Source organism: Sphaeramia orbicularis, chromosome 3 (assembly GCF_902148855.1).
Source record: "Sphaeramia orbicularis chromosome 3, fSphaOr1.1, whole genome shotgun sequence".
NCBI lineage: Eukaryota > Metazoa > Chordata > Actinopteri > Kurtiformes > Apogonidae > Sphaeramia > Sphaeramia orbicularis.
The window spans coordinates 59,700,749-59,844,927 of record NC_043959.1 but is presented as its reverse complement, the minus strand read 5'-3'; the positions used below and the strand labels follow the sequence as shown (position 1 = coordinate 59,844,927).

The 144,179-nt window shown below is 38.7% G+C and overlaps 1 protein-coding gene across 11 annotated transcripts; it reads right to left on the bottom strand.

The window, feature by feature from the left end:
- Positions 1 to 25,919: 25,919 nt before the first annotated feature.
- vps13c (vacuolar protein sorting 13 homolog C) lies at positions 25,920 to 106,043 on the bottom strand. Of its 11 annotated transcripts, XM_030130839.1 has the most exons (89): positions 105,852 to 106,043; positions 102,325 to 102,368; positions 101,640 to 101,682; positions 99,839 to 99,934; positions 95,903 to 96,004; positions 92,706 to 92,768; positions 92,243 to 92,317; positions 90,759 to 90,868; positions 90,601 to 90,660; positions 90,321 to 90,380; positions 90,088 to 90,168; positions 89,928 to 89,985; positions 88,151 to 88,278; positions 87,275 to 87,381; positions 87,011 to 87,185; positions 86,161 to 86,223; positions 85,927 to 86,065; positions 83,480 to 83,580; positions 83,168 to 83,310; positions 82,882 to 83,074; positions 82,238 to 82,352; positions 81,904 to 82,040; positions 81,686 to 81,818; positions 81,443 to 81,560; positions 81,234 to 81,366; positions 81,006 to 81,078; positions 80,785 to 80,885; positions 80,550 to 80,703; positions 79,389 to 79,465; positions 78,710 to 78,769; positions 78,360 to 78,510; positions 78,176 to 78,292; positions 77,512 to 77,615; positions 77,150 to 77,317; positions 75,629 to 75,664; positions 74,129 to 74,433; positions 73,454 to 73,598; positions 72,936 to 73,029; positions 72,727 to 72,860; positions 72,319 to 72,475; positions 72,148 to 72,227; positions 71,541 to 71,600; positions 70,245 to 70,398; positions 69,941 to 70,060; positions 69,558 to 69,661; positions 68,306 to 68,473; positions 67,827 to 68,131; positions 67,223 to 67,370; positions 67,013 to 67,033; positions 66,646 to 66,784; positions 66,417 to 66,538; positions 66,067 to 66,233; positions 64,879 to 65,135; positions 64,350 to 64,576; positions 63,545 to 63,637; positions 63,131 to 63,364; positions 62,917 to 63,048; positions 62,726 to 62,815; positions 62,227 to 62,382; positions 61,534 to 61,798; positions 60,078 to 60,238; positions 59,790 to 59,911; positions 58,548 to 58,845; positions 58,047 to 58,436; positions 57,349 to 57,453; positions 57,041 to 57,196; positions 56,819 to 56,944; positions 56,582 to 56,715; positions 55,720 to 55,846; positions 54,111 to 54,346; positions 53,878 to 54,022; positions 53,612 to 53,752; positions 51,991 to 52,072; positions 51,839 to 51,908; positions 51,614 to 51,725; positions 51,029 to 51,142; positions 48,211 to 48,341; positions 48,042 to 48,123; positions 47,832 to 47,945; positions 45,981 to 46,056; positions 45,216 to 45,379; positions 45,082 to 45,127; positions 42,881 to 43,004; positions 40,547 to 40,558; positions 40,112 to 40,226; positions 36,456 to 36,547; positions 32,304 to 32,427; positions 31,200 to 31,283; positions 25,920 to 27,625 (listed from the first exon to the last, which is right to left on the bottom strand). In XM_030130839.1, exons 1-89 carry the CDS (start codon positions 105,949 to 105,951, stop codon positions 27,524 to 27,526), a joined length of 11,280 nt encoding a protein of 3,759 aa, XP_029986699.1. In that variant the 5' UTR covers positions 105,952 to 106,043; the 3' UTR covers positions 25,920 to 27,523. The 11 variants fall into 11 exon arrangements, with proteins under 11 accessions (XP_029986699.1, XP_029986693.1, XP_029986694.1 ...); XM_030130833.1 differs by having other exon boundaries at positions 72,727 to 73,029; XM_030130834.1 differs by having other exon boundaries at positions 66,417 to 66,535; positions 72,727 to 73,029.
- Between the last annotated feature and the right edge of the window lie 38,136 nt (positions 106,044 to 144,179).

Below are 144,179 nucleotides of genomic sequence, written 5' to 3'. Positions count from 1 at the left end.
CCTCACATACAGCCCGGCTGTGTTTTTACCACATTATAAATCCATTCAGGACTCACAGCAGCGCAGCCAGAGCCAACTATGGCGGCTTTTAACAATCATGTTTACTGGTTTGTAGGAATAACTGAAACCCACCCAGCCTCAACTTCTGTGAGAACGCTGGGGGAACACTGGGAGAACCTCAGGAAAAAGCTGTCAGAACACTTACACCATCTGAGACTTCTGTGACAACGCACCATACCACTTTTCAACCAACAAAGGACGGGAGCCTTTCCAGTTCACATATTTAATTTTTGACTATTCCAAGTATTTTGACCAAAAATATATTAATTTTGAGCTGAAGTGTTTGTTCCAAGTTGGAACCAAGAAAATGTTTTTTTTTCCTTGACCTGAAATGTTTGTCATATTATACAGGTAGAAAAGAAAAGATGGAAACAATGACAGGCAGTCAGAGAGTTGGCCAAGAGTGGATTCTCTCAAATATGAGATTAATAATAAACAACTTAGAGAAAAAATAGTTGGTTTTCGAGCCATTTTTGTCAAAGAAAATGGTTCTGATTTATATTTGGCGACATGGGTCTGTTCTGGGAACTCTCTGCGCTTCATGTGCTAAAGGCAGGGACCAGAGCATCAGGACCCCCAGGAACCAGAACAGAACATGCATTAGTGACAGTACTGAGGTGAACCCCTGCCCCCTCTGGCTGTACCTCATAGGACCTTACTCTGGGAAATCAATCAAAGTTTATTTCTATGGCACTTTACAACAACATAGCAAAGCCCAAAGTGCTTTACATCTAAAAGCAGGATTAAATTATAAGATAAAAAAACAGGTTAATCAGGTACCATAAACATGCATAAAACAATAGGACACAACAGACACTGATAAAACAGACCACTGATTAAACCTAATAGTGTCTTGCAGCTAAGGGTTCAAAGCCAGTCTGAACAGGTGAGTCTTTAACCTGGATTTGAACAGGGTCGGGTCAGTGAGGACTCACAAGTCAGGAGGCGGCAGTTTAGGAGCGGCAACAGCAAATGAACCATCACCCCACTGTTCGTATCAGGACCTGTGGACATCCAAAACCATCTGGGAGGACGATCAGAGGGCTCTGGGGGAAAAAAATTATACAACAGTAAATGGGGAGAGACAAGTAATTTTTAATGGTGTTCAACGAATGCCATCATTAAGGTGTTTGTGATATTTAAAAGATAATGTTAGTCAAGAAAACTGCAGTTTGTTGTAAAACCACTGAAGTATCAGACTGTGTCATGGTGCAGTCCTGTGTTGTCACACACCCCGCCCTCAAACTAATTAATGCCAATCACCTGCCATCACCACACCTGGAGCAGATCTCAATCAGAGCCTAACATAGATGCGTTTCCGTTTCTTGAATTACCGTGGCGAGCGGCCATCTTGTGTGGCGAGCGGTCATGTTTACTTCAGCTTTTAGGTGGCTCTGGTCCCATTTTCTGAGATGGAGCCCAGTCTGGGTTTGTGTAGTCATAAAGATCTGCCTTCTTTCCTGTAATATGAATTCAAACACATAATTTATAATCTTGAAATATTTCATACATGTATGTGCTAAATGTATTCCTGGTATATATATTTTTTGGAGCATACACTGTATGAATTTGACATATTTTTAATCCAAATGTACAAAACTTTTTCTATGGCACATCTATAATTGACATAAAATACACATATGTAACAAATAAAATATAGAACGTATATAGTCCTTTTTAACCCTTTCATGCATGAATTATGAGAACCTTAATCAAGATTTTTTTTCCTGAGTGTTTTTATTTGTCTTTAGGCATGAAAAAAAAAAACAATGTGATTGAATTTTTTTTTTTTTTTTTTTTTTTTTTTTTAAATCAACCTGTTTTTCATGGAGTTACAAAAATGTCCACTCAGCTATGCCATGAATTTTTATTCTTGAAGCAAAGAAACATGTATTTAAAACCCAATATCATACAGTGATATGAAAACAGTGAAATGAAACCATGTTTAATGCAGCTAATCTGATGTTTTCTCACATTTTAACATATTCTAATATTAGTTATTACTCACTTCATGGAGATAATATGCAAAAAAGTAAATATTAGTTGATTTCCACTCAAGAACCAATCAGGAACAGCAAAGTTACAGTAATGGTATGAATTGCAGTTTATGAGATGGTGCATAAGTGTCCACTGTGTTGGTTGATATGGAACTAAAACAACAAAACCCATGAATATACAAGAGTAAAGCTGTAGAGTAACTGTCCACTGTTGTGACCACTGTGCATGAAAGGGTTAATTAACAGCATTTACGTATGGCTCACATGCACATATAATATGTATAATTGTACTATGGGTGCACTGTAGTCACTAGTGTGTTTTTGCACTGACAAGGAGCCATGGAATGGATGGGTAGGCTAACACAGGCTAATCATCGCAATGTGCACGTGCATGATAATCATAAAAATAAAACACATTGAATTAAAAGAAATATGCTGTTTATCAATGTCCCTTTGATCAAATGTTGGCAGCAGACTTTCTAGTGTCTTTTGTTTGTGTCAGGATCAAAGCCTTCTCTGTTTATTCTCCAGCCATAGATTGCATCGCTTGGACGAAAGCCTTTCTGTCTCGGTTCCTTGGCAATAAATGACTTTTGGTATGTCGAAATATTGTCTCTCCGTCATGTTGGGATCAGCACGATTTGTCCAGCCCCACACGACACAGGCATGGACCACTGTTTCAGGATGACTAACGCTTGTGCTTAGGTTTGGAGGACGTTGTCGTCGATCTAAAGACAAGAGACTCCAAATTGGGTCAGTGAATGAACAGGAAGTAAACATGACTGCCGGACACAAGATGGCGGCTCGCTGCGGTAATTCAAGAAACGGAAACGCCTCTATAAGGGGCTCCTCTGCTCCAGGGCGGTGCTGGAACATTCTGCTGCATCTGTTCATCACAGACTATCACAGCCATAACCTGGAGCTTCAGCACCCTGATCTCATCACCATGTGGACTCTGTTTTCCCCCCTCAGGTTTTCTGTTTATTTCCACACATTTATTTTCTGTTTTATTAACCCTTTCATGCATGAATTATGAAAACCTTAGTTAAGATTTTTTTCCTGAGTGCTTTTATTCCTCTTTAGGCATTAAAAAAACAATGTAATGGAAATTTTTTTAATGAACCTATTTTTTATGGAGTTACAAAAATGTCCACTCAGCTGGACACCATACATTTAATTTTTGAAGCAAAGAAACATGTATTTAAAATGCAATAACAGAAAGTGATAAGCTGTGTGAAAAGCAAAAAAAAAAAAAAAACCTTTTTCAGAAAACATTTGAAGTCTAACAACTAGCAATTGATTTACACTCAACATGCTACTGCAGATCAGATTTATATCACAACTGTAAGTGTTCTATCTGCACTCTTCTCTTTTATTTTAATTGATTATTATTTATGTTTATTGATTATGTTTTAATTGTAATTGTGTGTTTTTTAACCTGTCTCTTTTCCATTTTTGTAAAGCATGTACATGAATTGTACTATACGAATAAATTTGCCTTATCAAGAGCAGCAAAGTTACTGTAATTGTATGAATGTTAGTGTATGAGATGGCACATAAGTGTCCACTGTGTTGGCTGATACAGAACTAAAACAACAAAACCCATGAATAAACAAGAGAACAGATGTAGAATAACTGTCCACTGGAGTGACCACTATGCATGAAAGGGTTAAACACCTTTACTCCCTTCAGTGCTGTGCATTTGAGTCCAGTCATTTACTCCATCGTGACAGACTGAAAATCCATAAATCCAAAGGCTACACACCTGACAGATGTGGAGCAGACCTCACTGTAATAATCTGTGTGTGTTCAGTGTCACTAAAGCTATCCCTGCAGCATCAGTATGATCAGACTGTAGTGATTTTCACCTCTGACATGTTTTCACTTCACTCGTGAGGAATGAGGGGAAATATGTTGAAGCAACAGTTGTTTTTTGTGTGTGATGTGTATCATGTGAAACAATAGTTGCTTTTCTGTTGGACATCTGCGCAAAACTTTATTGATATTTACTAAATGTCGAAAAAACAGAAGTGCATAGTGTCGGTTTTTCCATTAAATCACAAATGCGATGATTTGTTTATTATCGCGAGATGACACGAGAAGTCATTCCATAAACATGGTGACCAATGTAAATATGGCATTAATTTACAGATATATTCATTATCATTAACAGACCTGATCAAAATCTTAAGACCAGTTGAAAAATGGCCAGAATTGACCTTTTGCACATTTGGATCTTCATGAGGTTTTAAGTAGAGCTACAATATACAAAAGCAAGAAGGGGGAGTGAGACAAAAAGCACTTTGAAAAAGTCATTTATTGAAAACAACAAGTAAACTGAAATAGGTTAGTTTTAATAGTTTTAAGACACTACATATTTTTTCTGGCATGAATTGGTCACATTATGTAGATCTCTCCTGAGCATAAAGCCCCAGAATCACAAGCCCTCCCCATAGTTTTCACACAGTTTATCAGTAAATACATATGTCTGTGTGTCAAAAATTAAACATGTGGTGTCCAGCTGAGTGGACATTTTTGCAACTTCATGAAAAATAGGTTCATAAGATTTTTTTTTTTCCATTATTATCTTTTTATGAATTTTTAAAATGTTTTAAATTATTAGTTTTTTTGTTATTTTTTTTTTAAAAATTATTATTATTTATTTTTCAGAAGAAACTTTTTAATCACATTTTTTTTCATGCCTAAAGAGGAATAAAAACACTCAGGAAAAAATTTTGATTAAGGTTCTCATAATTCGTGCATGAAAGGGTTAAATTGTACAAAAACACATAAACACAAATAAGATTGAATTAGGTCTTTAATTATGTTAGATTCTATGTTGTGAAATTTTGTTTGTAATTCTGTTTTTCCTTTACTTACCATAGTGCTTCCTGCTTCTGGGCAGTGGGAAAGGATCTGAAGGGAGCGTCAGGCTGCTTTTTATAGTGTCTGAGTTAAACGAGGAAATTAGGCTCAGCCTGTCGGACTGCACCAGACCAGGTAATCTGAGTATTAAAGAGGGGGTGTAAATTCTAGGAGTAATTAGATGACTCCGTTGATGTGAGTTTAAAACACATACAGTGTTTTGTGATATAAATGTGGAAAATAACCTATGTAGTGAGATGAAATGTTTAATTAGTTCCAATTATAAATGGTATGGTCCAGTGGGAGGGGCCTAGCCTTTAAATGGGGGGGGGGGGGTCTGACATTGCTTATGGCAGTTAGAGAAGGGCTGTGGTGACCTGTGTTACTTTTTGTTGTTATTGTCATTATTTGCTTATTTCCTTGGATGCACTTAAGGGCAATAAAGCTCTTCACCTTTTTTTTTAATCAAATAGACTTTGTCTTGTTGTTTTTGCTATAGTTTTAAGATCAAATTAGACTTTTTTCCAGGCAGCCTTTCGCCAACCTACCCTCACTTCAGGTTGAAATGTGACAATATTACCCCTCCATCTCATACTAAATTACAAAGTTTTCTGATATGTCCACCCATAATGCGACATGTTTCTTCTTCCTCTTCGCTTGTTGTAATGTACGTCAACATCCAATTTTTTAATTCACCTGATTCTAATTGCGAAAAAAGGTCTTTCCATTCCAGTTTTCCATGATATACTATTTGCACTATGCCCAAAAAAACACTTCTTGCCAGTGCAAAAACTTTTAATCTAAAAATTAGACTTTTGGCGAAATTGTCGTTTTTCCACAAGGAAAATTTTTTTTTAAAGTTATATTTGTGCAATTTGAGGGTCAATGGAAAAGTGACTTATGATGCAGCCCACTGATATATTTCACACTAAACTAAATGTTACTTTACTGTCTTTAACTTGACTGCAGCTTTATGGACTTGTTAAAATGTAAAAATATATGTTTATTTATACATTTTTCAAACATCATATGTGTTACTGATCGCATGAAAATCCCAAAATGATTTGTTTTTTGTTCTTGACCACCACCCAATAGAGGACACAAGAAGGAGTGGGACTTCATGACATTAAATCAGATATATTGTGTAAAGGAGGAGCAGGGATAGAGGCAGAAAGTTCAAAGGTTAACCAGGCAGAACAGCAGAAATACGATGCCCTGAGTGAGTTGTGCCAATTAGTCACACAGAATAGAATCAGCTGAGCGTTCAGCTGATGTGGGCTGGCACTGAGGTCAGCTTCTACCAGTGATCTACGAGGAAATATGAGCCGAGCTGGACTTGGGAGCCTGCTTGAAAAAAGAAAAAAAAATGTTACAGTCAATGTCAAAAAAAAAAGAGCTGCACTGGTGAAAACACAACAGTTTTATGATCCTTCGCCTTGTGCGCCCCATTGATGAAGCCTTGGTTTCAACAGTTCTGATCAAAACCTGAGTGGAAATGCAGGGATATCAGCAGGGTTCTGAGAGTCCTGAATGACCCAGTTCCAGACCCAGAAGTCATTTGGTGGTTCTCCTGGTCCAGTGCTGACTGCATGCTGTGAGGACTCTGGTTATTATCTGTTTTGCGGTCTCCTAACACCAGCTCTGGCCAGTGCTCTTCTCTTCTAGAAGTCACCAATGGTTTCCACGGGGGCTGGATGTGTCGTGTTAAGGCGGTATCGTGGCCGCCGGAGCCGATTGTGGTCATTCTACACAATGCTCATGTTTCCACCACACACACCACAGCACATGTCAGAACCGTCCCACAGCCGACTCGGTGCCACACACAGCGCTTCACTTTGAGGGTGGAATAAAGCAGCGCAGACGATGGAAGAAAACCTGGATGGTGTGTAACGCAGCACAGCCTCTCCCAGTGGAAGCCAGGGGTTAGCGCACAGCTCACACAGCAAAAACTGGAGAGTCGAATCAACTCCACAGAGTTGATTTTAACTCTTTTTCAGAATTTATATAGGTCCACACTTTACAGCACAGGTGTCAAACATGCGGCCCGGGGGCCAAATCCGGCCTGCCAAAGGGTCCAATCTGGCCCGCGAGATGAATTTACAAAGTGCAAAATGCAAAAATTACCCTGAAGATGTTAACAGTCAAGGGCATCAAACTCAAAAATAACAGCATAATAACCTAGAAATAATGAGTCCAAATGTTCTTCTTGGTTTAATGTGAGGAAAATCATATGATATTTTGCCAATAAATAATGGCAACGCCAATTTTTTCTCTTTGATTTATTGTAAAGAACATTAAATTCTGATATCCTTTAATAATAAAATGTCAATAACCTGAACAAATATGAACAGCCTGAAATGTCTAAAGAAAAATATGTGCAATTTTAGCAATATTCTGCCTGTTTTGTGTCTTTGTAGATCTTATCCATAATGCACATGTAGAAATCATGAGTTGAGGCAGAATATTGATCAAATTGTGCTTTTTTTTTTTCAGAAATTTCAGTTTTTTTCAGTTATTCACATCTTTTTTGTTTTGGATAGAAATACTTTCATCATTTAATGTTATTTTTTGCACTTAAAAATTTGAAGTTGTCATTATTTATAGGCTATTATGCTACTATTTTATTGGTCCGGCCCGCTGGAGATCAAATTTGGGTTAAATGAACCCATATGGATTTATTATTTATTATTTACACTGTCAGAGTTTCTCCTTTAACTCGAACAGAGTTAAATTAACACCATGAAAGGAACAAAAATAACACTCATTTGACTTAATTTTCACTCTAGAAGTAGTGTTAATTTTAATCATAAAAAAGTGAATCCATTCAAAGTGACTTAAAATTCAATGTGAACAGGATGATTCAAAGAAAGCGGATGCATTTTTTTTTAACATTTCTTTTTGCTCTCTTTTCTCTGACAGTGACAGTCTGACAGAAACTGCACAGGTTCACCTGGTTTGAAATGCAGGGGCCAGGCTAATCAACACTGGAGAGACGCTAAACAGTACTTGTCCTGAGTTAATTTCCACAGGCTTGACGAACTCTTTTCATTAACCCCAACTCTGAGTGACATTTAACTCACAGTGAGTTCAAACTACACTTTGAGAGTGAAAATTGACTCTCAAATGTTTAACCCTGAAATTTCAACTCTCCAGTTTTTGCTGTGCACTCGGTCATGCTGCTTTCTAACTTTTTGGGAAACTCAGGACCAAATTGCAACCAAACACTGGGATTACTGCACACTCTTTTCTTCTGCCAGTTCTGCAGACTTCCTCCATTGTTGTCTTTTCTCTCTCACGCCTACTACTGTCATTATGGTTTGCACTTCAGGTCAAGAGAAAACTACCATTCCTGTTTCCAATTTGTTTGACCAGTTCATGCCTCATCCACTAATATGGACATTTTGCAAAACAAACATTTAACTCTATTTTTCTCCAGTTTGCGTATATCCGTGTAGACAGGGAAAATTATGAGATTAGAAAACATTGGCATCAACCCTCAATTAATGTGCCATGAACACACACTTGAAATAACACATGTAGGTGTATAAGTGTTTTACCTGCAGTACATCTTGGTCAGTATGGAGACCTTAAGGAGACAGACAAATGCAGCAGAGCTCTGGTGAATATGAATGTGACATTTTGACAACCCAAACCAGCAACTAAGGCAACGTAACTTCATAGTGTAACATGTCACTGCTGCTTATTTTCATAATAATAATAATAGCTTTATTTATATAACAACTTTAAAAACGAAGTTTACAAAGTGCTTTGACAGACAAAGCAGAAGGGCACAACAGCAGGACACAAGATGCAAGGAAAGACACTAAAACAGAAGCAACACAATAAAACAGATATGGACAGCAAATGCAAAACATGACACTTCGAATAAATTAAGTGAATCAGAGTAAAGAGGGCAGGGAGAGCGTGACATGATGCTGTCAAAGCAATGCAAAAATGAAGGAGTGAGATAAAACAACATCATGTATGAGAATATAAATTAATAACCAAACAGGATAAAATTCAAATTTAAACAATTAAAATTAGAATTAAAAAGGGACAGACATCACATAAAGGCCAGTCTATAAAAATGTGTTTTAAGAAGTGATTTAAAAGATGTCACTGATTCCACAAGCCCTCTCCTTCTTGACAGGCTAACACCTCTGCGTCTGCTGCGTCCAGTATTATCTGAAAGTGTGTGGTGTCAGTTTAAAGTCTGCTACAGACAATGGTGTGTCCGACGGTTTTCTGCAGGATGTGGCCTTTTTTAGCTCAAAGGTCAATAGGTCATGAGCTGTTGTGAAGGCGCAGTGTCCGGCCTCATCTTTATCGTCACTGTCTTCGTCGTCATCATCTTTGTTATCTTCGCCTTCGTTAGCAATTTTTTAAAAACATCATCTCTAACAAAACTACAGGTCAGATTTATTTCAAATTTTATATGTTGCTTCCTTGAGGAATGTCTACAAAGTTTGTTCACATTTTTGAGAAATTTTGATTTTTTTTATTTTTTACAAATTTTTGAAATATTAAAGATCTGCCTTTACTTATATTGGTCCATATTTTAATGGCTTATAACATGGAAATGGTTATAGATATCAGTATAGCTACTATTGAGCACTGATAGGAAGTCATATATGGACTGTCATTTAATTAGCTGAGTTCTCCTCCAGTGAAAGTACCACCCACTTCTATTAGAAAACTGATCTCCTGCATCAAGACCACAGGACTCTAACATAGAGACAGAACCTGCCACTATGAACCTCGTAAATTCAAGTTGGTATTGATTCTTGATAGAACATGCTGGTGAGTTACAGGGCCACTGGTCCTATTTTTGGGCTACATGTACAAGGATACCTTGTGAAACAAAGGTTACGTGGACAAAACTTATTAAGAAACAGAGGGAAAACGACCCATTTAGAAAAGTATGTGTTTTAACATGGACGATGCATTAGTTATCATCAAAATACTCTGAAGAGTTCAGAGTTGCCTGAACAAACTAAAGAAGAGAATAATGTACAAGAGGGATGGTGTTAATGATGTGACGTTCATGAACGAATCGAATCTTTTGAACGGTTCTTTGAAATGAGCGATGGGAACCGAGTCTTTGTAAAGAGCCGTTCTTTTTTTTTTTTTTTTAAGGAGGGAGTGTCCGATTGCCTGTCAATTTAGCATCATTTGCAAAACTGGAGGAGGCGGAGCTGGAAGACTGGTCGAAACCAGAGAAAAGTTTGAGAGTGAGTGAGTGAGCAGCTGTGAGTAATGAGCCAAAGAAAAAGGAGGAGGATTTGGATGCACTTTTCAGAAAGACAAGATGGACATGACACTTGCAATATTTGCAAAAAAAAAAATCTTTCAAGTCTGGGTCAACAAATAATTTGCACCGCCATTTGAAAACGCCGCAGCGACTGTCCTGGTGGAACAGACTGTTCTAGTTCTGAGAATGTGACTCCAGTTCAGGTATTTCAGAAACTGCACTGATTCATCACTGTTGTGTTTTGTGCAGTTTTTTCCGTATGTTTCCACACATTTATTACCTCCGCCAAGGAGGTTATGTTTTTGCCAGGGTTTGTTTGTTTGTTTGTTTGTTTGTCTGTCTGTTTGTTTGTCTGTCCGTTAGTGTGCAACATAACTCAAAAAGTTATGGACAGATTTGGATGAAATTTTCAGGGTTTGTTGGAAATGGGATAAGGAAGAAATGATTAAATTTTGGTGGTATTCGGGGGCGGGGGGGGCCCACGGGGGGGCCCACTGATCAGCCTTGGCGGAGGTCTGCGCTCTCCGAGTGCTTCTAGTTGTTCTTGTTTTGAGGAGAATAAAATGTTCTTTCATCAGAAAATGTTTTATTTTCTTCTTCATTTTTATTCTACAGACTAGTCCACATAATGTACTGGGATGTTTTTGGTCCAGTTCCATCATTTGTCTAATGTCACCTCTCATGTCATGGATTTAACCCACACATTTGAACTAACCATTCTTTTTTACGGTATGATAATATTTACTGCTGCGCCAATTAAACACCTTTAAAATGGAATGTCAGTCATCACATGTAGCCTATTTAGTCATTCAAACACTGGTTTTTCAAAAGAATGCAAAAACAGAACAGAGCCAGTCTGTTGAACGTCTCTTTTCAGTGAACGACTCCTGATTGAACGACTCCCTTCAAAGAACCAAAACTCCTATCACTAGATGGTGTGACGTTGTTTGGAGAACACAGGTAGAACATAAGGAGAACGCTGTGAGAATCATACAGCCTTGATGTCATGGAAAAGAAAAATCCTCTGTTACTTTTGACCTGTGATCGCTCAAATCAGACTTCTGCGAACTTGCTGACAGACCACATTAGGTTTTTATCCATTTAAGGAACTCCTTTACATTGACATTAATCTCGTGGAGACTTGCCCTAACCTTAACCATAACCACCACATACCTAAACCTAACCATAACTTCAACATAAGACAGACAATCTAAATCACTAAAATTGAGGGTTAAGACGTGTCTTATTCCTCAGATTTAAGGATTTACATTGTGGAGTCCCCACATAGTGAGAGTGTAAACCTGAACACGGGCAGACATTCATTCATTATTTATTGGGCCTCCCACTGACTGCTATGCTTTGTTGGTTAATGGCTGTTTTCACACACACTCGACAGGAAACACAGGCTGAATGTGTGTGTATAAGGGTATGATGTGCTATAATGAAAGCCTGGTGTCCAATCAGAGAGCTGTGATGACACATGTTCAGACGTGATGCAGTAAAATACAAGTGATACACAGATGTGCTTCAGCTGAAAAGGATTCATTAGAATAAAATATATATATAGGATACATTTGAGCTGTCACATCCTGCCAAACACGCTGTTATTGATTCGTACAGAAAGATGATGTAAATTTTAAGCAGGCTGACTGATCCAGTGAATGGGATATCAGAGGAGGAGGGGTCATCATCGACCTTTGACTTCCACAGAAAAACACAGACGTCAGCAGTTTGTGAAATCAGTAAAAATGATTTTTTCTTTCTGCGAGGATCTGGTTCTTCACCTCCCACAGATCTGTTTTTATGAGCCAAACCTCCAGCAGAGACCACAGGCCGCCTCTGAGCCAAAACCTCTGACTCACTGCTGCTTTCCAAACAGCCTCCAATCAAACCACTCTGAAACTCCAGTTTATACAGTCATAAAACCAGTAACAGGCCACTCAGACATCAGCGCACGCCTGGCAGAAGCAACATGAAAGGAGGCAGCAGCGAGAGGATCAGCAGGGATAAAATACCTCTGATACGGCTGTTTTTAAGAGCGCTTTAATGAGCAGTCGACCTCTGAGCGGAGAGAACTGACTGTAAACAGCAGCAAAAGAACAACACAAACACTCCATGGCACACATTTTACATTTCTGCTCTTTTTTATCAGCATCAAACGGAAACTGTGGCTTCCTGCAATAAAATCACCGGGAGCTGAAATCTTAATTTTCTAGAGGAATCCTCCTTCATACCTGGTTGTGTTTCATTACCTGTGTGATGCTGGGTTCTCAGCGTGGGCGCACCTGACTGTCTGAATAAACGAAACATCTGTAAAACTAAGATGTCATTAAAGCCTCCATGTCAGTACCAATCAGTCTGGTCACATTATTGGATCAGTTTGGCGGCTGCAGTGGTTATTTTTTCTCCTGAAACAGTAGGATTTGGTTCTGCTGTGAGGGGAAAATGTTAAGAATAGGTAAGAAAGCAGTAAAACAAGTCAACGCAATAACCTAAGAATGACAACGTTATGAATTATGGGTCATTTCAGACCAGGTTTTTAAAACTAGTATTACAGCCTTGTGGTTTCTGTGTCATAATATGTAAATGCAGCGGAGGAATTCAGCTTTATATTCAGGACTTCACTGAAAATGTCACAGTCAGGAACAGCGTGGGTGACACAGCTGCATGTCTTTCACTGCCATATCTGTCAGTTTGTCATCATCATAAAACTCAGCTGGTTTGGGTCTGTCCCAAAAGGAACCTCATTATATTACGCAATCCATCTCAAAAAGGAACCATTTTGTAAGTTAAATGTCATCGAGTGCTGGTTTAACGTTAACAGCGGACTAGTTCACAGTTTAGACTCAAGTTCTGTGAATTAAAACATACTGGACAGTGAAAGTCCAGATTAACATCAGACCGTGGTTTCAAGATACAAGATGGGTCTTTTGCCATCACAGCCACTCCTCCAGGTGACCCATCAGGTGTGGACAGTCCACAGGTTTGTCCTCAACCAAAGCCACCATGTGGCTTCCTCTGTGGCATCCATCACTGAAACTATTATGAGCCTCTAGGGTGGTCCAAAAATTTTTTTTCAGGTTGTCTGGATTCGAACCCTGCATTTGGTTCCATATCTGGCCAAATTACTTTGGTCCAAATTTTATGCAAATTAATTAATATTTAGAGGTTGCACAGACATGTGCAGATTGCTCTATATGCTCTAACAGAACTAGCCAAATGAATAAAACAGATTAGAATAATTTGTAAGTTTATTCTCAAAATCAAACTGCATGTCAAAATGAGCATCCAACAAAGCCAAGAACAAGACTATCGTAATTATGAAAAAGATGAGGGTAACATCAACACTGTCCTCAGTCCCATAAGATCACAAATAAAAGCTCATTATGAACTTACAGTCACATGGTAAAAATGACCCCGTTAAGACCAGTATGTAGTGTGTGAAATCCTGAACTATGGCCAAAACACATGAGGTCTCCGTTACTTTAACCTTTGACCTCCAAATTCTAATGGATTAATCCCTGAGTCCAAGTAAGGATTGGTGCCAAATATAACGAAATTCCCTCCAGCTGTCCTGAACATATTACACAAGAATGGGACAGATCAGAGTGCACGGACCCAAATATATTGCTTCTTCTCAGCCAAAACATTAGGCACACTGGTTTATTCTAACACTTTGTCCCTTGAGAATCAGCTGGTTCTATGTCCACTTTTTGCAGAAATGCAGTTAAACATATCAGGACATTCTAAAACCATTCAAGTTTCTGTCCCAAAGTTCTTAGCTCCAAGCTAAACATCTACACGCACTCACATCTAGAAACATTTAGTTCTATGTCCTGAGTGGAGCTGGTTTCAGATCAGGTCGTTCTATGTCCAAGAGGAGCCAATCAGGGGCCAGACCTGGATCATGTGACATTTGCTCAAAAGTAGTTCAGAGTTCAAATGTGTCATTTTTAGACAGACAAGGCTGTCCTGGAGTCAGGTCTGAGAAGGAGGCTCACAGATAAACTTGTGTATTTGAGTCAGTTTAGATTTGAGTGGATGAGGCATTTGGACGCAAAATGTGTCATTTGTGGATCAGTTTTATTTTTCATCCTTTCATTCTTTCAGACTAGATTTTGCTCAAGTGTCCAGTATTGTCCTCCTCAGGTTCAAATGAGAATGTGTCTCATTTACAGACTTGTCATTGATTTGATAGAATCGTTTTATCTGTGAATGTAGATTTAATTTGGATGCAATTTTTGCATTTTATTCACTTTTTTTCTCATTTTTATTTTTTCTGTTCTAGATTCTGGTCCAGTGGTCAGTGTGGTCCGGTGTCAGGTTCAAATGAGAATGTGTCTCATTCATGGACTTTTATCTGAGTGGACTCAGAATGTTCAGTCCTCATCACTCCTCAGTCTTGAAGGTGGTTCATGGTGTTCCACATCATCTGCCTCCATTCCACAACTAATTCTCCTCCTTTGAGGATTGAAGTATGGATGAAAATGGTTGTTTTCCATGAAAACTGAGTGAACACAGTTTCCTCAGGTCCTCCAGGTGTCCCAACACCTTTATTCACCATTCTACCTTTAATGAAAAAGGACAGATGTGCTCATTTTAGTTGTCCACCTTAAATACATGCGGAGTGGAAAACACTATAAAGGATGGTTTTTACTGTTGCATTTTGTGACATCAGTACAAAATCCATGTAATCACTGACTAAAACATTCTTAGTTTGTTCATAACTTTTTTAACCCTTTCATGCACAGTGGTCACTCCAGTGGTCAGTTCTTCTCCAGCTGTTCTCTTGTATATTCATGGGTTTTGTTGTTTTAGTTCCATATCAACCAACACAGAGGACACTTATGCATCATCTCATACACTGACATTCAGACCATTACTATAACTTTGCTGTTCTAAATAAACCTGATCTGCACTAACATGTTTGAGTTTAAATCGATTGCTAGTTGTTAATAGACTGTAATGAACAAGTTGGGTGTTTTTTTTTTGTTTTTTTTTTTAGCAAAAAGGCTTTTTATTTTTGGACGTTTTCTCCATGAAGTGAATAATAATTAGTATTGGGGTATGTTAAAATGTGAGAAAACATCTGATTAGCAGAGTTAAAAAATTTTTACCGCATAGTTTTCCATATCCCTTTCTGATATTGAGTTTTAAATACATGTTTCTTTGCTTCAAAAATTAAATGCATGGTGTTCAGCTGAGTGGACATATTTGTAACTCCTTAAAAAAACAAAAACAAACAAACAAAAAAAAAAACCTCAATCACATTTTTTTTTTTTTCATGCCTAAAGAGGAATAAAAACACTCAGGAAAAATATCTTGACTAAGGTTCTCATAATTCATGCATGAAAGGGTTAAACAGAACTGTGGTGGACATAGAACTTCTGATTTGGATCATCAGTGACACCTGTAAAGGACCTGTTGGACATAGAACATGTGGACCAGGGACAACTTCCACACCTTAGACTCCCAAAGTTCTATGTCCATTTTTGACTTCTTCTATCTCTAAGCCAGTGGAGATTTAGAACATGTGAACAATATGTTTAGGGTTCCTTCAGTCAACACTATTCCACACAAAAGATGATTGATAACTCTGCAAATATCACAGATCAGACAGGTGACATTTTCAAACTCCGTTTTCTCAAAATGAGGACAAGTGGACGTAGAAGCAGCTGATCCTAAAGGGATGACTTGTACATACTAAAAGTAAAATATCTGTCCTGCTGTCCCTGAATGCAGCACGAGAACATGTGGGACCACGTTACATTTGCTGCCAACTGAATAATCTGAAATCTGAAGCGGCTGAAGCCTAGACTACTGAAGCAGAGAGGAGGCTGTGAGAGCCTAAAAAGTAGATGAAGAAAAACCAAAGCTCACACCATGACGACCTCGAAGTGCTGCAGATGTTTGAGTTCACTGAAGCGTAACGTAAACAGGAAGCTCTCTATCATTGTCTTTAAACAGGTTGGAATGACGTGATGGTGAATGTTTGCTTACAGTGAACGCAGCTCTACTGTAAACACACTGAAGCGTTGGAGTGTCAGTGAACGTCTCTTTGTCTGCCTGTTGCTTTAAACAGCAGTCATCTTCTTCACCATCATCATCCTCATGTGCCCCGTTTAGACACTATGTAAATGACTAAGGCACAAAATATTTCCAACTCTCATCATCTATAGATTAGACTCAGATCAGATTTGTTTAAACCTCCAAATGACTGTTTTTAGCCTGGAAAGACATGTTAAAGTTTAGTGTATACAATGTGCAAATGCTCGTGTGCATCCTAAATGTGAAGTTTGAGCTTATGTCATGTGAACAGAACTCTGCTTGGAATTACACCATTCTATCAAATGGAGTATTTTGTGATTCACATATGTGGGATATACTAATATTATTCCAGTATTCTGTGTGTTGTGACAGGTTGTGACACACATGTTAATACTAATCCTGTTAATGCTTTGCTGGGGTACACACAAAGATCCTCTCTGGTAGAGATGGACGGTTGAAAGAAGATCCACATTTCTGGTCAGACTGAAAAACAGAATGAAGAAGCATACTGACTGATTGATTGATTGATTGATTGATTGATTGATGGATTGATTGACAGAAATCTTTATTTTGAACATGTAGACATTGAAATCAAAGCAAAAATCAACCAACAAAATATCAGTAATGGTACATAAAAGGTTGGTAAGTAAACAATAGAAAAAAAAATGAAATGAAATGAAATGAAATTATACATACTTGAAAAGGAGTAGGAAGAAGTAAAAACTTGTGTACTCCTACCCCCAATCTCTATTCCTTATGATCTCTATATAGCAATTATTATTTTATATGGATATCAATATAATACTAATGATACTACTACTACTACTACTACTACTACTACTAATAATAATAATAATAATAATAACTAGAAAAGCACTTGGAGAGCGCAGACCTCCGCCAAAAGGCAGATCAGTGGGCCCCTGTGCCCCTGTGCCCCCCCACCCCCAATCACCACCAAAATTTAATCATTTGTTCCTTGTGCCAGTATCAACATTTCCTGAAATTTTCATCCAAATCCGTCCATAACTTTTTGAGTTATCTTGCACACAGACAAACAGACAGACAAACCAATGCCGGCAAAAACAGAACCTCCTTGGCGCAGGTAATAAAATAAAATAACAATATCGCACATCCTGTTTCCTATATGCACTAATATAATGATACACATTTACAAATTATCCTACCAGATATTAATAAAAACTAAAAAACAAACAAAACACATATACATATATAATACTAGAAGCACTTGGAGAGTGCAGACCTCCACCAAGGCTGATCAGTGGCCCCCCCCGTGGGCCCCCCCACCCCCGATCACCACCAAAATTTAATCATTTCTTCCTTATCCCATTTCCAACAAACCCTGAAAATTTCATCCAAATCTGTCCATAACTTTTAGAGTTATGTTGCACACTAACGGACAGACAAACAAACAAACAAACAAACAAACAAACAAACAAACAAACAAACAAACAAACAAACAAACCCTGGCAAAAACATAACCTCCTTGGCGGAGGTAATAAATACATATATTGCTCTATATTGTCCTATATAGTAATATAGTGATAATATATTCATACATCCATATTTAAACTAGATATTATCATCACATATGTGGCAAATCAACTGGTTTTGGGTATGTGAAAACATAAAAAAATCCAATCTTTTTAATCAGGTATTCGATGCCACAAAAGAGGGTGTGTTCTTACAGTGGAACGTCTGTGAGTGGAAAACTTCTACAGCTTTTCCACTGTTGAAAAGGGACATTTGTAAAAATCCCTATTTTAAAAATGGGCTCTGGATGACTTCATGTAAACAGTAATGGTGCAATATTCATTTTTTTTATTCATTATATAAACAGTGTATTAGGAATTTTGTCTCTTTCAAAATGAAGCCATAAAAAGCTAACTCCCCTTCTAATGAGGAACTGTGCCTCCATCAGTGATCACAGTCTGTGCACTGACTTCTAAGAAGAGGACTCATGTCAGTTTCCACTGATATCCTGCTGAGTTCGTCCATACCGTCTGCTGCTCCTGTGCAGGGGCAGATGTCTGCAACACTAACACTGATGTTGTCACTGACCTGTATTACAAAAACAACGTGCTCTATGACTGAGGGAATATGCTGCTGCTTCAGGTCACTGATTTTTCTGACAGGTTTCTGTGGGATGTAGAATATGATGTGACCGTTGTTTCTAGAAAGGACCAAATGTGAGAGTAAATTTCTTTTATTAAATAAATGTACTGCAGCACAAGGGCAGCCCATGTTAGCTAGTGAGCTAACCCTGCTGTGAGTCCTGTTAGAATCTGAGGGGATACTATAAAAAAGTTGGAGATAAAAAAAAAAATTCCTTGCTCCAACCAAATCTCTATTGTTAATTAATGAAGAAGCTGTAGCTAATCTTCTGTTTCATTAGCACTATACATTAGACACTCCCAACACATACAGTACATACAATGTATTTATTTACTAAGAAGTCTTTTCAATATTCTGCTCCATTCTAATAATGTAACATAATCAAACCAAGGAGTATATTTTTATTTATATATGGTTTACTATTTTATAGAAATACTGGTGACAGGATGTAGTTACATGTTTGCAGACAGATACAACCTGTACAGATGTGATCAAATAACAGATGCTGATGGTAGTTAGTGTTGCACATCTTTGTGCTTTACAAACAAACCTATGTACAGACCATTACTGTGGATGTGGACGACCATTTATCAGACATTTATCAGTTTAGAACTGGAGCCTGCGGATGTCAGCGAGTGTCCACCTCCCAGCACAGGCTCCAATACAAAGTTAATGTAAGCACACAAGTTTGGGCAAATCTTACAAACTGAACATTTTAAAAATATGCACAAATTATTCTCAGATACAAAACTAAACACAGAGTCGTCAGGTTGTCCAACAGCGGCCCTGAAAACTCCTTCTGTCTTTTCTAAGTGCTTGTGCAGGAGTCTGCAGCTGCTGCAGCTGTTGCAGCTCGAGCCTAGAAGAAGTTATTTGAGGTCAGTGAGGTCGCCTGAGGATGCAGAGGAACCACACACACAATTTACACTGTGTGTGTGGTTTGTGGGGAAAAAGTCTTCTGAACCACAAACTGTTTTTACATCTGCCCGCTTCAGTGGGTCAGGAGGTGAAACCTTCCAGGAAAGAAAGGTCCTAAACTACGTCCCAGAACTGTCCCAGAGCTGACTCAGGTTTTGGATGTCACAGAGGTCCTGGACAAAGTGTGAAACTGCAGACTGTTTGTTTCCTCTACGTCAGACATTCAGTGTATGTGTTTGGGACACGTCCAGTGTTGTTTCAAAAGCTCTGGAGTTTACTTCAGACACAAAAAATTGGAGATCTCATACTGTGTCAAAAATCGACCAGAGGTGACAGAGATCAGAACCTGAGTCTGTTTGACTCAGATGAACTCGACGTGCTCTGCCGGCTCAGAGTCCAGTTTTCCTCCTGCAGTAGTTTGACAGAAGCTATAAAAGTTTGGTCTGCTGCTCTTCTGCCTCTAAAAATAGAAGCTCAGACTTTTCCATTCCTGGAGCTCAGGGCTGTTCTTCATCTGTTAAAGCTGTTTCCACTGCACAGCGTCACTGAGCGGAAACCCAGCTGCTGACTGACAGCACCGCCTGCTGGCCTCCGCTGGCCTTCAGCAGGCTCCAGGTGGGCTGGAGGACCCTGCACAGGTCCACCACCAGGCTGAGGGTATCTGCAGAAGGCTGGACTCCATCCACCTTCAGCCACTTTTAGACACAGACGTCCACCATTCCTGCATCATATCTGAAAAACCTGCCTGAGTATCTCAAAATTGCTCCCATCCCTAGTGAAGAACATTCAGAACAAATCTGTGCTGACCTCTGGATAAACTCCAGTCATGTGGCCGCCTCCTCTGGATATTCAGCGTTGAACACGTAGTATGACCCAAAGAGGGCAGCTAAAAAAAAAAAATCCTGCTCAAAATTATTGTATTTTGATTTACAGTAAAATATACTTTACTGTAGAATTCACCCACCAGTTAATTTTGCCCATGATGCTTTGCAGATCTACAGCAACATACTGTAAACAGGTTCTACAGTAAGCATTTGCTCATTCTACAATAATAATGCTGTGAAAACTACAGAAACTTCTTACAGTGTAACAACGTCCACTTGTTGAATTCAGCCTATGGAGCTGACAAACATGATGACCCATGACTTTTATAGTTCACCTTTTATATGTGATACTCGTCAGCACATGAACTAACAGATCAGAAGCAAGGTTCTAATAGTTTTGGATTTTTCATTCTAGTTTAGTTTTATTTAGTTTTGACTTTTTTTTTCTCTAATTCAGTTCGTTTTAATTCAAATTTAGAGCAGGTTTGATAGTTTTTATTAGTTTTCGTTATTTTCTAAATGCTTAGTTTTTTCAAATCTTTTATCTTCTTTGCCATTGAATTCAAATCAATCCCAGACAGGACTCTGCCGCTTTAGTCTCCATGTTTCCAGGTAGAGTGGGGACCAGAAAACAACTGGAAACCACAAGTGAACACCAGTGACGGACCCTTAAATATCATACGGTGCCAGCAGAGAAAATTGCTTGAGGGAAATAAATCAATTTCATGTCAATCTGACATTTACAAAGATGAAAACTGAGGGAATTTTATCCATAATTTTTAGACGTTTTAGTTAGTTTTGTAAACACACAATACAGTTTCAGTTAGTTATGGTTTTTTTCTTTTAATTATAGTTTTTATTTATTTCAGTTAACAAAAACGTTTTTACAATTCTGGTTTTTGTCATTTCGTTAGTTTTCGTTAACGATAATAACCTAGATCAGAAGTTCTTTCGACTCCCTACACATCAGAAACTGACTGTTTATGATCATCTGCATTTATACAGCGTCAGCTCTGACAGTCAGTTCACAGCTGTGGGTCCATTTACCCACTCAGTATTCAGACACAGACAGATTAAAGACGTGAAATGACATGTGAGCTGAGTCCTCACCCATCCTGTCTCATATCTCCCCGTTCATTTCCCATCATACATTTCCCACACAGGAAGCAGGGCTGGGTTTCAGGATTCTGTGAAACATTTCTAAACCAATCTGCACATCTGCTCCACTCTCCAGAAACAAAACAAGAGAACAGATAACAGTCAATCGTAACGACGAGCCTTCACTTCCCTTCTCAGACTGACAGGAACAGGAACTCATCAAACTGTTGTCATGGAAACAATAAATCTGGGTGCATGTTTCCGTGGAGACAGGATGAGGCCCTGATCTGAACTTTATTAATAACAGTTTAATCTTAAAGGGGAATTCATCATGTGTAAAACAATCTGAAGGTGGAAACATCACTCAGAGCCTGGGGTCAAAGGTCAGCAGGAGGAGGAAACCGTGGAAACCACCCTTACAGGAACACCTGACCTTAACCGAGCGATTAGGTTCTTACTGTACAGTTGGTGAAGGCTTTACTGTCACTCAGTCCTAAAAGTACATCATGGGAACTCGATCAAACAACCAACACAAAACAATTTCAGTTTTATTTTATTTATGATGTTTGTGGGATCCTGCAGAAGCATTATAGAAACAAAAAAATATAACAACAATATACAACAAGTGGTGCCAGGAACAACAAACCTTGCTCCTTGCACATATTTTGCCCATTACACTGGTCTACAATTTTTTAGAAATGATTTGCTTCAGAGATTAAATGTGCTAAATGTTATGTATTTTAATAAGATTAATTGGAAAATAAATGACAAAAGTGCCGGTTTGCTGATGTTTTCAAGGTATACGATTAAGTGTTATTCCACATATATATTGGTTTATGTACATTTATATAATAGTTTTATAAATCTTCCACTAAATAGAACCTGTAAAGTGAATGTATTCTAATGTGCAGACAGTGTTTTGAAGTAGATCTTGTAGCTCTGAGACAAATATTCCTTTTGAGTCAAACCCATTCTCTCGTTAATTCTTGAATTTCACATTTTGACCCAAGGCTGGATCTTGGAAAGTTCAGCCAACCAGCATTTTTGACTTGATTTTTCTTTATCAGTGACTCTCATGTGGTAAAATGTCATTACTTTTATTCTGGAAGCATTTTCCTTGTAGACCAGTGTTATAAGTAAATGGGAAGATTTTTAAAATTCATACAAAAATGTGAATTTTGACCTACTGTTCTTAAAATGTAATGAGATCCATTTGGGGTCACTGGAAATGTAAGAAGTCAATTTGGTATGAATTCAACCAATAGTTTCATTGCTACAGACATGTGAAATGTCGCCTATTATAAGTAAACAGGAAAAAAAGATTTAAAAAATTCATTTAAAAAAATCTAACTTTGACCTACTTTTCCCAAAATGAAATGACATATCCTGGGTCACTGGTAATCTATAAACCAAATATGGTATGAATTCAACCAAAAGTTTTACTGCTCGAGTGTTAAGAAAGAAACAAAGAAACAAAACCAAAAACAATACCCCTTGCCTCCCTTTCTGGGGGCAGGGTAATTTAAAAAAAAAAAAAAAAAAAAAAGGAAAGCAAAAACATGAAAAACTAACTGCAGCCCATCTGAAATATCTGATTTGCTTCAATACCTTCAGAAAACATTAGTCTTAGTAAAAACCATAAAAAAAAAAACTTCAGCCTTAAATGTTCATTAGATTTTTAAGACACTTGGACTTAGAAAATAGTGTGCACTGCAAAAAATCTAAATCTTACCAAGTGTATTTTTCTCATTTCTAGTCAAAATATCTCATCACTCTTAAAATAAGGCATTATCACCTGAGGAGCAACATTCAGTGAAATATAAGAAATTATTTTTAGACAATAGATCTTGAAAATCTTATTTCAAGAAATCTTACAAAGAAAATTTTCACTTGTTCCATTGGCAGATTTTTTGGCTTGAATGAAGCAAAAAAAAAAAAAAATCTTGACCTGAGCACATCTTATTTTAAGTGTGATGAGATAGTTTGACTCGAAACTTGGTAAGATTTAGATTTTTGCAGTGTGACTGTAAATAAAACGATGTAAAGTTCAGGAAGTCATTACTTTGAATTATTCATGGAAGATGCATGACATTTCCAGGAGTTAATCTAAACTACAGGACATCTTTACCTTCAGTAAAAGAAGATCCATCATTGTATATTTGCTAAATTATATCTCACTGAAACCTGTAAGAAAATCATTTGAGATCCAGAGTAATTTTGCCGGGTGTATCCCTTCATCTGTAACTTACATATTTCTACTGTTGTTGTACACTATAGTAAATATTATATAAATTAAGTATTCTGATTAATGAAGTATGGAGGTGTATTACTGCCATGTCAGAAAAAAAGAATGAAAAATGACATTAAAACTGAATAATTTTCTACAGTTTGTACAATGTGAACATTTTTAAATCCAGGTGAAAAACCTTCCTCTTTTCATGTGCTTATGAGTAAACTCTTTTCAATCTTGTCTTTTAAATTCACTGTTTTTATTTTAATGTCTTACTTTCTTTTAATGTTAATTTTAATTTTAATGTATGATTTTAATATAATTGTCTTTCTTTTATTCTGTGAATGCATTTTAAAATCACGTTTTATCTCTGATGATTTCAATGTTTCTTTTCCCTTTTTTGACTTTAATGTAATTTCAGTGTGTTGCTTTTTATTCTGTGATTTTTTTTATGCCTTTGTAAAGCACTTGAGTTACCCTGTGTATGAATAGTGCTATACAAGTACACTTGCCTTGCCTTACACCAGTGGTTTCCAACTTTTTTTGTCTCATGACCCCATTTTAACATCACAAATTTCTGGTGACCCCAGACATCCAAAACAGAGATTTTTTTTTTTTTTTTTTTGCTAAAATTTATTTGTTTTTGATCATGTAATAGTTTGCTATACTATGTTGCAAATAAATGTTAATTTTAGAGGACATTTAGTCTGTATAATGTCTATTATTGTGGACACAGGCAGTAAATCCAGGTGTAGATTACTGCACAAAGAGAGAATGTGATTTTCCTTGGTCAGGATCTGTCCAGTCAGTCCAACTGTGATTTACAAGGAGGACAATTAATACTGAACAAACAAGAACTGAAACTATGAATTATGAAAGAGCTGCAGCATCTGAAACTGACCACAGTGAACATTTGACAGAAACAGAACCACAGTGCTGCAGTTTCACAACCACAGTTTGTCATGTCTGTTATGGACTGGGATTGTCTCTCAACTCACTATATATTTATTATTACTAAATTTTTGTTTTTATCAATTACTAGAAATTCCAGGCGACCCCACGTGTGGTCCCAACCCCAAGGTTGAAAAATCGGACCAATGCTCCTGTATCTTACCGGCCAAATGAAAAGCTTTAGGAAATGTATCCAGATGCCATTTATTCTCCCCCAGTTCTGTGTATTTATTCTATTACAGAAATAGTCCATGTTTTGGTCATATTCCAATCAGATCTGTAAAAAATTAAAATTCCATCTTGATATCATTGATACTGATTTATTGGATCAATCCACTTCCTATCTGCTATAATGGGGAAATTTGTCAAAGTGGCACCAAATCCAGAATCAGATCCGGATGGAAATAATTTCAATCCCTTGTGTTGACATCATCATACAGAAGCTGTATACCAAGTTTGAAGTCAATCAGAACTGGAGTTTCAGAGAAAAAGACGATTGAAATGCTTTCCCCATAAGAGCCCATGTTAAATTTTGCGTCAGTTCCAGATCCAGAAGAAGATCCTGATCAGCATGTGGACATTATGTTTGGGTCATCTCCCCATCAGGGCTGGACTGGAGACATTTACACTGGATATCATTTATATTTACTGAGTTATTGCATCCATCCACTTCCTATCTCTGATAATGTGCTTAATTTTTTTTTTTTTATCTCCTTGTTTATTCTTTTTTATCCTTTTTTATTTTATTTATTCTGTATGTTGTGTGCGTATGGTTTATGGACCTGTGTCTGCAATAAAGTTTATTATCATTATTATTATCTCTTATAATGGGGAAATTTTTCAAAGTCGCATCAAATCCAGAATCAGATCCAGATCCAAATCATTTCACTAACTTTTGTTGACATCATCATAAAGAAGCTGTATACCAAGTTTGAAGTCAATCGGAATCGTAGTTTCGGAGAAGACGATTGAAAGTTTTGTAACGGACGACAGACGCCTCATAACGACAGCAGCTTACGGTCTGTCGGCTGTAAGCTAAAAACACTGCCTTACTGTAAATAAATGTGCCTTGTTTGTTTGAGTTCCCTTTATTGAGTTTCAGGACATGAACTGAATCTGATCATTTTTATTTATTCAGGAAAAAAAATTGTAAAGGGTTCAGACTCATGCACCACTGACTAATGTTAAAACAGATCAGTTTGTCATTTTCCTATAAACTGAAAAGGCCTAATGCTTTCTGAGAATAAAGGCTGTGAATGTGTTGTAGATACAGATGTGACGTCAGTAGACTTTATTATACAAATATATATTTTTTTTTAATAAAGAATCGTAAGGTTACATGTTTTCCAGCAAAAATGTTCTTCAAGTGGACAGATGATAATCCAAACAGATTTTCAGCTTCATACAATCTGACACAGATAAGGAACATAAAGTGCTCACATAAAGGGTGAATAACTGCACAGACACATTTCATACATTTGTGCTTCTTCAAAGTAAACACTTCTTCAGTTTCTAACAGATGAAGATCAGCTGCTTTGACATAATTATTTATTAATGAAAGAAATATCCATGTTTAAACATTTGAATTGTTTTTTTTTTTTTTTCATGTGAACAGAAAATTTCAATTCTGAGATCAGTTTTACGCTCAGACATTTGATTGTATCAGTCTGTTATTTGCTTCTGTGTTAAAGTACATGAACTCATAGTATCAGATCTTCATTGTTAAGTAAAAGTCAGCATACAGCATACTGTTCGTTTCACATACCATCACCATTCACCATCATTCCTACATTCATTCTATGGCTTCATCTCCACATGATAGTGCAGCCTGCAGGCAAACAGCAGGGACAAAATTACCCAAAAAACCCTCAAACTAGACAGTACTATAAAAAAAAAAAAAAAAAAAAAAAAAATCACATTCTTCCAAGTATCTCCACTTTTAGATTTATTTACAGAAAGCACTATCTATGTGCATCCCCATGATCTAAATTAACTAAATCTGTGCAGGTTCGTTGGCAGACTACAGGATTAATGATTATTTTGAATCAGCTCACCTCGTTTCTAATTGGCTCCTCTACCTGCCAATCAGATTCCACATCTGATTTTTGATTTTAATTAAACAGCAAGTTGATTTTTTTCTGTAAGATAAACAATTAAAGCAACAAAACCCACCTCAATGGAAGTGTGTTCAGATTTCGGTCACATGATCTTTGTCCGGTTTGTACGCTTTCAAAATAAGAGCCTGTTGTGTCGTTTAACCCTCAAACACCTGAACAGCCACCACAACCAAAAGCATGTACGGGTATAAAATGTTTAATAACTTCTAAACCACTTATCCTATCGATATGTTGAAATAATTCAGGTAAAATACAGTTTAACAGCTTTTCAGTGGAATCAGATGTGTCTTATTTGGACATTCAGAGGCTCGGTATTACACATGGAATAAACAGTCATCATCTGCAACATTAATTCAACAATAAAACCCATGTTGACAAATGGCAGTGGTTGTAAACACTTATACTTTTGCTTCAGTTTTCTCTGTTTCGATATAATAACCTTTGAATTTACTCCGAGCTTTTACGAACATCTACATGATCAGAAAATTAAATATTGGAAATACCTGATTTTTACAGAAATGTCAAATATAGAGGATAATATTATAATAAATGACGATAAATCACTCAAGAAAGGTCACATTTGGAGAATAATTCATGTGGAAGTTGCCATGTAAATACTTCTCGGTCTTTAATATAAAGGTCTTTGAGGGTTAAACTGACACTTAAACCAAACAGTTGGATTTTACTTTGAAAGCTGAAGGCCCCAGTTGTGAGAAAAATGTGTAAATCATTAAAAAAAAAAAAAAAAAAACCTCACTAAAACTCACATCTGTCTCAGTCCCTGATGAAAAAAAAAACCTTTAACCTTTTAGCATCTGAACATTTAGTCAAATCTCACACCTTCATTGTCATCAGTTACCATGGAAACACACAACATACATCTGATGTTGAAGAAAATGTCGATAAGGATGACTAAAACATTTCATGATTAAGTTTATGTAATTACAGTGCTCATACTGATTAAAGTGAGAACCCCTTCATCTTAACACAAATCTCTAATTTCTCATTTATACAGAATACAGGAAGTGACCTCACTGCTTGTTGGTCGGTTTCAGGAAGCGCTGAGACTTCTGCCTCGCCATGCGGTGCTGCTGCCGCGCCACCTGAGCGTCTGATATCGCCGCCTGCAGCTTCTGTTGACAGAGGTGGGAAGGAACTAAGTACAGACACCTAACTGTACAACGTTATGGAACATTTCACTCCCTACATTTTAACACAGATATTTAGACTTTTTACTCCTTCAGTTTTCTTTGTTACTTTAGTTTCAATACATTTCAGGATGATGTGTTATTTATTTTTTCATTTTATATATCCTGGATGGTCCCATTGAGATACCATAGGTCTGCTTTCAGGGTGTTTCAGCTGTTCCACAAAAAAAGACAAATTCACTCTCAGATAAAAGCAACACAAAAAATAATTTTAAAAAATGAAGAAGGAACTAAAAAAAGAGGCAAACAGACCATTAGACCATACCAGTGACATCCATAACTCTGTCAAGTTTTCTGTAAATCAACATGTTTCTTTCATAACAGCACAGTTTAGTAAAATAGCTCTAAAGCCACCTAAAGAAGGGAGTGTTTCAAGTAGAATGATGCAGTTCATTCCATGTCCATGCGTGCATAAACAGAAACACTCAGGAACTCAGCTTTACCGTGTGGACATCTAGAAGAATTCAAGCAGCACATCTAATGCTAGTGGTGTGACAGGATATGAGGCTAGAGATGGAAGGAGGAGGTTTACCCATTAACTCCTTAGCAGTAAAAACGACATCTTCACTTTCTCCTCTGATTTAGAGACAACCATCCAACAGATTAATGTAAGATGAAGTGGTGAATGCATGAGCCAACAATGGATACCAGCATCATGTGACTCCACGACATCACATCAAAAACTGCATCACATCAGTTTCAACCTCATCTAGAAAATGTGTGATCAGTGAAGAGAATGTGTGACCGCTGAGATGAAAGCTGTGCTTGAATTAGGGCTGCACGATTTTGGCCAAAAATAAAATCCAGATTATTTCTTCTAAAAACTCGATTTTGATTTGGGCTGGTGGTGGCGTTTTTGCAGGCATGCTGTTTTTGCGTGCAGCTCCAATGCGATGTACTGCTCCCACTCTGGTGTGTGATGATGTTTGAGGAGCTGGAATAAGTTGGTTGTGCTGCTGTCTTTGACTGATACCGCCTTCAGGCACAGTCTGCAGCAAGGAATGGTTTGGTCTTCACTGGAAACTTCGAAGCTGTACCAATTCCACACAACCAACTTGCTCTTGCTATTAGTAGCCACGAACTTCTTACTCTCCTTAGCAAACGCCATTTTTGTACTGGTGTGTGGAGACCAAAGACTGTGGAGATCAGTCTTACTGTTAGGAGGAGGAGCCTACGGTAGCCCGGAGGCGCACAGCCCGGAGACATGAGAAACTAGGTTTGAAATTAATTAAATAATCCGATTTCAATTTAAAATTGATTGTGGAGCCCTAGCTTGAATGCAGCTTAATTACTTTGACAGAAGTTAAATGGTGAATTAAAGTGAAAGAATGAAGTTGAACTGGAGGGTGAAATAGCCTCAGTTATTGTTAAAGCTGAAAATAGGACCAACGTCCCTGTATCTCACGGACATGTTCTATCAAAAATCAATAACAAGTTGAATTTGTGAGGTTGTCAGGTTTTGCTGCTATGTTAGAGTCCTGTGCAGATCAATCTCCCAACAGAAGTGGGTGGTACTTTCACTGGTGGAGAACTCAACTAATTAAATCAAAATCCATATATGACTTCCTATCAGTGCTCAATAGTAACTATATTAATATCTGTAATCATTTCCATGTTATAAGTCACATGTGTCAAACATGTGGTCCGGGGGCCAAATCTGGCCCGCCAAAGGGTTCAATCCGGCCCCTTGGAAGAATTTGTGAAATGCAAAAATCACACTGAAGATATTAACAATCAAGGCTGTTAAAATCATTTTAGGTCTATTCAATCTAAAAATGATCAGACCAGTAAAATTCTATCATAATAACCTAGAAATAATCAAAACTTTAAATTTTTCTTTTTGCTTTAGTGTAAAAAAAGTAAAATTACACAACTGTTTACATTTACAGACTATCCTTTTATATATATAAAAAAGTGAATAACCTGAAATTTCTTAAGAGAAGCATGTAGAATTTTAATAATATTCTGCCTGTTATTTAATGTTTTGTGTATTTTTAGATCCACTGTGATCTCTAAGTTATGATTCACATATTATGATAAACTAAGGCGTAGTATCATTAACATTGCACTTATTTTACTAAAGAATGTTCAGGTTGTTCATATTAAGTTTGAGTACAATTCATAGATGAAAACATTTTCATTACGGAATTTTACTTTTTTCACTCAAAAGTCATTATTCTGTTATTTATATTATTTGACTGGTCCGGCCCACTGCAGATCATATTAGGCTGAATGTGGAACTGAACTAAAATGAGTTTGACACCCATTATAAGCCATCAAAATATGGACCATGATAGGTAAAGGCATATTTTTAAAATTTCAAAAATTTCACAGTAGCTCATGGTCTATCGGCTGGTGAACTAATAAAAAATGAAGCTGAAACATAATCTCAAACAGCAAAATGCAGAAAACTGTGTAAAAAGGCCTAAATATAAGATAGGATACCCTACCAGATCACACCTTAGGTCACCAGTAGGTATGTTATTAAAGCAAGATCAGAATGACATAATATCATGTACATATGAGTTTATTAGTCTCTATCAAAATGCAACTAAAATATACAGAACGTGTAAAAAGAGTATTAAAAATAGAATTTCAGAAAAAACCGACCAAAGTATCCAGTATCTGGTGTGACCTTCCTTTGTACTTAACACCTTAAACTCTTCTAGGCACATGGTATGAGATTTACTGCATTAATGTTCAGGTGTTTTCCATCAGGTTTCCTTCAACACATGTCAAATGTTTCTTCTTGTTTGGACTCCTTTTTCTTACAGGAATAGAAGACATACTTAATACTGACTATTGCCTGTAGAAGCTATTTAGTTTGTATTTTTGTTTTTAACCCATAAAGACCCAGTGCTACTTTTGTGGCAGTTCTCAAATGAATTTTTCTTCTATATTTAGCCTTTTTAAAATGATTTATTACCATCTATTATAATAGTATTGTCTTTATTTTGCATTTTTCCATGCAAATCATATTCTTTCCTATATTTAATTCACTGATCATGTAGATGTTCATGAAAACTCAGAGCAAAGTTAAAGGTTATTATATCAGAAATAGAAAAAAACTTAAGAAATCGTGACGTTTTTTAGCAAAGATATCAATAACTGAATGTAAAAACAAGTGTGTCCATCCACTGTCACTGATCCAACTCCATGGGTTTTACCGGTGAATCAATGTTGTAGAAGATGACGGTGTTTCCATGTTCACTACGGAGGCTCTGAACGTCCAAATGGGTCATATCTGATGACCATGAAAAGATGAAGAACTGTATTTTACACCAATTATTGACATGTATTGATAGGATTAGTGGATCAACAGAGATTAAACAGTTCAGATCAGTAGATGCTTTTGATTGCAGGTGGCCGTTTGGGTCTTTATGGGTTAATACTGTAATCAACATTTCACTGTATTTCCTTGTCTTACCTTAATAAGTGAGGAGGGTACACATACAAATATGTACAGAAAAATAAAATTACACACAAATGCAGTGAGTACCTGTGCAGTGTTTGTATCTCCAAGCTGAACCGTCCTCACCGCCTCCTGACCGTCTTTCTTTGGAAGCTTCAACTTCTGCTGATCCTGAAACAAAGGAAAGAAAGAAAAACAAAACAATAATACCACCACTTAACTAATGAAAAATTAAAACAATGAAATAAAGTGTTGACTTTTTAATTAAGATGACTTTGTTAAGTTAACCAATGATATGTGGGACGAGGTTTAGGATAAAGTTCAACACTCCTCAATTAGTGCAAAACATGGCCTTATACAGTGCAAAATTTTACACTGAACCCACTTGACAAAGGTCAGGATGTCAAAAATGGATCCAAATATAGATCCAACGTGTGATGGGTGTCACCAGGCTGATGCGTCACTTATTCACATGTTCTGGACATGCCCAAAATTATTCTCTTATTGGTCCAAAATTTTTGACACTTTGGGTGAGGTCACTGGGGAAAGTATTGTGCCAAGCTCTACTATCGCTCTGTTTGGTGCAACTTCAAATGTTTTATCATTGTCTCCAGAAAACAGAACTTTTATAGCCTTTGTCAGTTTGTTGGCGCGACGATTGATTCTTCTAAAATGGAAATGGGCCACTCCACCATCTCACTCTCATTGGGTCAGGGATGGACTTTATTTTGCCAATCTGAAAAAAATCAGACACTCGTTGAAGGGCTCACAACAACAACTCTCTAAAATATGGGACCCTTTTTTTGAATATGTTCGGAAGCTGGACTTCCCTGAAAACTCCGGTTGAAGTTTTTTTCTTTTTTAATTTTTTCTGCCAATCTTGTGTTAACAACCCAATACCGCCTTACTAGCAGCTTGTAATACAATATATCATGTTTTATGCTGTTTTATATGTTATTGTTTTTTTTTTGTTTTGTTTTGTGTGTTTCTTTTTTGTGTGTGTTATTTTATTTTAATAACTTTACAGTGTTGTTGATCCTTGAACATTCTTGTCGTAAGCTCTTGTCTGTGATTTTATGTTCTTTCTTAAATTATGTATGAAAAGTTTAATAAAGAAATTGACGGTAAAAAAAAAAAAAAAAGAAGAAGATGACTTTGTTTATTTGATGTGTTCATGTTGACTTTCTTTACCTTGCAGTAGATCTTCAGCTCAGTTCCCATCACTGCAGGAGGACGATAGAAGTTCTCAAACAAACACTCCCATTCTTTGTGAAAGTGGTTCACAAAGTCCACCTCCTTCATGCACACAACCCTCCTAGACACACAAAAGCAACAATAAATAACACAAAAACTAGAGTAAAAAAAGAACAAACACTACCAGGTTAATTCATTTTCGCTATCATTTAGGTACAACATGTTTTTGTTTTTTGTTTGTGGGATTTGGGACTTCTTAATTATCAAATTAAATCAAAATGAATGTATTAATTTTGTAACAGCATCATAAAGTTGAAATGAACACAAGTGGATGATGAACTGGTGTTTGACCAGATCCTTACATTCCTGATTTGATGTGCTTCTATGAACCATCTTTCCTCGATAATGTAGTGATTTATTGTACATTTCAACCATTGTTATGTTTTATCTCTTTCAACCCTTCATTACCTCCCCTGCATGACCCTAGTAGGATGTTATAACACAGTCATTTATGGGTAATTCCCTCTGGTAAAGTCTGTAGAAAGTGGCCATAAAGAGCTCAAATCTCAAAACAAGACTGTGAGTGACATAATAATAATAATAATAATAATAATGAGGAGGAGAAGAAGGAGAAGGAGAAGAAGGAGAAGAAGGAGAAGGAGAAGGAGAAGGAGAAGGAGAAGAAGAAGAAGAGAAGAAGAAGAAGAAGAAGAAGAAGAAGAAGAAGAAGAAGAAGAAGAAGAAGAAGAAGAAGAAGAAGAAGAAGAAGAAGAAGAAGAAGAAGAAGAAGAAGAAGAAGAAGAAGAAGAAGAAGAAGAAGAAGAAGAAGAAGAAGAAGAAGAAGAAGAAGAAGAAGAAGAAGAAGAAGAAGAAGAAGAAGAACAACAACAACAACAACAACAACAACAACAACAACAACAACAACAACAACAACAACTTTATTGTTTCAGTTTTTTGAGCTGATTTAGGATCATTTTGGTGCTGAATCCAAAAATCACATTAATTTTGCTCAATCAGGTCAACTTTCTGAACTATGTTACATATTGGCTTTTTAACATTTTTGCTTACATTTATGGGCATTTTCACATCAAATGATACAAAATTCTTTCATATTTCTTGCAATAAACGAGTTCTGAAGATTTTACTTTTGCCAATTTATGATTGTTTTTTTTTAATATTACAGGTGAATGAAATGGCTTCGACTAGAAGATCTTGCAAAAATAAGCCTGACGTATTCTGCTACATCTGTGGTAAATACACCATTGTACCTAACAGGAATCAAGTCACCAGTTTCATAAAGTGTGCTTACCAATCTCATTTTGGTATTAAACTTGGTGACCAAGATAAAGTTTGGGCACAGATTGTGAGAAGATAAAATTTTTCAAAATCAAATTAGCAAAAAGACCTGACCTGATTGAGAAAAACAGATGTCATTTTTGGATTTAGCGGTGCAAAATGGTCCTAATTCAGTTGAAAAAACCTAAACAACTTGCAAAAAACATTTTTTTGTAACCTAGTGTAATAATAATAATAATAATAATAATAATAATAATAATAATAATAGCTTTATTTATATAGCACCTTTTAAAAACAAAGTTTACAAAGTGCTTTTGACAAACAAGTAAAGGGCACAACAGCAGGATACAAGATGCAAGTAAAAACACCAAAACAGAAGCAACACAAAAAGAGAGATGTGTACAACAAATGCAGAAACATGACACTTCGAATAAATTAAATGAATCAGAATAAAGAGGGCAGGGATAATGTAACTTGATGCTGTCAAATCAATGCAAAAATGAAGAAATGAGATAAAACAGCATCATGTATGAGAATATAAATTAATAAACAGGATAAGATTCAAATTTAAAAAATTAAAAGGGACAAACATCACATAAAAGCAAGCCTATAAAAATGTGTTTTAAGAAGTGATTTAAAAGATGTCTCTGATTCCTCAGCCTTATCTCCTGGGGCAGGCCGTTCCAAAGTGGGGGGGGGGGGGTCTTGATGGAAAATGCCCGCTCACCCTTAGATTTAAACCTGGACTTTGGAACCGCCAGGAGCCCTCTGCCCCCCCGAGGATCTAAGGCTGCGTACTGGCTCGTACTCAACTAGCATCTCATCTATATAGGTAGGGGCCAGGTCCATTTGGGCTTTAAATGTGATCAGCAAAATCTTAAAATCAATTCTAAAACACACAGGGAGCCAATGGAGGGAGGCCAGGACTGGGCTGATGTGATGTCATCTGTTCAAACCAGTCGGAAGTCTAGCTGCTGTGTTCTGGACCAGTTGGAGGCGGGACAATGATTTTGGTTGATGACGGACAGAAGTGAGTTACAGTAGTCGAGTCTGGTGAATATGAATGAGTGGATGACTGTTTCCAGGTCGGAGTGTGGGGCAATTGGTTTGATTTTTGAAATGGTTCGTAGATGTAAAAAAATCGGACCAATGCTCCTGTAGCTTACCGGCCAAATTAAAAGCTTTGGGAAATGTATCCAGATGTCATTTATTCTCCCCCAGTTCTGTGTATTTATTCTATTACAGAAATAGCCCATGTTTTGCTCATATTCCAATCAGATCTGTACAAAACTGAACTTCCAACTTGATATCATTGATACTGATTTAATGGATCAATCCACTTCCTATCTGTTATAATGGGAAAATTTTTCAAAGTGGCACCAAATCCAGAATCAGATCTGGATCGAAATAATTCAATCCCTTGTGTTGACATCATCATACAGAAGCTGTATACCAAGTCTGAAGTCAATCAGAACTGGAGTTTCAGAGAAGAAGATGATTGAAATGTTTTCCCCATAAGAGCCCATGTTAAATTTTGCGTCAGTTCCAGATCCAGAAGAAGATCCTGATCAGCATGTGGACATTATGTTTGGGTCATCTCCCCATCAGGGCTGGACTGGAGACATTTACACTGGAGATCATTTATATTTACTGAGTTACTGCATCCATCCACTTCCTATCTCTGATAATGGGGACATTTTTCAAAGCGGCACCAAATCCAGAATCAGATCCGGATCCAAATAATTTCACTAACTTTTGTTGACATCATCATACAGAAGCTGTATACCAAGTTTGAAGTCAATCGGAATTGTAGTTTTGGAGAAGAAGATGATTGAAATTTTTGTAACAGACGACGACAACGACGGACGCCACATGACGACATTAGCTTAAAAACAGAACTGGATAAGTTTATTAAAGTGAGGTTGGACTGAGAGGTCTGAATCAAATATTACTCCAAGATTTCCGGCAGCTGGTGTGATATTTGAGGAGAGAGAGCGGAGGCTGTTTTTTATGGCAATGGTGGACTTTGGTGGACCGAACAGTATAACGTCTGATTTGGAGTTGTTTAATTGAAGGAAGTTCTGGGACAAATGACAGGTACGTACTGGTTGTAGTGTTTAGGCCATATAAAAGTTTAACTGTTTTTACTGTTATTAGTGGCTGCTTTACTGCTGGAATACAGTAAATTAACCACCCACGAAACTACAGATACTCACTGTCAACCACCAACGAATCCCTGGAGCCCTAGTTTCAAAGCATGTTAATACGAGGCCTGAAGAGGGTCTGCATGGGCAGGTCTGTGATGGTCTCTACAGGTCTGCACAGGTCTCTACAGGTCTGCACAGGTCTCTACAGGTCTGTGATGGTCTCTACAGGTCTGCACAGGTCTCTACAGGTCTGTGATGGTCTCTACAGGTCTGCACAGGTCTCTACAGGTCTGTGATGGTCTCTACAGGTCTGCACAGGTCTCTACAGGTCTGTGATGGTCTCTACAGGTCTGCACAGGTCTCTACAGGTCTGTGTTGGTCTCTACAGGTCTGCACAGGTCTCTACAGGTCTGTGATGGTCTCTACAGGTCTGCACAGGTCTCTACAGGTGGGTGTTGGTCTCTGCAGGTCTGCACAGGTCTCTACAGGTCTGTGATGGTCTCTACAGGTCTGCACAGGTCTCTACAGGTGGGTGTTGGTCTCTACAGGTCTGCACAGGTCTTTTCAGGTCTGTGATGGTCTCTACAGGTCTGCACAGGTCTCTACAGGTGGGTGTTGGTCTCTGCAGGTCTGCACAGGTCTCTACAGGTCTGTGATGGTCTCTACAGGTCTGCACAGGTCTTTTCAGGTGTATGTGGGTTTTTACCTGTTGGTGACAATAATGTTTGTCTTTCTGTGTCCAGGATAAGGACAGTGGTCCCGGAAGACTTCACCGTCCAGCTGCTTGATCTCAGAGCGCTGAAAACACAAAAACAAACTGCCTTCATTGTGGTTCATTACCACATTACATTCATAGCTGTTTTTGTCACGGTTTGGTTGGTCTGATTTTGTTGACCTACATTACTCACCTCTGTCAGTGTAGATTCACATTTAAACCCCTCTTTGAACACTGAAGTACAAGAAACTGACCAAGAATCAGGAAATCCACTGAGGCCATTTCTTCATCAGATTGTCAAAGGACAAAGGTGATAGGATTTGCTAAATTTAGGTTTGTTTTTTTTTGTAATGCATCTACACTGTTTGGGAGTGTAATGGATAATTCAATTCAAAGACAAGTAAGAAAATTCTTGTGTATTTTTGTTCTGCTTCAACATATATCCAAAATCAGGGGAAAAAATTCCAGCTGTAACTTGATCCATAGTGAGATGAACTGACATGCTTCAGGTCTTTATGGAAAAATACATTAAAAACTGTAAATGACTGCAGATTTAAGTGAGATCATTATTAGCATAGTAGCCTGCTAGCAGGATAAGGTGCACCAGCCAATGAACAAATCACAGCTGTGTGTTCACGCAAATAATCACAGAGCTCATCATGTTGATCAAATCTATGACCAAAATGCATTAAAAGACAAGACATATAAAGGCTAACTGATTAGCATGCTAAATGCTTTAATATAAAATATATTTATGTATAAGACACATTAAAAGTGTACTTATTTACACTCACATTAGCTCATTTGTGAAAGTTCCCTCATAAAAATGTTATACATTTGGCCTTGATAAACACTGTTCTTCTGGAAGGTTCATCCACTTAATGTGAAAGTAGGAAGTGTGTGTGTTTGCTCTTGTATATATGAGCATTCACTCATATGACTGAATAAATAAAACCCATGTTAGCAGAAGTACAGAAGGAAATGGTGAATAAGGAGTTAAGTTTTTATTAAATGGCATGTTTGAACATGTTACAGAATAGACACCAGCGCGCGCACACACACACACACACACACATACACATATACAGACACACACACTCACTCACCACAGGTCAGAGGTCATGCTGACACAATGATGACATTTATATATTTATATTATTTCAGATTGAATTATACAAAGAAGACATAAATGTTAAATATCATATATTCATATACAGGGGATGCTACATAGTTTACAAATATATTGCTAAGTTCTAAAGGAGAATGGTCATCACTCATTCATAATAAAATAATTTACTGTCTGGATCAATAAATTACGTACTGATTATTTATAAATGGCCATAAATAAAATAAAAGTCTTTAAAAATCAGATGCAGAAATGTTTCATCTAGAAAAAATAAAGTGAGAGCTGAGTGTAAAAATGTCTGAGGTATGAGAGCAGAGATTAGTTTAAACATGCATCAAGTTTTCAGCAGAGTCACCTGAATCATCTGAGCACAAGAAGTTTCAGAAATACACAATATCAATAAGTAGCTTTACAGGAAGAGGAAAGTAAATATCACATGTATGTTCTCTGCGACAGAGGGAAAGCATAGAGAGCATTTATAAGGTGATTCATCAAACCCTGTTTACTCTTCATCATCAGGCTGCATGTGACATAAACAAACAAAGAGAAGAAGAAGAAAGAGGAACACAGAAGAACAAAGTGGTTAGAAGAAGGAACAAGAAAAGTTCAGCTCAGCTAAAGAATGGCTACGAATGCATGCTAACAACAAAGGATTCTGCCATGAAAACATTTCATTAACTTTATCAGTACTTTATACAACAGGGCCTGTTAGAATACATGAGCCACAGCGGCTAATGTTAGCATCAGTTTAAAACTGCATTATGTCGTTATGTCAGCTAGTGCTCTGGTGCTGATGTTCTAATGGGCCAGATCAAGTGGTGACACAAGGAACACATTTCATGTTCATTAAGATCTGTGTTTAAACTAAAGAACTTCTCTCCATTTTTAATACATGTATGAATACATCTCAGTAACTACTTTCACATGACCCATATTCCAATTTGCAGAAATAAAATTCTGGGGTAAAAATACTTAAATTACTGCAGCGTGACATGGCAACTCAAAATGAACAAAAGTTATTTCACTTTACGCAAATGTACAAAACATGCTGTTCTCATTGGAAACTGATACTAAATGAAACATAGGGCTTTAGCTATGATGTTAAACTACAATTGTGATCAATACTGGATGAAAATGTTTAAATGATAAGTTTTAATGAACACAAATATGTTGTGACATGGGGACAGCAGTTTGTCACTTTGTTCAGTAGTCATAATAAAAGACTGACTGGAATTAAAACACTACAAATATGCTAATAAATGTTTATTTAACATACATATTACAACTGAAGTGATATATACAGCTAATAGCAGAGCAGATTTGAACAATAATTGGATCGTACATACCCTTTCTATATTCTTGTATTGCTGAATAATTAGTTCCTACAGATTCACAGACTTAAAATATCACTTTTACAAGCAACAAAAAAAATACTATTATATTATATATATTATATTATTATATTATATTATTGCATATTTTACTTGTGTTTGGGAGGTTTTATTGCTATCAGAACTCAGGAACTTGTAGGAACAAAACAAGGAGCTATGTATTTGAAATACCTTTAATTTATAAGTCATGAAAACTTCACTGCAAGGTAACTGGAACTCAAAGCTACTGAGACTAAGAATTTAGGAAAGTAAGTGGCAAGGCGACCTTTGGGAATATCAACATTTTCCTTCAGACATATCATGATGGAGGAAAACCCCATATTAGTAAAATTACAGTCTATGTATGTATTATATTAACAGATCCACTGACAAAGTAATGCCCATGGCCGCCACAATTTCTGAAAACATTTCAACTGTTGAGCTCTGAATGTTCTGAAAACTTCAAACCATGAGATGTACAGATTATTACTGTGAACACTGTAAACTTGACCCCATTTGGAGGCACCATTACAGAATGCAAAGATCTGTTTACAGGAGAGAGGCAGCAGGATCAGAGTGACATAAGTGAAGTCATCAGAGGTCATGGCTAAAGGGAGAGATTCCAGTCTTTAGGTGTAAACACATCACAGGCTTTGGGTCTGCTCTGTTAGAATGTAGTCCAATGGGAGAAGTGCCTCAGTGCTTAGTAATTCTTATTTTTTGAAGACTTGGTTCCATATGAATCAGATGGTTCCTGTGGCGATCTAACCTCTTATCCATAGACTAGAAAATCATGACAAAACCTGATCGGAGCTGAAATTTACAAAATAATAATGACACACGTCTTATGTCTATTTTTTTAGTCGTATAATTCAAACCAAAGTTAAAAGCAGCCAAAACTCCTAAGCACATTACTATTCTCTATGCCACGGCTGAGATATGTGCTTTGTTGATGCACCAAACTGTTGAATATTATTAGGAGAATGTTGGTTGTTGCTGAAGAACAGACAGCGCTGGCTCATGGCGTTGAATGTGATCAAAATTTAAGCAAATTATTCGCAGGTTAGCCATTGCATTTTTCATCAATAGAGTAATGGCTGAAACGGTAAGCTTCCCTTTTTTGTGAAATCAAAGAAGCAAAGTAAACACACCTGGAAAAGGTCGTAACCCTTGGATTCTGTCAGGTCATACGGTCTGATGATGCCGTCCTCCCTGATCAGACGCACTGGGCGGAGTTTGGTCACTTCCTCTGTGGACTCTGCCGCTCTGTGATCAACAACATTCACACACAAACAATTACAGACCAACAGAAACACACACACACACAGTTAGTTTGTGATTGTAGAAAGTTTAAACATGAAAATGTAACTCCAATTACTATTAAAATTCTTCTCTGTAAGTTAATTTAACGTGTTTTTTGTTTTCCAGGTTAGAAGTACCATGATGCCGACCATGCAGAGAAGCAAACAGAAAAGGAGAAAACAGTTTACAGAGCAGACGCTGCCTCAGAAGATCAAACTGAACATTCAGATTCTGTTCAATCATTGCACACGATGCGGTTTGATGGAGCCGTATTCATATCTCACCTTTCATGACCTCTACAGTGACAGCATGAAACATAACCAGTGTCAGATCATCAGAACGCACTGATGGGTGACATGACTGAATGGGGGGCTGAGGGGGCTGTGGACGGGGGGGGTAACACTGAGGCAGCTGGGTCAGAAGCAGGTTGTTATGGTGACGCGTCGCTGCGATTTAATTGTGTTTTAAAGCCGTTGATTCTATGATAACATGTAGAAGGTCCTGAGTGGAGTTTAACTGGATTCTAAATGAATGATGTCCGATGGAAATATTTTTAACCAAAGTCTGATGTTGAGTTGAACAGTTTGGTACAAATACCAAGTATAAACAGAGATATTTGAAACCAGGGCATATTCTTCAAACAGCTGCGATTTAGTATTTACTCTGAAGCTTCATGTTTACAAGAGCAGACTGTGGAAATGTTCAAGTTAGTCATTTCACATGCACATAAAGCAAAGTCAGTGTGTAACAACTCATGTAAAGGCAGTGTCATTTAGTTCTTAATAAATTCATTTAATTAAATTAATCACAAGCCAAAAGAACAAAACAGAGAATTATCTGTTAAAAAGGGCCTGTTCTAAGTGATCTAACTCCACTTCATGTACATTTATTCTAAAGTTATTTAACCCAAATCTTTTCAAATAAATTTCCTTCCTGTTCCCTGGTCACACGATGCGTTGCAATCGAAATAAATGGCATCAACCACAATAATTCCACCTCAGTCTGTATCCATTTGTTAACTTTCTGGTCAAACCTCTTGGCCAATCAGCTATCGAGTTTCATGCACATCCATGTTTATTAGTGCTTTAACTGCATACACTTGCACTACTACAACCAAACAAACAAACTCTGTGACTCCAGTGTGTTTCGACGCAGTCAGTTAAACTCAGCCCAGCTGGACCATGTGCTCATACAGTCAGCCAATCCCTGAGGAGAGAACAGGGGGGAGCGACACGTGGGGAAAAGAACAAGCTACATGCAGGTTTTGTTGATGACACCGGATCTGGATTCTGACGGTTGTTGTATGATAGATTAATTTATGACATGTATGTAAAAGCTAAACACTCAAACACAATCAGAACAATGTCTGATCCATGTCCTCCCGCAAACAGATTTTTCCCTCATGATCGTTTTTAAGTTCTTCCTGTAAAGTTGCACCGGTGACAACACTATATCATATCTTTAAAAAAAAGCGCTCAGAGTGTCTGGACAAAAAGGTGAAGCACTGTGAAAAAAAGACTCTGTATTACAACAAACATACAAAAAAACAAACCCATCATACGTTTACAGACGGGTCCACATTCTTTGAATTAATAATGCAGTGGGAACTGACAGACCAACAGTCCAACCTTTGTATATGGAAGTAACATTTTCCATTTTCCATCACTTCACATTTTTTGATGGTTAGGTCCATAAGTCACTGTTATCAGACTGAAACCACTGGACATGTGGACAGAACGAGCTGGAATTCTAATTTTTGATATACTGAGCCGCAGACTGTACCTAAGGTTGTTGGTCATAGTTAAAAATGTCGAGCAGTGGTATCTCCGTTTGTACAGAGTCTGATGTCTGTTTGGGATTTACTGAACTCATTAACACATTCATAACCACAGTTAGAGTGTGTCTCAGCTTCAAAGAAAACCAAAACCCTCCATTGCAGAAACGATCCAACAAACGACTCCCTTTAGTTTGACTCACATCTACAGACACGCGAGCCTCTCCTCAGGGCATAGCTGAACAAATCACAATGCTGCAGCAAGCCAAAGGGGCGGGGCTCGGAAAAGGGTGGGGCTAGTAAGAATGATGGACGATGTGACGAGCATGAATCAGTCCTGTCTGGATGACTTGATCATGAACTTTTCAGTTGGGACAAAATGCAGCAACTTACCGTCCGTCTGCTGCGGAACAACACAGACATGCAAAAACAGCTGCGCCGTCAAGCTGTGCTCCTTCATTTCTCTGCCCTCAGCTGTTGGATGGAAACCAGTTTTTACAAAAGTCTGTCTGTGCTGACAGATTAATGGGACGCCTCCATCAGATGATGTGCAGATATTAAAAGGTTATGATGTTTTTTTTCTGACAACAGTGGATATGAAGGAACTGAGCTTGAACATGTTTATTATCAAATACTCACACACCACAAAGACAAGAACAAAATCCCAGGCCACAACACAAGACAAAAAACAAAAGCAGAAAATTAGAAACAGAGGAGACAACACGTTATGAAGCACACCGACGACAAAGGTAAGACTTCGTAAAGCAAAAAATTTAAAGAAGCTACGATTAAACAAATAGCACACAGTTTGAGAACACCAACATCTTCTCAGCGATGACGTTACCTCTGGATGCCCTGAAACGTGCTGCTCGCCATGTCCACGATGCCGCCAGTGGGCCGGGCCACCACACCCACCAGACCTTTACCGATGCCTTTAAAGAAGCCAGCGGCACCCTCCTTCTTTGCCCCTGCAGATAAACAGGTAATAGTTAGGTGTTGTCATAACCGATCCACTGAGACACGGACTGGTCTGTAACGAACAGCAGTTCCTTGCACGGCCACTAGAGGCTGAAAGGTAAACTATAGACAGCAGGTGAAACTCTAGTCCAGGGGTGTCAAACTCAGATCCTCGAGGGCCGGTATCCTGCATGTTTTAGATGTTTCCCTCTTCCAACACACCTGATTCAAATGATCAGCCTATCCTCCAGCTCTGCAGAAGTCTGATAACGACCGTCAGGTGTGCTGGAAGAGGGAACCATCTAAAACATGCAGGATACCGGCCCTCGAGGATCTGAGTTTGACACCCCTGCTCTAGTCCAAATGCACAGAGGCCTGCATCTACATGTCCAGTATCTCACATGACGTCAAAGTAGGGATGTAACGATTACCGGTATAATGATAAACCGTGGTAAAATTGCAGACAGTTAGTATTACCGTTTAAATTCTAATTATCATGATAACCATGTTTGATTACCGCACTTTTAGGGGAAAAAACCCTATGTAAAGATCTGCTTTTATGTCAAATATTTGAGTATAGTTTTAATTGATTACAATTTTAATAATATTTGGAACCAATATTCACTTTTAAAGTCTTTGAAAAGGTTCGTTAAGCATCTGTGTGTTATTTATGCAATAAATTATATACATTTTCAAATTGGATTTTATATATTTTTTGTGTTTTCTGTCCTTTTCTGTTTTTATAGTAGGTTAAAGTGAAAAAAATAATAGGCAGATGATATAGATGAAGTTGTGCTGAAAAAAAAAAGATACCAAACATGGGTATAGTAAACATTTGTTTATATAGTATATAAAGGCAAAATCAAAAGTACTGAAAAACAGCCAAAATAGGCTCACATCACTAAGGGTTAATATTTGAATGTTTCTGCAACAGAAAGTGCATTGTGCCAATTATTTATTTTTATTTATTTTTTCAAAATACAACTTGGTTAAATTATTTCAGTGTGTATTAGTACTTTTTGAACATTTTGAGCACAATTTCAACAACACCGCGATAATAATGAAAACCGTGATAATTTTGGTCACAATAACCGTGATATGAAATTTTCATATCGTTACATCCCTATGTCAAAGTAACATGGAACTCCAAATATCCAAGTTCAAAACAGCCCACAAACCAATGGGAGCCATTATATGGTTATATCTAGAGATGCATTAACTGTAGTTTCCTGCTGATTCAGTGATCTAATCTGACCCACCAATTCTGACATTTTTAGAACAATACCTGACAATACAGAGAAATGTTTATGATCAAAATAAACCATAGACTATTAATAACTGCCACTCTTAGTATTAAATAACTGTGACCTGTTATTAAGTAAAAGGACATTCTCTATATTTTCATCCTAACACACCTCTAAATAAAGTTGCAGGTTACTGAACAGTACATGTTTCCAGCTGAGAATCACGAGTAGTTTCTTCCAGACTATTACCTCTGCCAAGGAGGTGTGATACTTCTGAGAGGATTCCAGCAGAAACACTGCACCCATTTTTGTCAAAGATGATGGAATGTTACGATGTGGGTCAAGAGTGAACTCAATATTTTTTGCAGAAGATTCATAGTTGATGAATATTACCAAAAGCTCATCCATCCAGATGTGTTTAGCCATCTGTAAATACTACTGCAGAGATGTGTGATGTTCATTTAACATGTTACTGTGTGTGTGCAGCTGTGGCATTACTTGCCCCTGTCACTGGTAAATATGACCAGTGTGGAACAGTGAACGGTCTGGGGTTGTAAAAGGCTGAACTCAGCTTTTCAACTCTGGTCAATGTCTGATGAATCAGATGCATCTAACTGCATTTCTTTCAGCAGCAGCAAAACACATTGAACAAATGCATGTTCAGGTGACCTAACTGAACACCTTTACTGCTGACAGACAAAATAGCATTGTATCATTCTAATGATTCATTTTAGAAAGCAGAGATCACACAAAAGTCTGCTCTGGTTTTTTGTTTTACTGATGTGAATGCGGCAGTTGTTGGTGATTAATGAACAAATTAAAAGGTAATGACGGGGTCACCTACCCTCCACAGGCTTGGTGACGATGCCTGTAACTCCACCCACAACACCCTGTAGAACACAAACATTCATTGATTCATCATCTCCATCATTATCAGAAGCTGCACAGATAAATATTAACTGAAACTCTGCTCCCTACCTTCAGCAGTCCTTTTCCACCTTTAGCTAAACTCTCTCCAAAGTCTTTGGGCGGTCGGTTCATCTCCTCTCGTCGTTTTTGTTGGTATTCTTTGTCCATAGTGATGGCTGCCAGACCTTTACCCACTGAGCCTGTGATCCTGGACACCATACCTGCAGCGCCACCTATAGGACAGATGAAGGAGGAGGAGACAGTTGGTTGATAATTATCATCTCCTGAATCAAATTATCCCCCCGCCCCACGAAGGGGAAGCAAGGGGTAATGTTTTTGGTTCGGTTTCTTTGTTTGTTAACACTCCAGCAGCAAAACTATTGGTTGAATTCACACCAAACTGGGTTTATAGATTGCCAGTGACCCAGAATAGACGTCATTTCATTTTGGAACAAATAGGTCAAAGTTAAAATTTTTGATTATTTTTTTAATTCTTTTTTTTTTCCATTTACTTATAATGCACAAAATTTCAAAAGTCTATAAAACATCAATTTTGTTTCAATTTACTCCAAACTTGGGATATATATATATAGAGGCAGTTGATATGCTGACATCATCACACGCATAGACATGATGACATCAGCTGGATCGATTCCAAAATAAGATAGAATATGTGCGAGGGGGCGGGGTTTCTTATGTCTGGCACCACTTGCTTCATCAGTATTTTGTGCTCAAGTATTTCACTGATTTATTATATTCATAAAAGACAAAACTTTCTGTCTGTAAACTAGATCAAACAGATCCAGTTCATGTTGGTCTGTTCAGGTCTCTCACCGACAGTGTGGCCCAGCAGGCTGCGGACTCCAATCACAAAACCTTCAGCAAACTCCTCTGGACCTTGAACTGCTCCCTGAAAAACACACAACATATGTCCACAACTGAACCAGGACCAGATCACAAGACCAGAAGCTGGATTTGGATTTGGACCGGACAACAATAAAATCCAACATTCTCCTTCTGTTGATTAATGTCCACAAACAGTACTTGACCAAGTGTTGGTCTCCAGCACCTCCTTAATAAGTTCTGATTATATTGTGGACGGATTTTAAATACAATGCTGATAATATTATTAAGATTATAAACACTCAAAAGTTTCCAATATTAAGTTGTTGGTGATGATAGTGATATTTACAGGCAATGATGAATGTTGTATGTACAAACATTCTTTGATGCAGGTCCAGAGCATGTGCAGATGGTGTGAAGGTGCCTCTGCTCAGGGCTTCTTCTAAACTCTTCCATACTGTACATTTGTGTTATTTCAATGTAACTTCATTTAAAATGAGGTTCTGAGATTATTACTGAATAGACCTGATGGTGTAATGAGAGTGAAAATGAGTCAGTTCTTTTTAAGCAGTTTTCAGAAATGTAATGTATAGATTTATTTGCCAGGTTAATGCCTCTAAAAATGAACGCATCATGTATTTGACAAACATGAGGTGCAGTTGTACACACAGCTAACACCACTGTGGAGACATTCTTTTTTTGTAGAGGGTAGGTGACCCCATCATTACCTTTTAATTTGTTTTTTATTAAGTAATTCTGGTTTTTATTATTATTATTATTATTATTATTATTATTATTATTATTATTATTATTATTAAAAGGTATTTTTAGTTGCTTTTGCTTTCTTGCATGTATTGTCTTAATGCCTGTTTTTATCTGGACCCTGAGTCTGTAATAAGCGTTATGATTTACTATGATTACACTGGTCAACAACAAATATATTGTTTCAGTTTTTTGAGCTGATTTAGGATCATTTTGGTGTGCTGAATCCAAAAATCACATTAATTTTGCTCAATCAGGTCAACTTTCTGAACTATGCTACATATTGGCTTTTTAACATTTTTGCTTACATTTATGGGCATGTTCACATCATATGATACAAAATTCTTTCATATTTCTTGCAATAAACGAGTTCTGAAGATTTTACTTTTGCCAATTTATGATTAATGTTTTTTTTAATATTACAGGTGAATGAAATGGCTTTGACTAGAAGATCTTGCAAAAATAAGCCTGACGTATTCTGCTCCATCTGCGGTGAATACACCATTGTACCTAACAGGAATCCAGTTAGAAAATGATTTTTTTTCTCTTAAAACCTATTTTGGGTGAGAACTATATAAAAAATCAACTGATAAAGTCACAAAAATGTAATCAATTTTGTGAGAAGATCAAATTTTTCAAAATCAAATTAGCAAAAAACCTGACCTGATTGAGAAAAACAGATGTCATTTTTGGATTTAGCGGTGCAAAATGGTCCTAATTCAGTTGAAAAAACCTAGACAACTTGCAAAAAACATTTTTTTGTAACCCAGTGTTATTGATTGAGTCTGTATAATAACAAGTAACAGTGATAGATTGAGCTGTGACTAAGCTTTTCCTCACTGTTTAATATCCAACCCATCTCCTTTTAAGTTTCTAGCTGACAAGAAGATGACATCCCCTCTAAACATTCTGTTATATTAAAAAACAGACAGGTCTTTCATGTGGCTGCTCACATTGGATTAGATAGTGGTCCAAGGTTGGATTAATAATCTCATTTATATTGTTTACATATAATTACTAAACAAGATGATTTCTGCTGCATTTAGTCAAAATATTGAAATTAATTTTAAGCGATAATACCTGGAATGGCTCATAGAAAAATGCCTCGACCCCCTCAGACAGACCCCGGATCAGTCCAAATGGATTTCCCAGAACATCCAGACCCAGAACCAGGACATACATCTGCTTCAGAAACTGCAGACAAAACATGGAGCACATTCTTTCGTCAGATCCACGTCACATACCGCCCCTCTGTACCGTTGCCCTGACAACACTGGGCTGAGACCTCACCTGTTCGCTGTAGTGACGGACCACCGCCCACATCAGCTTCTCTCTACGGTAAAACTGGTACTTCACTTCAAAGAAGGCGAGTCTGAGAGCGACAACAGCAAACATCATATTATAGTAACTGACCCTGAAACAGCCAAGTGAGAACTTCAAACAGGAGGATGTAACGCACTTAAAAATGAGGTCGTCAACATCGGTCAGAGTCGCTCCGATGCTTTTCAGTAACAGATTCAGTGACTGGACGGCTGCTGTTTCCTGAGCCGCGTCCTCACCACTGGAGCCCAGAGACAGACTGAGATGGAGCTGGAAGTAAAAACAACACACACACTGGGGGTTTAACCTCTTGATTTTCCTCAATAACATCTTCTTCAGTTATATGACCAATAGGGTGGTCCAACAATCCTGGTAAAAAATACAGTTTCAGATAACCTCAGTTAGAACCCTGCATTAGGTTTTGGCATTCTAAAGATGATTTAGGAAAAAGTTTGGAAGAAAAAGGAGATGTTTTAGAGGTTGCACAAGTTGCTGGAAGTTTCCTGGAAATTGACTAATTGTTCATTTTCAGCATAGCCGAGCTGAGCTGTAAGAGAAGAGCAGAACTATCAGAACCAAGGTTTGAGTGATTCAGATAGAAATACATGGATGAAGTAACTCCGCCCACATCTGTGGTACTGGAGTGTAGAACTGGTTGTGGTCCATTCTGTGACTCCAGTGTGACACCAGAGCAGAAGCAGCTGATGGTCGACAACATGATGTTAAATGCAGGTTCTTTGGTTCCTCTAAAGCGTTGGGATGTCCTTAATCCATCAGATTGTGAAGGGAAGCAGATCAGGGCTTTTGTCCCCACCAGCACCATGCGTTTGTTTGAAACTTTGGATCTGCCACAAACATTCTGAACAGTTCCTCCAGTAGACTGGGCTGATGATGCAGACTTTCAGAAGGAGGAGAACACTGGGCATTCCACTAAAGTTGTCACTGATGTCACCGACAGAGGGGCGGAGCTTATTCCAGACTTCAACTGTAGCCGAACAACAAATGCAGATCACAAACAGTACTGGCAACAAGTTGTCAAAGAACACAGGAACATTTTTGGTCATTTCAATAAACCAACAGTGGTTGCTGGACTTTCTAAGTAACATTTTTATGCAAGTTGCAGTTTGATTTTGAGAATAAAATTACAAATTCCTCTAATCTGCCTTATTCATTTGGCTAGTTCTGTTATAGTATATAGAGCAATCTGCACCTGTCTGTGCAACCTCTAAATATTAATTAATTTGCATAAAACTTGGACCGAAGTAATTTGGCCAGATATGGAACCAAATGCAGGGTTCGAATCCAGAGAATCTTAAAAACAATTTTTTGGACCACCCTAATGACCAAGGAACAACAACCATGTCTGAAAGTAAAGCCAGTACAGAAGTAGTGTTTTACTGTGTAATACCACTGACGGTCACTAGATTGTGGCTTCAGAAAATCTGGCTTCAACTGAAACCTGATGTTTTTCTTTTTTTTTTTTTTTTTGGGGGGGGGGGTCACGCTGAAACAAAAAGCTTTTAAATACTTTTCCTTGAGGGTTAATGACAGATGGAAACGAGGATTAATAAGAGCCGAAAGAATCTGGTTGCCCTAGACAGATGTTACACAGGTTGGCTGTGGTGAAACTAGAATATCCTGAAGCTGGACTACAATAAACGCATCTTCAAGTACTTCCTCTGGTTTTCTTAGTGTGCTGTTTAATGTAGGATATAAACATTGAGAATGCGATAAAAATGTCACTTCATTACCAAGGTTGGAACAGAAAAAGGTCTAAATAAAGGGGAAAAGTACATTAATAGTCTCTCACACATTGACCTGTTGGTATATGTTTGTCAATGTGGATCCTGAATCAGTATGATTATGTCCAAAAGTACATCTATGCAAGATAAACATAAAGCTATTAATTATGTCTGTCAATCTACTAACCTACATGGGGTCATTCTTTACTTTACTTTTATACTACCATTTTAATCCATTATTATACTTTCTCCAGCCTGATTGGGCTAAATGTCTTTTCCTGCAGAAATTCCGGTTCACAGTTCACTGTTTGCAATTTTTTATTTTATTTATTTTGTCTAACTTTATTTAACTAGGAAAAAGATCCTATTGAGATTAAAAGCCTCTTTTTCAAGGGAGTCCTGGCCAAGAGACAGCATGAAACACAACACATAGTTACAACATACAGTTACCCCATACAGTTACAACAAACAATAATATACAGGACAAGTCAACCTATGAAAAACACGTGCAAGTCATTGAGTTGTTCTCCAGCACTTTGAGTTTGGATTTAAAAGCATTCAGGGAGATCAGTTCAGATAGTTTCCAGTCTTTTAGCAACATATTCCATGTGGACGGAGCAGAGTACATAAATGCCCTTTTACCAGCTCTGTGCGGGCGAAAGGCACAAAGAGGAACAAATGCTCATTTGATCGCCGACAATAAGAATGAACACTTCTTGTTATTAAATTACAGATATAGGAAGGCAGTAACCCAAGTAAGGCCTTGTAAATGAAGGTGCACCAGTGTCCCAGCCTCCTAGTGGACAGGGCAGGCCAGCCCACTCTGGAATACAACTGACAACGATGTGTCATGGTTTTAGAATTAGTAATAAACCTCACAGAAGCATGATAGACTGTGTCAGTCATTTGAAGATACTTGGACGATGCGTTCATATAAACTATTTAGTTAATTTAGTTTTTTTGAGGAATGTGTGACTGAAGGAAAATTAATCACTGATGTAACTACAGGCTGTGACTATCACAGCGATAGTGGTGGCTACAATACAACAGAAATGGAGACAAATTTCACACTCAAGGGGTGACATCATGGTGGCTGCATCCACGTTTTTACACAGTCTATGATTGTCCTTCATAAAACTAAAACAGATAAAGGTCCAAATATATAGGACTGAACATAAATTAATTATTAGGATAATTGTGGGTGTGTGCTTTCACCTTGATGGGGGAAATGTGGAAATGTTCAAAGAAACTCAGTCCTGATGTGTCGGTCAGCGATGCCTCCATGAGCTCCGCCTGCAGCATCTGCACATCTCTGTCAATCAGCCGGGACTGAAACACACAGTAGGTTTAATCATAACCAGCATAAACTAATCTGAATGTAAATCCCTATGGTAATCACTCTACATTTACACAGAACAGGGAGTTGAACCATCAACCTGCTGCCTTGTAATAGGGTCAAGTCAAGCCTGTTGACTTTGAATCAAAAAATTAGAACTGAGATAATGATTTCAAACTTTTTGCAGTTCAATAGTATAACATCTTAAGTTTCTAAATCCATTAAAATTTTTTGCCAATAAAGGATTTTCAAGAAAATTACGGAACTTTTTATACAAACTAAATTCAGTCCCTCGGAAAGTTCTCTAAGAATGAATAATAACATAACTTATCACTGCTATAATTTGAAATCTCAATCATATATTTCTGTTTTCAATATAGTTTTATGACCTTTCACACACCCTTTTATCATTATAAAAATCATTTTGTCTGAAAAATTGGTGTGAATTGGTAAAAGGTATTTACCTTCTGTTTGTCAGCCTGAGGGTCAGCAGCAGGTGTAAACAGAGCCAAGATGGCTGTGAGGAAACCCTGATCGATCTTGACCGCCATCTCCTGAACCAGAGCCATGAAATACCTGAGGGAGAAAGAGACACACAAAGAAATCAGTTGTGTTACAGTCAACAGCACAGATTAGAGCCTAAATCTTCTTCTGCTGATCATCTGACTGATTTTTAATGATACACTCACTTGAACTGCATGACGTTGCTGTGCTGGTTGAACCTGGTGATGATGGAAACATCGATGAATGGCTTCGGCTCTGAGGAAAGAGGAGTTAAGTGTTAAAAATGAACAAATATGTATGTATACTGTACATGTAGATGTTGGTGTGTTTGTAACACCTGAGTCCAAAGCGATGGATTTTGGAGGAGGAACAGGATGGAAGATGATGGGGAAGATTGCACCTGGAAGCTGGTTGTCCACCTATACAACAACACCACACCATAATACAACTGACAGATACTCCGCACACATACTGACAGATACTTACAAATGGTAATTAATTTCCCTTCCATAAATTATTCTGTGTTCATTCAGACTTTAGGGTTAATAGAAGGTTTTGATGTCTGCTGTGCAGGCTTTGACAGCTCATTATGTAGGGAGACAATGCTTCTGTTCAGCAAATTAGACTTTCTGGCAAACAGCTCAACTGTAGTTGGGGGTACAACGTTACACAAAAATTACTGTCAAACTATTTTTCATGCAAATATTTCATCAAGTTTACTATTACCCAGCCCCTAAACATAACTTACCAACTTTTGTATTGCACTGTATGCTTTGTTAGCTACTCCACTAATTATTCACTTCAAAAATCTAAATCTTACCAAGTGTATTTTTCACATTTCTAGTCATACTATCTCATCACACTTAAAATAAGACATAATCACCTAAAGAGTAACTTTTCAGTGAGATATAAGAACTTATTTTTAGACAATAGATCTTGAAAATCTTATTTCAAGAAATCTTACCAAGATAATTTTCACTTGTTCCATGATTTTTTTTTGCTTGAATTAAGCAAAAAAATCTTGAATTATTAAGATTTTGATTTTTGCAGTGTTGGAACATATTCTGTATGTTATCAAAAAGCTGAAGCTACAATTGGGATTTTATTATAAAAACAAGATGTGTGTCTCTTTTAATGTAAAACGGAAATTGGTGGAGTCAACATTTTTAGCTGTATTGGACTATGGAGACATACTTTATATGAATGCACCTGCCCATTCTCTTCCCCTGTTGGACAGTGTTTATCACAGGGCTCTGAGATTCATTACAAACTGTGCTTCTCTTGGGGAGACTTCGTTCTTATTTATGTTCACTATTAACCTGGAATCATGGCAGTTCCAACCTCCATTCAATGAACACTTTGAAACTGTTTGTTCTGAAGATAAGGACTAAATTAAGAAAACAAATCTTTTAGGTTTTCAGCTCCTGATGCCTGGAACAAGCTTCAGTCTGAGCTCCATCTTCAAACACTGATTCCTTTGACTGATTTTAAAGAGAGCGTTAAAACTCTGGAATCAAGACTGTTGGTCTGTAAATGTTTCGATTGACTGTATATGTTTTTTCTATGTTTGCAAATGCTTTTATTATTGTAAAACTGTAATGGTTTGACTGTATCGCTGCCATCTTGACCAGGTCTCCCTTGAAAAAGAGATCCCCCATTTCAATGACACCAACCTAGTTAAATAAAGGTTAAATAAAAAAAATTGCATATTCCATCATAGTACACAAAGTTAACATTACTGTTATAATGTGCAAATCCTTATGCTAATATTTAAAAAGAAGCATTTCACATGGCAGTGTTAGTTAGCAGTGTTGTTAGTATTAAGTGTATGAATTATCATGACAAGTTTCTGTCCTCACATCAGAAACAAGGCTTCAATAAGGGAATCAGCCAATCAGAAAGTGATGACAGTGTCATTTACAGAGTCTATATGTGTGTTTCCATGCATGTGTGCTGACCTGCAACCAGTGTAGCTGTGCCCTCAGACTCCGTTGATGCTGCGACTGTTTGAACTCCACCTGGATCCCTGACAGGAAGTTCCTCCTCACTGGACAGTGGATTGGCTGACGCATCATCATGGTGGTGCTGCCGAGGTTCACCTGGCAAGCAGTGACACCAGAGTAAACTCGATGGACAAATGGCATTAGAAATGTGATATTTAGGGGGATATTTCAGGCAGATCGGGAACTGGAGGAACAGTGGTTTCAGATGAATGATCTCTAACCTCTAGGTTGGTCTCCAGTTTGACCCACCCCCCCTCTGTCTTCCCACTCAGCTGATTCTGGTAGGTTTTCTCCAACAGGTTGATGTTTTTCTGACTGAATGGCTTCCAGCGGTTCTTTGGTTTCATCTCCCAAACTACACCTGAGCTATAAAAAAAACACACACACACATCTGAGTTACAGGCAACAAACCCACTTGAACTACAGACACACACCTAATTAATGCAGTGCGTACCTGGTGATACCGATGTATGCTATCTCCTGCCGACTGCTGTTGTTGACCAGAGACAGGCCCAGATTCTGTAATGAGACTCTGACTTCCTGTTCGAACTGCTCAAGTTCCTCTGCCTGCCGAGCCTTTGTCACCACGCTGACGTCTTCTGTGAACAGCAGCACCCGCTGGCGTCCATCAAGGAAGGACACCCAGTGGACCTGGGACAGGCTGTCGTAGGAGAACTGACCCACCTCATCCTAAAACACAAAGATACTCTCCATCAGGAGGGGTGTCGATGTAGTGGTCCCTACAATTCAATAAGAATCTTAGGAAGGAATTTTGGGAACGTCTACAGGGTGGGGAAGCACAATTTACAATGAACATTTAGTCGTTTTTTCTCAGCAGGCACTACGTCAATTGTTTTGAAACCAAACATATATTGATGTCATAATCATACCTAACACTATTATCCATACCTTTTCAGAAACTTTTGCCCATATGAGTAATCAGGAAAGCAAACGTCAAAGAGTGTGTGATTTGCTGAATGCACTCGTCACACCAAAGGAGATTTCAAAAATAGTTGGAGTGTCCATAAAGACTGTTTATAATGGAAAGAAGAGAATGACTATGAGCAAAACTATTACCAGAAAGTCTGGAAGATACTATTAAAGAAGAATGGGAGAAGTTGTCACCCCAATATTTGAGGAACACTTGCACAAGTTTCAGGAAGCGTGTGAAGGCAGTTATTGAGAAAGGAGGAGGACACATAGAATAAAAACATTTTCTATTATGTAAATTTTCTTGTGGCAAATAAATTCTAATGTAAATTTTGCTTCCCCACCCTGTAGTTTTGATGCGTATCAGAGTGAGGCTGAGTGCTGTCCTCAGTCAGATAAAATTGGCACTGCAGCGTGTATACCTGCAGGGACTGATTTTAGCCACTTGGGGGCAACAGAGTGATAGTCTTTGTAATTTTTCCTACTTTTATTTTTTAATCTTTGGTGAAAAAAATTGCCAATGCACCAAAAATCTTGCAGACTGAGGTTATTTCTATAGACTCTCATGCAGGTTAAACCAAATTTTCCTCATTACTTCAACTAACATTACATCAAATAAGATAAATTAATACCTATACTTTGTTTTTCAATGAATACCTACCATCCCTAATTCCAAGATGTTCTGTCATAATCTACCTTAATCCATTGATACATTTGGTAATCTTGCATTGTGTGGGAATGTTTTACGATAGGAGACAAAATGGGATGAGTTTATCGCATGACATTTTGAAGAATGAATTTTCATGTTCAACTCTGTAAAGACTTTTGATGGATGCAGAAAAACACAAAATCAAAACCTGTTCCAAAACTTATGGAAGGAACTGTCTTAGTCACTATGTAAATTCAAGTAAATGTGATTATCAAATGTTTAACAATTAAAAAAAAAAAAAAAATACACATTATTTGCATAAAGGCCTCAGGTTCAGTATTAGCTCTGCTACTGGGTTTGGTCTCCACTGATCACCAACAGCTTCACAGATAGTGATGACTCTACCGATCACAGATACTCTATTCTAGTCAACTGAGATTCTGATAAGATAAAATCATTGGTTTGTGTGGCTTTATTGCGTCACCTTTAGCAGGTCCAGCTCTCCAGAGTGCTCCATACAGCTCCAGCTGAGCATTCGAACACCAGCTGGATCATCCCACGCAAACCTCTGAGCCTCACCGGGTTTCAGCTGGCGGACCACCGTAGAGCCACTGTGTTCACAACATCGAGAGAAAAAGACACAGGAAGAAATATTTAAAACAAAGCCATGCGGGGAAATTTTTCATGGAGTGAAGAAATTGTTTCACCTAAAAAGAATCAGATAAGAATCATCTGACTTTTATGGGACATGGAAGTCATTACTAGCAACAGAAAGTAATGAAACACCCGTTAAAATATTAAAACTGTATTATCTACACAGTAAACGCAGTGAAGATTCAAGAATGTTTATTGTCATTATCTGTGCACATAATCAAATTCAGACCAGTGGTTGTTGGCTAAGAGTGCAAACTTAAATACTCATGTACATTAAATGAAAACAATATGAACTCAATATGAGCACACTATAAGAGTATTTACGACATGTGCAAAAGAAGGAATATAAAAACAGTACGACAGCAAAAAAATATATGTGCAATATTATGTGCGAATGAATAGCAGCAGTATGAAAGTGCAGCTCAGTGTAAGTCATGGTTTCCAGGTGAAGTGAGTGTGAATCTGTAGGGGGCTGGTTGTCTACTGTAGGTGACGAGGATATGGGGGTGGGGGTGTGTGTGTGGGGGGTGTACCTTCAGGGGAGAGGTGTATGTGTGTGTGTGTAACTGTAAGGAGAGATGGCTTTCACAGCTCTGGGAAAAGGCTTTCATTGTTTTATGTTACTGATGTACATCGCTTATGTACAGAAGATGAACTGTTGTGACCGTGACGATGTACACAAATGGACAGACCTCTGCTTGTAGCTGATGGTGACCCAGGGTGTGTGGTTGATGAGCAGAGCAGGGGCTGCTCCTTCATAGTAATCACTGAAGCTGATGACAGTGGAGTGATCTGAGTTGTTAGTATCCACGATAAGACCACCACACTGAACACAAACAGACACATATAGGTTACACAGGGATATTCACAGCTCTGAACCACAGTTACATGTCTGATACTGTGATATGGTTGGTGAAGCAGACACTGACCACATCGAGTTTCAGTAGAGTGCCACTGTCCTGCTTGTTAAAGAAGAAGGACTTGGAGGCGGATTCAGATCCGACAACACGGACACACAACTGCCCTGATGTGTTCTCTGGCCACAGAGGGACACACTGCAACACAACAACAACAACAACAACAACAATGATACACAAAGTCAATCTGAAACAAAATCCACAGTATAAACAATAAAAAGCAGTTGTTCTCACTTCAGTGGAGGCGATGTAGTGCCACCTAGTGGACGTCTGACTGAGCACTTCTCCCACCTCCAGCTCATAAGAGGATTTATTAACCAGGGTGTAAAACGGACTCATAGTGACGATGCGGGTCAGATTAAAACTGCTCATCTGGATACTGACACCGACCTAAACACACACAAAAACAAAGTGAGCTGTAAGGGTGAACCTGAGGCACATTTAAGGAACTCAAACAGCTTGGCTTTAAAAATATATGATTGAATGTATTGTAATCTCTTAAAATTTCAAGATTTAAGATGTTTTGATGGCGTTTATGATACCAGGTAGTCCATGTTGGTGCCGGGACAGCGAACGCAGCCGTAACTCCCCACCGTGTCCAGAGAGAAACCGTCAGACCAGGAGCTGGTGGAGACACATAACTGCAGCTGCAACACACAGAGAAACACACACACACAACACTTAGACCCAATCAGTAAACACTGTAATCAGCCGTTTAAATAAATGTCCTACCCCTGACCCACACAATAACCAGCCACTACGCAGCAACCATGGTGTTCTGGCTACACTTAAAGGGAGCTGATGTGTCATCTTCTACACAGTCGGTGAAGTCTCCAACAACTAATTTTTACATAACAGCAATGTGTTGATGGAAACACCAAAAATTGAAAAACAGTTCTTATTTTAGAAAAGAACAAACTATTCTTTTGGGAGATATAAGAAGAAAATTTAACTCATATAATTAATCAGCTTTTTGAGCTTTTAGGGAAAGAAAATAAAGGGTAAATTTGCCTTTATCACCACCTTATGAACACTATTCGGCCTGTTTTTCCTTTCAAAAAACTTAATTTGCATTTCCTTTTTCATTTTTTGCAACATTTCAACAGTTTCTTTCAAAAATACTTGACACGTGTGGGGGAAATATGGCTCATGGAGAAAAAAAACCTGAGTGAAGCAAGAAAAATGAGTTTGAAACTGATGCTGTTTTAATCTCAGGTTTTCGTGGTCATATGTTCCTTACCTTGCTCTTGCTGAACAGAGTCTTCTTCTTGAAGGAGAACAAGATGATGTCTCGGTAGTCAGCTGGGTGTTTGACGCTCACGTCTTCAGCTCGGTACTGCAGCACTCTGGACGTTTTGTTGATAATCCAGTATGGGCTGAACAGAGACAGGACCAGCCGGCTCGCCGTCCTCGATATATGCAAGTTTACGTCCACCGTCATGCTGGTGTCACTGTCGCAGGTTAGGCAGACTGCAAAGAACTCAGGAATGTCCTGTTCGATGCGGACGTGTCCATGCCAGTCGCGACCCTGATACTTCTTCAGTACCAACGACATAATCTCACCTGAGATACGAGCGTTCAGGAGGTCGGACGTGCTGCCTTCCTGGAGCTCATAGGAGTCTGCTGAGCTCTGAGGACACAAACCCAGATTATATCATTTACACCAGATTATACTGATAAAACAGGGTGAATGTAGATGAGATCAGAGGAGTTTTGGACAAAACACAATTAGATGATGTACCTCCAGCATGTAGCGGATGGTGTAGGGCAGCAGGTTTCTGAGTGTTGCCACTGGGTGGAGGTGGATGACATAGGCTGGATCCCAGTCCTCCTCCCCGTGGTCATCAATGTGGCGCAGATCATCGGGCACAGCCAGTATGCTGACCATCAGCGGGAGCAGGCTGCTGTCAGTGGCTGGACACTGCAGCATAGATCGCACCTCTGAGCTGCGATGCACCTGCTCCTTCCATGACACACAGGTAGAGGACGGCCCATACTGACCGTCCAGACAGCCCGCTGGACGCAAAAACAGCTGACACCTGGGGGGACATAATCACACTGTCAGAACCACCCAACTGCAACACACAGGTTAAAAACCATTACAATGGTGTCTAAGCTAATTTGATGCCACTGTGATGTAACCAAGGGGTAACAACCATGACTTTAATTTAAAGCCAATGCACATGTATCATACAATGTAATACCACTAATACTACTACGCTGACAATGCTGGCTTCAAAAAATCCTTTCCCATTTCACTACCGTTCAAAAAACAGCAGCTTCATTCTAGAAATACTACGCCACAAGTCATTACATTACATCACACGACCACACACTCCTGATCACAACAGTAAAATCTGCATCAAAAATCATTGGAGCACCATAATTACCATCACTACAGGACATCTACACAAAACGCAGCAGGAAAAGGCACTGGACATCATACAGGACACAAGTCATCCCGCACACAGACTTTTTAATTATCTACCGTCAGGGAAATTGTTACAAAGTATCAAAACCTGGATGACTTGCTTCAAAGACAGTGTTTTTTCCTCACGCTACACGTCTGCTGAACAACAGCTCAGACAGAAGGAGGTAGCTGGGAACCTGCAGCCTGACTTTCAGTTTTTAGAATTGTATTTATTTATTTTGTGTTTTTATTTTACAATAGGAGGGCTAGTGTTATTTATTGTTAAGTATTTTTTAGTGTTGCTGTGATTGTTACTGTTATTTGGTTGTTATTTATTTTTCAATATTGGGCGGAGAGAGAGCCAGGGCAAACTGTGTTTCATTGCCATGGTACTTGTACCTGAACACACATTACAAATAAACTTGAAACTTGAAGTCATTCCAGTGTCATTCACAGGTTTCAAAATGTTAAACTTCAGGTTTCAGAATGATGAGTTACGTCAAAGAGGCTCCACCCACTTTGTTTATACAGTTAATTAATGTTGACTGTACAATGTGATCGCTGTTTTGTTACCTGTAGGTTTCTAAGGCAATGTGGAATTCTCTCTCAGGTTCCGCTTGTCCAACAATCTGCAGGCTCTTGGATGTTGGACAGTACTTCAGGATGGTGAATGGCACTGAGAAATGATTCTTTATCTAAACACAAACGTACATCTGGTAAATACATGTAGGGACTAAATACATCTGGATAATCATCAGGACTAATATGTGTTTAGTTTGGCTACAGAAAATGAAGGAGGTGTTAAGAGCAGTAAGTAGACTTCAGCTGAATGTGCAGTAGGTGAGTGTTTGGTGTCCACACCTGCAGCGGTGAGCGGACAGTGATGACTTTGTTGCCTTCTGCGGCATCAATCTGCATCAGCACAGACACTGCCTCCTGCAGCATTGGACCGCGGATGTTGTAGAGACGACGGCCTGGTTTGTCCACAGAAATGTTTGAGATCTCACTGTAGCCAGAGGGCACTGCAGGTTCAGAGACACAGAAGGTATTACTATCAGCACACACAACTATCAACAGTTTCCACTGTACATTCCTTCAAACAGACTTTGTCTATGATCTTTTTCATCAGAAATAAACAGATAGTTGTGTTGTTCAAAACATCATGGAGGTAGAATTTGTTAAATTTCCAACTTGATGCAAAAGGGTATGACACTGCAGATTGAATTCATTAATTTTGTTTATTGATTTGAATTTTTAATCAGCAATCACATTAATTTTTTCATCTTCATTTCATTCTGTATTTAGACTAGGGATGTAACGATTACCGGTATGATGATAAACCGCGGTAAAATTGCAGACGGTTAGTATTACCGTTTAAATTCTAATTATCACGATAACCGTGTTTGATTACCGCACTTTTAGAGGAAAAAACGCCTATGTAAAGATATGCTTTTACGTCAAATATTTGAGCATAGTTTTAATTTATTACAATTTTAACTTTCTATACCAAATATTTGGAACCAATATTCACTTTTAGAGTCTTTGAAAAGGTTCATTAAGCATCTTTGTGTTATTTATGCAATAAATTATATACATTTTTCAAATCGGATTTTATATTTTTTGGGTGTTTTTTGTCCTTTTATGTTGATATAGTAGGTTAAAGTGAAAAAAATAATAGGCAGTTGATATAAATGAAGTGGTGCTGAAAAACAGATCCCAAACATGGGTATAGGAAACATTTGTTTATATAGTATACAAAGGCAAAATCAAAAGTACTGAAAAACGGCCAAAATAGGTTCAGACCACTAAGGGTTAATACTTGAATGTTTCTGCAACAGAAGGTACATTGTGCCAATTTTTTTTTTTTTTTTTTTTTTTTAATACAACTTGGTTAAATTATTTCAGTGTGTGTATAAGTACTTTTTGAACATTTTAAGCACAATTTCAACAATACCGCAATAATAATGATAACCGTGATCATTTTGGTTACAATAACGGTGACATGAAATTTTCATATCGTTACATCCCTAATTTAGACCAAACTATTCTAATACCAGAGCTGTAAAATGTATTAGCAATGTGTGTTTTAATCAATCCTTCCTTTGGCCAAATTCTTCTGTTCATTGCTATAGATGAATAATACAAATATAGATGGATAATTTCAGATTGGTCCAAAATTGGTTTTATGAACTTATATAGAAGTCTACAGTATCCACAAACTATTACACACTGTCTCCTAACCCTAACTCTGTAGTAAAAAGAAATGAGTGATCGTATTAACTGACCCCAGATCTTTATTATTAAATATGAATCTTACCGATGCTCAGGTTGAACAGGCAGCTCTCTTGCCGTTGCAGAGCTGACAGTTTGCCGCGGGACGATGCTTCAAACACAGAGTGCTCCAGGTCCATACTCTGGTTCACCGCCAGCTCGTGTAATTTTCCCTGCTGCACTGAACGCACCGGCCTCAGGTTTGCACTGTGCTGCACAATGAGGGGTATCCCAAGTGCATTTTTGATCGTGAAGGGGGCCTTCTCATTCAGAGAGTAGTCAAAGGTGGAGGCTGTGCCCACTGAGAAAGCCTGATCAGAAATATTTAATTTTAGTTCAGACTTTATTAATGAACATCATGCTCCGGTAAAACTCAAAATAACAGGTAGTTCACTCATTATTAATGATGTATTTCATTCAGTTCATACGTGTAAAATAAAAATCAGATTACAGTAGCTCCTTAAACTCAGGTGCATGTATTGTAAAAAAGAACTCATAAAACACATTAGTGAGTGTTCATAAGGCAAGGTCAAAATAACAAAAGATGACAATGACAAACTACGTAAGTTTGTTTATCTCCATTTGTTTGATATGCTGTTCAAAATAATTATTCGAAACTCAAAAAAGTTTTATCAGTGTTCTTTGGTAGTGCATAAATAAAGTCTGTTTTACTTAAACAAATTTCTTACAACTGAACAAAAAGGTGAAGTAAGCGCAGACTTTGTGTGATGTGTTGTACCTTGGCGAGGTTTTGGAAGACATTAAGGCTGCACTGAGAGATGGTGATGTTCATGGTGTCTTTGGAACAGATGTTAACAGCTGTACGAGGCTCAGGAAGGATGACAAAGTCATCTCCATGAACAGGACTTCTGTCCTGAACTGGGTTGTTCTTCATCTGCAGGAGAGAATGCAACAGTCAAAGATTAGATCAGTCAATTTATCTAAAGAAGTGATGGTTATTACCCACATAGGAAATTATGGTCATGAGTGGTACACTTTGGTCGCCAAGGCCTTTACTATATTTACACACTACACTAAAAATTATACTGAGCCGAGCCACCACGACTGTGATTTACCAGATTCCACTGAATTTGAACATTGATGAACACTGATGAACATACTATATCACGTAACATGAAGTGTCAATGAAGTCTGTAACATGGGTATAGTAGTTTTTAAATGTGAAATTGTTAGAAAACAAATCCTACTGTGCCTTAACTCAGTGCTAACAGACTTACCTCCAGCTCCAGGTTCCATCTACGTCTGCCACTGTCAACTCGTTCTATCAGTGGCTCCCAGACGGCATGAACCTCATTAAAATAATTCACCTGGAGAAACACAGTATTAAAGTATTAAAGCACTGCCATTCTGTTCAGGTCTATGGGACCAGTCTTCAAGTTTTAATAAACCTCTATGAACCTCTGCTCACCTCTAGCGTCATGTCGGCTCTGAGCTTTAGGAGAGACGACCAGTTCTTGGCTGATCCGCTGAAGGAGGACTCGGCGAGCAGTAGAGGGACAGTTCGGTGACCTAAACCTGACTCAAGTGTCACCTGGACCACCTAAGAGTCGACAACACTTCATCAAGAAACAGGCTTATCTGAAGACCTCACAACATCAGACTGATAGTAGACAACATCCTACCTTGATCTGAGCAGCGAAGTTCTCACCCTCATTGCGTCCATCCTGTTCTCTGAAGCTCTCAGTGATCTCGGTTGCCTGGTCGACCCCCAAAAACCAGAAGTTACATGCGAAAATGTTCATGACAGACCAGAGGTTGTTGACGTCCAGGGTGGACTGCTGGCTCTGCTCATCCCGTTGTTTGGTTGTCATAGCAGCTGTTATTGTCATGACTGTGTTGAGGATGAATGGGGAGATCTGAGGGTGAAAAGGAGACACATAATTATTTCAGAATGTCAACCAACATGTGTTTTCTATTATGATGACCGGTTCACAGCAACAGTTTTATCTAGAGCAGAGAACCATTATGACAGAAAGGCACTAAATAAGTGCAGGTCTATTTACCATTTAACTGGTCTGTGTTATATTTTGTGTTACCTTGACAATGACTTCCTCCACCGTTACAGAGCCACTCAGTGGTTGGTTGGGGTGAGTTTTGGTCTCCAAGGCGACAGAGCAGGGCCTCAGCACCTATTGGATCAAATTCAAACTGACAGTGAGAAAGAGCTGCAGTAACACCGTACATTCAGATCCAGATGAGCCCAACACCTGAACCTGCAGGTGTGTCTATAGACGCTTTTACACAGCGTACCCAATTCCGTACCGTATTTGGATACGTTCACACCTTTCTCGCAGATGTTGTGTTCACAAGCATGTACCACAGCCCCTGCCTGAGTATGAGTGGGTGTTACAGGGCCGAAGCAGTAGGTGGCGGTGTGGAAGGAATTCTGTTGCTATCCAATAAATGCAGAAGTCAGAAGAAGATAAACCCTTACGTCATCAACCAAGCGACTGTTCTGTTCACAGGCCACACTTGTCTATCTGTTATCCTGTTTGAGGCAAAGCGAAGAAGAGCGACCTTCGCTGTCCCTGACATATCACCGAGTGATTCGGGTGATAAGGTGAGCCTGTGCTGCACGGATCCGAGGCTTTTTCAGGAGACAACAGGAGCGCCGTCTATGATCTCATGGTGATTATGTCACTACTGGACTCAGGCACGGATTGCTTTCACACGGCAACGTACGCAGCCAGGACTACCTTCTCAACTGGACTCGAGTACAGTACTCGAGCACAGAACGTTTGCAATCACACTGACAAAATTAAGAGGACTTTGGGGTCAAACACACTTGGATACGGACACAGGTACGCTGTGTTAAAGTGTCCTAAGGTCATGTGATCTTACGGTGGTGACAGCCTTGTCGTCTTTGTTGCAGATGAAGGGACAGGCAAGAACTTTGAGCTCCCTGAGGTTGGCTCTCATGTTCTGACCTCCATTTTCCCCTGCCTGCAGACTGAAGTCACACTGGAAGTAGACCACCAGAGCTGGGGCATCCGCCTTCATCAGGTTTGCCACAAACACCACCTCAGGGTCCACCACCACAGCACGGACACGCATCTTCGACACAGGAGCTGGACAAACACAAAAAAACTGAGTGAAGAAGACTGAAACTGTTTCATCATGAAGAACTTAACCCTGTGTTTTAACCCAATCTGGCCTGTGTTCTCAAATAAAAACAAAAAAACAAACTCAAAGTTAATAAAAGACTGCATCGTCTATTTATTAACCATGATCTCGCACTGAAACAAAAAAAAAAAAGACTGAATTTATGACTAAAAAGTTTTTTAGTTGAGTCTCACAAAGTTTGATTGATTTTACAATGCAGCAGAAATAAAAAGCGTACTTTTGTTTGATCATAGATGATACATCTTACCAGTCCTGGAGTCACTGCTGCGTGGCTCTGTCGTTTGTCTCAGTGGGAGTCTCTCACTCTGTGCCAGGCCGGTGGGTGGAGTCTGACCCTGTGGAAGAGCCTGCAGGAAGAACTCTCCTACAGCCATCAAAAACTCCACGCTGGCACACACATGCAGCTTCTGCAGGACAGCCACCACCTCACGTTCTCTGCTGTTCTGCCGGTACGTCACATCGATCATCACCTCACCACTTTCTTCATCACGTCTGCCGATCATCCTGATGAAAGGAATTTTTAAATTGGCAGTCAGGTTCTTCCAATGTGTTATTGTGTGAAATTAAAGAAAAGAAGAGAAGAGATGTAGAGAATTTCTGCAGAGTGCAAGATAGAGAAGATATGAGTTTATTTATCACACCACAGGGAAATTTCACAGTAACAGCAGCAACACACAACAAACAAGTAAAGAGGAAGGTAAAAAAACAATAATCGAGTGAAAAATGAGGTATAAAGAGAATTAAAATCTGCTGTGGGTTGTGTGGGGGGTTGATGGTGTCCCCCCCAGCCATATTAATTTAAATTGATTCATATAAACTCAAAACAGATAGTAACTGATACAAATACATTATTACAAATATTAAATTATTTAACTCATTGTATTGTGACTGCCTCCGCCGCTACCGCCGCCACAATAATACTAGCAAATTAGACCACTGGTATTATTATTATATATTTTTGTATTATTATAACAATTATTATTTTCCTCCTCACTCCCCCCTCTCTCTTTCTCTCTTTCATTCACCCCCCTCTTCCCCTTTTCCCCATCGAGCCTAACCAAGCTATAGTGTTTAGTTGCTATTTACATTTATGATCTTTTTCATTGTAATATGACGTTGTCGTTGTTGTTTGTCAATACTCTGTCATTGTTGTTGTTTTTGGTTTGTTTGTTTATTTGTTTGAGTTTCTCTTTGTTTATGTATTGTTCTTTTTCTGTCCACATTGTCTCGTTAACTATCACTAATAAAAAGGTATGTGTCCTAAATGCGAAAAAAAAAAAAAAGAGAGAATTAAAATCTGGTATATAAAATCAACAAATTAATGTATAACTTAGTGGTGGCCAGTTCTGTAACACAGTCTATGTATGTACCTTAAGCCATGTGTTTGAAAAAATGTCACTAAAAACAGGCAGGTATCACTGGTCATGTAACTTACCGTGATGTCACCCTATCCATGTCCACTCTCAGGTCATCCAGCGTGCAGTCGGTGAGGATGGTGCTCACCTCCATGCTGCCGTTGTTCAAAACCTTCCCTGAAGCCTTCAGCAGGTGGAGGGCGAACCGTCCCAGGCGGAGGTTCTCCTGGTGCTGGAGGCCTAAGGGCTGCACAGAACACCACCAACAAATAATTGTTTTATTAATTTTTTTTAGAACAATTTCATTATCTCTAACCATTGTCTTTCATTCTCAAGTTTCTAAAATGAAGTTCCTATTTAGCTACAACTAAAAGCGCACACAAAGCCTTCCCCAGGGCTTTGAGCAGCTCTTATTCAGATGATCACCCACCTGTTTGGGATCATTACTGTACAGAACCAGTCCCAGTGACTCAATGTTAAAGTTAAACTTGATTGTCTCTAGAGATTCATCTTCATCTTCAGAACTGATGATACTCTGTTTTCCAACATCTTCTGCACACAAACAACAAAAATGTAAAAATAACACATTAACTTAATTTCATGTCTGAAGAGTAAACAAACTTAAAGAGTTAATTCTGTTGTGCATGTGTATTTCAGACCTGTGGGGGGCCCTCCCGATGCTTGAACCTGCAGAACGGTCTCCTGTCGGGGGGCAGTGGGCTCTAGACTACTGGCCTCTCCTAGGTTTTCTGTCAGGATCCGGAGCAGCACCTTCAGGTCACCTTGACTGAGCTCCACCTACAGGATACGCCCAGAGAGCTTCACTGAAACAGCACCTCCTCCATCATAGTTCATCCAAATTAACAGGTTCAAACTTACTTAACACAAACACTGGATGAAGAGGAAAATGACTAAACTCACCCAAAACTACATCCTGATGTCTACAGACTCTATGTTCACTACATTTAACGTATCAGGTGGTTTAATTTAAACTACAGGATGAACTGTTTTCAGAACTAAATGTACCTTTGGTGGTGGACATGTAGACTGAATGCAAAACCAGAGTGAAGGAGTTAAAACAATAACAATTACTTCACCTTTTTACATCAGGACAACATTTACATTCAGTCATTCCACTTACAACATAAGAATGATCTTCTCAGCTCACTAGCTGAAGTCTGCTTTATTATTTGAAACTGTTACACTGCTGCCTCTGAATTTGTTGATGACACCAACCTTCATTGGCTTCATATCTCCATCTATCTCCACAGCTGCCATCTTTTTGTACCAAGATGCTGCCAGGTTTCTGCGAACACTCAGGCGCAGGTTTACTGGTTCCAGCAGCTCGATGCTGGGTCGACCTGACCCCGGGTCCATGCAGGTTCTGGCAGTCAAGGAAACCATGGGTGTTACGATCTCATTACATTTGTTGGTTTGTCAGCAGGTTGACATAAAACTACTGTATCAGTTTTCATGACATTTGGTGCAAGAAACAAACAATCCTGGAATTGTTTTTCTTTTTTTAATTTTTTGTAACATTACTGGACACAATGTTGGACAGAACAGCAGGACTTCAAGGAGTGTGGAAATATAATTATCTGTAATTCTACCCTAAATTCCCATCTCACTGACTGCAGTTTCCCTTTCAGTTCACACTGAAAAAATATTTCAAATTTGCTTCTATACTTAAATGTGATGACGTCTTTTTAATGTCATATGTTGGAGGTCAACATACTGCAGAAGGATCCTTTTATTAACACTGACATGTTGAGTGTTTTAGGTTCCCCTGACCCTAGGGCTGATCTAGAACCAGGATTTGGGGTCTTTGTGACTAACTGACCTGGAGAGTTTCAACTGCGTCAGCTCCACGTCCATGTTGTCAATGATCGCTGGCAGCGGACACCCATCAACAGGCTGCAGCGAGAAGCTGTTCCCCACTGTGATCAGACCCAGGTCCATCACAAGTGCATCATGGGAGGTGGAGGACTGGGGGATGATGATGAGCGGAGCCTTCAGTTTGATGTCAGTGGACAGACGGAAACTCTTCTGGGCGAAATCTCGAACACTGGACGCTGCCTTTTCAGCTGCCTGAGCGGTCGCAGCACTCAGAGCCTCTTTAGCCACTTGGAAGTTGTTGGTGAAGTTCTGGAGAACATTACAAAACAAAATGATAAGCTATGTCAAAATATTAACACGGAAACAATGAAAGATAAAAATTCACAACTTAGAAAAAAAATGTATGACTGGTTACAGACCATAAAAATGACCAAAAAAAGTGATCAGAGTTTAATAAACTCTGTACAAAGGTGCTGAACTTACCAGCAGAGACATGATGAACTTGTGCAGGTAGACCACCTGGATGCAGCCCACGTTCAGCTTCACGCGTCCATCAGTTTTGGAGGTGTCGGCGTATCCTGCGCCCTCTGTGGCATTTGGAGTCAGACTCATAGTAAAGCTGAAAACCTCATCACCCACAATGGAGATGGCCTGGAAGAAAAGTCAGAGTTGCTTCACAATTGTGTGATGAGTCAGAGTCAGTTCAAAACAACCTGAACCTGGATCACACTGATTCATCTGACTCACTGATTCAGAACAGATGCAAGACTCAACACCAAAATTCATCATGTCCGAGATCAGCAAAAACCCACAGAAAGTATGAAATACCTTCATTTTGTCTGTAGTTGTTTTTACAAGATGCTTGGTCTAAACTACTTGACTTGACAGTTTGATATGATGCAAAATTGAATGTTAATCTTCCCTTGGAGTAAATGACTCAATCTTGGTCAGATGAAAAGGGGTGATCTTATGCTGCCTTTACATGCTATGGGAATTATGGTAAATACTAGATACGAACTAAAAAATTGGACATGAATGCCCCCTCATGTCGTTTTTTCCACTGGAGAACTGGGAAAAACTTTTGATACACACAGAGATTAAATTAACCTTTAAACTTTTCAACACGATGAGCAACGAGGGAGTCGTCGTGAACAATACACAATGCTTTTATTAACGTTCAGCTGCTGTTAGCTGATGATTTTGCACATTTATAATATACACAATGTGCAAAAAACTAATTTTAAAAAAGCTGTAGCAAATTAATTAATACATCCAAAACTGTTTTACCCAAGTAGCAGGTCATGATAAATTGTGTTTCTGCTATTTTTCATTTCTCTACATTGTAGAGAAATGAAAAATAGCAGAGTAGAGTCTACAACAACAAAAGCATTTGAGAACAATGCACTTGTAATCTTGAATTCACTAGTGGAAAGGACCATCTTCCCAATAACACCTGAAGGCAGCACAAATCCAGAGCAAACTGAACCAAGGCTAACTTTGTTTCTAGAGTTTGAACTTTATTGGATGATTTAGACATTCAGAATACAGCAGGTAGCGTCAACCATTAAACAAAGAAAGAGGAAAAAAAACAAATTCTGCAGTGTGTAAACATCAACCATTGAATTCAAAAACACAGAAGGTTAAGGCCAGTGTACAGACTGTGTAGTTCATTTAGTTCATTAAAGTTCGTCATCTTTAAATGAATCAACATTGAATAGTAAAAACAGTGACTGACCTTCTTGTAGATACATTTAGGATCAACATTGACGACAATGAAATCCCTCAAACGAGCAGAAAGATAAGTCTGCGGTCCTTGCATCAACAAAGAGCCATTAATACCTGCAAGAAAGATCACATCAGGTGAGTTTATTTAACAGTTACACTAGTGAAACACGAGTCCAGATACGACAGACATACTTTAGTTAGTGTTTATTAATGTAAGAACATTTATGTAGCATAGATTCTTGTCCAAAGACAAAAGAGTAGAAGACAATAAAAATACAACAAGTATTGAGTTCAAATTTCAGATTGAGTTTCCCATGATCCCAGTCACATAATCCAGATTGAGGTCAGATGGCACAGATTTCAGTACCCTTTGGCTTTGATTGTGGTTCATACCTTGGATCTTGATGTCAGCCATGTTGCAGCTCTGGTCACACACCAGGACGTTGAAGGCTCCTAGATTCATCATCACCTTCAGGTCAATGACCTCCGTGTCTACAGGTGACACCAGGGCAGCTGCAAGGAAACACAGCATAGAGCTGGGTTAGGGTCAGGGATTCTGCTGACACGGATCAAACATGTGACATGACGCTACAGCTTCAGACTTGAAAGAAGAAACATATTCACAGATTCATCAACAAAGACTTAATGCAAGGGATCATTTCTTGTGTGTGTGTGCGTGTGTGTGTGTTGTACTGACTGGATTTGGTTGACACTGTCTTGTCGTCTGTTTTCAGTCTGATCTCTTTATCTGCAGATGGCGTGCTGTCAGGTGACATCACCACCGACAGGAAGTTAATGGACGACAGCAGAGCCTCAGTGTGAAGCATCAGATCGAGAGAGGTAAAGGTCACCTGTAAAAAGACACAGACAGGTGGAGTTCGTATTTTGACCTACAGGTGGAGCATGTCTTACAGCTTCAGGCTTGCTACACTGAACAAAAATAAAAACGCACAATGTACAATAGATGTATAACACAAGACATACGGCCCAAAATGAGCTTGTGGTGTCTTATAATTGTAAAACATGGTTAATTCTCTTGATTTGTAAAGAAACTTTGTGTCCATCTCTGCGAGTGAGCACTTGCTCAGTGATCCAGTGATTCCACCCACAACACAGCTGTGGCATGTCCACATGCTGCTCAAACAGCGTTAACAGTGTTCAGACACGCCTTAGACTGGGGACAGTAAAAGGACACCTCAAAATGTCACATGTCCTCAGATGTCACCATGACACAGATGTCACAAATCATGCGGGAACAGTTCCGGATAACATCCCATTGCTCCATGTAGCCCTCAAAGAGGAGTGGAACAACATTCCATGGGCCACAATTGACAATATTTTCAACTCGATGAGAAGACGATGTGTCACTCTACAGGAAGCAGATGGTGGACACACAAAATATCGATTTGTGATTTCTTTCAACCAACCCCCACGGTGTCCACGTGAATGTCCATGAATGCCAGACATCACTATGGTGTTCTAATGGACAGTAATCTGTACCACACTGATCAACAAATTAAACTGTGTGCGAGTTCATATATAATGCAACACCTAATGCTATTAAATTAAAAGTGCGTTCGATTTTTGCTCAGTGTAAATACTCTGCGAGAACAGAGAAATGTGTTTGTCTTCTTGAGGCAGCAAAAACAAGAGCAAAGTTCATTCTGGCCAAAACATTTCATACTCCATGAGAAACTTGAGTGCCAAACTTGTGTGGGTCCTCCACTTTTCCACATTAACCACGCCCACTTCAAGTACCAGACCAATCGTGCAATAGTTCTAACATACTGCATGAGAACAAAGTTTTGCCTGGACAGTGTGTCGAGAACAGGCTGCAAGAACTAGCAACCCAGGGCTGCAAGAACAAAATGACGTCATTTTGTTCTCGCAGCCCCAGGAGCGAGAAGAAATGTCTGTGTTCTCATGGAGTAAACAGTAGGCTTTAGTCCTGACAGGACAGGTTGAGAGGCAGCTTGTGAAATGTGTGACTCACATTGATCATTTGTTCAGTGTTTTTGTAGACGGATGAGAAGTTCGGTCCACAGCGGTCAGCCTGAAAAAAAACAACACGATGTTCAGATCAGGAATGAATCAACAGTGGAACACATCACCGACTTAAATGAAAACATCCACTGTCATAAAATCTTTATATCAAAAGATAAAAGTAAACCACAGCTTTTGTCTTATGTTGACAGCACTGTCCCTAACAAACAAATAAATAAAATGAAACTAAAACATGGCAATTACCCATACAGTTCTCTCCCCTACAGGGAGAGGGTTTTAAGACATTTTAGTCAGGAGAAACAAGTATTGCATGAATGGTTATAAGATTCTGAGGCATTCGTGACAAATTCATGAATGAAAATTTTAAAATAATAATCAAGGAAAAAGTAACCAAAATTACATATGCAGTTTGCAGAACTAAAGAAGTAATAAGAGCATATAAAATCCACAGTTCAGTAAAAGCAGCGTGTGTGTAAAATTTCTATTTAGAAATCTATTTTTGTTGTCTGTCGTCTGACTCTGGATGATCTGTTGCTGTCACAATAAATATATACTGTATGTGCAACTCAACAGCTAATCAATAAACATATGATCACCTTGAAGTATTGCACTTTGAGCAGTTCAGCACCGGACTCCACTGACGAGCTGATGAGACACAGCGGCTCGCCGTTCGAGTCTGAAACACAGCGCCACAAAACGTGTTGATCACCTGACTGACACTAACTCTGACGAATGATGTCACACAGTGGACACACGGAGCCTCTGACCTTTGAACTCCAGGCACTTCATGGTGATCTCTTTGATGTAAATTGTGGCACAGGTGTCATACTTCCTGACTTTGGTGTCGATGCCCAGGCGAGCAAAATGCAGAACCAGGAAAGGAGACTCCTGCTGCTCTTTGGGTTTCTTGAGCGTCAGCAGCACCTGGAAAGAGGAACAACAGCTTCACAAATCAGACACCTGGAGTCAGTTTGGATTTACAGTCTTGCTTTAGCAGGATTTTTTTTTTATTTCTTGTGTCACACTTTCAGTGGTGTTTTGTTTGTACTCTGTTGTTCGTACTCATCTGTTGTGTTGTACTCTTCCACCGTGCATGTATTTGTTTATTGTAGTTTATGATTTGACGATAAAACTAAACATAAACATCTGTACTTTTCACCTGCTCAGTCTCTCACCTCGTTAATTTCAAACTTGAGGAGGATGTTAATGATGTTTTCAGTCAGACCTTGGCCTATCGCTGGTGACTCGCCTGCAGGTCGCCATGGTAACGGTGATGCCTCCGCTTGCTGCTCAGGAAGCTCTGTCTTTTCTGTGGAGGGAAATGGGTTAAAATATATATTCAAATTCAAGCCTGGTTTCCCATCATGCACTGGGGTGGAGTTACCTTGAACCACATGTCTGTGCTCCTTACTGCCCTCTGCAATGTTCTCCATCATGATCTTCATCAGGACACTGAGGTCCTCCTCACCAAGACTCATCTGACACACACACAGGGTTGAATAAACGAACAAATATCAGTAATGTTTTATGTCAGCGTAGGTAACAAGTTTTGTAAGACCCAGAGTCTTAATAATATTCATCAATATATTTATTTTTAGATTATAAGACATTTATAAGCACTAATGAGGCCTTTTTAACAGGCAGTGAACAGCTCAAGAACTTTATTAACCAGTTTTAATAATTCTATAATTAGCATTAATTAACATTTTTATGTGAATTCTTGGAATGTTGATATAAAAATCGTGTCTGTAATTAGTACCATCAGTTTTAAATTGGTCAAGATCTTCCATTTTGAATGTGATCTTACCGTTTTCTAATTATTATCTGAAATTGTTATATAAATTAATTATTTTAACTATTGATTACAACACTCTGCTAACATTTTGTTGATGTGAGACCTACATTGAGGGACCGGAGGACTCCCTGGACCTGGACTCCAGGGATTTTGCTGAACCAGGAGGCAGACAGGTTTCTGGTGACAAGAAGCTCAAAGCTGATTGGCTGAAGGATCTGGATGTCTGGTGAGGAGTCTTTTTTCAATGTCGTCCTGCAAACATTTGAGGAAATTCGAGGAAAAACTGCTACAAAAAATTCCCTTAAAGTCAGTGGGAACCAGTGAGAAAATGTTCAAAGACTCCCTTCCTTGGATCCATGTATTTTCATTACGCTTTAACACAGGAACATTGCTGAAACCTTAAATGGTATTCGTATTGATATCTAGTACAGTATTTAAAAAACTGTAGTTTAAGTTTTATGGCTTTTAATGCTGTTCCTGCTTTTATAATAGTTATGTAATGCACAGCTTTAGCGTGGATGAAGTTATCACTTCCTATAAATATTCAAATCTGTGTTCACCACAGGTCATCTTTCACAAACAGATGATTTGTTTGAGTTCTTCTCTTGAGTTACATCAGCAGCAGTGTCTGTTTCAATACACTGTGGATCAGCCAATATTAAGTGCAGCTGACAAGGAAACTTTTTCCCATTGATGAAGCTGAGTGGCAATGCCAACATAAATCATAAAATCTAATTAAAACTCCTAGGGCTAACCACATTCTCATTGGCTCGCTGTGATACCTGGACAGCTTCAGCTGCGTTAGTTTCACTTCCATCTTCTCCACCACGGCTGGAAGATCAAAGCCTTCAGTGGGATGTAAACAGAAGCTGTTCCCCACCGTGATCAGACCCAGGTCCACCATCACGGCATTCTGGGAGATGGAGGACTGTGGGATGATGATGAGTGGAGCCTTCAGCTTGATGTCAGTGGACAGGCGGAAACTCTTCTGGGCGAAGTCTCGAACACTGGACGCCGCCTTCTCAGCTGCCTGAGCGGTCGCAGCGCTCAGAGCCTGTTTGGCTGTTTGGAAGTTGTCAATGAACATCTGGAGGAGAAAAATAAATCATTAGTGAGATAACAGAAAAACAAATCCAGCCACAGCCAGCCTTACATGGATAAAGTGATAAAAATGGCATGAAGGAACCAAAGAGGCATTCGCTGCCTGAAAGTGGTCAGTCTTATTTCTGTTTCATAAACCATCTCATAATCACAGTGATGTTCATGTTATAAGTAGGACTGGGTACTGAACTATGATACACTGTTAAGAAATAGATTTCATCAGTCTCCAAAATGCTTTACTTTTGCAAATATTAATTTATTAAAATTAAAACAGGTTCTAGATAGCACATTCTAGTAAATAGAGTTATTGTTTTGTGTGGTAAAACTAAAATATTAAATTTTAGAGTAGAAACAGACAACTTCTGTTAAAACAACACTGTAGTAAAGAGATTTGTTACGAAACAAAAAAAAACAGAGGATTTGCATCAGAATGTCCATTTATAGTAGTTAAAAAGTGGTGCTGAAAAATGCATTATTCAGGGACTGGTATTGAAGCCACAGTGTCAGTATGAATGATTAATACAACCCAGACCTAATTATAAGTGATGTATACAAAAGAAATAAGAGACATATTATATTAATGTCTGTTGATCTGAGTGTTGTTAAGGCTAAAAAAAAAACATCTGTGATATACTTATTTTAAGTTTATGAAACAAAAATGAAGTTGAAAATCATGCAAAATAATAAAAAAGGAAGTGGAGTTGACACAGGCAGAGGGCGGGTCACTGGGGTGGGAGTGGGGTGTGGATGATGTCAGCTGAGTGAGCAGCACAGCACCGATGGAGGAAGTGAGCTCTGATTATTGTCACATATTCATGAAAAGCATCCCCCCATTCTTTTAACGGTTGTGTTAAGATTTCTGTATCAGGCAGTTTTGAAGGGACGCTCTAAGAATTACATGTCGGAGGAGCAGATGAGCAGATTCAGCCTCTAAAAAGAAACCTTACAGACATTCTGTTCAAATTCAACTCAGCGGCTCCGCATTTGATAAACTTATTTCTTATCATTCTTATTCAAAGTCTTATTGACAGACTCTGCTTGAGATCGCATGTCCACAACGTCTCTCTGAAAACTCTAAACAGGAGTTTTGTTTTGTTTTTTTTAAAGGTGGTCTGAAAGTGCAGTGGAGCTGTAAAGCAGAGTGTCTGATGCAGTTCAGAGCTGCATGCTGTACGCTGTACCTCGTCAGCAGACGCACAGTGAACGCTAAAAGAAGCCTGAAAGAACAAAACAGACCAACCAGACAGAAAGATGAGAGACTGCAGAGAAAAAAAGCATGCAACAGGAAACACAGAACACACAAAAAACAAAGAAACACTGGCTACAATACTGATATCCCATAAGGTTAGCTTTAGCTTTGTTGTTCTCTGAACTGATCCTGTGACTTGACAGTAAAGTGAAATATATTTTGAACATCAATATACATTTCTGACACTGAAATTAATGTTACACTGACATATTTCAATAGTCCAGCTAAAACTGCCACAGGATGAATTTTTGTAAGTGTGATACACAGGCTGTTATTAATCTGAAATATAAAAACATGACATTAGCTTTAGTGTTTCAACTCTCACAACTCTTCTTTAGTTTTAGAACTGAACTCACCTTCCCCCTTATATTATAAAAACTGCAGTAAGGAATAAGTTTCTGAGTTATATCATACTGTCTTAGCTCAGCACTGTGCTTCTTATCATTATAAGCATCTAATAAATAATTAGACAGGTTAAAAAACAAAAAAGCAAACGATAAAAACAGCACAAATAAACAGAACAACATTTAAAAATAAAGACTGACTATAAAACCATAACTGATGAAAAAACATAGACCACCAAATTCAGTCACGTTACAGTGTAAACACGTGTGTTTGCTCGAATCTGTGTTAAATGACTCACTTTAGTGCATATTAACATAAAGAAATCAATGGAGTTATGCACTGTGAGGTCACATGTCAGGCTGCTAATATTTTGGGGGTGTAGTTTGGGAAGAGGAAGGGGTGGAACTCACCAAGATAATACTAACTTTAACTTACTGAGAACACCAACCACATGGCAACTTAAGAAATGTTATTTTAAAATGTCACCAAGGAATTTCAACTTGTTGCTAAATGCTACCACTTACAGTTGTGCTTAACGACAATAAGTCAGTATTTACATCATCTACAATTAAGACAGCTTGCCATCTAGTGGGCTAACTGACAGACAATACTGAATTAAGGCTAACATTAGCCAGTGTAGCTGCGGAGACAGCAATTAACGACAGCAATTAGTAACGATTAGTCTGACTTATTAGCCACAACTACAGTAGAGAGATCTGTCATGAAAATTATTCTTAGACAATGCACAGAAAGCCAAACTAAGCAGGTTTTACATACGAATTAAGCATCAATACATTTTAAACAGAAGCAAATTCATCTTCTTACCTATGTCATGAACTGGAAAGTTAGCTACAGACTAAACCCATCTCTGTACAAGGCTATAAACGTATCTCTACAGTAAAGTTGGGTGTTTTAACACTGGAGGCCAAAGGACTGAGTGTCATGGACAGTGTCAAGTGTTCATGGATCTGCAGGAAATGTAGATTTTACAACGTGAATTCCAGATATTGCTGTTGTGGTGTATATTTGTATACATAATGTGTGCAGGATTATATAAATGTAATCATAGGTATGTAATTAGAAATATTTTTGCGAGCATGTGTCTGACCAGCAGGGACATGAGGAACTGATGCAGGTAGACGATCTGGATGCAGCCCAGTCGCATCGTCACTTTCCCATCAACCTGTGACATGTCACTGTAGCCGTCGCCTTCTGTCGCCCCCGGAAACAAGGACAGCTTAAAGCTGAACACCTCCTCACCCACGATGGACACCGCCTACATGGAGACAGGAGGGACATGAGAGGACTTTAGAGACACAGATTAAACCTAAGCATCTGGATGAATAGGTGAGTTCTGGTTGACATCCATCAGTCAAACAAGATTTATATTGAAGGTGATTTCTTGTTTTGAGGTTTTCATTTGATTTGATCAATCGTCAGTGGACAGTTTGTCTCTAAGAGCTGACAGACCTTTCTGTGGATGGTTGTGGGGTTGACATCTGTGACCACAATGTCTCTGAGTCGAGCAAACACCTCTGTTTCCTTCACCTGCACCAGCACAGACGCATCAATTCCTGCAAAGTACAGCAAGACTAGTTAACATATATGTAGCATGTCATACACAGTAATTAAAAAAGAAACATGAAACAATTTGATGAGAAAAAATAAAAATATGTAATAACACCAACTAATAAAAGGATAATAACAGAGAAAGAAGAAAAGCAGCAAGTACAGTGCTTCACAATTAGATAGTTTCATAAAACACAGGCAGACAAAAAGAAATATTTTAACCTGGATTCAAAGTGTCTAAATACAAGACAAATCTAGGCTGTACTTGCAGTCCACTCCTGCTGTTTGAAGAAGATGAGCTACACATTATTTAATCCTGTTTACTTTGGGCTGTGCGCTCTATAAACTAACCTGAGTGAGTCAGTAGATCTACGAATATAAACCTACAGGTTTTAACGTCATCACTAAAGCCAGCAGTACAACTTCAGATTTACCGATGGCACAAAATAATGCTGATGTTCTCTCTTTTTGTCACTGAGGTTAATGTAAAGTTAATCAGGTTAATCAACTGTTCTGAGTAAGAGTTTCTGCCCACTCTTGATCCAAGCGAAACCCTATAACGTACCTTGGATTCTGATGTCGGCGATGCTGCGGCGATCATCACACACCTCCACGTGGAAACAACCCAACATGGCGAACAGTTTGAAGGTGAAGATGCCACCGTCTTTGCCACCTTTAGACACTGCAGAGACACAGTGAGTCAGTGGGTGGGGCTAACAGACAAACCTGTGGACAGGCTGCTGACTCACCTGTCCTTCCCTGTCCTGCCTTCACCACCTGCTTTTTTGCATCCCGTTCACGAGTGGCAGTGAACTGAGGTGGCAAGGCACCGTTCAGGAAGTTTACAGTGCACAGCAGCGCTTTGGTGTGAAGGAGGAAGTCCAACGTAGAAAACTCCACCTGAAGCACCACCAAGTAAACAACTGAGAACAGCTACAGACGCCTGGGATCAACTGGTGACTCCCTATAACTTTATTTTGCTATTTTTATGGTTAGACTTTAGTTTGTTCTGTCTTATAAATAAAATGATATTCATTACAGAGTTGATGGTGAGACAGGTCACCATCATCTGTTATCATGGATACCATCATCCACTCACCTTCAGTGTCTGCTCGGTGTTGTCAAACAACGTCTGGAAGCTGGGGCCAGCAGGGTCAGCCTGTAGAGGACATAAACAGAAAACATTTGTTGTTAACGTGTGACTGTTTTCATCAGTTCAAAGAAAGTATTTATTAAACTAGAAGCACTCGGAAAGCGCAGACCTCCGCCAAGGCAGATCAGTGCCCCCCCCACAATCACCACCAAAATTCAATCATTTGTTCCTTGTGCCAGTATCAACATTTCCTGAAATTTTCATCCAAATCCATTCATAACTTTTTGAGTTATCTTGCACACAGACAGACAGACAAACCAACGCCGACAAAAACATAACCTCCTTGGCAGAGGTAATAATGTTAGCAATAATGTTAGACACATTACACTTACTACATAAACTTAAAAGTCAGACATGTTGCTAAAAAAGTATTTTCATTATGATGTGGAATGATATTATTGAAAGGGGGAATAAATAACTAAATTAATCGAATTGCAGGGTATGTCAATAATCAACAAAGAATAACACATTAATGTTTGGTCTGCATTGTTACAAACTGATTGATGTATATTATTATCGTATATTAAATTAACAATAATGGAATTCTGATGAACCAGAAGAGGGAAAAAAAGACACATTTCGGTGGCGAAATGATGCCACCGTTGATGAACAGACAACTACTCACCTTGACGTACTCCACCTTCAGCAAGTCAGAGCCGTGCTGTTCTGAGGAGCTGATGAGGTGAAGCGGACTCCTCCCACCTGAAACACAATATGTTCAGATTAATAGACCCTATGGTAATGCTTTACATTATACTCCTCATAATAAGCCTCTGTGAAAAAAAAAAGGCTGTATAAGTTCATACAATATATTTATTAACATTTTGTGTTCATGAAACAATATCAGTGTTCACTGATAAAATATTTAACTGATATGTAACTTTTTATCAAACATATCACAGTTAATTAATAATTAACCTAATAAGACATTGTTTTCATTTGAAGGTTCGGTATAGAACTTTTGCGCATGTTCATGTACTTATGTGAAGGTTGTGTTGGTCAGTTGTTTATTCCCTTTACTCCACTGGTTGCCTACATGCATGTCTGATCATTCATCTCTGTACAGAGTATGTTTGTATGTTAACTCGGGTCAGACATTCTGTTAAATTCCTAAAACTTGCTCTTCACTGAGTCTCTTTTGGACAGTTCTCTATAGCACTTGTTTAGAAATACAGCTGCGAGCGTCAAAAAACAACCAGTTCCCAGTACAACATATGTTCTAACACAAACACCATATAAGCAAACAACAATGGACAAATAGCTCATATTAACCTTAAGATAGTGTAGCTGAATAAACCATGTTTACCCATTAATAAATGAATTGTCAACTGTTTAGAAACTTGTACTTAATGGCTACTAAACACACAGTTGACTCGGATAATAATGTATTAATCTTAATAAAGCAAAAGAAAAAATAACAGGCTTAACAATAACATAATAGGTAAATTAATTAATTTGCAATGGTGTTATAAACAAATAATAGTAAAGCTTAAGGTATTAATGGTTTTAAGCAGTCTATCAACTTATAGGTCTGTAAGTAAAAATCAATGTCTAAATGTGTAGGACTTTCAAAAATGTATTATCAGTATAGTTTTAATATCAGTTTTGTGCTGCACCTGAGGATAATTCCAACCCACTTTCATTGTGTGATTTCTTATTCTGTTTTTAATCATGTCTGTTTCAACAATCTTCGATCAATAAAGATGAAACGATCATATTTTTCATTTCAGCACCTCTGTCCTACCTCTGTCTACTGTCCTGATTTACATGTTTCAGGCTGCGTTACCTGGTACGTCACAGTAATCTAAGGTGACTCTGTGCAGGTAGGAGGTGACGCTCAGGTCAAAGCTCCGCCCCTTTCCCTCAGCTCCCAGCTGACACACACTGAGGGCCAGGATGGTCTTCTCCTGATCCGCCTGCTGGGTCAGCTCCAACAGCACCTAAACACAACACACAGTTACGAAAGGCTCTTCCTCTATGAATCAGGTGATGCACAATATGTGAATATCACCAAAATGAACCTCTTTGACTTCAAACTTGAATTGAAATTCAGTGAGTTCCTCGAGAACTGAGCGCTGGTGATCCTCATCCAGCGACTTCTCACTGGTGTCTTCATCTGAATCTGACAAACAGCGGCAAAAATTACTCAAACCACCAGTATTAATGACTATGATTTATGTCTTTAAAAAAATCTTTATTTTAGCAATTAAAAATAACAAATCAGTGTATAGGCAGTACCAACCCGTTTCCATGGTGTGAAGGATGGAGGGGTGAAGATCAAGTACTCGAGGTCGTGCCTCAGCCAAAGACAGCACCTACAGTAGGAAACATCAACAAGGATGATCCTCCATCAGAGAAAATGTCTCTGTAGATTTAAATCAGTAACATTTTACAGGGGTATTTCTGGTCTCTTCTACTTTATTTGAATATTCTAATAAATACATTCATTTTACATATTACTTCTTTATACCTTTTCAGTGGGGGTGGAGGGGGCAGAGTTCATGTTGGGCAGTGGGATGCTGTCGACCAGCTCCAGGACATTCTGGATCTTCTGGTCTGAGATCTTGACGTGCAGAAGCGGTAGCTCTCCGGAAACCTTAAACCTGAAGCACAAACTCCAAATGATCAAATGGCGGTGTCTGGATACGTCTAAACAGAGTCATCTGTCCACAGACGTACCTGGGCATTCGGGCATCCTTCTCCACCATGCACTTCGCCAGCTGAACGGTGAAGTCCATTGGCTGGAGGATGTGCTGCACTGATGAACCCTGCAAACGGGCCGCCTTCCAGGCCCCACCTGGACATGTGAGCAGAAACCAAACACAGGTATGAATAAGAGGAATTATTTTCCCTGGTTGGTGAAAACCTCACTGCACAAGTCAGTCAGTCACAGGAACCTACAACAGTTGTATAGTTGTGTACCTGACTTGGTGTAGAGCACCTGGACTCGTCGCAGCTCCACACTGAATCTCTCATAGGCTCGGTCCATGATCTCCTCCAGAGAGGAGAAGGAGGATGAAGATGAGTTTCTTGTACTCTGTTCCACACTGTTAAACTGCACAAAGACACACACAGGTTAGATTCCACACGTGTTAAGAATGACCTCAGTAGGAATGACTTCAATAAGAGGAAAAACACACCTGTAAGCTGCCAAAATCCACAATGATCAGGTCTGATGTATTACTGTAGAAGCCAGATTTTGGCAGAAGCAGGTAAGAGGGCTTCAAGTCCACCTTCAGGTCTAGAACTTTCCTGGTCTCAATGATGTGAGACAAACCTGCAGGTAGTAAAATCCAGTTGAGTAACGAGTCTCAGAAACCCTTTTTCACTTCTGTACATCTATCACTAGTTCTGGGTCAGTGCTGATGCCAGTTGGGGATTGGTTCAGTTTATGAAAAGTACAAAACAGTTTAGTTTTACAGAGACTAGAGTGCAATGATACTGTGAATCATCCTATAACTGTAGTAAACTGACCTGTGGCTGTTTTCTCTTTGATTTCCTCCAGTTTTGACAGCGTGGCAGACGTCAGCACCTCCAGGTCGACCCCTTTCCCAGTCTTAAAGAATTCAGCCATGCTGTTGACCGTCAGCTGCATGACAAAGACCGGCAGACCAAAACACAACAAAACTATTATTATATGTCTCTAAACTAAATTTAATGAAGAATGGACTACAATTATTACATTTTGAGACAAATCAAACACTTGCTTCCTCATTTGAGTAGGAAGTACCACAAAATATGGGTCCTTTTATGGACACATTCCAAAATTGCAAAGGTAACACTACTGAGTGTGGTTTGATAACATTTTCCACACTAGTCATGAAGTAGAAGTCTTTACTAGGGTAGACAGGTTTCACCTTACATAGTTTGATGGCAGTGACAAGGAAGGGAATTTATTTTTTCTATTGTTTGCCTTTTTTTAATTAGGTTTTTACTTTTTCTTGCTCTTTTTCATTGTTTATTTTATGACTGGATGAGTATACATTTCTATGTTAGAAGGCTCATTGTTTAGAAAAGTATTTAAAAAGAATACACAATAACTGACTAAAATGTGAGATGAAAAACATCTGATCAGAATAAAACAATCCCAGAATAATTAGACATCAGGCGCTCTTTACCGCATCATAGATGATCTCAACAGGCTGCGAGTGGACTCGGAGCATCTGGTCGGCAGAACTGTCTTCAGGGTTTATCTCAAACATAACACTGAGCAGCGAGGAGGTGGAGTCTCCCACAGAGGTGATTAGTGAAGGCACCGCCCCCTGCTGCTGTAAACCAGTCACAAACCAGTGCTCCAGCGCTGCCTCCACCCTGCAGGACAAAGCAGACACATTTCCACCCAACTGCTGACACATCTGTGTGGACGTTTACCTAAATGCAGCCAGATGCTGTGGGCTCACTGACCTGATGGCCTGAGCTCCTGGTCTTTGAGATATTTTGGTGCTGAGATCAATAATTTGGACTTGGAGGATCTCTGGGACATCAGGCTGCTCTCTGATGGTCACTGAAGTCTTGAGGAGTTGGAAGGTGACGACGATGGCAACGTACTGACACACACAAAGACAGACAAATGACGTTGTGATTATTCAGCTGCTTCATTGGAACATTTTTGAACTTTTATCCAGATTGTACATGTGCAAAGATAAATTGAAGGGTTCATACTAGGAGGGACATTTAACTGTCACCTGACTGACTGGGAGCTACAGTGGAACATACCTGCTTAGGTAAAGCCAGGTTGTGAGAGCTACCGCTGTAGCCGATGGCCGTGTACAGCTTCTCCTTCTCCTCAGTAGTCATGATCTCGTCCAAACCTGAGCCTGAAGACAGAGGAATAAACAAACTGTCAGTCAATAATTACATTCACCTTAAATAAATTTTTCATCTTAAATAATTTTGGAGAAACTGAATCATTTTATGAAATAACACAAACATTTCTCTTTGCAGAGGTGTTCAGTTCATTACAAGTGACATGCATCTCATTCACAGGGAGTACATCCCTGTAAAGACCGCTATAAATGCTATTTTATGCCTTTGTTATGTAAAATTATTTTAATGATGCTCCTGATGTGAATACAGAGACTGAAGGATGTTTTCAGTGTCTTTGTGCTTTTCTGATTTCCCCTGCTGCTCCAAAGCCCTTATACCCAAATTTCCTCATCTGACCGTTTTCTTGCAACTTTAAAATCATTATTTTCATTGTGCTTCTACCAAAAACTAAATGTGTTGCACTCAAGCCACATCTCACTGAAGTTGCACTTACACCTATTATTTGCAAGTATTGTTAACCGAACATATTTTAAATTATTACTTCTATTAGTATTTTCTTTTTTGTAAGAAAGCAGCACATCATAATGCAAAACAGTGACTGTTCGCTGATAAATTCTGACCAGCTGCAGGCTTTATGTTGGTGCTTTTAGGTTCCATGCTAGTTTGGTTTGCAGCTTTGTTACAGCATGATCAATACTACCCTCTTACAAAATTATATTTAAAAGAATGACTAATGAATATGATTTTATAAAAGTAATATTAACTTCATATTCAAACCAATTTAATCACTTTATTTAAGACATTTTAAGACTAAAACCCGATGGAATGAAGCAAAATTTAGTGATTCTTTCATTTTACATTTTATTCAATAACATGAGCCCTGAGTGATATCAGCAGCTGAAACATTCTGTATCATTATTAGTGAATTCAAGAGTAATGCTGAACTGTATACATGGTTCCTACAGGTTTCTACAAGTTAAATGCAAGACTTTTTAAGACTACCTAGAACAGAATTTAATGACCATTTCACAGCCTATTTCATGGCCATGCTGGCAAAAGGAAAATGTATTTATTTACTCTAATGCCTTGATTCCCATTGTTCCGAGTCAAATTGATTTCTTGCACTAGGTGCAGCAAACACTTCAACTCCACTCTTGTCAACCAGGTCCAGATGATTTTTTTTCCAACCAGGCATTATTAAATTTACACTTCCTCATGCCTACTCTTCGCTTGTGAGCGGTCCCTTAAAATTCCCAAACTCAACTTTCTCGGGCAATGCACTCATGACTAACAGCTGCACGTGTGTTGGGTTGAATGTTCTGTGATCATTTCTCACCAGGGCTGCAAAGTTAGCGATGATTGGGTCCTAATTTCACCCTAAATTTTCAGGTTGGAATGGGTGGAACTGAGTCGACTAACGGTAATTTCTTTGCAGCTTGGACATTTAACAGACACATTTAAACACAATACAGCAAACAAGTTTATGGCAACAGAACTTAAGACCCACCCTATCACATTCAATACCTATTAAAGACTTTTACTTGGTATTAAATGCAGATTTGTATATTCAAGAGTTTTAAGACTTTTTAAGACCCCATGGGAACCCTGTGTATATGACTTATTAAAAGTTATTGTTGAGCCTTAGATATTCAGTAAGGAAACTTTTAAAATATCAAAAGTTTTAAACTGAGATTACCATGTTTGTCAAAATGGCTGAACAAACCAGACACCAGAGGTCCTGCTGTGTTTCAGTTCACTCACTGTGACTGTGGATGTGATGATCTAGAGCACTCAATAAATGGATCGTGGTGATATGGGACACTGAAAAAAAAATTCTCTGGACATCACTAAGTTAAATTCTACACCCTTTCTAGAGCACCAACAGATTCCATCATATCTGTTGGGTTTCTGTAAATTGGCTTAGAGCAGGGGTGGGCAATCCTGGTCCTCGAGGGCCGGTATCCTGCATGTTTTAATTGTTTCCCTCTTCCAACACACCTGGTTCACATGATAAGCCTATCATCAAGCTCTGCAGAAGTCTGATAATGATCTTCAGGTGTGCTGGAAGAGGGAAACATCTAAACATGCAGGATACCGGCCCTCGAGGACCAGGATTGCCCACCCCTGGCTTAAGAGTCTGGTTTTGACCAACTCTATATGTAAAGTGTCATGAGATAACTTTTGGTGTGATCTGGCTATATAAATAAAATTTGATTGACTGATTGATTTGATTGGTTTTCCCCTGTAAGTCACTTTGGAAAAAAGCGTCTGCCAAATGTATAAATGTAAATCTAAATAAATGTAAATATCCCTCCAGTCTACTTTAAATATCTAAATGTGACCATAAATCTCTGCAGTATTATTTTGTGTCTAATGTAACACTGATAGTCTCTCACTTTGCTCTTCCTTGCTCTCCTCCGGCTCTTGCTCCTCTTTCTTGGATCTCCGACTGAACCAGCTGCCGATGGACCATCCTCCCTGTTTCTGTCCCCCTGCCGCCTTCTTCGCTACCAACTTCTGCCCCGAACGGATCACCTGGAGAAAAGTGAGAAGACATGTAAGGTAACATTTCAGTGAGATTGTTGTGAAAGTGAGTGAAGTGCTTTCAGAATCAGCCCCACGATGTTTACCTCCATTTGTGCCTGCTGCCGTGCCAAAGTGATGTTAAAGACGTCCAAAACTTTTTCCAGATCCTGATGGAAGTACATGTCAGAGAAATTTTAATATTAGACCATGTTCCATTTAAACACATGAATCGAATGCCTTAATTATAGTGTGTCCATAAAGTCTTTTTTACAATTTAACTAATTTATTACAAAAGCAAATGAATAGACAAATCTGTGGAAATTATTACAAAATAAAAAGTAGATATTGAAGGGTTTTTTGCCTCATTTAATTCACCTCTATATGGACACCATTAGTTGCATGAAGCACATCCAGACGGTACTGGATTTGTTTCCATGTTAGCATCAATAGTGTCAATGAACTGATCTTTTCCTTCAGGTAGTTGATGTCCCATATCTTTGTTCGATACACGATATCTTTAACATAATTCCACAGAAAGAAATCCAGGGCAGTGATATCTGGTGAAGGAGGTGTCCAGAGGATTGGACAATCCCTTCCAATCCACCAGTTTGGAAATGTTTGATTTAGAACCCACCAACACTGGTCCCCAATGTGGTGGTGAACCATCTACCAGGAAAACGATGGTTGGTTGAAGGTCGTCCAGTTGTGGTGACACATATTCAGTCAAAAGGTCAAGGTGAACATTTACAGTAATTGAATTCTTGTTGAAGAAAAATGGACCAATGATTGGATTGCACATGATCCCACAGTGTGATTAAAAACTTTGATATCCACTGAGTACATAGAACCAATCTGATTAACATATCTCATGAACTGCTTTTGTATTAAATTTTTAAAATATAAAGAGACTTTGTGGACACCCTGTAGTTCCAAGGTCTAGGCCCTGAACAAGACCTGGATCTGGCGGTCGGTCTCAGGACTTGGCCGGCTCGGGTTGAGTAGTTTGGTCTTATAGGCGCTTCTGTAGGCCCTCAGGTTGTCACGGTGCTGTTTGATGCTGGTCCAGGACCACATGTGGCTACAGCGCCTGATGTGGACCTCCAGGATGCTGTTAAAGAAGTACTTCCACCTGACGGGGACAGAGAAGTCAAAAACTCCACAAAAACCCAGGGGGACATTCAGGTTTGAACAGAAGTTTGTGGGTTTTGTTGGACTGACCAGACTTTGGCATTTCTGTGAACGGGGATATCAGGTCTGAACTTCCTGTAGGGAGCATTCTTCACCATACAGTCGATGGACTCCAACACGTCCACCATGGTCAGGTACTGCAGAGACCATAAACACAGGTGAGGCTATAGGTTACAGATACTGTGTGGATAATTAAGAAAATGTAATATGTAGAAAATCAGACTGAATATTTAAGAATAACTAAATAAATATTTAGATTGTCTCAGTGGCCTTGATTTTGTTGATTTTATCCTTTGTACCCTCACCTCACCTACATGAATCCCTCTCTCGCTGTAATTTACTTTTTCTCTTTATTTATTTATTTTTTTTCTTCTCCTATTTTCTTCTTCTTATTATTTTTTTTCAACATACTTTGTACAGGTATCTAAATTGATATATAAGTCAAAGCATTGGCCTCTTTTTTTTATTTGTTGAAAAACCAACAAAAGTTTAAGTTAAAAAAAACCCTAAATACTAAAAACCAAAACAATTAAGAGAAAAATTAAGGAAAGATTAGATTAGATACTTTATTGATCCCACAAAAGGAAATTCAATGGTCAAGGCAGAAACAGAATAAAGTGCAAGAAAAAAGATGCACGCATAAGGATAATGCAAAAGGCAAACAGTATAAAATAATAATAGTAAATAAATAATAACACTCTACAGACTACATAGATATTTAAAACACTGAGCCACAACACTGAGATAAAACCATGAAAAAACATGTAAAATAAAATCACAGTAATATAACAATTATCTGATGTTAGTGGCAAAATAAAACTGAACACAGTAGTTTTAATGACATAGATATAGTAAATATAATCAGTAAGTAAAGTTGTTAAAAGATGAAGGCAAATGCCACCATACCTGTGGTTTGGTCATCTCTATGGCGATGTTCTGAACCTCCAGGTGCAGCTGAGCTTTTGGAGTCTTCAGCTCAAGCTCAGCGTTGGGGTTGATGCACATTTTAGCTGAAGCAAAAATGGGCCTAAAAACTACAGAGAAACATTCCAATCAGAGAAAGGTAAGTGAAAATACAGATACAAAACTGATAATCAATGGATGTCAGGTGATAAGTGACTGAGGTAACCTGTGTAAAACGAAGACAGGACAGAAACACCAGAACATCCAGTTCTACAAATGGCCACTTGACGCAAGTTCCAACAGTAAGTAAATCCTGATATGCCCCCAAGTTAACATACCTTTACAGTCTGGTACCAAAAATGGGTTTGGTCTAAGACAGGGGTGTCCAAATCCAGTCCTCGAGGGCCGGTATCCTGCATGTTTTAGATATTTCCCTCTTCCATCACACCTGGAAGCCATTCTATTGTTATCAGGCTTCTGCAGAGCTTGATGATGAGCTGATCATTAATTGAACCAGGTGTGCTGGAAGAGGGAAACATCTAAAACATGAAGGATACTGGCCCTCGAGGACCAGGTTTGGACACCCACGGTCTAAGATAATATTAAAGTCATTTTTGAGAGACAGATGGCTGGGCTCTGTTTATCGGATGAAACTTTTATTTTTTTTCCTGACAGAAAGCTCTACTGTAATACATTTTGTCAATACATTCGGAGGATGTAAATGCTTCATCAGTTTTACCAATACTTAATTACAGTACATGACCTGTTAGCATAAATTAGCTGTTTTTGCTAACTTTAGCATTGCTTTTGGATGTATCACATGGCCTGTTACTTAGGCCATCTAAAACTAATTAGTGTGTTTAGCAAGTGTCATTTAGAAAGTATGTAAAATTATTTGGTGGTGTTTAGTAGTTGACATAATTGTATAACATAACTTCCATAACATAATTTTCCAGCTAACAATGCGTTTGGAGTTTTCTGAAAGTTACTTATAACTTGCTGAGTTTTTCACCCCTTCATCTTTCCCAAAAATACTGTCACTTCTGTCTTCAAAAGAAGAAGACATTCAAAACAGTAAATCGGAGTGTTATGACCCTGGGTCATAATTTGCCCATTTATCTGCATGTGTATATGTTTTCTGTTTAGTGTGTGTGTTCTCCCCCGTCCTGTAGGTGTGCTGTGCCCTTTTCGTTTGTGTTACAGGAAGCTGATTGGTGGAGCATGATTGCCCGGCCCCTTTAAAAATGGCCCTAGCTCTTCCGTTCGTCCTCTCTCTTGCTTCCTGCCAGCTCTCATCCATGTGTTGTGTGTGTGGGACCGTCAGTCTTTGTGTGTTCCTGTGATAATTCAATTGTACTCTATATAGTTGTGAATAGATGTTTTGTAAATTCGATCCTTTTCCTGGTAGGGGAGGCCGGCTCTTTTATTTTCCCATTTTCCCCTGTTTTTTGGTTAGGAAGTTTAGGTGAGTTTTCTGTATTTTATTTCTTCCATTTATTTTGAGTAGGTAATTTAGTTTTGAACTCTACAGAAGATATTTTGTTTGTTGTTTTAGCCGTGTCCTCCCCTAACCCTTCTTTAGCTGTTAAAAAAAAAAAAATAAATAAATATTGTGAATTTTAGTTTCGACTGACGTGTGTGCTTGGGAGCTGGGAGGGGACAAAAGAGAGCATATTATGTTCGCCCTGGTGAACCCCTAGGCCGGGGCGTAACACTGAGGTTTCAACACCTTGTCCATTCTTTGACACAGTCTATAGTGGATTGATGTGAATAAACTCACTGTACTGATAGTGAGGCTGCTCATGCTGTTTACTGCTGATCCCAGACTTCAACTGCACCTAAAAGAGAATGATGAGGAAAATGTATGTTTATTTTTTTGTAGCCTCTATTCATTGATATTTTTTTCTCCAAAAAGAAAAAAAATAGTAGCACCCACTCACCACAATGTCTTCCCATGATCCTTTGTAGAACATTGGGCTGTTGACATTCCAGTACGCACACAGACACTCGAGGCGACCGAGCTGAATGAAAAACAAACAGATTTTACGCCATTTTTCTGTTAATATTATATAAGAAGGTGCCATCTGCTGATGCTGATACACAGAAAGCTCTTTTGTTCACATATCACATGGGGACTGATAGGGAAGAAAAACAAAGACAACAAGAAAGTCACCTTGTAGATGATCTTTGCTGCTTCATTCAGGATACACGCCTTCCAGTTTTCATCAGTGGTCTGAAAACAAGGGAAAGTAAATTTTTACTTCCTTAACATACTAAAACAAAAATACAGAGTAGATCTGTTAATAATGATCATTAGTAAAATGTGCTATTGTCACATATTAATGGACCATGTCTAGTCGATACTACAGGTGTGTGTATGGTCCTTTCTTTGATATTTAAAACTATTTGGGGGTTGGATTAGTTTCACATTCAGACCTCTGTGTGTGTTTTACCTGCAGGCTGAGCTCTGACAGTGTGACTCCCATAGACAGGGGGCGCTGTGGGTCTGACAGCTGAAACACATCACAAAGTCACGTACACAGGTTTAATGTCGTCACCACTGACTTGAGTCTAAGAACCAGAACCAGACCTGGACCATAACAGTACTCACATCATCCTCATAACGCAGGTGGATGCTGCTGATCTTCACCTGCAGGTTTTTGATCACCTGAGTGGCCAGTTTCTCCATAAATGTATCTTTTTTCTCTTCCTGTGGTTTTTCTGAAAGTACCAAAGGCAAAAGAGTCATTACATGTAAATCAAAAGTATTTCATTTAGCTACATCTCTGGTGACCTGGTACTACCAAAAAAGGCAAAAAAAAAAAAAAAAAAAATACAACTAAAATGACTCACTAAGTCAACACTTTAAGTGAATACTTGGACATAATCAGATGTGTATTTGCATTTTAGAATAAAATACTGTATATGATGATTCTTGAACAAAAATTATCCAAGATAAAACTTTGGAAATCTAAAAAGATTCTTAAAAGAAGGGAATTCTTCATTTTTTTTTTTTTATGTCAGAAAATCATGGTCACTGTAGGTAAAATATATAGAGCCAAGAAAGGGGGTAACATTTCTGAGGCAAAAGTCATAAATGTATGAGAAAAACTTGCATATTAAAGTGTTAAATCTATAAGGAAAAACACAAAAAACTAAAATAAGTGGAATAGTAGGCGGATCTTACTAATACCCCTGCCCTGCCGCACAACACTTTGCGACTCCTGCTCACTGATTCCCTGCTTAGTCAGGGATTACAATCAAATTTTAAATGAAAGATAATTGCAAACTAGAATAAACTAAATTACTGTCCTTTTTGGGTAATTTAGTCAAACCAAGACAAACATTATTCTGCCCAAGTCTTAAGTTTCAATCTGATCGTACTTTGCCTGCCGAATCGGGTGAATGGTCTTTGGGAATTTGGTTGGACAAAAATCTTGAATGGACGGACAGAAAGACAGACAGTTCACCCTATTGACAGGCGAAGGTATAAAAGATTGATGAATTTCTGAGGAAAAAAACCTTGAATATTCTGTGATATTGTAAAGTCAAATATTTGCAAACAAAAATGCTGAAATTCTCTGAAACTGAAGTTACAAATTCTGAGGAAAAAGCTGTTGCCTCAAACAAATTGCTATGTAGTTTTTCATTGAGCAAGTTTTTTATCTCATAAATATGTGACTTTAATCTCAGTGAATTTCTGCTCCCTACTTTTTTATTTTTATGTATAATGGCCCAAATATACTTTTTGACAGTAGCAGCTAAAAAGAGTTCATTATGATTATAAAATATAACATAATTCTATATGAGAAGACATAAGTACTAAAGTTAATTTTGACTACTTTAAATTTTAAAACACTGACAGATTTATTTTATTTCAACAACTAAATGTCTGAACTGATATTATTTGCTGTTGGTCATGTATCTGGGAAATGTAGAGTGTTTCTGAAATTCTAAGTCAGGTATTGAAGACTGATGTCAGGTGAAAACACATCTCTGAGTCTCCACAGCAGCTAGTGGCCGTACTGTTTGTAGACACACTTGTTCAGTGACCTGTGGAGCGTCTGTTGGTCTCAGGTAAACAGATCAACTCACCTGGTTTGTTGTCGTGTCGTTTCAGTTTCTTCAAACCTTTTTTGCGCTTTTTTTGTTTTTTATGTCCTTTTGAGACTTTGGCAGCGTTAAAGAGAGACAGGCAGTTAGACAGAGAGCCCCGAAACACACCGACAAAAGCAATGAGCACACACACACACACACACACATACATACATACACACACATAAACAACGCAGCCCTGAGAGAGGAGGCGGTTAAGGAGAGAGGTCACAAATTCACAAACACTCATGTAAGGCACCACAGGCGGGTGGAGGTGTGAATACAGCAGTCAGTGACAGAGCAGGGACAGACTGACGAGGGACACTTCACTGACCCTGGACTTAACTAACTGATCAATAAATGAGCTGATGATGAACAGGAACACATTAACATGAATGTTTACACAAATGCACACCTGTTCTGATTGTCGGTGTGTTACATAAGGTTACAGTTTATGTGTTACCATGGTGAGGGTCCCGGTAAACCACCGTCTCCAGATCGAAGAGGAGATCTCCAGTTTGAGATGCTGACAGCAAACGCAGCATGAACAGCACACAAAGGGTTAATTCCATAACAATTAATAATTTCCAATCCATATCTCAGGACAGACGCTAGGAATTCTATTCTATTCTATTCTATTCTATTCTATTCTATTAATCTGCATACAAAAACTGACTTTACATATCCGACGCTCATCTGAATTTTAACTGTGATGGTAATGATGATGATGTTGACTAGACTATGTAAGACTTTTTAACTGTGGTGGGTAGAAAACCATCTACTTGAGTGTCTCAGAGAAGAAATGGAGAAACCACTTGTTGATGTCAGAGCGAGGCTGTAATAAACAGTTTCTGCTGCAGAAATACAGTGATATCTGTCTGACTTGGTCTAATTTCTCTAGTAAGTGTTTCAAGTACTGAGGAGGAGGCCAATAGGAGATATTATAATGCTCTTGAAATAAAGAGAAAGGAAACAGAGGACATTGTACTTGATTCTCCCACTGACTACCATGTCGGAATTTCTATTGAAATTCAGGAAAATTAACTTTCCAACTCCACTAATTTATGTCCTATGCACAAACTCAACAACTAAGAACTGTTTACATGAACTTCTAAAAGAAGCTTGTTCTTCTTCTTTCTTCTTCAATAATAATCAAAGTATAACAGGTTGTAAGGCATGACTGTGTTGAAAGTGACCAATTATAAGAGGGACAATGTTTCCTTTAGTTTTCAACATTTAAATCAACTCAAGCAAGCAAAATACGGACTTGGAAAGAGAACAAACATGTAAGAGCATGTGTTCTTCAGCATTCATGAAGAACAGACTCAGCCATGTGCAGTGGATGTGATGAGTATGTGCAGCTGAGTTATGCACATTTTGTTTCTCACTCCCAGCCCATACACTTCTCAGTTGTTAAATTTGCACACAAGATGTTAACTGTGCAAATGAGCAGTTAACATCCACGTATGTGACGTCATGTGACGTCCAGTCTTTCAGAGGGACTGGATAGATTATATGTTGTTGTTTTTTTAACTCTGGGATCATAAAAGTTCTATATTATTGTAATGGAATAGTAAAACTTGTTCCAACATTGTAGATCAACCTATAAAGAAACTAAACTATTTAACCTATTAAGGTGGATGTTTCTGGATGGTGGGAGGAAGCCAGATTACCCAGAGAGAACCCACATGGACAACAAGAGAACATGCAAACTCCATTTACACTTACTTGTGCATATAAATATTCGTACTGTATACAATTTGTAGATAAGGTAGTGATGCATACACTGGCGACCTTTGTTCCTACCATTGTGTGTATGTTCCTTTCCCATATGGATGAAAAAACTAGACTATCTAAGCAACTATCTAACTGTTAATGAATCAGAATTATTCGAAACTGAAAAGGATGACTACTATTTGGAATAACAAGTGTACTGCCATTTCTCTATATAAGGAAATATCAAAGAAACATCAAGGAGAAATAGTTTGAGTTGCTCTCAAAGAAAAGCATGGAACCTGAAGCAAAAAGGAAAAGAATTTCACTCTTATTTCAACTGAATTTCAACAGAGGCACAGAAGTAACAGTGGGCTGAATGTCTCCTGAAATGACAAATAACCATGTTTAAAAAAGGTCAGAATTTATCATTTATATATTTTAGTTAATGATAGACAGAAAAGTCTGTGTTGGCTGTTTTATAATAAGATGAAGAATAACCGTAAAAAAAAAAAAAATAAAAATGGTATCAGAAATCTTGGATATGAATAAGTCATGTTATATGAAAAACACTAAACACTAAATTAGTTAGAGAATAAAAAAACATGGCATTTCCCTTTGTGTTAAGGAACAAGTAAGTTAATTAGCCTCTTTCGACTTTGCAGATCTTGCAATGTACCTATTGTACATGTTCATATCATGATGACAATTAGAGCTGCACAATATATCGTTTGAGGATCATCATCGCAATGTACGTGTGCGCAATAGTCACATTGCAGGTCCTGCAATGTAGGAGGCAAATGAACTCAACATGCTCTCATCTAATTTCACGCTGGGTACCAGACACACTCTGGGCACAGCGATCCACCAATCACAATTGTTCTTAATCAGTTTGCTGAAGCAGACCACGCCCCTGCACATGGAGTGAGTTGTTGGAAATAATATTGAAAAATGAGCAACGAACAAGAGAAAATCACCGAAAACTAAGACTTGGTGCCAAAAAGAAAAGCAACGTCAGTTATCTGAAATTATTTCAGCTACAAGAAGGATAATACTGAAACACGTGTTCTGTGCTGTCAGTGCCTCGCAACTGTTGCCACAACAAGAGGTAACACAACTAATTTGTTTGACATTTACGTCGGCATCACACAGCTATTATATTCTCCTGAGAATTTTTTCATATTGCTATGTCTATTGCAGGGTCAAAAAAAATCGCAATGTGAGTTTTTTCCAATATCGCGCAGCCCTAATGACAATGCTGAACCAGGTTGAACCTGGTGCAGCCATAGTTGGGTTGTGGTTGTGAATGAGGCCCATCGACACTGAACCCGACCATTTTATTGAACAGTGAAAACAAACTGTTATCATCAAAGAGGAGCTTTGATAAGGTTAGACTAAAACACCAGGCATTCTTAAAATGAAATCAGGTGTTTAATCCCAGATCAAATGTGTGTTGAAGGACCTTGCATTAGCGCCTTCTGTGGATGTAATGTTCCTTGCTCTTTGTTTTCTGTTTTAAGATGGGTTTATCAGTGATGTCGCAGATGGAGCAGCAGGATTTACCAATAAAGTGTTCATCACCATCATCATCATCAGATGCATCACTATGCTAAACAACCTACACCTAGAATTCCAGCATATAATACCAATAATAATCTTTTGATTGAATATTTGTATTTATCCACTGCTTCCTGTACAGAAGAGCCATAGGTGGACCAAAGGTTTCATTTTATCTACCCTTAAACTACTCAGACGTCTTGAGCCGATAGGGTTAAATCTTTAAAGCATCAGTCAGACATCAAGCAGCAGAGGAAACGGGAAGCAGCAGAAACAGAAGCCACCAGCTGAGGAGTTTTAAGATCAGGCAGAGGTCAGTCATGGGTCAGGCAGAGGTCAGTCATGGGTCAGGCAGAGGTCAGTCAGAGGTCAGTTGGAGGTCAGTCTCACCTCTGCGTGCTGCCATCTGCAGAGCATCTTCGATACGCTGCAGTTCCCTCTGCTTTAGCTCCTGCTGGTAACGGTCCTCCTTCACCGCATCATACTTTATAGCTGCACAAAGACAGAAAAAAAACATAGAAAGAAGAAAAAAAAATTAATACACTTTAATTTACAATTTACAAATATTTGATCAACTCTGAGCTGAAAAGATACTAAGTATTTCTAATTTTTTTCAGTTTTCATCTTTTATAAATTGACATACTAGCTTAAGATTAGTTAAACATCTAAACTACAGTAAGTAAACTAGTATTTGGAAAATAAAATCATAAAAGTAATTGGCCTTTTGGCGGAGTCTTAAACTTCTTTAGGCCAATGTCATGTGACTCCACACCTGCTCAGTCAGGTGATCAGGTGTAACAATGAATGTACTGATCTGTCAGTTTCAGTTCTATAAAAAAAAGTTGTTAAACCTCCACCCTGCTTTGGTGAGTTTCCAATGAATAAAGCAGAAATTCTCCCAGTCCTCCCAGTATTAGTCTATGAACCAGTAAACCAGCAAACCTCAGAGTCCAGAGGAAACCCAGATCAAAAACCAACTATTTCTACTAGTCAGCCCCAGCTCTGAGATGAAACGCATTAAGAGAAGAAGCAGAGAGAGAGCAGGGCTGCACGACAGGACGTCAACTCTAACAGGATGTGATGGAGTAATGCTGATGACAACGTACCTCTGGATTTATCAGTCATTTGAAGCCGTGTTAGCAGATGGTTAGCATCATCAGCTAATTTAACGTAGCTCATAACAGACTCAGTGGTTGAAGCACAAATTGTTCCACACAAGCAAAAATGCAACTACTTCCTGTCACCAGTATTTCATCACAATGTATGTCATTTTCTGGGATGTAAATAATACAATGTTACCTTTGTTTTGGTTTTTTTGCATTACTCCTTTGTAATAAAATGTTGAGGCTCTCCAGTTTTTGTACTTTTCCTTCAAATGTGTTGCGCTACATTCCCAAGTGTTAAATACAAGATAAATCCAAATTTATAGGAGTATTGCGGAATCAGTGACATCTTTTAAATCAATTCTTAAAACACATTTTTATAGACTTGCGTTTATGTGATGTTTGTCCCTTTTAATTTTTAATTTTAATTTTTTGAATTTGAATTTTATCCTGTTTGATTATTAATTTATATTCTCATGCATGATGTTGCTTCATCTCATTTCTTCATTTTTGCATTGGTTTGACAGCATCATGTTACGTTCTCCCTGCCCTCTTTACTCCGATTCACTTCATTTATTCAAAGTGTCATGTTTTTGCATTTGTTGTACACATCTTTCTTATTGTGTTGCTTCTGTTTTAATGTTTTTACTTGCATCTTGTATCCTGCTGTTGTGCCCTCTGCTTTGTCTGTCAAAGCACTTTGTAAACTTTGTTTTAAAAGGTGCTATGTAAATAAAGCTATTATCTACATCTATAACAAATACTGGGTCGTGATTTACCGTGACAGAAATGCATTGACATATTTACATTGGAACATCCTAGATTTTAAAGCGACAGCATTTGTTGTGTGTGTTCACAAAAGACATTTCAAGTAATGTCTGACAGTTTACAATGGGGAATAGAAAGATTTCCTAACCATAATTGATATGCATGTGCTCTTCTAATATTCATTTTCAGTGTCATGTTAGACAGTTATTTGATGCCTATGCAAAGTGATTAGTGTTCTTACAATTATAAAACCAGACAAAAACACAGGGGATAATTAAAAACTTCATGTTATGACTCCTTAGATATTCCTTAGTGAAAAGAAAAGTTAAAGTTAAAGGTTAACTGCCTTTACTATCCCTGGAGGGAAATTTCGTCAGTGTATTCCACCTATCCTAAAAAACATAAACACACACAGTATCTAGCAATAGCATTAGCATGGGCACACAGCACATATTAGGATCAGTGAGCATTGAAGGTGCTCAGGGACCAACTCCAGATCTTCATCAGCACCGTGGTCTGGGACACTGACAGGAGAATTAACCTACATACAGTATACCTGTTTTTAATGGGGGGGGGGGGGGGGGGGGGCAAAGAAAGTACATGTAAAGTCAACACAGAAAGGCTGAAGTCTGCCTGAGGGTTCTAGCTGTGAGGTGGAAGTGCTAACCACTCTGCCTCTGTGCATGACTTAACACAATGACAGAGGACATTTTTGTGGACTTCATTTGGTGTATGTAACCATAAGCGGAACCTTGACAGTTTTTTAGAGTACCGTCAAAAGCTTTGTGTCATTTCCCTTCAGTCTCCCTGACCAGAACAGCAGTCTGTAGTTCAAATATCATTGGCTGATTTGAGTGTATTTGAGGATTGATCAGCGAACATTCCAATGATAAGCTGTAGTTATTTAGTCTTTTATTTTATTATTTCTAAAGCCAAACATAAAACTATTTTGTTGAAATCTCATACAATTATTGAAATACTGGTGATGCAAATTAGTTGTGTTGTCTCACAAACACAACAATCGTTATAAAAAGTCTTTCACAGTAAATTCAGGCCATGTAAAAATTCAAATTAGACTAAGAGCAAAAACAGTATTTAGGTGTATGTGAATGTATGTTTTCATCAGCATAGAAATCCAGTTGATGTTTGACTGATTTATTGATTTGTTTTTCATGTAGACTTAGTGCAGCCCTGACAGCAAGCACAGAAACCTGATCGGACCTGTACCACCACCTCTGAACCTCGGCGTCTTACCAGCTTACCATTATACGGACGACTTTTCAGCTCACTTTCAGCTGGAACACACATATAACAACTGAGAACACACTTATCATCGTACATTGTTGAGTAATAACACACATACACACATTAGTAATAACAATTACTGACGCACATGTCTGTATGTACCGGCTCTGCTAGTGTCTGAAAATATTCCACCTTAACAATCCGTTCATTCAGTCAATAATTACCAATAAAAATGTAGAAATGGTGTAAATGTTGAACTTCTGAATCTGAGAGTAAACATCCTGCTGTATTTTTCACATTTTTGTAAAAGACATCTGTTATGGATTAACCAGTGTGGAAGAGCTTACTCACATCTGGATCCATCAGTCACTTTTGGACGTTTCTTTGTGACCAGGGACTCACATAACTCACATTTCAGTTTCAGGATATCTTCAAAGCTGTGACTGGCTTTTGTATAATTTTATGGTGTTATGGTAAATAATTCTTAAAATCTCAAATAATCTCAAATTTCTATAATAATAGTACTGACATGTCAGAAGACTACAAAGATGAACACAACATGCATTTGAGAGACACAGTCCCAATATATTCAGATTAACCCAGTGTTTGCTCCATAGTATGTGATGTGGGTTAACATGAGCTAAGTAGCTAAACGCACAGCTGGTCACAAAGCTAAACTTCTCTGTGTCCTAAAACATCATTGCCAGTATTTCTATTATGTGGTGGTATATGGCCTCAAATGTTACACAAGTATCTAACTTAAAGCTAAAACATAACTCATTTATAATTATTATTCAGATGTCTTTGCTTGCTAACAACTCTGTTCTAAGCTAACTAATGACCAAACACAGGAGTTTAATGATTTATTACATGAACATTACAACATTAACTGTGGGAAGGATTGAAGGGTCAGCTCTATAATCATTTAATAAATGAACAAAGTTTAAAAAAAAAACAAAAAAAAACTTAATTTTATTTTTGAACATTTAAAACTGCTAGGATTAAATCACTTTAGTCAGGGTACAATGTTTTCCTATGTCTGCATGATATTTTATCACATCAGCTCTAATAGTTTGCGTGCAGTGATAACTTCTATAATTCCACTCTATGTTACATGATTAAAAAACCCTTTGTCTCTTTAAACACATAAGCCTTCTTCTCCCTGACTGGCCCTCAGCTCGGTGCTGGTAGAGCTTTAAACTGGACTTACTCGCTCCAGGAACCACCAGCAGGTATAGGCCGTCCAACGTGGCCACCACAGCATCGTTGTACAGGTTCTTCCATGGGATCTTCAATGTTAGTTTCCCTGGACACACAAAAAGGTGTCATCAGCATATTTTTGTCACGACACATGACTTTAAACCTGACTTTACTATATGTAGAAAAACTATTTCTTTGGAAACCTAAATGTAGCTGGAAAGAACATAAACACAAATGAAACTACTGGAAGTAGATACAAAATAAGAAAAAACTGCTAAACAGTGTTTTTTTTTTTTTATTGTTCTGTTTCTTAGTAATATGTATATTTATTTATTGCAAATGTGTACAGCACTTTGGCCAACCCTGCTGTTGTTTTAAAGTGCTTTACAAATAAAATTGGATTGGATTGATATTCCATACATTTGTTTTAATGGTTTTCTCTTCAGTTTCAGTCTGTAATAACTGGTTCTAATCAAAATACTATTGAAAAAATAGGAATGTATTCAACAATATGAACAATACTAGACTTTTATAAAAGCTGCAGTTAGAAGTGACTCTGATTCACAAACATTTCTCCGCAATTAAAATTGATGAACATAATATTTTGAAAAGGTCTAGATTTATTGAAGCATTATTTTCAATCAACTGCAGGTGAAAATAAATTAGTGATTCATTTTTTCCTCCTCAGCTTCCCTGTTTGGCAAACATACATCAATTTAGTCAGACTGTCTGTGGCGTTGAAAGGGTAAAGCCTTTGACACAGTTTTTATCTGTCAACAGATTGACAGATTTAATTCCCTGAGAGGAACTAATACCACACTGATTGCAGGAAAGCTTCAGTAAACATCTCTGTTGTCCCTGGGCAACTTGTAAGCTGCAGCTCATCCATAAATGCAACACAACACAAATACCCTGGACAAAGGTCAAAGACTTAACTCAGAATAAAAACTACAAGAACTAATAATTCCTTAACTTATATCATCAAAAATAAAAAAGACAAATTATAGTGTGTGAAAAATACACTCAAAGATTTCAACATTCTACTGAGAAAGAAGACATTTTTGTTTCTTATGTTCTAGAATCTCCCTTAAAATTGCAATGAGGTGATTGTAGAGAATGTTTCGACCTTTTTTTTTATTCTTAAGGCGTTTATGAGATACCGTGTTCACAACAATCAGAATCAGACAGACATATGAAAAGATTAACTTTAGCCATAGCATCACCAGCACAGAGGCATAAAGAGACCATCTAAAATATGCCCGGTATTAAAACAGTTCAACCAAGGTCTAAATTTTCATAATTTTGTGAAGAGATGCAATGTCATACAATAACAAATACAGTTTTAAACTAAACTCATACACAATGATCTAAAATATTTTTCATTTACATAAAAACTGAGCCAGTGTTTGTCATCTTGTCTAGGGTTTTTATTAAGGTCTAGTCCAGTCAGTCATAGTAGATGACATAATGGGCCTTAATGCTGAATGCCACCCACAATAAAATGCAAAAAAGGAGAAGAGGAAGTCTGTTCAGAGTTTCAAAACACAGTTAATATCATATTCCATTTCTTCACTTCAAATCCTCCTTAATGCAGCAAAATCTTACACACTAGTCATTTACATACAATGTAAATTATTACTAAAACATCTTAATATACAGTACACTGGATGAATAATGGCTCAGTGTCTCAAACAGCACAGTCAGAAAACATCTTCACAGCTGTTATCATGAGACAGCAGCTGTCCTCTCATACTGTTCATTTCCACCAACTGACATCAGATTATTTCTAACGATGAAGGTTGAGGACTCACCGATCTGTCCAGCTTTCACTCTGAATGGGACATCAAACTCACTCTGAAACACAAACAGGTGAATTTATTATATTTGTGAAAATGACAACGGCTGACAGCCACATCAGGCAGGGTGTAATCAGTCAGTTTATTTTTCATCTTGTCACATTTCACTTGAAAAACCGAGTGTGACGATATCATTGTCTGACTGGAGAGACTGTGCTGTTATCGCCACATTATCTCTAACACATCTATTCTGAGTGTCATGTGACCACATGTGTTTACACCACAGCTCCACTGATTTAACACATAAGGGTTTATCTGTGAGGACGATGTGTGATGTGCGGTAGCCTGGCTTCAACAGCAGACCTCCACCACACTGCAGCTGCTTGAGGTCAGGAACCAGGCAGAACCAGTCTGCAGAGCACTAAAATAAAACTACTCAGACAGGCGCTACTGGTCTGAGTCATAACCTGTGTTTACTCTGCAGAAATAACATTTGATATAAATGTGGAAGGTACAGAAAAAGTGCCAATCAGAGAACTCATCAGTTTTTTAGCAGTTTCTCAGTCTCAGAGCTCAAAGTTCTTCCCAATTTCAGAACAGAGAGTGTTGTGTTTTGGAATAGTCTCTTTAAAATGGATCCCCTCTGAATGATGACATCAGAGGTAGGGGCGGAGCCTTAGTCAGCAGTCTCTGGACTTACCAAAGCATTTTCTTTCACTTTCAAGTTTTCAAGAACCACATTCCCTGTGGAGACAGAACAGATAGTTACCACAGGAGACAGATGGTGTCAGCCCGATCCTTGTGCTTCAAACAGTGTTAAGACAATATCTGTCGGAAACAAACATGGATACAAATTCAAAGCATTCCCACAGGTGGTTGACCTGACTTAAAGTGTTTTTGGATGATAATATTTATGTTAAAGGGTATTATCCAAGGGATTGACAACAGATTTCTTTTCTAAAGTTATCCTCATATACAAAATGATAATAATATTGAGCCCATTTACATGACCATAAAAATCCAATAACTGGGAGTAATCTGATAATTGCCATAATCAGATGTGTGTACATGCACTTCAGAAATGTGATAATCGAAAAACCCTGGTTTACATGTTTCAGTCCATTATTTGATTTCTTTCGGAGTATGTACATATGTTATGATGCAAGACGTACACTTCCTGTCATTTTCAAAACATCTGGTCTTGTCTTGTTGACCATGGCGACACCTACAGTGTCAGCATTAGCTGTCCTAATGTGGGAGTAGCTAATAAGACTACAAAATAGGTCACATGTTGCTGCTATCCTTCATTTCATTGTTTGTTTACCTTTTTCCTTAGGCTCACATTGTCACTGTGTTACTTCCATTTATATACTTCTTTTATTTTATTTTTTTTTTTACATATGCGTGTGATGTAAAAAAAATCAAAAGAAATCAGATTAACCTGCATACATGCGTGAAGACTTTGGAGTATTGGGGAGCAATCAAGGTGTGTTAATTCAATTTCTCAGAATTAAATAACTGCTGTTATCAGATAACAGATTATCCTGTTTACATGATCACTTGAATAATCTGATAACTCCAGAAATCAGATACTGATTGGCAGACTGGAGTGCATGTAAACAGACTCAATGATGCTGTTCATTCAAAGATGATTTATCTGTGGGTTTCCTCAAAGGGGCAACGACCCCATCTTGAAACTGAAAGGAATGTGTGACTATCTGAACCAAAACAACATTCTGGCAAAAAAAAAAAAAAAATCCTAACTCCCATCAACGTCCATCGAGTTTTCTTTAAAAACACAGTCAATAAATGCTTTTCCAGAAGTCATTCTGGTCACTCTTCATCAGGACAATCTGGTCTGCTGATGGGAGTTTTGTCAATTATTGCTCCGTTAATAAGATTTAATGAAATATATATATCAATGTCTACGGTGTGGAAACTGATTAACAGATAGCTCTCCTGCTGATTTGGATTCATGAAACAAAGGATTTTTTCTTTTCTGACAGTTCAATATGGGTATGATTAGGAGGCTACACTAACAAGACTGTCAGATAATTTTGTTGCACAAATGTTTTGTACAGTTTACCAAAACGTAATAAATTACCAGGCATGTTACTTTACTGATAATGTTTGTTGTTGCATTGTGCATTCTGTCAGCTACCATGTGTGAACATAACTCAAAGCTGGCATTACAATTCTGCAGCTCTCTGGCTGCAAATCAGTCCAAATGAAAAAAGTCCAGGGCTGGAGTCACATCTGAGCTAAATAAGAAAGTAAGAAAAGCTAACTGTGCATCACAGGACAGCCTAAAAACCAAGTCCAGAGAAGAGGGCAGCATTCTTGCTTCTTCTCAGACTACTTGAATTACAATATGCTGAAAGCTAATTCTGAAATTTTTGCTCAGTAACACAAGTATGCATCGCAGCTTTAAGATCTTTAGTTAGAAGTGGCAGTTAAGTTAGTGGTGGGATTAGATTGGTGACAGTTGTTGCTCTTCCTCCCCTCCACTGACCTCTTCTGTAAATATGGTCACTTCTGGGTCCAAAAAAACACAAGGCCACAAAAAAGGCCACAAACGAACAGGTCTAGTCACAGTGGATACGTTCATGCTTTTTTTACACAGTTGACTGTCAGCACCTCAAAGCACCCCAGATGAAAGCAAAGTATGTAAGAAGAAAAACCTTCCCTCTGACAGGTGTAACACAAATATGTCAGAAGGTATGAGGAAACACAGGAGGAAACACTGAGACACCACGTTCACTCTGCTTAACATGATCAGTACTATAATTATTACAAACATTATTGTTTTTCTCATAACCAACTGACATGCAAACATAATAAATTGAACACAAGTCCATGTTGATACGTTGTTCATTATTTACCTCAAATTATTTCATGTATTTCTGTTTGTGGTGAAGTACATATACATTTGTATGATATCCAGCAGAGGTATGTAGCTTTTCTCTTCCATGCTGTCGATGCTGATGATGTGTTTTATATGGAGCAATTATTCATAATGCAGCACTAAATAGTCTGATCCCCTTGTGATAACCAGTTAATTATAATTTTGCCACAACTTAGATCAAAACATGATAAATGCTGATGCTAAGGGATCTGCAGGTGAATTACATCAGTTGTAACTACTATAAAGATTTTAGTCTTTTGCAATTGTAGAAGCTATTCTAATATAAACGTCAAAGCATTAGATTCAGTTTCCACCACACACTTCCTCCACAGAGGATGGATTATGCATGAAGACAAACATCTCTCTGCTCTATTGATCCATTTATTCTGCGTTTCATGTTACTATTCTTCCAACTGAGGTGATGTTTCAAAGCACAAACAGCTTCAGCTTCACACTTCTTTCCAAAAAATACATCAGCCTGATATATTCGAATAATTTAAAGTAACCTGGTAAATTAAACTCAGATTAATGTCTGTTTATCGGGTGGGTCTAACCCAAACGGTAAGCAGACTCTGGGCTTCAGATGAAAACAGTCTGTGCAGGAAAAGTGCTGTGAGCTGATAACCAGAGGCTTTCCATTCTCTGTTAATTACATTAACCCTGTTTGGCCTGTCAGCCGCCGGCCACGCCCTCCGTTTAACTGTTTGCTTTCTGGACAATTTCAGGTGTTCACATACAATTTGATCGGGTATCAGCTGGACACAGATGGGCAGAGGGCTGGAGGTCACTGTCCACGTAGGAGCGGTTTGTTTACACCCGCTGCTGGTCCTGTTGAGTGACGTCTAATAACGGAGACGTTTAAACCAAACCTCGTCTGAAAATCTGACAATTACAAGTAAATCTCTTAGCAGTTACAAGTTTCCACATTAAAAACGCAAGTGTCATTGACTTCTCAATTCTGTTGAAGTTGTTGAATAATTCGGCACGAATGTAATGTAAACACAACTCTTCTCGTCTAAACTGTCCATGAAATTACCAAAATAAACCCGTAGTTTCCGCCGACGTATTTATCCATTCTCTAGCCGACATACGGCAGGAACAGGAGGGGAAGCTTTCACTCAAGATATAATTTCATGGGACAAAAAGCTTATTGGGGAGTCGGATTAATGCCGATATTAACGGTATAAGTTACAGTTCATGATGAAGTGTTTGTTTGTGTTGGCCACTATATTTTGGTTGTAGATAGGAGCTTATGTGTGTAAAATTGTGTTGTTTCTAGACGGAGTTCTGTACGGGTAGCTTTAGCTAGCTGCTGAGCTCACCACTCCAGATCCCTATCTTCAGCTGGGACTTGTCCAGGTTCTCCACATAGTCTCCGATGAATTTGTTGAGTAGGTCGCTGACCAGAGACTCGAACACCATGACTAAAAGCTCCGGGTCCGGCCGACCGTCTTGCCTGGTCAGCGCCGCAGCGTCAACCTGCACCTGATTTCCGCTTAAGGAGGAGGAGGTGACAGAAAGCGACGATCGACTCTCTCTGGGATCGACTGGAGTTGTGTTTGATTAGTGCTGTCTGCGCGTGGACAGTCAGCCTGCGGTGAGAGAGCATCGATCAGGTCAGGTGAGGCTGAGTCAGGCAATGGAAAGGGAGGATCTGTGTTCAAACTGTCCTGCTTATATACAATAAAAGTGTGTCAGTGCTGTTTTTCTTTGCTTTCACTGCCAGAGGGTAGAAACAACAGTGGATTAGCAGAGATAGAGCCACATTTTTACTGCCATTGTTGTCTCTTTGTTCATTTTCAGACTGAGCTCCTGATGTGACCATGTGACTGAATTCAATGAGCAATTTTAACTATAAAAAAAAAAAATACATCAGCACAAACAAAAAGTCTGTGGTTGACATGTTTAACATTGAGCAATAAAAATTCAGGATAACAACTATAAGTCAAGTCAAGTTTATTTGTATAGCACATTTCAGCAGCAAGGCAAGTCAAGGTGCCTCACACAGGACATTGAAATATGACAGGGAAAAAGAAACACATTTAAAACATTAGAAAAGAAACATGTAAAAGGTGATTAAAAACAGCAAGTAAGAAAACAACACATAAAACCCCCTCCCCCCATAAATAAATAAATAAAAACACACACATATTAAAGTAAGAATTGCAAGTTTTTGCAAGTTTAAATTTTTATTTGGCAGTAAATATTACACATGCAGCACACACTGAAATGGAACCTTTACATTTAACCCATCACTGGATGAACGGTGCAGGAACATGCCACACACTGCAGACTTGGAGCTGTGGGCTGCCAGGTCAGGTGCCCAGGGAGCAAATTGGGGTTTGAGTGCATTGCTCAAGGGCACATCAGCCAACAATTTCTGTCTGTTTTTTTTAATGGTTCTTGGTTTTCCACACTATGGCAGACAGAGTGATGCACTACTCCCCCCTACTGGTCAGATATTTTCACAGTGGCACATTGAGCCTTAGCTGTGAAGAGATTCACTTCCTATTTCTGCAACACATTACACTGACATCTCTGACATTACATTAATAATAATAATGATAATGGATTGGATTTTATATAGCGCTTTTCTAGACACCCAAAGCACTTTACATTATTGATCCATTATTCATTCGCTCTCATATTCTCCCTCTGGTGGTGGTAAACTACATATGTAGCCACAGTTGCCCTGGGGCAGACTGACAGAAGCGTGGCTGACAATTCGCGCCTCCGACCACCACCAAACATTCATACGCATTAGATCTCTTGATATTCTGAGTTAATTTTTCAAAACTTTAAGACAGAAATACTAAGTACTGGACATAAGTATGTCATGTTCATGGGAAGTAGCTACCTTCCCAAAGTATGTGCTGTTGCATGTGGTATACACACAAATGGGACATAATGCTTGCCTTGAACTGTGACCTTTTTAACACCATTAACTGGACTATGATAGCTTCACACTAAAGAATTGGAAGTCACAGGAATAGCAAGAAAAGCATGATGGCTTGCATAATGCAAAATGTAGGGTGCTTGCGCAGGTCTTGAAAGTCTTAAAATGTATGGAATTTTGAAATACTGTTTTCCAGACCTTGAAAAGTCTGGAATTTTGTGTGAAAGTCTTAATGAAGTATGGATAAAAGCATAGTCAAATTTTAGACTATGTTGAAAGGCACATAATCTTGTAAAATAAGAAACGCATGAGGAAAACATATAACAAACTTGCTATGATTTGCCTAACCTGGAATGTACTGGGATGATATTCAATCAAAGCTTGTGTAGCCTACGAGTTCAATTTGAGTCATGTGTCTGAAAACTAGAAGTAAACATCACATTAGTGGGAAGCAAACCACCACACACTCCATGAGAAGATGTCCAGGTAAAAAAAAATTATGTTTTTTATTAAAATCTGAAACAACTACTAACCTGTGATTAATTTTCTTTTATTAATTACCTCAATACTTAAATGTAAATATACTCAAAAACACAGATCAGATGTAACCTAAATCTAAAAATGGAATACATTTGTCTGTAGGTGGAAAAGTGCAGGTACGTTGGGGGTCAAAAGTTTAATTGCTTCTTATAAAATACTGCGAAAAACATCATTTGTGCTAAGTTCTTTATTTTGACTAGTTTACAGCAGAAAAAAAAGGCAATGGCTACTGCCACAGTACTGTGGCACGACATATCAGTTTGTCTATTGCCACACAGCCAGTCAAATGTTAGCATTTGTACTAGAGCCAATCATGGATACTGTTCCATGAACTCATTAGCCTCTTGTTGCTACAGTATTGTGGTGATATATGGCGTATACTTCAGTGCATTCTTTTGTGCCTTTTGCTACCACAGTACTGTGGCAATTGATGGAACAAACGACAATTTGGTGATAGTATATACAGGGTTCCTACAGGTTTCTTCAAGTTAAATTCAAGTCTTTTGAAGACCTTTTTAAGACCATTTATATAAAAACTTAATACCTATTTCACGGCCTATTTCATAGACCTACTGGCAAAGAAAAACAAAATTCTTGAATTTGTGTTCATTTATTTCTCGAATAAATGTGAAAATGTGGAGAATGATGTAACCTCATTGCAGCATAGTAGTGAGTGCTCACACTAGGGCTGCACGATTAATCGATTTTAAATCGAAATCGGATTTTTTAATTAGGACAATTTTTAAAAAAGGGAAATCGTAAAATCGATTTCATCTCTCTCATGCCTCCGGGCCGCGCGCCTCCGCAGGCTCTTCCTGTGACAGCGGTCTGTCACAGAAGTCCGTGTAATGACCGGACGTTAAATCTGTTTATGAACCCACAGTACGTATACCAATATAAGCCGTGGCTTCACGCACGGATCCCGCAATTGAAATATAACTGCAAGCGGATCACTCATCTTCCGTTGTCCCGGATCCGTACCGTACTGTCTTCTTCCGAACCGGGTCCGGGTCTCGGGGTCATCAGCCTCAGCAGAGGAGCCCACACAGCCCTGTGCCCACACACATCCACCAGCTCCAGGGATAGAATCCCTCCAGTGTGTCCTGGGTCGGTCTATTCCACGCACGGATCCCCCAATTTAAATAGAACCGCATGGGGAACACTCATATTAACCTGGTCCACGCACACACGCACGACTGATGCCTGTCACTGACTGACACTGGTATCACTTCTGTGGGCCAGATACCCAGAAAAGAAAGAAAAAAAACTTTTTTTTTTTTTTTTTTTAATAATTAATTTAGTCCTCTTACTTGCTAAATTTTTCATTCACTAATGTAAGTTCTGTAACACAAAACCAAATATTATTTATGTTTTGTAAGATGTTGAAATTTATTTAAAGCTGTTAGATAAATGTGGAAACAAAAAGGTTGTAACAACTATCAGTATTTGCTCTGATTTGGACATTTTCTTATAGTGTATTCCCCCTGACAAACTTATGTTATTTTCTTGTTGTATACATTGTTTGTGTACTCTACTTCATTTCAAAGATTTAATGAGGAGAAAAAACAAAACAAAACTGTACGTTCATCACGTGATCCCATCACAGCTTTGAGGTCAGAGCAGTGGCTTGCATTGTGGGCTGCTCACGAAAACGACATGTTGACTGCTGTTGCCTTTTCTAGTTATACCCAAAAATCGAAATCGAAAATCGAGTTTTTAGAGGAAAAAATCGGGATTTTTTTTTTTCCCAAAATCGTGCAGCCCTAGCTCACACTATAACACATAGCACAGACACAGACAACAAGCCAAACAGAGGTGTGAAAGTTCAGCAGACCACAAAAGTTTGACTAACACTGTTAAGTTGTTTTTTTACATTGGTTACATTAGCTAGCTACTTATTCCATGCTGGGAATATGGGGAGTAGAAAGACTCTTGAACATCAAAAAATGAAAGTCAACTCAACAATAGAACTCAATAATAAATAAACTTAAGATCAGAAAGAGTCAACTCCTTAGCTCTGCACTCTTGGCAGCGATCTCTTCATCAAGGACAGCCAGTTCCGCCAACCTCTCCTTATGGCCTCTCCGCAGGAGGTTGGACCTGGAGATTAGGTCAGCCATCTTGCTCCCTGCCTTCGCTTCAGCCTCCTCAGCCAGCCTGTCCGCATCCCTAGCCAGACCCTCAGATACCTCTTGTACATGTCTCCTCTTCACCTTTAGCTCCTGAAGACAGTCCTCTGCCTCCTTCCTCTTAAGAGCCTGGTCTTTTGCCTCCCTTTTCTTTCTCTCTGTCTCAAGATGGAGACGATATCTGGTTCTAGCTTTTGCTACACTCGCCAGTAGCGGTTTACTGAGTGGAACCTGGGTATAGGGTTGGGAAAAGAGAACCAGAGTCAATGACAAATTCAAGAGACCAACCATGTTGATTCTATCAACTTTTAAGTCAACAGCATATTACTAGTCGAGGCAGGGGTCATTCATACCTCGGTAACACCTCCATGTTGTATGATGTAATCACACACCAGCCTCCGTGTGACCACAGTGTCCTCCTGCACATTGTCTGACTCCACCTCTTTGTTTATCGAGAATCCACGTTCAACCGTAGCTTGGCTGTGGGAAAGGATGAGCAGCTTCTTGCAGAAGGCCCACAGCTCTGGATAAGGCTCCATGGCACTGCTCAGGAAGATGTCCAGCCTCTTCTGCATGGGAGGAAAGGAGAGGAAGTCCTCACTCCGGCTCTCCAAGGACAAGAGACGGTCAAACTGCTGCAGTATGACATCCCCTATGACAAAACAGATGAGACAATAGACAAAAACATTGATAAATCATTGGGCAATGCCAGCCAATCAGATTGAGGACAAATTCACGTGTAGCCTATAATTTGCCTCTCTTTTTCCTACCCGCAGAAGCATCAGTTAGCTGTTTGTCCTGGAGAAACCTCTGAACCAGCCCTTTCATGTGATTCCTGTATCTTTCTGGGTCTCTGTACATTACTGATGGATCCAGGCACACCATCTGCCTAACAGTCAGATACTTGAGGGGGCTCTTGTCCTGCATTTTCCTGATGATGTTACACAGTCCCTGCATGCACTCTCTCTTGAACTCTAGCACCCTGAGCTCTGCACCTTTGATGCTCTAGAGAGAGAAATTAGCCATGTATATAGGACCATGTTTTCAGTGACCTTGTTCAGCCTAACCATTTGTGAAATGATCTTTTTAAAACATCACACTACCTTAAGGACTGACTCTGCACCTAGACCAATGCTGATGTCTTGTGGGCTGAGCCAGGTGGTCTTGTCTGTGACATCTAGTTTGGTCAGCTGCGGGGCAGTGATATTGTGGAGGACGTCTCTCTTTATGAAGCGTCTGAGTAGACTCTGTCAACAAACACAAAAATGTCTGGTGCGGCACAATCACTAACATCAAATTGTCTGATTATGATGCACAATGTATCCACTATTTTTTACACATACTAACCACAAACCCCATATTGTCAAATCATATCAATTGAGCTCAATCACTGGTGATTACAATGTTTGGTAAATTACTACCATCATCAACTCGGTCAGATCCTTGGGGAGGAATGGAAGCACAGGCTCATCTGTCTGATATTTTTTCAGGAAGGGAGTGAAGGTCCTGGCGAGTGCCGCGTAGAACTGCAATTTGGCCATGATGAGTGGATCCTTCATGGCTGCAGCAACTGTGTCATAGGATGCTGAAAGACACACAGACAGACAGAGAGGCAGGACATTTCAACTTAGCCGTATATTACAAAAACTATGAAGAGGCCACACCACCACCAGGGTCACAGTCAAAGACCTATTCACAGCATTTTAGAAGGGCCTACCTGTTCCAGGGTTCGAGAGTCTCTGTGTTTTCACAGCTTCCATGTACAGGAGCAGTGATGGCCAGACTGCCAGGGCTCTCTCCACAACCGGAAGGTTTTCTACCCAACGATGGGCACAGAAAGACAGGGGGAACACGCTGGACTTGGTTACTGTGATGTAATCCTCTCTCCTGGCAGGCACATTGTGGAACAATGTGTGCATTGCTCTCAGCAACTTGTCCAGCTGCCATGCATTGAACCCACACTTGAATGCGTTGTGTAGCGTGTGTAGACCACAGGTCCCCACACAAACAAGCTGAACACCTGAAGGTTTCATTGCAAACTTGATATTAGAAACCAAATTCTCGGTAAAAATGCTCTGCAGGCCTTTGAGATTGTTTATACAATGTAAAGTGCACTACAAATAAAATGCATTACTATAATTAATTAATGGATGACATACACACTCACCCACACGCAGAAATAGCATTATAAACTCCTCACCTCCGTACTGCTCAGCTTGATCTTTCTGGAAAAGGTCGAAGAGCTTCCAATTCACACTGGGCCCATCCATTGAGATGGACACCAAGTCCCTGAGGTTCAGTTTGTCCATACTTTCCTGAAAAAAGGGCTGCATTTCATTACTCAAGATAAGAGGAATGGATGAGCACATATTGTTAAGGGAAGTACCTAATTGGTCATGTAACATTGCTTTTACAGGACAGTGTATGCACAAAAATTGAGTCTATCAATATAAATGGAGAAACATTTTAAGTCAATGTTATGCTTACTTTGAGATGCGACAGCAGGTCTTGTGCAGTGGAATGTCCCATAAACTGGGAGCCCAGGTATCTGGACTGAACCTGTCCTTCGTCCCAGAAGCGGACATGCACATCCAGCTGTTTGTTTTTCGTAGTCTCGTTGAGGCTCTCATCAAACATCAGAACAAACGGCGATTTGTTGATTTTGGACACCAATTCTTCTTTGATATGAACGGCTAAACCAAACTTGGCGATGTAAGCCGTTTTGTCGGGACCACAACTAAAGGTGTTAGCGATGTCGGAGTCGGGGAACATGCATTTGAAAAGCTCTGAGATACCCTCATTTCCATTGTAGGAGTGGTGTTTGGCGATGGTGTTAAGAGTCCACAACACCTCTGCTTTCAATTAACTTAATTAATTAATTTAACATAACACCCCCAGAGACGCCTGGCATCCGGGGGCGGGACAACATCGTGGCATTTATCCAATTACCGTCCAGTTTAGAGGCAATGAAAAAACCAGTTCCACTCAGTCCCATTGAAGCCCAGAGACGGACACAGTCTACGGACAAATGCACTGAGCAGAGATGGAGGAGAAAACACAGACACGGGAATGGAGGAGAAGTGAACAACATCGCGTCCGTTGATTTGTGATAAAGCTGATTTGAACAAACTCATCTTTAAGATGAATGTGTTCTAACACATTTGTAGTCAATAAAATGTCAACACAACCGTACATATTTTTAACCATTTAATTTTCGTAATTTTAGGGGAAGCCGGGCCTCCCTTGCAGTCTATGAGAAATCGCCACTGATGTAAATGTATAAATACATTTCACTTATTCAAAGTAGCGTCTGTCCTTAAAACATCTTCCTAATGAGAGACAGAAAAAAAAAATCTAAGGTATGTGTAAAAACTATGAAGGCTGAGGTTGAAGGGCTGATTTGTGTTGGAATAATTAAAACTTCTTCATTGGCATACGGTCAGATATGATAACTGGTCAGGGATTCCGTTTATAATGCTTTATTTTCTCTTCAAGCAGATTACTTACAGGTGGGACAGTTCAGGTGATGACATGGGTAGGATGATTTGGATGAGATGATTTTAAATCTTAAACAAAGGGAAACAATAACTGTATTACTAAAACAATTCGAAACATGTTCAAGGACATTCAACTAACAATAACACAAAATAACTCACTCAGGTATGCATCCATCCAGTCTGTGCATTTAAGTGATTCTTCTTCAGGCCGCATGCTCTACGTCAAACAAAGGGAAAAAGAGGATGGGCTGGGCCTGATCCTTCCTCTTAAAGGGTTGGGTGTGGCCTGATAGGTGAGGTGAGGTCCTGCCCCTCCCCAACCAGGAAGTGGAGTTTTTAACAGTATGAATGTCTGTGTAAATATATGCATGAATGTATGGACACATCACTTATTACAACAAAGTACTGTCTGTCGTTAAACCAGCTTCCTACTGAAAACAAAACATCAATAAACTAGAAAAGCACTCGGAGAGCGCAGACCTCCGCCAAGGCAGATCAGTGGGCCCCCATGACCCCCCCACCCCCAACCACCACCAAAATTTAATCATTTGTTCCTTGTGCCAGTATCAGCATTTCCTGAAATTTTCATCCAAATCCGTCCATAACTTTTTCAGTTATCTTGCACACAGACAGACAAACAGACGAACCAACGCCGGCAAAAACAGAACCTCCTTGGCGGAGGTAACAATGTACCACACTGGGGTATGTGCCGACAAAAACAAATGGCAATAATCACAACAAAGTAGCCTTTCCCTTTACAATGTCAACAACTGTTATAAAGAGCGTGGAGCAAAAAAACAACAGTCAGAGTAACACCAACACTTCTGACGTCCAATTTGTAAGCACATGTAATAAACAAATATTACCAAAAACATACATGAAAGTAATGTGGCAATATGTGAGTTGCAACATTTCAGTCCAGTACTAGTGCAATAAACAGTCCATATTCCAACGGACTAACATGGTAGACTGGGGTTCAGAAGTGTTAAAGCTAAGCAATGCTCCACGCAAGGCTCCCCATTTTTGAACTAAATATGATGTAGCAAAAATAAAGGCAGTGCAAGTGAGTTCTGTCAGTGTTCAAAGCATCATCAATGTAATCAAAGAGCAACAATGTGCTGTATCCCAAGGAGCAAACACGGTGAACTGTTGTCTCACCCATGTCATATCTGGCAACAGCTCACTGATACAGTTTGTTTTGGAAAACTTGGGCTTTCTTAGAGGGAGTGTCACTGTCGAGCTCCATCACAACTTTCTGGAGCACTTCAAAGGTATACTTCAGTTCAGTGGGGTAGCTGAGGTTCAAAGCATACATTAAGCCCAACAACATTACAACATTGTCCAGATCCTGCAGTACCATCTGGCCTTCAAGGACAACCCCGATGTCCTCTGGTTTACTGGTGGCATCTCCTGGTCTGACAATGTATTCTTCCTACCATGGTGTCCTCGATGGATCCTTGGAAGGCTTCATCATCAGCCTGCAGAGTGAACAGTCACAAAAGGCACAAGATTAAATCAAATAAAACACATAAATATATGACTAGAAGTATTATGCTGTAGAATACTTGGTCAATTTTAGTCAGAAAACTTGTTTTGTGATTGGCCTGCGTTAATCTTTTATTACTGCATTATGCTATTAAAACAAATTCAACACAACATGTTTCAATTTCAAAGCCCTCTACCTTAGTTTGTCAGTGGTAAGAATCCTAAGTTCTTAACAGGGCTTTATTCTGGAACAGTTTATGGTCTGCACCTTAATTCATTCACACCTGAGGCGACGTACACATGTATATACATTTAAGACTGGATGAGACGCATATGAATTTCTCCCTTTAAAGCCAGATGCGTTTCGATGCCTGTAGCTCCCGAGAAAGTTTATAAAGTTCAGTGTCTCCCCCAGTGCGTTGTAGGCCTGGTGGGCCACCAGGATTTTTTTGCCCCCCCGCCAGGCTAAGCATCACTTGTTTATTTGTTTTAAAGAAATTTATACACAGTATAAATCTGCGGTATAAATAAGCTTGTTTTTTTACCAGAGGTACCTAAGGGACTGCAGATCTCAAAATCATCCACGTACAGATGCAGTGATATTCGTAATTCCTCAGCATTTAAAAAGTTGTTTTCTTTCAAATGCAAACCATCTTCAGGGGACCTTAATTCATAACAAGGGTCAAGTTTAATATCCTGGTGTCCTCTATGATTCTCAACAATCTTATCAAGAATGAATCTGCAATTCAATATTTGCTGCAAGGATTTAAGCAGTGGGACATACTGAAAAGTGTGCTTCTTTTTATGATCAAGTACTAAGAAGGCCACCTTTTTCAATTGCCCTTTGTACTGGGTTAGCTGAGCAAACTGATGTGGTGATTTCTGTAACTACACAGTCATCAAGCTGGAGATTGTGACGCTCAAGAATATCACTTACTAAACTTCTAGAGAATGGAACTGATGCAGAGTTTATCAAGTAGTTAAGTTCTTGTAAGAATTCATCAATAGCTGTACCTGGAACATGTCCTAAATATTCCAACTTTAACAAGGCTGCTGCTAGCTGTTGCTGAAGGACACCAGGAAGTCCCTTGTGTTGGCCTTTCCAGTCTAAATAAGTAAGTAAATTTTATTTATAAAGCACTTTTCACAGACAGAGTCACAAAGTGCTTTATCAAATTAAATCAAATTTACAGAAACCCAACAGAATCCTCCAGGAGCAAACACTTGTGACTGGCAACAGTAGAAGGAAAAACTTCCCTTTAACAGCAGAAACCTGGAGCAGAGCCAGACTCCTGAAGGATGGCTGTCTGCCTTGACCAGTTGGGGTTAAAGAGTGAGAGTAAAGGCGGCCATATACTGTGCGATTATTTCGATCATTGCACGCAGCTCCATCTCAAACTGTGCGAATCAATCGTCATGTCAGGCTCACAATTCATGTTCTCACACTGTACGGACCGATGCTCGTATGCGACCTGACTGCTCACACTGTAGGACCATACACCAGAGGACGCACCACACGTCCCAGTGTTGTATCCGGAAATACAACGTTAAAATACCAAGGAATCCATAAGTGCGTAGTGATTGTGTATTGGCGTGAGTCACGAACGGTAGTGCTAAACAAAAAACAACGAGCTGCTTTGGCAATATGTGCCATTATCTGCGGGGAATCAAAAAAGAAGAAAAGACGACGATGTGTTTGGCGCAGGAATTGTTTGTCCAGACGTGGACAGTATGGGCTGTCAATCCTACAGCAAAGGGAACTAGAGGGAAGCTGCAAAAGCTAAACTGCACTAGGCCAATAGCCAGCTACTGTTAGCTTGTACGCTACTGTACGCTTCTGTGTTCGCGCATGCATAGTGTGAGAATTGGAGGCACATGGGCTCGTGGCACTGCTTTGACAGTGCCATACCCTCACGAGGAGCGAGCAGGATTTCAAACAGCTCCGTTTTCCTTGTAAACACACGATTGCTGGTCGTCAGGTGTTAATGTCTTCTCCTTACCCCATGTACACTGCACCAAGCACCACACACCATTAGAGGCACATCTGGACCCATCCCAGAAAGAGTCGCACAAGTGAGAAATCGTCTCTAAAATTGCACAGTGTATGGCCGCCTTAAAGGAGGAGAAAAGAGAGAGCAATAGAGATATAGAGAGACTGGGGGAGAGGGGGGAGGTAGGGGGAGACACATGGAGTGCAGGTAACACTGTAGGGCAGCAACTTTACACTGCGAAAAACGAATAAAACACTACCAATAAAATACAATTAGAATACCTGTAAAACACAATAAAATACCATTAAAAGTTTAAAATATGATGAATACATAAAGTGCAATCAGTTTGTGGTGGCCCTGACTCAGTTGGGAAATTAAAAAGCCTGTTTGAACAGGAGTGTTTCGAGGTGTTTTTTAAAAACTCTCTACAGAGTCCATGGACCGTAAGTGTAGAGGCAGGTCATTCCACAGACGTGGTGCTACAGCTTTAAAGGACCTGTCAGCCCGTGTGCTAAAACAGTGTGGAACTGTCAGCAGGTGCTGTTCTGAAGACCTCAGGCTACGAGCCCAGCTGTAGGGCTGAGTCAGGGAAGCAATGTATGCAGGGGCCTGGCCATGTAGAGCCCAGAATGTTAGCACCAGAATTTTGAAATGAAAACGATATAAAATAGGGAGCCAGTGGAGTGAATCTAGTGATGTATCAGAAACTTCCTCTTCCACGCACTCCTCGTCCTGGCAATCAGAAAAAGAATCATGCAATGGTGGTGATGCTAATTTAGTTGTTTTCACAATACTTGGTATTGTTGTTCTTTTGTTACGCTCTACTGCACTCTTTTATGTTTACCTTTTAGACTCTTCTATGTTATTTGCACTTTATGTTTACTTGCACTGTGGGGCCTTAGAGTCCAGTAATTTCAGTTCTCTCTGTATACAATGTACACGACAGAACTGACAATAAAGATGACTTTGACTTGACTTTGACTAAAATCACTTAGGGTGTGAGGTGTATGTCTGCGACTCTTATGAGACTTAAACGTTCCATAAACATTGGTTTGAAAACTACAGCCAACAAACATGCAAGAAATATTTTCATTTCTCCTCAGATGTGTGTTGATATGAACAAAGTACTCCCTTTCGTTAGCTAAATTCTTGCATGCACATAAGTGACAGCTGAAAGAAGTCAATTCTTTTTGAAAGTGACTAACCTGTGTGGAATGCATTCTACTTTGATGTACAATTAAAGCATTCCATGTCTTAAATGCGTATGGACATTTGGAATATGTACATGGGTGGTGTGTCCAAAATGTGGATGTTTGAGTTTTCACCAACAGAGCCCTCCATCCCCCAGACAGCAACCAACCCCAAAAATCCCAGCCTGTTGTACTATATGCAGTGTTTTCCTCATGTAGGACTCGTCTAAGATGATCAAGTTGGCTGTGGACATCCAACATGTTGGCATTAATATCAGGTACGTAAGTACAGCACTGGTCTCCAATTAGGTGACAGACACCTCCCTTTTCGGCCAACAGGAGATCTAAGGCTGCCCTATTCTGTAAAGAGATTGTGCGGAGGGCCTTCATCTCACTTGTAAGAGTATCAAACCCTTGTTCAACTGAAGCAGTGAGATTTTCCAACTCAACAGAAAGTTCTTCTATATACCAAGCTAAACGGGCAGGGCCGTACAGGGGAATGATACTGATTGCAAACTTATGGTCTCCTGAAATCTGGTCCCGTTTAACACGGGTGTGAGGTGGTGACATTAATGGACTAATGGTCAATTTGGAAACAACAGGAATCAGATAAGAGAGATGACACGTACCTGCCCACCGTGCCGGGAGGTACAGATATGAGTGTTGACCACACGTCCACACCATATCTGTGGGACAGCCATACCCATAATCAGAAGGGGTGAGAGCTACGGTGGCATTATATGTGGTAGTAACATTAGTTTTAGCGTCAACGTGTGTCAACGGGGATGGTGTACCTAGCAATGCAGTGATGTTATGGAGGACCAAAAATGGAGAAGGGGAGAATGTCCCTGTCGTAGGAAAAGTAAATTTATCAGTCCTATTTTCGCAATTTGCTAACCCACAGGCTACCTTAAGAGTAATGTTCCACCCTGATGTGTGTCCCAGATGATACCGTGTGTGTTCTGTGACTGGGGAATGGAAGCACAGCTGTGGAATGAAAAAAGGATTAGAGAGATTTCTGAGCCTAAAAACAACATTTTTCTGTACCATAGAAGTATTAGTGTCTCTGGAAAAATTTCTTGGGTCTCTGAAGATCATGTTGGGTTTCCACCCCAGCCAGGGGTATATTGATGTGATGTTCGGCCAATCTCCCACTGTCCACTTTATCAGTGTCAATAAAGTGTGATTGATCGGGAGCGGATAAGGAACAAACAGAGTACCTTCGTGTGAGCTGTGTGGCATCAAACTGCACACATAGCATGACTGGTTAGTGACACACCGTGTCAGATCACGTGTCACCCGCCACCACGTATTATCATTATATTCGTGGTGATCAATGATGTGGAGGTCACGTCCGTGACGTCTCCGAGGTTCTTCTGTCCCTTGCTGTCTTCCGACAGACCAGGGCGCGACTGGAGTGTGATGCATTGAAGAAGGATCAGTTACCTGACAGAATGTGCCATGGTACCATATGTACAGACACATGAAGATGACCACTGACCCTTTGATCACCTCCATCGTCGTCGAATCAGTGTATGTGTGGGGCAGGGGTCTTCAGTCACTCGCCAGCGACCAGGCAAAGGATAGTGTGTATGAGACGTCACTGGGGTCGTTATCACCGCTAGGTTTCAACCAGTGAGTCTTGTGAGTGTGGGTGCGTGATGCAGGGTCTCCAGCTCCGGGGTCTACGCTGTCGATCGACGGTCCGGCCCGTCCTCGGCTGCAGCAGTCGGCGGTTCTCCCAGAAACCGCTTACAGTGGGTCGCGTGGAGCCACGTGGCACGTTCGGCAACCTTGGCCGCTGTGTGCGTCGTCAGGAGCACCTGGAAGGGGCCTCGCCGCCTGCGCTGCTTCCAGTGCTTCCGTCTGAAGTCCCGGACCAAGATCCAATCCCCCGGCTGTAATGGGTGAAGCAGCCCCTCTGCAGAAACCGGTAACGCTGATCTCACCAATACCTGCACATGAGATAGTTCAGAGGAGAGTTTTTTGCAATAAGACAACATGTCATCCTCCAACAACGATGTCAAGTTAGTGCTCGGTTGAGGGGCCTGGAGACCTGTATATGGGGGTCTCCCAAACATAATCTCAAACAGACTCAGCCCACTTCGACTCCTACGTCTCATTCTCATTTGCATGAGAACCAGAGGTAGGGCCTTGACCCAGTTAAGCCCTGTTTCCTCGCAGCATTTAGCCAGTTTTGATTTTAGGGTGCTATTTTCTCTTTAAACAGCCCCTCCGATTGTGGATGGTATGCACAGTGTGTTTTGAGGTCAAAACCTAGCATATTGCCTAACTCAGTTAGTGCTGCGTTCACAAAGTGGGACCCAAGCCTTAGCCACTGTGGAGCTGTGTGCATGTTTAGCTGGAAAACATTCAACCCATTTTGACCACATATCTACCATCACCAGACAATACTTTTTACCCTCAGCTGGAGACAGTTCCATGAAGTCCATCATTAGATGGTCAAACGGGAGGTTTGGTTGGTCATGACCTGCTGAGCGACAAGGGAAAGACTTTGCCGTGTTATCAGTGGCACAGATAAGACATTTCTTGCAAAATTTCTCTGCAACCACTGTAAACCCCTTTGTAAACCAGTGCTGTGCAATAGCCTCTAACATTCCTCCCTTAGACACATGATCTACGCCATGTGTCAGCTTAGCAAACCAGGGGAAGAAATGTTTGGGCAGACAAGGTCGTCCATCAGCTGCCCGCCACGCAGAAGAAGAATCCACTGCACAGCCACAAGAAGCCCAGACGCACCTTTCATCAGGAGTGGCAAATGACTGCGTGTCGGGAAGGGAGGCGGGAGGAGCCCCAGACAACGGCTGAGACAAAAAGGAGGAGGCAGGCTCCATAGAAGCAGCAGCCCTGGCAGCTGCGTCCGCTCAGGAGTTCCCCTGTGTGACCTCAGAGTCATCCTTCTGATGTGCCTGACATTTCACAACTGCAACAGCAGAGGGAAGAAGAACAGCATCCAACAAATTTGCCACAAGAGATGCATTAAGGATCGGCTTACCGTCTGACTTCAAGAATTTGCGGTGTTTCCACAGGGCCCCAAAGTCATGAACCACGCCAAAGGCATACCTGGAATCAGTATAGATAGTGACAGAACAGCCCTCAGCCAGCTTACAGGCCTCAGTCAAAGCGACGAGCTCAGCCGCCTGTGCTGAATAATGTGAGGGCAGGGGGCCTGAGGAGACCGTGTCAACGGACGTGCACACCGCAAAACCAACCCTATTTGTTCCCGAAGTGTCCTTAAAAGAGGAACCATCTGTGAAGAAAACAAAGTCAGGGTTTGAAAAAGGCACATCAGTGGTATCAGGGCGGGGGGAACATGTCTGTTCCAAAGCGGTCTCACGACAATGAGGGTGTCCATCCTCAGCAGTGGGAAGAAGTGTGGCGGGGCTGAGCGTGGTACAGCGCTTCACGGTGACGTTTGGCATGTCTAGAAGAACAGTGGTGTACCTACGCCACCGGGCCAAGGACAGGTGCGAGGTCTTTTGCTCTAAAAAAATGACAGAGACAGAATGTGGAACCAACACAGTCAAAGGGTTATACCCGACAATGTCACGTGACGCAGCCACAGCCGTTCCACATGCAGCGACGGCACGGAGACAAGAAGGAAGACCAGCAGCCACGGAGTCAAGTTTAGTGGAGAAATACGCCACCAGACGCACGCGTGAGCCTGCAACAGAACGGAAGACATGAAACCTCATTTTTCATCCACAGTCTGAGTGAAAGGTTTGGTTGGATCAGGGAGGGCCAAGACAGGGGCAGAACACAAGGCAAAAAATGCATGGTGTCCAGCTGAGTGGACATTTTTGTAACTCCATGAAAAGTAGGTTCATTGAAAAAAAAAAATTCAATCACATTGGTTTTTTTTTTATTCATGCCTAAAGAAGAATAAAAACACTCTGGAAAAAAAATCTTGATTAAAATTCTCATAATTCATGCATGAAAGGGTTAAAAATCCAGAGGGCCCAGTGTTCCTCCTCCATGCTAACAGTCAGCTGGTCCGTCCTCTCACTGTCAGTAAACGGTCTATGTCAGGGGTCAGCAACCCTGGTCCTACAGAGCCACTATCCTGCATGTTTTAGATGGTTCCCTCTTCCAGCACACCTGACGGTCATTATCAGGCTTCTGCAGAGCTTGATGATAGGCTTATCATTTGAATCAGCTGTGTTGGAAGAGGGACACATCTAAAACATGCAGGATAGTGGCTCTCTAGGACCAGGGTTGCTGACCCCTGGTCTATGTCATGGCACAGCGACCTAACCTCCGGAAAAACGGAGAACTGACCCGCCAGCTTAACAATAAACGGCTAAAATTTGCTTGGAGGTCTTATTTCTGTCTTTGTGCATAAGAAATCAATATAAGTGAATCCCCAAAGGAACTTTGTGTTGGTAAATGAAAGTTCTGCAAATGTACAGGATTTCAGTTCTGTTCAACATGTTGATGGTCATATGAACTATGTTTTCAGCTCAAAAATGTCCAGTTTCATCACAATTAATGCTATATTTTCAGGTCACAAATGGCCAAGTTATAGTTTAACTGAATTTACCTGAAAAAAAAAAATTCTATTCTTTTAGACACATTTAGTGTGTTTGTGTCAGCTGTTATTGTTTTAGATCCACAATACTAACATGTATGAATAAGAGGAGAATTAGCAATAGTAAGTCCGTAAGTTTATTACTAATGAAGTGCTGGTACTGACCAGATCATCATGGGTAATGTCACGTCCGTCCACCAGCAAAAGTTTTCACATACACCTGCTATTACAATCCAATATTTATGAAAATATAGGTTCCACTGTCAAATAATATCAGTAGTCTGTGCATAAATGGATTAGCATTTTTTCAACACAGTTCTAGGCATTTCTTCCAACTTTCTTTTGACAAAAATGGCCACTCATTTGACCCCCTAAGGAAATTTCAGCCGTAATGTAAATGTACAGAATGATGTTTACCGAGAACCATCATGTTAGCTCTCCTCTGCCAGGCCAAGCCACTGCACCGCTTCCAACTGCCTCTGCCCCACTAAACTAAGCTCAGTTGTCAACAGCCCTCTTGAAAGCACACACTTTAGACTGAAGTCGACACAAAACATACGCTGTGTGTACATTTCAATAAATATGACCGCATATAAAATAATACTCGCCAACACTCGTGTAGCTAACGTAAGTGGTAGCTTAAGCTAACCTTAGCATTGACACTGACAGATTCATGTTGCTCGGTGCTAATAGCATAGAACAGCTTGGCTCTGTGAAAACAGTGCATAAAGTCATTCTGAATAACGTTGCATAAGATTGAATTCATCCTTACCTTGTACAGAGTGGTCCAAAGCAGCATTATTCTAAGAGTCCCAGCGAAAAAATGTCCGAGTGCAGATGAGGTTTTCCTCCTAAAGCAGGAGCCCAGGAGTGTTTGGAAGAAGTCAACATGACTGACATATGTTAGGAAGAAGAACAGAATTAAACTGTGTTGTATATGTTATGAATTCAATTGTGCGTATATGCCAAGTACATATTCGAAAAGTGAACAACCCTCCCTTTCCCCTTTTTTCAGTGTGTTTACATTTGTTTCTGTTTCCTTCCTTCTGGAGGTTCAACTGACGGAAAACCGTCCGTCAGATCAGAGCAAATCACTCTATTCTAAAACTAATTCACTGGAACTGAATACTAAGTCCTGTTCCTAATAGAAGTTAAAAAACTCACACTTGGACTCAAAAAAGAAGAGTTGGGTCAGCCCGTCTTCAGCAGCCTTTTCCATGGGTTTCTTCATGAAGTAAACACACGGGTCGGTTCTCCGGAGAAGAGCCGACAAGCTTTTCTCCCCTTTTTCCATCCTTCTAGAAGGTTCGGGCTGTTTTTCCACTGGCAGAAATTATCTTATGATTTCTATCCCTTCAGAAGCTCTTGTTTTCTTATTCAAATGATCTTTGGTCAGGCACATGTGTGTTGTTTACCCTACTTGCTCCATACACACACACTCGGTCATTTTCGGTCTTCTTGTCACTTATTTTGTTTCTTCTCAGTTAGGTAGTGCAGCTAACAGCGGACCTGCGGCTAACAGCTGTGCGGACACCTGGGGCAGACTGTCTGTGGCCTTGGGCACACTGCCAACGGTTCCATAAGCTGGCACCTGCAGGGCCCACTCCATGAAGAAAACAAACAGAGGATCCTTCTACAAAACAGTGTCAAAATGACTGAATATGTGAATCCCTGTGGTGGTGCATCCATGAAATAAAGGTATCCCTCCGTTTTGCAAATGTTTCCCAGTTTAATAGAGTACTTTGGATTGAGCTAAAACTAGAGCTGCACAATTAATCAAACTTAAACTTACAAGAAATATTGCTCTGATATTTACCCTAAAAATTATTGACAACTTGGCATTTATGTCAGTCACAATATGTCAAATAACATGAAATGTCAAGTTCTACAAGCTGTAGATGTGTCATGATATTGTTATATGTCTATTAAAAAAAGGGAAAAAGATAGAAAAGAATTATTTAATATAATTATAAATTTAATATAATATAATTATAAATATTATATAATCCTAAATTTAATATAATATAATTGTAAATATAATATAATTATAAATTTAATATAATATCATTTATTTGGTTTAAACATAACAGGGAAAAAGATAGAAAAGAATTATTTAATATAATTATAAATTTAATATAATATAATTATAAATATTATATAATCCTAAATTTAATATAATATAATTGTAAATATAATTATAAATTTAATATAATATCATTTATTTGGTTTAAACATAACAGGGAAAAAAATAGAAAAGAATTATTTAATATAATTATAAATTTAATATAATATAATTATAAATATTATATAATCCTAAATTTAATATAATATAATTGTAAATATAATTATAAATTTAATATAATATCATTTATTTGGTTTAAACATACAGAAAAGGGCTGTGGGCCCTCCCCCTCCCATGCATTCATCCATTCACCCCTATTAAGGCGTCTGCACAGCATTAAAAAAAAAAAAAAAAGCATTCTCTCCCCCTATATAGAATATTTAACATTCTATAGATGACGTCAGCCAAGCCACACCCAAAAGGGCGGCACGCCAGCTCAGCGACCCTCACCCATGCTCACCCACCCTTACTCACACACCCTCCCTCCACACCCTACTGGAGTCGACACGCCTCTAGGGGCGGGTGAACTTTGTCATCCTACCAACCACCTCAACAAAGCCCATTGGCCCCACCCCCTTCGACGTGTGCCCCTGGCAACCCACTAGCACCACATCCCACACACCGGCCACACTACACCAGCCCGGCCTGCACAGCACTGGACCAGGGATGATTACGTTCTTCCAGGCGTGGGCGGAACTTACCACCCTACCAGCCACCTCAGTAAGCCCGTTGGCCCCACGCCCTTCCGCTCGCACCCTGAGCACTATGCCGACCAGGTGACGCAGCCCAGCTTTCCACCACTACAGTGCTAGTACGTTAGCCGTAGGGATTCCCATTCACACATCAACTCGCCCTGGGCGCGAACCCACGACATCCGCTCAATGAGACATGAGCTTAGACCACTTCACCAACGTGCCACCCCAACTAATGGAAGCTTTGGTTTGTATTTAACCCTTATACAAATTACGTCACTACGTCAACTACGTCAGTTACGTCCCCCAAAGTTCCAACTGAACGTTCTAAAAAAAAAAAAAAAAAAACACTATTGACAGCCTGCCTTGGAAATGAGTAAACGCCCCAGATCAAGTCAAATAAAGATAATAATAAATAAAAATAAACAAAATACATAAAAATAAATTAAATAAATAAAGATTGAAGTAGCCAATCGCCTTTCTAGCCAATCAGAGGCAAGAAAGGCAGTACGTGCAAATTCATGTCTGTGCAAAACGGGAGGAAATACCAGATTTAGACAAAAGAAACCTTCTGATTTTCATCAACACTTACTTTTATGTTGGTCCTTGGTATATAAGCAGAACTTTTCCCCTCACAAATGTCAGATATGGAATAACCGGACTATATGTTTCAAACGTAAGTCATTGTTACCTCCGCCAAGGAGGTTATGTTTTTGCCAGGGTTTGTTTGTTTGTCTGTCCGTTAGTGTGCAACATAACTCAAAAAGTTATGGACAGATTTGGATGAAATTCTCAGGGTTTGTTGGAAATGGGATAAGGAAGAAATGATTAAATTTTGGTGGTGATCGGGGGTGGGGGGGCCCATGGGGGGGCCGCAGACCAGAAAATTTCATCAAAATCTGTCCATAACTTTTTGAGTTATGTTGCACACTAACGGACAGACAAACAGACAGACAGACAAACAAACCCTGGCAAAAACATATCCTCCTTGGCGTGGGGGGGCCCACTGATCAGCCTTGGCGGAGGTCTGCGCTCTCCGAGTGCTTCTAGTTTTTAAAGAATTGGGTTGATTATGGAACACTGCTTGTCTGTCAGTTGTTTAACAAGGAAGGTCAGTTATTTACTTAGAGTGAAGTTTTATTAGAATATAAAATTCCTGTACTCCCTAGAGAATATGCAATTGTGTTTGATGCTATCTTCTACTATTAGTCCTTCAACAACCATTACCCCTCAAATTGCGCAATCAGAATTATACACAGGAAATGTACATTCATTCTTGAGTAAATAAATAAATAAATGCATTAGAGAAGTGATTCAAAGGGATACAATTTGTAAAGCAGCTTCCATCTTTGTTTGGAGTCATTTATATTCTGATGTGGAATGGGAAAAGGTATGGTTATTACCAAGGAAGTTTTTTATTTCCAATAAAGTGAGAGAGGTATCTTTAAAACTGTTCCATAGGTGTTATCCAACTAATTCAGCTCTGATTAAGTAGAAGATCAGTGTCCACCCTTTTTGCTCATTTTTGACACATTAATTCATTTGTTTTGGAAATGTGCCTTTTGTCAGCTTTTTGGTGTGATATCTTTTTTCTTTTTTAAATAGAAAGCTGAATATTTCTTTTAATTTCAAAATTGAAGATATCTTATTTGGTTTCTTTATTACTGATTTGCCTGTTCGGAAATTGTTTATTCTTAATCTCATTTCCTTATTAGCTAAATTTCATATGCATACAAGAAAATTTGCCAATCAGAAACCCAGCTTCGTGGTCTTTAAATCTTATTTGAAATCCTATCTAGACACACTTAACTTTTGCACCAACCCTAAAGCTGTGAACACTAAAGCCTTAAGTGAAGAATTTAATTTGTACTTTATTTTCTTTTTTTTTTTTCTCTTCTTGTTGATTCCTTTACTCTTATTTTATTTAATTTACTTACCTATTTATGTAATTGTATTTAATTTCTTCCTGCCTCACCTCGAGCATTTTTTTTTTCTCCATGCCATGTTCTGGTCTATGTGTATACGGTATTTTGTAAGTAAAGTATGAAAAAAAGGAGAAAAAATTAAAAATTAAAAAAAAAATCATACAAAAGTGTCTTTCATTTTGAGGTCAACAATTAACTAATAAACCTACACCAAACCTAATGCCACTGAAACAAACCTACCTTTTACATGACTGTAACTGAATATTTCATATTAGTTTGGGCTTTGATCCAACTTCATGACCGGTGCTTCTGTTTGGCTACAATAACGGTTGACGAGGGCCTTAAGATCTGCCTGCTGGCTCAAAGGGGTTAACAACATCAACTCAACATTTTCAGTATAAAAAAAACATAACAATGGAAAAACAAATTTACAGCAGCTGTGAACTAAATAATTCAGGCTTTTATGTACATTACAATAAACAGCATTAGATTTAAGTCCAAATTAGAAATATTATTGCATCTTTTTTAAAAAACAAACAAACATCTGATTGGGTTTAATTCATGTTTTGACACTTAAATCTAATGGTATGATTGTTCATTTCCATATTTTGAAGTTTAACATGAGACTGAACTCCAACATAATTAGTTTACTATTTCAACAAAAACTTCCCCAGGCTTAAGGCAATAATTAAATCAGTGGTATCTGGTGGCAAATATTTGATCCACAAGCACCAGGCTCATTGATTCCAAAGTAATTAACTATACAATAGATGTAAACAATGTGAAAAACCAAAAAAGTAGGGCATACCTCTGCAGAAAGTCATTTAATTCAATCAAAATCTTGCAATGAGAAAAAAAAATAAAATAAAAAATGTCGTATCCAATTTGTACATGTCTGCTCCATAAACTACTGGGTTCATCCATGGTCGACGCTCTACGCTTCATCCAGGTTTCATGAATATATGTGCAGTGGATATTCAGAGAAATAAATGAACAAGCGAATGGAGGAGAGAAAATAACATCTTCAGAGGACTTAACAAAAATATGGCAGACAAAACCAGATTTAACATGAACAAAACATGATGATGGGCGACACGGTGGTGCAGTGGTTAGCACTGGTGCCTCACAGACAGAAGGTCCTGGGTTCCATTCCAACACCGTCGATGGGGGGTGGGACCTTTCTGTGTGGAGTTTACCTGTTCTCCCCGTGTCTGCGTGGGTTCTCTCCAGGTACTCCGGCTTCCTCCCACCATCCAAAGACATGCACCGATAGGTTAATTGGTTCATCTAAATTGCCCACAGGTGTGAATGTGACAGTGATTGTTTGTCTCTATATGTTCAGCCCTGAGATGAACTGGAGACTTGTCCAGGGTGAACCCCGCCTTCGCCCCTATGTAGCTGGGATAGGCTCCAGCGACCCTAGTGAGGATAAAGCAGGTTCAGAAAATGAATGAATGAAAACATTATGATGGGCAATGAAGGCCACAATTTCATCTCATTTATATTCAGGAATGAATATAAGCAAAATTTAGCAAAATTGTGTAAAAGTTATTCTTAAAGCAGCGAGCTAATAATTAAAAACCATTTCACGATACAGTCTGAAACCACAGACGTCAACAGGGTAACTGCTGATCCAACTAAATAATCTGCTACAGTGCTGTGTAAAAAGTTGGATATTAAATTGTATCACCAAAAGATATGACACAATTAAAGAAAAGCAGTTTCTGTGAATTACAGGCTTGTTATTTTGACCAGAATAAAAACCAGGGATTGTAGTTTTGTCCTCCGTGAAGCTGTGGCAGCAGTTCAGTCAATGTGAAACCGCAGAGAAGTTGTTCATCTGTTTGACTTTTCCTTCAGTTCATCAGCATGAGCTTCTCCTCGCAGACAGATGGGAAAGCACCACATTCTTCTTTATATACCTTCGAGGGACTCTTAAAAACTCACTTTTATAAACAAGCATTTCATTAAATCAGGACAGTGTAGTGTGTGTGTGCGTGTGCATATATTTGCGTATGGAGGTTTGTTTCCATCTATATTGTGTCTGTGTATTGGTGTATTAAGTGTTGGTTATGGGTCTGTGTTAGGGGTTGTTTGTGACATATGTGGCCATGGTGTTCGTTCAGTGTGTGTTGCTTGTGCCAGAAAGTTAGTATCTGCATGTTGAAACTGTTTTCTTATTCTTGTCTTTCCTATTTGTTCTTATCTATGTCTCCTTTATGTGAAGCACTTTGTAACATGTTGTTTTAAAAAGTGTGACATAAATAAAGCTTTACTTACTTACTTACTACAGTGTTGACCATTCAAAAAAAAAAACAGACACTATTGTGGTTGCATGTCATGTCAGTTTAGCCAGTCCAGATCATCGTCTTCGTCGTTGTCACTCAACAGAGGGGCAGGTGGAGAACGCCTCTTCAAGCTTTGAACACAAACAAGAGAGAAAAAAGAAATCAAATATGAGTGATGTATGAGGAAAGATCTGGTACAACGCTGTCTGACTGAACACATAAGACGGAACACAAGGCAGGGGTCGGGGTTTGAAACGGTGTTTCCCACCAAATCTGAGAGCTCAGTCTGGACTGTACAGAGGGTTTCTGACCAATTCCTCGTTCTCTTCCTACTCGCTGGCCGGCACAGGGGGTTTGGCAGGAGTTGTGGTCTGGAAAAATGGCCCCTCTCCATTTTCCTCACCCATTCCCCCAGTCAGACTGAGAGAACAGTAAAAGAAGAAGGGACGACAGAGACATGAAGCGAAGGAGGGGGGGTTAGAAAGGCAGTTCGTTACACATGCAGAGAACAGAGCGGAGGGAGAAGATTCAACATTCCTTTTATTGTCACTGTATACACAGAGCATACACAATGAAATTCTGATGTGCTTGTTAAAAACGAGTCAGTGTATCTTTTGGTAATTGGATTTTCTTTTCAGAAACAAAAGAAAAACTAGTGGGTAATTGATTTTCATTTTAAAACAGACAAATTAAAATTGAATTTCAAGGTGTTTTTCTTTTTCAGTGTCAAAACAGATAAACCAAATTTTAAAAAACAGATTGATTTTCATTTTTTTCTAGTAACAAAAAAGAAAGTCCATAAGTGTCTAACGATATTAATTTTCCTAATTTCATTGTACACACAATGACAATAAAGGCTATTCTATTCTATTCTATTCTATTCTATTCTATTCTATTCTATTCTATTTTATTCTATTCTATTCTATTCTATTTGTTCATCTGGCTGTTTCTAATCTGTCTGTACATTTCAAAACCAGCAAAAAATCAATGTCACATCAGTTGCTCTACTGTACTGTATCTTGGTTGCTTCCCAGACAAACTGGATTAAACAATGTTTATCTCCTAAAGATTCTGTTGACATCAGCTAAAAGAGTCACAACAAAATGTTGGCTACAGAAAGAGCCACCCGCAACAGGCTTTTTTATTTCTATCGCAGAAAACATTTGACTGATGGAACAGCTGACTTTTACCCTGCGGCTCCAGGAGGAGCCCTGAAAAAGGCGCTGGAGAAAATGGACAGACTTTACAAACAGTGACAGTACTAGTTAATAAAAGCATTTGATGTTGTATGCATGTTTGATGTTATAATCGTCATATCTAGAGTTCAATTTCATGTTCTTTTTTTGTAAAACTAAAATGTTTATAAATAAAGAGTCAAAAAAAAAAAAAAACACCAAAAAAACCATTTTTGGGTTTGTGCTCACCGTTAACATAAAGCCTGGGTGGATCTTGGCAGCGGTCACTTGTTTCTGATGGCTCAGATACAGAAGCAGTTTGTACTGAAGAAAAGAAGAGATGCATTATTCATATAAATCAAAAGTTAATGTCAAACAAGTGACGGTGTGGCAAAGCTCCCACCTCACCTCTTTTGTTGTGTGGCTTCCCAGTCCGGCTGCTCCCAGCTTCCCTTGGTTCACATACTGTTGGTTAATGCTGCACCAGACACAACAATCTTTTACCTGGACTTCATTATGAGATGATTTGGTGGATTGTGACTTGACTGAAGTTAAAAAAAAGTGACATCAAAGCTCCTGACTGAAATGTAAAGTGGAGTACTCACTACCTGAAGGCTTGAACTTCTGTGGCAAACAACAGAGGGTCTGCGCGTGACGTCACTGCTAGCGGAAGTCACCGCGGTTCCGCTCACTGAGTGGCAGAAAGAGTGAGATGAGTGACAGCGTTGGCTTCAATACTGTCTAAACTGAAGAACAATATTTAATAAAAAATGGGGAAAGAGCTGTTGTGAGATTGATTGTATGAACAGGTTTGAAAAGCAGTCGGAGCTATCGTTTTACAGACGCCGAAAGACAAAGAAAAGAGAAGTAGATGGATCCACAAATCCAGGAAACCAAACCTAGATCTGTGGATCCTGTTTGGTGTCAGCTAACATTAATTTATGCTGGATTTTTGGGGAAAATTATACCTTAAATGACCTATTGTTTTGGCTAACGTTCCTTCTTAGTAAAGCTCTTGGTTTCATGATCAGATCTTTCATGGTTTTTGTCTTCATTTTGTGACTCTGAACCTTGTGCTCCTACATGATTAGTAAACTAACTGAAACTGAGGCTAACCTAGTTTTTCAAATACTGGGGTAGTGGAGCATAAAGCTATGATGGAGTATTAGGACCACATGAGAAAATAAAAACACTTGTGACTACGAGTATAAAGTCATAAAACATCGATATAAAACCCGTAATTTTATGATAATAAAGTCGAATACAAAAAAAATCACAATGTTATGACAATAAAGTTGTAGTTACAAAAAGAACTCATAAAAATGTCATTCGTTTATGAGATTGAAGTCGTCATATTCCAACAATAAAACTATAATATTACAAGAATAATGTCGCAATTTAAAAACAGGTGGTTTAAATCTGCTAATTTCCCAGAATCCAGTGGTGCCCTGCTGGTCCACAGTAGTATCTGTGTTGGATAAAGGACTGGATCTGAACTAGACTCAGTAAATCTCCTCAGTCCCAGTAGATCATGCATATATTCACTGGGGTCAGTCCACGGTCTACTGGAAATGCACTTTGGATCAGCTGGTTCTGGGCCCTAGTTTTGGAGCCTGGTTGTCAGTAATGATGAAACCATGTATATTTGCTTCATGTAAAAATAGCGCTGATCCCCTCCACCCTGGATGTCCGGATCCTCCATTTGTGTCCACATGTCAGTGTTCATGGACCACTTGTTCTTTGGTCGCTCGTACAGATCCATGTCCAGTCCAACTGTCCTTCATTTAATTTCAGATTTCACATTTTCCCTTTTCTCTGGCTGTGTTTACTGCTATACTCCGTCATGTTGAGCAGGTTGGTTTAAGACACTCAGTCTGACTTAGAGGGGCGTGGCCCGGGGGAGAAGTGATGTATGTGCATCCCCTCTATACTGTAGGAGCTCCAGGTGGTGGCGCTGGTGTCGGTGCTACAAAGAACCATAATGCTGTTCATTTATTGTTACTTCTTTGATGTTTGTTTTCTCTTTCTAGTAACAAAAAAGAAAGTTATTACCTGACAGAAATGGAAAAATGGACCAAAAATGCCTGTCGTTTTCATTTTCTGAGACCGGATGTTGTCATTTTCAAGGAAAGAGCACTAATACCTAGGTCACAAAGATTCTTAAAAACGATGGGTTTGTACAAAATCTGGACATCGTAGACATGCCCCCTCCACGAATGTCTACAAACTCCAGATTTCATATGACCTGGAAAATTTGTACATTGTGTAGCTGTGTTTACTCTCATTTTTGTACAGTGGAATGACTTTTGCTATTTTCATTTTATTTGGGAAATGGCCTGAATGAAATGATAAGTTACAGATATGGGTTAGAGGTTTTGCAAAGTTATTTATGACTCTTTTAACAATCATGTCAATATCATGACAGTCAGTGGATAGCTTTCTTTTGCACTTTAGAACAGTGTTTATCACCTCCTGCTCATTTGTTGCACACAGAAAAATTGAATATGGATTCCTTTTAATGGTTTCATTACACTGGTCATCACCTTGGTTGGGAATATCTGCAGCCAACTCCAGGCACACATTTACAAAAAAACTATTAAAACGGTTGACTATGTTATTCATGCTGTGATTTACAGTATTTTTATCAATAAAGTAGTCAGAATATGTTGCTTTAGTAGGTCCTTGTTTAATTAAGTTGTTCAATATATCCCAAGTTCCTTTTATATTATTCTTACTTTCATATAATAATTTATTATAATATTGCTTTTTGGTAGTTCTGATTATGTTTGTTAATTTATTTCAGTAAGTCTTATATCTTTGTTCTGCTTCTTTAGTTTTTAACTTAATGAACGATTTATGGAGATTATGTTTCCTTTTACAAGCATTTATTATTTCTTTAATAAGCCACGAGTGTTTTTATTTTCTTTTTCTTTATGCAGAGTTCTTTGGCAGGGCAGTGTGTGTTATACAGAGAAATAAATACATCTAAGAAATTACCATATGCACTCTCCACGTCTGATTCCCTGTAGACTGTACTCCAATCCTGGAGCATTAGACTGTTGTTAAAGGCATTGATCGTTTCTTCAGTTCTTATTGGTTTACAGATAATTTTCATGTCTTCTTTACTTTTCTTTATGTCTCAGTCAAACAGAGTGATATTGAGAGTAGATATTGTCTAGAATTGTGGCACTGTGTGATGTTATTCTGTTTGGTTTAGTTATTGATGGATAAAGGGACATACTGTACATTATGTCCAAGAAGTCATCTATAGTTTTTAGTTTAGTTTCTTTTACAGGAGAAAATTGTTTGTCCATCCATTCACTGAAAAGTTCAATACTTGAACCAGGTGATCGATATACACAGCTTAGAATTACATTTTTCTTCTTTTCATTGTGGATCTCTACAGTCACACTTTCCATTGTTTCATCTATTTCTAATGTCATCTCTGTTAAGACCATACATTTTACTGATTTATGAATATATAGCGCGGCCCCACCCCCCATTTTCTTTTTTCTGTTCATATATCTTAATTCATAATCATCTAGACAAAAGTCAATACCTTTATCAATGTTAAACCAGGTTTCTGAAATGACAATGAAACTGAATGGATGAGTGTTGTTGTAAATATTCTTTGATGGAATTAAAATTTGTATACATACTTCTGCTGTTAAAATATATTATTGAATACTTATCTACTGATTTGATATCATTTTCATACTGCTCTTGGGTGAAATAATTGCAATCCGTTGCTATGGTAGAAAGAAAGTTATTATCAGGATCCATCTCTGGATGTGGATCCATTGTAGTTTCAATGTAGGCCAGTGTTTTTTTGGCTTTGGCATTAGTTCTCTTCTTTTTATCTAAACAGCATCTGTGTGGTCCTCGTTAATATAGAGTTTCGTACCTCGGAGGCATTTGGCTCTCTGTAGTATCTCGGATTTATCCTTGAACTTCTGAAGTCGGACTACAATGGGCCTTGGTCTGTCTCCTTCAGGTTTTCCAGCACGGTGAGCCCTCTCCATCTCAACATCCTTCTGGAACTGGAACTTCTCACTTCAAAGCTTTTTCACTTTTAGTTCTGCGTCCGTCCAGCTTTCTCCAGGTGACTCTGTAACGCCATCTATCAGGTTGTTTCTCCTGGACTGAGACTCCAGATACTCTATTTTATCAGACACGACCAGCATACTGTCACATACCTTGAACAAGTCTGTCTGGGTGGTGTTATTCTGTTGTTTTGGATTGCCCAACTGCGTCTTTGTATCATCCACATCCTTCTGTGTAAATTGCAGACCGATTCTTAGCTTACCGGCCGACAGGCCGTCAGCTATTGTCGTCATGGGGTGTCCGTTGTCTGTCGTCAGTTACAAAAATTTCAATCATCTGCTTCTCCAAAACTACAATTCCGATTGACTTCAAACTTGGTATACAGCTTCTTTATGATGATGTCAACAAAAGTTAGTGAAATTATTTGGATCCAGATCTGAGTCTGGATTTGGTGCCACTTTGAAAAATTTCCCCGTTATAAGAGATAGGAAGTGGATGGATGCAATAACTCAGTAAATATAAATGATATCCAGTGTAAATTTCTACAGTCCAGTCATGATGGGGAGATGACCAAAACATAATGTCCACATGCTGATCAGGATCTTCTTCTGGATCCGGGAATTTATGGAAAATTTAACATGGGCTCTTAAGGGGAAAACATTTCAATCATCTTTTTCTCCCAAACTCCAGTTCTGATTGACTTCAAACCTGGTATACAGCTTCTGTATGATGATGTCAGTACAAGATATTACAATTATTTTGATCCAGATCTGATTCTGGATTTGGTTCGACTTTGAAAAATGTTCCCATTATAACAGATAGGAAGTGGATTAATACAATAAATCAGTAAGTTTCAATGATATCAAATTGGAATTTGAATTTTTTACAGATCTTATTGGAATATGAGCAAAACATGGGCTATTTCTGTAATATAATAAATACACAGAACTGGGTGATAATAAATGGCATCTGGATACATTTCCCAAAGTTTTTAATTTGGCCGATAAGCTACAGGAGCATTGGTCCTATTTTTAGCTTTTGCAGCTCCCTTGTAAGTTATCCGTTGTAGTGTTTGCTTTACCCATAACTGTGTTGATAAATCCCTGAAAAATGTCTTTGTTTTGTGTTAGCAGTTGATCAAACATTTCCTTTTCCTTCTGAAGCAGTCCACTTACCTGTGCAGTGACACAGACTCATCCTCAGGTCAGCTTCTGCTCTGTTCTTCGGGGGTATTTTAGCTAACACTAGCTGTGGTTGTAGCCCGGCTGGCGGTGATGTTGTCCCGGCTAGCAATGGTTCAATCCCGGCTAACGGCGATGTATTCCCGGCTTGCGGTGTTTATAACCCGGCTGGCGGTGGTGTTATCCCGGTTAGCTGTGATTACCGCCCGGCTAGGTGCGGTGCTATCACGGCTAGCTGTGGTTGTAGCTCGGCGACCAGTGGTGTTATCCCAGCTAGCGGAGGGTGTAGTCCGGTGTGACAATTGTTTTTACCCTGTAAGAATTGTGCGCATGCTCCCATCCGACTGTGGTCAAGCCAGCGGACGTTCGTTTTTCCGTGGTCAAAACAGCGGACACTAAGGGGCCGTTTACACGGCGTCGGCTTCAGTCGACTCCGGGAAGATTTCATCGCGGATTAGCCTTCTGTTAACATGGAAACGGTGCCTAGAGTGCCTGAATCCGGAAACTTTTGATACATGGGTCCAGGGTGGAATGTCATCGATACGCTCCGCATTCCAGCTCCGTGTTAACGCGAGTCCGAGCGTTCCGGGGTAAAATATGACGTCACCGCATGCGCGCGCAGCCAAGAACCGCCAGTTAACCCACTCCAGGCCAGTTCGTGGCGGTAATGCTCCTCCAAGCTGGTTTGCCAGCCTCAATGATACAATAAAGCTGCAGAAAAAGAAGGAACAACCACAACAACAATGGCCGGTTTCAGAACAACATACGTGCTGCTAACTGTGCTCAGCTCGTCTGTCCAGACAAAGAAGTCCTGCGTCTTTGTACGACCACTCGCCATTGTTGTTTGTAAATAGTGTTGTCCGCCTATTCTTCTTCTTCTCATTTAAAGGCTGTCTAAACCGGAAATCGTTTGTGCGCAGGCGCGTGTTTTACCGCCACTGTTTCACTACAGCTCTACATCGCCATCTACTGGTCTGGCATGGCCACTACAGCGTATTCAGCCGTCCTCGCGGACTCATGTTAACGCAGATCGTTATCATAGCGGCTTTGTCTTAACGCGGAATGATTTTATAACGTAAAGGAGAAATATTTGCGGAATTGGATCTTTGTGTTGCCGTGTAAACGTAGCCTAAAGTTAGCGCACCCGCGCGTCCTACACATTCAGGAAATGCATTCAAACGGTCCCGAACCGGCGAACAGGCAGTCTGACTTCCGGTTTTCAAAATAAGATGTTAGAAGCAGTAAATGAAGAATATGTGCTGTGATCTACCTACTGGCGCCCTAGGCACCGTGCCCCCCCCCCCGCTCCCCCATTTGAAAGTCTTCAAAATTATATAAATATAGACTACTTCAATCAGGAATTGAATCTGAATCTTTAGAGTTATAAGATGATACACTACTGAATGAGCCAAATCTCTGCTGTATGTAAGTCTGATCTATTTGCTCACTGATTGCTTTGGTACTTTTCGGGATGTAACAATTAATCAGTCTAGACATGATATAACTAGGGCGCTGATTGGCTCTGTGGTCATAAACAAACTGATATTTCCTCCCACAGTACTGTGTCAGCAGCCACTCTGAAAAAACAAACTATATTTCCTTTTTCTTAGTGTGCATTTTTAATACTTTTTCTACTGTTACGCAAAATTTACAAAAATGTAAATATATTCTTGGACATAATTTTTTTTAGTGTCATTATTATTGTGATTCTTGTTCTTCTTCCTATTCTTCTTCTTCTTCTTCTTCTTCTTCTTCTTATTATTATTATTATTATTATTATTATTATTAATAATAATAATAATAATAATAATAATAATAATAATAATAAAAATAATGTTGATCTACAGAAATAGGATTGACATGAATTGCCTTTTTTTTGCTTCGTGGTTTTATTCATAGCCTTATTTAAATATATTGGTTACATATGTTTGTAATAAACTAAACATAATGTAAGTGTTTGATAGGTGGTGGTGGAGTATTCCTGATCAAATAAAGCAACGGGAAACCATGATGTAGATTAGAAAGAGGAAATGATTGTTTGGGATGAAAATAATGCTCTGCTCCTCCTCTCTCCTCCTCTTCTTTTCTATTCAAGTCCCAGTTACTGACTGAAGTCTCTGTGTTTTATGTCCTCACAGTTTTTCCCTGGATCATCTCTGGACCTGCTATTGTGCTCCTGCATCCCCCACCCCCCCACTCCCCTCTCTCTCCCAACCAGTCAAGGCAGATGACCATCCTCCAGGAGTTGGTTTCTGCCTGTTAAAGGAAGTTTTTCCTCACCACTGTTGCCAAGTGCTTACTTGTGGAGGATTCTGTTATGTGTCTGTGAATTGGCTTAAGAGTCTGGTTTTGACCAGCTTTAAATGTAATCAGTGTAATGATTTGGCACTATATAATTAAAATGTTATCTTATTTGTTCATGTATTTACTTACTTTTTCTGATTATAAACATGCATTTGATGATTGATTAGTTATAAAGAGGCTCATGGTGTTGGATCCCACAGTTTGGGCAGAAATATGTTCTGTTCCTGATCATGAAGGATAAAGGAAAGCATCTATATGCAAGGTTGACAAGTTCTTTATGAGTTAAAAGATTAATTTCAGAAAGGTTAACAGATGTTAATGTTAATTAACATTTTCCACATATTTTAAAATGGAAAAATTTATGGTTTAAGTTTGATGGCATGAAAAGAGGTGATGACATGTACGTCCACTTGCTAAAAGGTGTTCAGGATCCCAAAAAACAGTGAATAAGAAGTGAGGTAAGTTCCACAGAACCTGTGAGCTCCCAAGAAGATATTTATTCCCCACAGTGACATTTTGGGCATCGGCCCTTTATCAGACATGACTGATGAAGGGCCGATTTTAATCTTTTTTTTGTTTTGGCTGGGCAGTATATGTTATTTCATAAGTCATAGGTTTGTATGTCTCTCGGACAGGAAATTATCTGCTATAGAATAGAATAGAATAGAATAGAATAGAATAGAATAGAATAGAACAGAACAGAATAGAATAGGCTATATTGTCATTACACAAGTTGTGCAATAAAATTGCAGGTGGTCTCTGACAGCAACAGTACACTTACACCTAAATAACAACACAAAGGATGCAGACATATATTTAAAAAATATAAAATAGTGTGCAATCAAAATATGTGCAAATTAGGGAAATACTGTCTGAAAGGGTGATTTTTCATATGTTTTCAGAAGGTGTCTGTCAGTAGAACATAATTTACTGTGAATTATGCATTCATAGATACATTTATTAAAATGGACTTTTCTACTACACACAACAGGAACAATCTCAACCAAAAAAGTCAGCACGCAAGTATAAAAGAACATAAAGTCAAGATATTGGGGGAAAAAAATAGCAATTTTGAAAAAGTCTGGAATTTATTTGGATAATGAACAAACACTCTGAAAATGTAAGATGTCAGAAATGAACAACACAGACCAAATGGTATCTCTAAATATGCAGAGAGCTCAGAGGGAGGAGTTTGTGGTCGGTTAGGTCTGTGGACCCACATTCAGGAGGCTAGGTTTTGTGTCCCATTTCATGCTGTAATTTTTCTGTCTTTACATTTCTTATTTGTTCTTATTGTTATTTGTTTATTATTAACTCGTGTTTCCTAAATCCTAACCCCAGCTCTTTTCCAAACCATTTCAGATCATATTAGGAGGATGTGGCCCCTGAACCACAATGAGTTTGACACCCCTGATGTGCCAGTTCTGATTCCACCAGTGGGGGGCACTATCTGTCTGTAGATGGAGCCTCTGTCTGTTTACTGACTGATGATTTAAACACAAGGAAAGAAACAGAGGAGTTCTATTTGTCCACAATCTGAACTTTAGAGTCCCAACAGTCACACTGTTTCATAAGTTGTTTGATGATTATTTAAGAGGTGATTATGACACTGCATCAGGACAGATGATAATTCAGTTTCTGGCAAACGAAGCTCTGACTGTACAAACCAGTGATGATGATGATGATGACGATGATGACAAGTCAGTGTGTTTACACCAGGGGTGTCAAACATGCGGCCCGGGGCACAAAACCGGCCCGCAAAAGGTTCCAATGCGGCCTGTGGGATGAATTTACAAAGTGCAAAAATTCCACAGTCTTGAATTGAATTAAGCAAAAAAAAAAAAAATATATATATATATATATATATATATATATATATATATATATATTAGCTTGAATTAAGGAAAAACGTTTGAATTGAGAAAAAAAAAAAAAAATCTTCAATTAAGTAAAAAAAAAAAATCTTCAATTAAGCCAAAAAATAAATAAATAAAAATCTTGAACTAAGCAAAAAATCTTGAATTAAGCAAAAGAAAATTTGCTTGAATTCAGGAAGAAATCTTGAATTAAGCAAAATAATAATAATAATAATAATAATAATTAAAAAAAAACCCTTCAATTAAGTAAAAAAAAATCTTGAATTAAGACAAAAAAATCTCAAATTTAGCAAAAAATCTTGAATTAAGCAAAAAAAATTTTTGCTTGAATTAAGGAAAAAATCTTGAATTAAGCAAAAAAAAAAAAAATAATCTTCAATTAAATAAAAAAAATCTTCAATTAAGCCAAAAAAAATCTCAAATTTTGTAAAAAATCTTGAATTAAGCAAAATATCTAGAATTAACAAATAACAAATGAATTTGCAAAGTGCAAAAATTCCACAGTCAAGGCTGTCGAGGTCATTTTAGTTCAGGTTCCACATACAGACCAATATGATCTACAGTCAAATAATAACAGCAGAAGAACCGACAAAATAGAATGACTCCATATTTTCTTTTTGGTTTGATGTGAAAAAAAAATTACATTATGTCTATAAATAATGACAACTTAAATTTTTTGTCTTTGTTTTAGTGCAAACAAACCCATTAAATTATGAAAATATTTACATTTACAAACTATCCTGTAACAATAAAATATGAATAACCTCAACGAATATGAACAACCTGAAATGTCTAAAGAAAATTTAGCACAATTTGAACTATTTTCTGCCTGTTCCTCAGTGTTTAGTGTCTTTGTAGATTTGATCCATAATGCACTCGTATAAATGATAAGTTGGGGCAGAATATTGTTAAAAATTGCATTTATTTTTCTTGAGAAATTTAAGTTTTTTTCAGGTTATTCACATTTCTTTGTTTGGATAGTTTATAAAAGTAAGTATTTTCACAAGTTAATGTTTTTGGGTTTTTTTGCACTAAAACAAAGGCAAAATTTTGCAGTTTTCATTATTCATAGGTTATTTTGTTATTTTTGTACCGGTCCGGCCCACTGGAGATCAAATCGGGCTGAATGTGGCCCCCGGAAGAAAATGAGTTTGAGAGCCCTGGTTTACACACAGATTATGATGAAGACTGTGAACCTCTGTCATTGTCGGCTGGAGGTCAGCCTGCACTCAGCCAGTCCAGTGTGTGTTTGGTGGAGAAGACTCCTCCATGTTGATTAAAGTTTGCACATCAGTCTGAAAAAATTGTTCTGAAAATTAAAGCAGGTTTGACGTGATGGTTTAGAAACAGCTCTCTCAAGTGGTGGATTGCGATCCAAGTGTTTGGTAAGTCTGATAATAGACTATTATTTTGACAGACATTCTCCAAAGATGTGCTGTTTATCACCATAGACCTTTTACTGGAAGATGAGGAGCTCCATTTACATCACTGCTCGTAGGGAAAGTACAGGCAAATATAACTTAGAGCATGAGCGTTTTTAGCCCATTTTGGGGGGTACTGAAGCACCCCTAAATTGATTCCCAGCACCCCTAAAATATTTGAAAGTTGCTGAAATTAGTCTTTTTTCTTGTTTACTTACTGTCCATTCTTAACATGCTAGAAAAATGTCAAAACCATATACAGTACATGGTTGAAACGTAATATTTTAACAACAAAAAATACAGCATAGAGACACTTAACATACAGGGTGGGGAAGCAAAATGTACAATATTTTAAGGCAGGGATTGAAAGACAGTGTATGACCAGTTACTTTGTTGAAAGTCATGAGAATTTATTTGCCACAAGAAAATGTCCATAATAGAAAATGTTTTTATTCTATGTGTCCTCCTTCTTTCTCAATAACTGCCTTCACACGCTTCCTGAAACTTGCGCAAGTGTTCCTCAAATATTGGGGTGATAACTTCTCCCATTCTTCTTTAATAGTATCTTCCAGACTTTCTGGTAATAGTTTTGCTCATAGTCATTCTCTTCTTTCCATTATAAACAGTCTTTATGGACACTCCAACTATTTTTGAAATCTCCTTTGGTGTGACGAGTGCATTCAGCAAATCACACACTCTTTGACGTTTGCTTTCCTGATTACTCATATGGGCAAAAGTTTCTGAAAAGGTATGGATAATAGTGTTAGGTATGATTATGACATCAGTATATGTTTGGTTTCAAAACAATTGACGTAGTGCCTGCTGAGAAAAAACAACTAAATGTTCATCGTACATTTGCTTCCCCACCCTGTATACTCTGGTCTACAATTTTTTAGAAATGATCTGCCTCAGAGATTAAATGTGCTAAATGTTACGTATTTTTATCTGATTAACTAGAAAACGAATGACAAAAGTACTGGTTTACTGATGTTTTGACAGTATATGATAAAGTGTTATTCCACATATATACTGGTTTATGTACATTTATAAACAGATTTATAAATGTTCCACTGATAGAACCTGTAAAGTCCATGTCTTGTCATGTGCAGACAGTGTTTAAAGTAGATCTGGTCGATCTGACACTAATATTCCCCTGGACTTAAACCCATTCTCTCATAGATGTATACGATGAGGAGCTGCTGTATCAAAATGGAGGATTGTCTTTCACCAGAAATTAGTTAGAGTTTATTTCTTTTATGATTCCAATCCATTCCTCTTTTATTGTGGCTCAGCATTTAAATAACTTTTATCAGATTTGATTGTTTCGTCAAAGAGTTTCTCAGACCCAAAAAATGTTCTGCTTTTCTTTCACAAATGTGGGAACAATGGTCTGAAATTGTGTTGAAATGTACAAAACAGTGCAACTTCTCAGCACTTTTTTTTTTGCTTAGTTCAAGATTTTTTCCTTAATTCAAGCAAAAATTTTTTTTTGCTTAATTCAAGATTTTTTGCTAAATTTGAGATTTTTTTTTGTCTTAATTCAAGATTTTTTTTACTTAACTGAAGATTTTTTATTTTTTTGCTTAATTCAAGCAAATTTTCTTTTGCTTAATTCAAAATTTTTTGCTTAGTTCAAGATTTTTATTTATTTATTGGCTTAATTTAAGATTTTTTTTTTTACTTAATTGAAGATTTTTTCTCTGGGTGTTCAACCCCCTAAACCTCTGATCCTAGAATCGCCCCTGACTTAGAGTGTGTTAAATGTGAAGGGACTGAAACCCCAGTGTGTAACATGAAAACCGAAATATGACTGAAACTCCAAACATTTGTTAAAAAAACATGTTATGAAATAATTGTAAACATGTTAACTATATGTCCCTATTACTGAAAACTGAATATGTGAGTCCCAAGGTGAGATCAGTTGAGAATGACTGACGTAGATGATGGCAGCTCTATTAGTTCAGGTGACATTTGAAAAGATTAATGGATGAAACTTGAACAACTGTGATAGTTCAGTATCATTAACACTTTCAGAACTGGAGCCATAGCACAAACACAGCCCTGTGGTCATTTTACTCCCCTCCATAACATGAGTGTGTGTTTTGTTTCCTGTCTTCTGAACTTCATGAACAGGAAAACACAGATGATGTGGTGCAAAAGGGGGAGGCTATATGTCAACAATTACAACAAACATCAAGATCAAATTTAGATTTTAATCCATGAAGACCCATCACAACTTTTATGACCTTTTCCTCTCTTTTTAACCTTTCCTAAGTGATTTATCACCATTTATTATAATATTATCATCTGTATTTTGCATTTTTCGCTGTACATCAGTTTCCTA

What these genes read in the sequence shown, in the direction of transcription:
- vps13c (XM_030130833.1), bottom strand. Translation starts at nt 105,951, where the DNA reads ATGGTGTTCGAGTCTCTGGTCAGCGACCTACTCAACAAATTCATCGGA. An exon ending in GAGTCCTCCGGTCCCTCAAT is followed by an intron (nt 73,030 to 73,453) that starts GTAGGTCTCACA and finishes TGTGTGTGTCAG; the next exon opens with ATGAGTCTTGGTGAGGAGGA. An exon ending in CACAGCTACACTGGTTGCAG is followed by an intron (nt 52,073 to 53,611) that starts GTCAGCACACAT and finishes GTTGTTGTATAG; the next exon opens with GTGGACAACCAGCTTCCAGG.